Here is a 144179-nt window from a genome sequence, read left to right as displayed (position 1 = left end):
GCAAACTATGGCTCTAATACCACATATAAGTAACCAAAATGTGTTGGAGATTGACCCAAAAAATCCAGCAATACTGTGTCAATATCATTTATGCCATCCCAACTCGTAGATTTTCCAAGTCTTCTTAACTTTTCTCCTTTTTTTGTCCTTTAATGGAGTTATGGGAACTCTACTGCAATAGTTGTGGCTAGGGGAGGGGCCAAAGAGAAGGGTTACTTGTATGAATCTTCTCACACTCCTAACTCATCAAGGAGTGTTTAGAGTTCTATCCCAAATAGGCCACACCTCTTTGTAGTTAATCTCCTACATGATTGGGAGTTTTATTGAAAATAAGATACTGTAAGACTATATTATTTAAACCACCTTTAGTAGAACTCTTATAAAAAATACAATATTCAAACCAATGTTTACTATTAAATATATGTTAATATTATATATACATGGACATGAACATTGATACTAATACTATTATACTTTGTATCCTAATTGGGTCAGGGGTTTATCCAGATTCAACAAAATTATAAACGGATCTGAGTTTTTAGATCTAAATCCACCTGAATTGGATTGGATTTCAACTTTGGGCTTGGATAAGCGTTGGGATCCATTGCAAACACAAACATTGGGCGGCATAATCAATCATGAGTGAATATACCAGTGTTTTGTGCACATGGTACTCACATGCTATGTATGAAACACTGGTTTCATGCCTGTACCATGATTAGTGGTGATGGGATTCCCTGGAAGCCAAAACTTTGCACACATTTTGAAAGCTTGGGAGCCCAATTGTACATTGGGAGACCTCCCCATGAACTTAACATAAATATATGGGAGATATTCTCAATGCATGGCAAGATGTTATGCGAATAGAGATTTTGCTTGGAGGAGATCTAGGTTTGATTAGTGGTGATTAGTTATGCAACACAATATACACAATTGTGCTCGTAATAGATTTAGCCCCTGTTTGCAAACACTTAAAGAAGTACTACTTATTTTAAGTCTTGAGGTCACACAATAAATGGATAATAAGTATTTATTCATATTTGGCAAATAAGCTCAGAATAGTGCTTATTTTGAAAATAAGCATGAATTGAATGGCTTTTTTTTAAGTGATTATTCAGTAAGCACTTATTTCCTTTTTTGGGACAATATTATTCCCAATGTTTTGTTTATTCTACAAAGATTGCCCCATCTTCAAAAAGCCAATAGAACCCTATTGTGGAATCTCAGAATCAGGTTCGTGAAATCCCACTATTAACTCCATATTTTTCATTTTTTGCTCTGTTTTTTCATTATTTCTCCAATCGACCCTAGTGAGTTTTGAATAATTTATTTATTGTTTTTTTAGCTCTTTAATCATCTAATGTATGCCTTAGGACTATAATTATCATTTCTGCAAGTATAAATACTTACGGGATAAGCGATTCATCAAACATTATAAGTGGTTTGAAAAAAAGACCTCCAAATCACTAATAAATAGTTAAAAATAAGTAATTATTTGATCAATCACTTATTTTTCAATCATACCCCTAGAATCCTTGGATAATGGGATAACATTGACGGAGCTACTCAGCTCTATATAGTCACGATATTTGTTGGACACTTCCCCAAGTAAAAGGAAACTTTATTTCTTAAGCAATGCCAACAATATGAATTTAATTTCCCACATTCCTAACAAATGCACTACAAAACCACATATTGTTTCACTGTCTCATTTCAAGTGTGGGTTTCATTGTCACTAGTCACTACTACAGGAGGGATCTGCAATCATCTTCTAGATACAATACAAGATGTAAGATGGGTTTATAAGAAGTAGATAAGAAAAGAAAGCTTCCATGCTTTATATTTTTTTCAAGGTTTTTAAAATCGATCTAGATAATGAATCGATCAAGGGTCTGGTTTTTGGGTCAAATGGTCGGCCTGTTCTGATAAAAAAATAAAAAATTTAAAAATGGTCAAAACTGTTAAACGATTCAAACAATTCAACCACCCAGATCAACAGTTTATTGACCAAATCAACGTTTTTTGACAAAAATCTAATTAAGGTGAAAAACAGAACTAGTCCCAATTTTTTCGGTCCGACTATCTGATCTGGTCCGATTTTAAAACCATGATTTTTTTCTTCTCTTCTAAAGTTAGTAAAAATTTGCTTTGCCACATGGTGGGGGCAAGCAGTCGGAAGGCTGAAACTTACCCACCAATAAAGCGTGGAGGACACATCACATCCTCTCTGGCTGCCACCAAATCAATGATGTGGATTATTCTGATGTTGTCTATATCTCATAAAAGTTTGTTATTAGAGGGAGCCTGGGAGGGTTGTCTTTTTAAAAACACATAAATACGTTTCATATATATTCTCGGTCTCTATTGTTTAATAATCTAGAATGAAATTCTCTCTCGAAAGTTTCCCTTGAATTATGCCCATCCAAGTATCCAATTAATGATCATCACTATCCACCTGGTTAAGGATCTCATATTAATTTTAAATATCAATGTAGGGCATGTCTAATGACTAATCTTCCCACGAGGACCACAAGTATTAAAAAACAAATAACGTGGACTGATGGAATTAAAAATAATAATAATATTGAAACCCGTGACAATTTTTTGTATGGTGGGAGAGGAAATGGTAGTACCGGGACCACCAATTATAGAGTGCCCCATTTGCAAATGCTTAGATAGATTGTAATGCACGAGAATATGTAAACAAATGACATAATCCTCAATGTATTCCTATCTCCATGGGCTTTCGTGCTTTTGGCCCATAAATACACTTATTATTCATGGTCCCCACATCATTGAGACCGAATCTGTCCCTCACACATGGTACCTCACACCGATCTTAGTTCCACCGTGCTGTATTTATTTATTTATTAATTAATAGAAAATGTTTCTAATACCGGTGAGATGTGCATGTGAAATCGTTGTGAGGCGCCGTGTATGAAGAGCAGATCCACCCAATAGCGTTTTGAATTGTCCCACTTCATTCTTAGAAGAAACTATCATATTTTCCTTAAGGAACAAGCAAGCATCTATCCCTTCCCACATTAATTACCTCAACAAATTCAGTCTCTAGTTGTGGTTTATAAATGAAGCAGATAAAGATTTTTCGTTCAAAGAGTTCTAGGTTAGGACATCCGGTCCTTGGTTATCAATATCAAAGCTTTTAGTCAAAAGCCCATGACCCACAAGATTCCATCGATCAAGCGGTGAGGATGGACCTCAGTATTGGCCTGTTTATTCACTAGTCACACAGTGAAATTGGGTTTGGGCCCTATAAGAAGCTGTGTGAGTATAAAGATAAAATGTGACCTGGTGGTCCCCACAGATCGGGGAATTGACAAGTGTTATAATCATAACGGAGGAAGACTAGATCAATGGAACTTGCTTGTGTGCTTGTGTTAACGCAATAACAATACTCTTTCCTTAAAAGGGTATCCCTATGCCTTTTATATTCTCCCGAAATACATAGAGGAGAGCGCTCTCTCTCTCTCTCGGTCGGTTGCTTGCTTTTTATTGCCAGAGAAAGCCCCTTTGAGGCTTTGAATACAACGCACGCATTAGTTTCTTCTCGTCTGGTCCGCTGCGAGTCTCTCAAAGCTTTTTCTTCGCTCTTATCCTGCGCACCGCAACAGAAAGTCAGATACGCAGATACGCAGGGAAGACTAACAGATAGAGGAAGAAGAGATGACAGGCGTTTCAGAAGGAGAGAGCGTCACCCTCGATGAGTTGAAGAGAAAAATGGCGGAATTTGCAAAGGAGAGAGACTGGGATCAGTTCCACAGCCCTCGAAATCTTCTACTTGCTCTGGTAATTTATCAAAACTCCAAATACTCATTAAATAATCAATCTTGCATTCTCTTCTGTCCACTTGTTTCTCCTTCTTCCTGACTGAAGCATCGCATTCCTTATCCATTTCCGGATTTTGGCCGGAAAAGATATTTCCGGTGAACCATAACACTCACTGTGTTACTCACCGTGGTGTTTATCTTATCCTGCCTTCTGGTAAAAAAGAAAAGAAAAATAAATAAGGTTATGAAGATATGGCCAGCGGAAGTTAAGACGACAAGAAACAATCAGATCGTCATTGTTTCTACCTACCACGAGCTTTCTTTTTGTTGTTTTATGGAGATACTCACAAACCCGCTTGTTGTTTATGCTAGTTTTGTGTTTTACCAACAAAGACAAGGAAAAGAAACAGACTGGTTTGCTATTTTGGTGTTTCAGGTGGGAGAAGTGGGAGAGTTGTCCGAGATCTTTCAGTGGAAAGGAGAGGTTCCAAAGGGACTGCCAGATTGGAAAGAAGAGGAGAAAGAACACCTAGGGGAAGAACTTTCAGACGTTCTGCTCTACCTGGTCAGGCTCTCTGATATCTGTGGTGTTGATCTCGGTAAAGCTGCTCTTCGAAAGGTGGAGATTAACGCTCTCAAGTACCCAGTTAAGCTCTGCAAAGGCTCTTCTAAGAAACACACCCACATCACCGCTACTCCCGCAACTGCCAACGATAACAACTGCTGCTGCGATGGTGTTTAGAGGGTTTGGCTGTTCTCATGCCCTCCCATGTACTAACCTTCACTTTGGCCATCTGGGTTCCTTGTCTTTTGGGGTTTAGAGGGTTTTGATGGTTTTTTGTTGTTCATACTTGATAGAGCTCTTGGGGTTTTAATTTGCTTTTAGTGTCTGCATGAACACTATCTGGGGTGGCGTGCTTAGTGTCAATTCTGAAAGATTTTGGGAACTATTTTGGCAACTGAAGCAAACCCCTCTGGCAGATGTGGTGGTGGCATACAGAGATATCAATGAAAATCCATGTTTTCCAGAGCTCAAAGATGGTATTGCTTAATGGGTTTCTTTAGGTTTTGGTAAACATTTGAATCTTTCAATGGAAGAGGAATCAAAAGAAAGATGGAAATGTTAAAAAGAGTGAAAAAGGGTTTATCTTCTTGTTTTGCCAGATTTGGAATTTGGAGGTTTTGTGGTTCAAGCTGAAGGAATGGCCATGTGGTGGTGAGAGTCCAAGATCGTTAAAGCTTTTCTCCACTTTCTAGATTGGGTGCTCATGGAGTCCAAAGGAAGTCGACAGCTAGAGCCTAGAGCTATAAATGTTGATATTGACCAAAACTACCCAGCCACCCAGGCTTAAGCCTTTCTTTTCATTCATTTTCCTCAACAAAAACTGATGCCGTTGGAATGTCAGTATCCCGTGCTGCTACTCACCAGTGTCCAGCCTCCAGCAACCATAACCCGGTCAGGGAGGCTTGGCTTGGCTTGGCTGTTTCAGTGTGGATCATGGACGGAGGCCGGGCAGCCGAGCCGACCAGTGCCACATAGCCAACTCGAAAATGAGTACTTACTGAATCAAACGGAACTTTTGTTAAGCTCCAGACCTGGTTGCACCGAACCTTCAGTCGTTTGGACGGAAGGACTGTTATCCTATCCTGATTATTTTATTTTAACAAATAAGACAGTTCAGTCTTCGACTCATTCCCATCTACAATTTGTCCTCATCTTCTCTTCTAATTTTTTGGGCCGAGTAGGTGGAGCCAAACTCCCAAGCAACAAACATTGGCTTACTGACATTTCACAGATTGATGGGGTGTCAAAGAACAAAGAGTACAAGCTTAAACTAACTGGTGTCAACCAGGCATCATAGTAGTACCCTCTGGTCCCCAAAGTATTGGACCGTCTTAATTACAATCCCCAATTGGGGTCCATACTCTGTTAATGCGCACTTAGTTTCTGGGTCCAATTCTGGTCGGGCTAAATGCTGGATTAAAAGCTATTCCGGAAGACATTCTGGAATCTTTTCAACTTAGTGATCATGTTGTGCGTAATTTAACTCAGTTCTTTGAACCACTTTATCGGGTAGGTGGGTGAAATGGGTCTCATGTGAAAATGTTGTAGTTTGATTGAATTGGATTATGGATATGGGTATATCCAATTTTTGGTTGAATTTGAATTCAATCGGATATAAATAAATTAAAAATGATGAGAATATATTAATAATAGGGTAAATCTCTTAAACTATCCTTCCTTAAGTTTTTAAGATTTTAGTAAATGAATTAAAACTTTCCCCATTTCTTGTAAAATCCTTCGAATTAAGTTTGCTTTACAATTGCACATGACTACACGAGTGTCGTTAACTGTTTAAAACCCAGTTTTGCCCTTCTGGAGGATTTTGATGTTGAATGGTTTGTTTTATAGCAATGGAATTGTTGAAATCCTTCAATCAGCATCAAATCTTTTGTATTTGCTTTAAGATGAGTAGTTAAATGGAAACTTCATTCTGCCAAAACCTCACAACGTTCACACAACACGCAAGACTGACTATCGAGCTTCACCAACACCTCCAATGGCAATGACTAGTAAAGGTGAGGACTGAGGAGGCCCAAGTTAAATGGGTGAAGAATAATAGAGAGAGGCCTGGGCCACATCATCGATTCCGCAAAGCTGCTTATCTACTCAAAGATGCCATTAAACTTGAACAATCCTGGCTTTATCACCTCTGGATTTGCACCCATTGCTTCTGGGTCTGGGATATATCAAGCAGTGGTTTGAGGATCACTTTCTTCGGCAGCTGAACTGAAATACGTTTGACAATCATATAGTCAGGATGTGACAGCTTCAATTGCGCACAATGAGATTAGCCAAAGTTTCAGAATCCCTTCGCAATAGACAACCCATTCAAGACATAGAAAAGAGCATCTACACTACACAGACTTTCTTCTCCCTCCGATGAAACCAAACTCGTCTTTAGTGTACTACCAAAGTGATAGTTGGTAGAAGTAGAACTCCAATCGTTTAATCAGCCCGTGAACACCGGTGGAAATTTTCGTTGGTAGCTATGCTCTAAGAAGTGAACGATTAATAGACAGCCCACTCACTCTGTAGGTCAAGGTCAGATCCCATTTGAAACGATAAAGCACTTGGAATGAGATTGATTTGAAAATCAATTAAGGGTGAGCAATCAGTTTATACGGGTTAAAAACTTAATTGAATAAACCAAGATTTTTAAAATCAAACTTTTTAATGGAAAACCGAAGCAAACTGAAATAATGAAAATTTGAAATAATGGAAAATCTAAATTTTCGGTTCAGCTTTTTGGTTAAAACAGAATTTCTTTAATATATTAACATGCATTAACATATTATATAGTATTATTTTATTGGCAACTGGATTTCATAACCTGAAAACCAAAATCAAATTTCTTTAATATATTAATATACATTAACATATTATATATTATGAATATAAAATTTGGTTAATTCAATTTTATTGGCTAACCGGATTTCATTACCTAAATACCAAAATTTTGCAAAACTGAATTAATTGAGCCGAATTAATTAAAAAATAAAATAATCTAACCAGCTGACCTGGAATCCGAACTGCTTTGGCCATTAGTTTTTGGGTCAGCAATTCGACCATCCGGTTTCACTCTTAAGGAAATGAAAAAAAAAAATTAAAAAATGATAAGAAAAGTTCAAATTTTAGGTTTTGAAAATGTAATAAATGAGAGGGTTAGATGTTCTTATAAGAGTTCAAAATTGAAAAAAATGCTAACCACAAGAGTAGTATTGGAATCTGTAGCTCTATGTCCCAAATCAAGTTCAAAGACCCAGACGGTCTTAGAAAAGTTCAAAATTGACGAAATAACCACAGGTGTAGTAATGGAATCTGAAAATACAAGGTAGTTTTTGTATGTAATACCATTAAAGTAAAGGGATGTTCTCTGCATTTAACCTTGGGGTTATTGGACCTTCTGTTCATCTCATTTCATATTTCTTGAATATGCAATTTGTAGCCGATGGTCACTTGTTATCCTTCTGATGAATATGGCAGCATGCGGTCAGATCTGCATAAGTGCAGGTTCTCCATGGACCCATTAAAATAAATAAATGAAAAAATAAAAAACCCATTAATTCCCAAAATAATGGACCTTACAACCATGATAGCTGTCATGATTGGGGTAAGGACCTTACAACCATGATAGCTGTCCGGAATGCAAATGTTGTTCATTCATGAAATTTTTTTATGATTCTACCGTAGAAAGGAAATTTCCAAATTACCAGTAGAAAAGAGTCCGGCATTACCTTCTTTCTATATGAATAATTTGGTTAGTGCCTCAGTGGTTGTTAAAATCTCATAGGTGGGGACAGAAAAGGGTTCACATGTAATCCATTGGCTGTATACCACGGAAAGCCTGCAGTTTGGCAGGGTCGATCTCGCATCTCTGATATGGGAGTGTGATTTAAGTGACTCAACTGCTGGGTCGTCTCGCATATTGCCTTATTCTTTCATAGAATGTTTCCTTCTCAAATGTTGTCCCAAGTTCTAAATATAAATTAAAACTATCTGGTTTGAAAATAAATTGATTCTTAGAAAATATGTTACTGGTTGAATGCATGTTTTTTCGGTTCTAAAACTGAAACCAAAAACATCTTCTTCATTTTTTGTTTTTAAAACTGAAACCAAAAACATGTTTTTCAATTTTTGTTTTTAAAACTGAAACCAAAAACATAACATATTTTTATCTGGTTGTTCAATGTCATGTTTTATAAATCATATATTAATATCTGAACTACAAAATTTGTTTTGTTTTGAAAACTATTTGATGGTTGGAAAACATGAATTTTTTCGGAGCAATTATGCTGGAGAATACCCCCGACATCTTCGTGTTCTATATAGTTGCACTTTTCCTTTTGATTATTTTCTCTTTTATCTTTGGGATGGTTCTCTTAGAGGCTTCATATATAGTTCTCTTATTAGGCCTTAACACCAACTTGCTTGGAATAAAGCAATCTTAGAAGCTTAAAACCACATATAAAACTCATTTTCATTTTCACTAACAACTGAGATTACTCTTACCTTCCATGATTAGGGGTGCAACTTGGGCGGGCCCAACCCTAGCCTGAATCGGCCTAGCCCAAAAATTAACATAGGCTGGGCTTGGATTTTTTGTCCTCGGGCCCAAGAAATTAGTCCTTTTTTATTTTTTGGGCTGGGCTCGGACCTAGCTCTTAGGTAGCCCAAATCTAGCCCGAACCCATCCCAACTATACACATATGTATATATATGTTAATTTTGCATACATATATATATATATATATATATATATATATATATATATATACTTACATATATAGTTTGCATTCATATATATAAATATATGTATACATATTCCCATAAATGCATATATATATATATATATATGCATAGTTTTAGAGTGGGTTAATTGGCTAACCCGAGCCTAGCCCAAACTTGAGCCCAACCCGAGCGCATCAAATTATAGTAGAGGCTAGGAAAATCGGGCTTGACCTTGGGCTGAGTCCGAGCTTGGCCTTTAAGCCTAAATTCTAGGGCGGGGCCCAGGTTAACCATAAATTGGTGTAAGCTCTGGGAAGCTCATGGCCAGTTCAATAAGATGGAGTCGCCATCCATTTTTTAGAGGAAATGGGCCCTTATTTTAGATTTGAAAAGTCAATTTATGTATTTGATAATGACTCAATTATCCATGGAAAAGGCATATAATCAAGAGATTTTGGATTCTAAGAATTGGGAGAGGGAAGGTGTTAGGCACCATTCTCTCCAAGTTGCTATAACAACCCAATATGGGAGTTGTTTGGGCTCAAATTCTAGCGAAACGTGAATTAACATGATTGCTCAAATCTCCTGAAATCTAGTAAAAATGTTTCCAACTTCGCCCAAAATTGATTTGATGTGATGCTATCCAATCCTAGGTACTGATTTCCCTAAGACCCTTGCCTTTCTACCTCTTTTTCTCAATCTGGAGAATGCTAGGAATGCAAATTCCCCATGGTTTTAGGACTTTAAGCAATCCGGAACTAAACTAAAAGCAAAGAGACTTACCTCTCGTGTGTGACCTTGAAACAGACTTTCTAACAGCTATAAACACTTCAAATGAAGCTTGAGCGAGTTACGGGGCTAGGCTGAGCATTTTTTGTGTTGTCTACAAAATAGGGGAAACAAATTTGAGGCTTGAACTTGGCTTCAAGGATTTCAGGATTTCAAGTAGGATGGGTGTATTACAGAATTTAGGAAACTACCCCCCCCCCCCTAAGCTCGAACTAGGCCTCTATTTATAGAGAAAAAAATGAGGGAAAGGGTTTGAGACTCATCCAACTATAGTGTCTGAGACTCAACAACAATTTTTTACACAAATAGGCTTCTTCAAAGAAACAAATGCCTAGTCAAACTTTCTTATTTGGTGAAACATTTTCTTTAGTTTGGGGGTGATTTTCATGGGTTTTGTGCGTCCAATGGGAGCCTGGGGCGTGCCTATCATGGTAGTCTCGTATTTGAGTTTGTCAATGGTAGAGAATGTAAATTTGATAAACTTTAAAATGTTATTTTGTTTTTTCTTGGTTTTAAGTAAGGATATTTTGGGGTTTTGGGGCATTTTGGGTCTATTAGGCTCAATTTCATTGGTCCAAGTGTTCTAATGGGTCAAAAATGGGTTTGGCATCATCCATTATCCTTTTGAAACTTCAGGTTGTGGCAATTTAATTTGGTTTGTCGAAATGGTATATTTTTATTTTAACGGTTAAACGAATGAATCTAGTCATGAAATTTGGTGTGCTGGGGTTTTGGGGTCTTTGAATACAGTGGTGAGGTCTGATAAAACAAATAGGGTCAGGATGATTGAGATCTATAACTGGAAAGTTTGGATCAATGAGATTTGCTAAAATATAATATTTGTTTGATGAAGGGTCAAATGGGAGAATTTTGGGATGAAATTTGGTGGGTTGATACTATTGAATGTCTTGAATCTAATAGAAGTGATGGATGTTTGATCAGTGGTGTAGATTAGCTGATTTAGTTTAGATCATAGTCTTAGCTTATGGTTTTTTTATCAACGAAAGGGCCCAAAATGGAATCTTTCTTTTTCAACGGTCAAATGGAGGTGTTTGGTCATAAAATTTTATGTGCTAGAGTTTTTTGGGTCTCTAAATACAGTGGTAAGGTCTGATTGGTCATATGAAGTTGGGATGATGGATGGTATGCTCTAATTAATGAGATTTGCTGAAATACGATTTAGTTTTGATGGTGTGTCAAACAAAAAAAATTTAAGCTACAATTTGGTGAGTAGGCATGAAGTAAGGTGAGGCATCAAGCAGATAGTTCTAATCTAAGAAAGATATGGTTAATCTTGATAATCGTTCAGTCAGAGCCATCAAAATAGGATCTTGATATTTTGTGGTTGGTTGTCATAGATTCGTGTTGGGATTCACTAGTTGATTGCTTCCTAGTGATCTTGAGGTGGTGAGTGTGTTGGATTTGATTTTGAAGAGTTGGAGCTTGAATATCGCATAGATTGGGGCCGTTAGAAAGGAAGTTAGCGTGATGAATGGTGATTTTTGCAGTTTAGTCATGAAAATTGATGTGTAACTAAGTTGTAGTTTTTCAAGTTTGGGGATGATGTCTAATCGAACATTGATATTGATCTCAATGTTCTTATTCGTCCCGTGGATTGTGTCCAATGAGGGAATTTTGGATTTTGGAAAGTGTCAAGTTAACCTAGTTGTGTTTTCAAGATTTTAAGGTCTAAGAGGAAGGTATGAAGAGGTAAAGTGATGAGACCAAGCAAAAATTGGGTGCCGACAACTTCCCCTCTTTGTTAGAGGTAACAAGCTGCCAAACAACAAAGAAAAAAGAAACACAAAAGACTTTTATGAGGGATAAGTGGTCAGAGGCCAGAATTTTGCTGCTGAAATTTCAGTCAAGGTTGAATTTAATGTATTACAATGCTTTTGCTTGGAATGTGTGATATCCCAAGCCTTGGAAGGCAATTTCAACTATCAAACAAATATGAGAAAAACATAGTGGTGCCATCTCAAAAGTAGTTAGTCTTAGTTAATGTTTAATTTTTTATTAATGCATGCATTGGTGATTGATGATTTGAAGGATTTGATATGTTTTAGTATGGGATGAAGCTTGTTAAGTTTTTTTTTTATTATTTTTATGGATTTCAAATTTGTTATTTTCTAGATGCTTATAGGTTGAGTTTTTATGGGTTTAACATTTTTATGTTGTGAGATTTGAATTGATGATTCGATGAAAGCCTACAAATTTTGATTTGAAAGACTGATGAGATTTTACGGATTTAGGTTTTTGATAATTGATGTTGAAGCTTGAATTTGCTATTTGATTCAAATGTTGGATGGAGTTTTACTAAGTTAATATGGATTTTGTTTTTTTTTTTTATTTGAGTTTTTTACAGGTCTTGATTTTGATTTAAATATTTGATGGATTTTGAATTTTGATTTGAATATTCACGGGTTTTGATTTTTGAAATTAGTTATTTTATTTAAATATCTGAATTTTTGTGGGTTTTAGTTATTTGATTTAAATAGAGTTTGGCTTTTGATTTAAATTTTTATGGGTTTGATTTTTGAAATTAGTTATTTGATTTGAATATTTGATGGATTTTGACTTTTGATTTGAATTTTTATGGGTTTTGATTTTTGAAGTTGGTTATTTGATTTGAATATTTTATGGATTTTGACCTTTGATTTGAATTTTTATGGGTTTTAATTAGTTATCTGATTTATGGGTTTTGATTTTTTATTTGAGTTTTTGTAGGTTTTGATTTTTGAAAATATTTGATGGAAGTTTAATATGGATTTTGATTTTTTATTTGAGTTTTTGTAGGTTTTGATTTTTGAAAATATTTGATGGAAGTTTAATATGGATTTTGATTTTTTATTTGAGTTTTTGTTGGTTTTGATTTTTGAAAATATTTGATGGAAGTTTAATATGGATTTTGATTTTTGTTTTGGGTTTTTATGAGTTTTGATTTTTGAAATTATCTATTTAATTTAAATATTTGATGGAAGTTTACTAATTTAATATGGATTTTGATTTTTTTTTTGTTTGAGTTTTTACTGGTTTTGATTTTTGAAAATATTTGATGGAGGTTTACCAATTGAATATGGATTTTGGCTTTTCCGTTGAGTTTCTACGGGTTTTGATTTTTGATGTTCGATGTTTTTGAAAACTTGACAAAGGTAATGTGATTGTTATAGCACACGTTGTCGTTTTGATTGGTAATAAGAGCCCTTTAGATAGGAGTTACTTGCACATTAAAACTTTGATAATTCGGGCGACGAAAACTATATAGTGCAAAGTGTACGATGTAAGTCTAATGCTTCTGCCATGCATTGGGGATAAAAGATTTTTAAACTCTACAATTGATTTTAGGAGTGATCAAACTAAAAGTTTTTTTTTTCTTTGAATGATTTTCCCGAATGTATCTCATATGGCTAGAGATGATCCTTTCGCCATTGCAGCTCTAAAACAATATCTTAGCAATTGTTTTCCCATCAAGGATCTTGGTCCTCTAAATTATTTTTTGGGCATTAAGGTATCTTGTGACAATCGTAACATATTTCTTAGCCAATGTAAATACACATTGGATATTCTAAAGGATGTTGGAGTACTTGCTTATAAACCCAACCTATTTCCTATGGAGCAACAACACCTCCAGAATGATTTCGGACCACCCATTGCTCATCCAACTAAATTCAAAAGACTTGTCAGTCGCCTCATTTATCTGATTATAACGCAACCCAATATCAGTTACTCAATGCACATATTAAGTCAATTCATGGTTGATCCATGGCAACATCATTTGGAAGTTGCAATGCATATACTTCGTTATCTGAAATCTTAACCAGACCATGGTCTTTTATTGCTTTCACAAAATGGTCTTGTTTTACGAGCCTATTGTGATTCCGATTAGGTTGGCAGTCCGACCACTCATTGATCCACTGCAGGATACTTTACCACCCTTGGCTCTTCGCCTTTTTCATGGAAGACGAAGAAACAATCCACTGTATCTCTCATTCCTCTACTAAAGCCGAATACCGCTCCATAGCTGCAACCACTAATGAGCTATTATGGCTGAAACATCTCTTTCATGATTTAGGCCATCCTATTCAGAGCTTATGCAACTCTACTGTGACAATAAAACAACCCTTTTTATTACTGCTAACCTCGTTTACCACGAGCGAACCAAGCATATTAAGCTTAATTGAAGATCAGTTTCAAGCTTTAGTTCCTAAGTTAGGCATCACCCAAGTCCATGCTCCAACTTCAGGGGGCGTATAACAGCACATTGAATTTGTTAAAACAAATTCTGTTAGTCCAGCTGTCCAAATGGACTTACTGCTTGCATTAGTTAGGCCACTTGTGTCAAGTCAGTTAGTGTATCTACATATACAACTCTGGTTCTGAAATAAAGATATTCATTTTTCCTCTGTTCTTCATTTACACTTCATTAGTTTATAACTTTCTTGAATCTCGTACAATGATCAATTCTAGTTTAATCTCATGTCATTTGGTATCAATAAATAAATGAGGTGGAAGGAAAGTCATTTATTTGGGAAGTGAAAGGTACGAAGCAAATTGATGTGATTCCCACTTTATATGAGAGAATTTAGGTAAGAATAAATGGTTCAAAACTTCAAATGTTGAATTGCTAATATATGCAAATAAGAAAAAGTTTAAATTTTAAATCAGATAAGAGTGCAAATCATAAGCACAAACAAATGATCAAAACTGAATTGGGAGTGAAAATTTGAATCTGATTGAAATTTGAATTGCAAACAAAAATAATCTTAGATTCAAAAACAAGCATAAACAACGGGGATTTGCTTCCAACCATGAGAACGATTAGGGTTTTACAGCCGTTATGAAGTGGATTTTCTGCTTCCCTGAGAGACTACAGTCTACAAAGAAGCTTGTTTAAAATAGTCAATATCTCAAAAAGAAAAGTAGAAGGGAAATGCTTGGCAGCCCCAATGATGAATGAATAGGCTAGAATGAGTACAATCAAGGAATATATAGAGAATATCAAAATCAAATTAGTGGAATGGAGGAATAAGTCCCTATCTATAAGAGGTAGGGTTACATTGCTGAAATCAGTTATAGGAAACAAGGCTCAGTACTAGGGGTGCAATTTGGGCAGGCCCAGGGACCCGAACCTGCCCAGCCCAAAATTTTACATGGGCTGGGCTTGAATTTTCGATCTTCAAGTTGGGATCGGGCTCGAGAAGTTGGGCTTTTTTATTTTTCAGGCCGGGCCCAGGCCTAGTCCTTAGGTAGACCGAATTTGGCCCGAGCCTGGCCCAACTATATATATTTATACATACATATGTGTATATATATAAATGTTGCATAAATGTTGCATACATACATACATACTACATACATACATATATACATACATATATATAAACACACATTTTTATATATAACATTCGTATACATACTTACCTATATATATACATATCTACATATACATAAATATGTGTATACATATTTGTATAAATACATTTATATATGTATAATTTTAGAGTGAATTCATTGACCAACCTGAGCCCAGCTCGGGCCCGAGCCCAACTTGAATGCATCAAATTTCAATGCGAGCTAGGCTCAGGTTGAAAAAATTGGGCTTGACCTCAAGCTGGTCTGGGCTCGGGGCTTAAGCCCAGATTTTAGGACCGGGCCCGAGTTAACCATAAACCTAGCCCAACCCACCTGACTTGCACCCCTACTTAATACAAGATGAACCTTTGTTAATTCCCCAAGCAAAGCCTAAGGCTGAGTTTGGAAGGAGTACACATGCAAATATGTAGAGCGCAAAACCTTATATTTTGTATTATTTTGTATGAGCCCAGATTTTAAGACCGGGCCCGAGTTGACCATAAACCTAGCCCAACCCACCTGACTTGCACCCCTACTTAATACAAGATGAACCTTTGTTAATTCCCCAAGCAAAGCCTAAGGCTGAGTTTGGAAGGAGTACACATGCAAATATGTAGAGTGCAAAACCTTATATTTTATATTATTTTGTATGTATTTATGCTGTACATATCTGCATTTGTACTCTTTTCAAAAGTTACCAAAAAAAATTATGGGGTAATAAAAACGAGAGAAAAACCATTCCATCTTAAAAAATGGATATAAAGTATGCATGCTAAGATCAATGGAAGCCTAGGCATAAGGATAACGGACCTCATAAAACACTGCAAACCTAATGAAGCCCTAATGAAGTTGGGAAGATAAATCCTAAAAGAGGAGAATAACCTGTCATTAAAAATTATCAAGAAAAAAACCATCTATTTTTTGAAGAGATTAGTAAAAAAAAAAAAAGGTTTTTAAAAACGAACAGGAAATAGAACCAGTCAGGGGACTGGTTTCCGGTTAAGCGGTTCAACCATCCAGGTCAAACAGTTTGACCTGTGATGTCATAAATAAATTAAAAATAAAAAATATATCTATAAATAATAAAAATAGCATAAAATTAAATAAAAAACAGAAATTTACAGAAAATAAAAGTATCTAAATACAAAAATAATACAATACAAAATACATAGAAAATATAAAAATAAAATACAGAAAATTTACAAAAAATGTACAGAAAATTCTAAAAAATACAGACAAAACAAAAAAAAATCAAAAAATATAGAAAAAACAGAAAAATAAAACTATCTAAATAGAAAAATAACAAAGTACATAACAAATAGAAAATACAAAAAAAAGTACAGAAACATTCTAAAAAATACAGAAAAAATAAAGATAAATTAGGATGTGTTTAGTCATACTCATACATGTGCAGAAAATAGAAAAAAAAATCCAAAAAACTACATAAAAACACAGAAAATTGTAAAAAAATAGAAAAACACAGAAAATTGTAAATAAATACAGAAACTACTACAAAATACAGAAAAATAAAATAGAAAAGTGTAAATAAATACAGAAAAATAAAACAGAAAAGTGCAAATAAATACCGAAAAATACAGAAACAAAAACAAAAAAGATAAAACAGAAAAGTGTAAATAAACACTGAAAAATACAGAAAAATAAAATAGAAAATTGCAAATAAATAATTAAGCAAAAAATTCAAAGCTCACTGTCGACTGCCGCTGCTCCTTGTTGCTGCTATTTACAAGAAGAAATCTGTCATAGATGAAGCCCTTCTGTGAGGAAGGAAGGCTGTAGTTGCCGGTGGTCATAGATGAAGCCCTTCAGTGAGGAAGGAAGGTTGTAATCGCTGGTCATGTCACTGATTGTCGTAGGTGAAGCCCTTCTGTGAAGAAGAAAGGCTGTAGTCACTAGTCGTCATAGATAAAGCCCTTCTGAGGAAGGAAATCTGTCGTAGTTGCCGGTCGTCGTGATCCAACGTTGGTCGATGCCGGTCGTGGTTGCCGCAGGTCGTCGGTTGCGTTGTCAGGGTTTGAGAGGAAGGAAGGTAGGAGGTTGGAAGGGTTAGAATGAAAATGAACTTTCGTTCTAACCCTAACTCGTAAGGATGGAATTAGGGTACATGAATGCCATTTTTTTGTTTTTTTTAAATCGAATGAAATTAAATTTCGCAACCCAAGAACTGTTGCTTGGGTCGAACAGTTTAGCGGTTCGACCGCCTGAGTCTGCGGTTTTTTTACTTTCTCAACGATTAATTAAGAAATAGCGGTTTATAGTATAACCAAACCCGGGGGCTAAACAGTTACTATTTTTCCGGTCTGACCGTCCAATCCGATCCAGTTTTGAAAACCATGCAAAAAAAATCCAAGCGATGGTAACCGTCCAACCATCCAACAATAAAGAAGATGGGATGCTGTTTGCTGCAAAGTCAACCCACATATACTTTGCTTAATAATAAGGAAGAGGAAGAGAATGATCAGTTAGGCTATCTTTTTCCTTCCTTTTTTTACTTTTTCCTTCAAACCAAACACAGCCTAGGAAATTCATTCCAAAACTAAAGAAGGTTGAGTGTCATGGCTTACTCTTAGAAATAAACTCCCTACCTAGAAAGAAAAGGCTTACTCATAGAGGATTTAATTGTGACCCAAAGTGTATATTTTGTGGAGAAAAATAAGACACTAACCACTTATTCATCAATTACCAATTGGCTAGCCAAGTCTTGATGCTAAGTAACGATGTAACCCCTAGTCCACTCATGAGAAATTACCAATCCATGGAATGAATTAATAAATGAGAACACAGAAAATCCCATCTTTTTGGGAAAATTTGGCTTTCTTTTGTGTTATATTTGGTGAAAAAGTATTTAATAATAAAGAACTTAGACCTCTGAAAATTGTGAAGAAAGTTTTAGAGACTTTTAAGGGACTATATGGAGAGTTTAAATCATTTCCCAATGATGACATCATGATTTCTGGTACTATCATCAGGAGATGTTTTTAATACACGACGAGGATGTGCTGTGGGACGTTGTGGGAGCTGATTTGATCTCTTAGAAGCACAAAACCGGTAAATATAAATACTAAAATAGAAAAAAGTTAACAATGTACAAAGTGGTCTCCCCCTAATCCAACGAGATAAAAATAAATATTGATGCCTAATAAATAAAAGAGGATAGTTATGCTTTTGGATGTATTGCTAGGAACTTTAAAGGCAAAATAGTTAACATTTCTATGAGACCCATTGGATTGGAAACACAAGTATAACCGTGGCCGACATGAAGGTTGGCCGTAAGGCCCACAACTTAGCAAAGGTGTGCGGATAAAATCATCGTTGAAGGAGACTTCAAAACTACCATTGAAGACTTTCAAGTGCTCCAAGATTCTGCCTCAATAACTAGAGGTGTCGTTTGATGGAGGAGTATGAGCTATGAGGCAAATCTCAACGTACTATACAGTTATATATTCATAGGGAGGAGAACCAGGCGGCTGATTGGATTGCAAATGAAGGTCACAGGGCTAATAGTATTAGTGGGCTGTTCTTGGGAAGTTGGGTTATATTTTGTTAATTAGTGTTTTTCTTAGATTCAATTAGGTTTTCTTTAACGGCTCATTTGTTTTTGGATTTTGAGAGAAGGAAAAGTTAGTCAATGGGATTTTGGTTCCTCTTGACTAAGATACATGTTCTATTTTCAAATTTATGTGGGATATATGGAATTTTTTTCCTTGGGTATCACTTACCCTAGAAAATGATACTCATCTCCCAAGTTGGTAATTAACTTTTCCACCTAGGAGAAAGTTGGCAAAACTTGGATAGAATAAAATTGCCCCTTTTAATAATAGTTTTTATGGATAAAATGGCTATTATCTTATTTACCTAGAAAATAAAAGAACATGAATAGTAAATACACTTACCCTAGTACCTGTTTCCTGAGAAATACTTATCCCGATAAGTGCCTTTACTCAGATAAGTAACTTCTTGAAAAGGAATGGGGCCTAATTTCTTCCTTTTCTCTACTTCAACCATAGAGTAAATCACTAGAAACCATAATGGATCATGGAAATATACAGTAACCACATTGTCCATTACTGTTTTCCACATAAGCACTAGTTACAGTAAATCACACGAAAAGGAGCTCATGATAGAAAATGATCCACATAAGCACTAGTTAAATCACTAAAATTGACCATTACTGTTTTCCATTTCTTTTTGGGGGATGGAGGAAACATGCACATAACTAGCTAGAAGAGCTGTTACGGTTAGAGTGCAAATGGATTGTCAAGGTAAACCCCATCCCATGGCAATCAAAAACCCCAAACTTCACAGCTGGGGTGAGAGGAGAAGGTCAATATCCCTCCCTTCTAAAACTAGAATTAGCAGCCAAAGATCAAATTAAAGACTTTGTTCGCTTTTTGGTAAGTTATTTACCTGGGTAAATGCAGTTATTTAGGTAAGTCTTTTTTGGGAAACACTTACCTGGATAAGTGCATTTACCCGTGTTCTTTTATTTCTCATGTAGATAAGGTAACGATTATTTTAGCCATAAAAATCTATTATTAAAATGGGCATTTTTGTCCCATTCAAGTATTGGCAACTTTCCCCCTAGGTGGGAAAGTTATTTATCCACACATAGGAGATGGGTAATTGGGCATCACTTACCCGGTAAGTGGTACCTAGGAAAATAAACTTTCCCTAATCCCCACATAAATCTGAAAAAAGAAAATGGGATTTTTGGTCAATGGGAACCAAAATCCTTTTGACCAACTTTCCCCCCTCTCAAAATCCAAAAAAAGGATACCCCCAAAAAAGAAAAAGTTTCCAATAACCTCCTCGGAAAATGATGGCAAGGCTCCTCATAGTAGTGTCCAAACCAAACCGTCCAAAGGAGTGAGTCCAACCATAATTATCAAATTAATCCCGACCCAAACGGTTGAAAGGAATCTAGAAATATTGCCATAATGCTTCTTTCAATTGTTAATGGATACAAAAACTCACCCATCTCAAGGGGAGAGAAAACCTCACTCAACACAGGGTGAGAAGAACATTAAGAAGAAGTGGATCAATGGTTCAACTATGAACCACTAGGGGAGTCTCTTGATGAGTTTTGTCTCTGTTGGAGGTCTGGTGCTCAGGATCTCTTTCCTCTCTACATCATTAATTTGGTCTTCACGGATTATTTTTCCTTATCAATTTTCTTTAAATATTCTTATCTTTCAAGCATTCAACCTAAACCTTAAGTTGCTAGGAGAGATCCCTCAGTAGGGATTTGTTCTTTAACACGTGGCACAAAGCTACGATCAAAACTAGAAGTCTAGAACACAAGATCTATCAGAAAAAATAAAAAAGAAATTTCCAATGATCGGTTTCCGTCCATGGATGAAGATTTTTAGATTGGTGTCTCTAATCAGATATGTAATGTAGGCCAGGCTGGGCTGCACAGCCCACTATTTGCCCACTATTTCAGGCTGCTAAGCAGGGGCGTATTGGGTTCGGATGTAGTAGGCACATTACGTAAGTACAATGAGTGAGCATGTAATAGCTGTGTGACACATGTCTCAGTTAATGCGCCTTTCATCCAAATATTTTTGCTCTATTAGACAAAAAGTATCCATTATTTTTTTATCTTTGTCAAAATAATTAAAAATAAAAAATAATAAAAAAGGAAAACATAAATGAATCATAACTCCCAACACGTTTAGGTTTTCCTTTTTCATTGTTTTTATTTTTAATTATTTTGACAAAGATAATAAAATAATAGATAATTTATGTCTAACGGAGAAAAAACGTTTGGATGAAAGGCGCATTAGTTGGGACATGTGTCACATAGCTATTACGTGCTCACTCATTGTGCTTACCTAACACGCCTACTACATCCACCTGTGCGGCTATGCCTAAGATTTTTCTTTTTTTTTAATAAATTAATAAAATAGACAATAAATTGATAGAAAAATCTTAAAATTTTATTTCATATGAATTTTAATATAATCTGATGCTGCTCGATCCAGGGTAGTGCAAGAACCGAGGTCACAGTCAGATAATCATTGCCAACAGGGCAGAGACGAGGTGGAAGGACGAAGCCGCGCAATGAGATCTACAAACAAGAAAATGTTAGAGGCCCAAGGAGTTATCCTTGGGTAGATACTCTGACATTCAAGTTAGTAAAGGGCAGTAGGTAGTTGGGTCGAGCAGTTGGAGAACAGTGTTGGTCCGACCAGTATAACGGTATGAGAATTAGAAGCTGGATCCCTTACCTCGAGTGTGGAGTACCTTTTTATAGTCAAAGATCCGTGTCATAATCGAATTAGGCTTCCAGGGTTGTCGGTGATGAGGTCGAAGATCTGTGTCATAACTGCCTAGGTCATTGGGATAAGATCTAATCCCCAATGGAGTTGTCCCCATCTCTTCTCCTGTCTTGGTCAGGTCTATCCACAGGACGTAGAGTCGTTGTGGCTAGAAAGGCGAAGTGGAGCCACGGAGGTGACGTGGTGCTGATGTGGCCGAGGAGATAATATGGGCCACGGATGTCGATGTGGTGCTGACATGGCCGAGGAGATTGGACGTCTGCCATGTAGGCACCACATGGCGCCTGGAGCCAGCTCAACCATGACCCGAACACCACTCCCCCAGTTCTGAAGTCGAGGAGTAAAGTGCTCGGCTGAGGTATAGCACGGAAGAGGTCTTTAGTCTTCGGTTGAGGAACTCACAGTTGAAGTTTGCTTGAGCTTCTGATCCGGTTCACGTGGTTCGAGGTTGATTCGGTTCATTTGGACTCGTTCGATCGGGTCGATGGTCGTACCATCTCCAAAATGGGTTGTTAGAAATGTTGCTTCACTTCCAGAGGTTATGCACGTGCAAAGGGCGGAGGCGCCCATTGGCCTTCTCGAGCTTGTTAAAGCGAAACTTGATCTTTGTCGTTGTTCTTGCTTCGATTCAGACCATTGGAAGTTATAAATAGGGGAGGGTAGATCATTTCTCCTTCGTCATTTACGAGAGGAGTCACTTAGAAAGCTTAGCGAGAGGTGATTTGCAGTGCTTGGTGTTTGCTTCATTTTCGCGGTTCTAAGTCTGGTAAGATGTCTTCCTCGTCTTTCTGTTCCTCTTCTTCCTTTGATTCCTCTTCTATCTTGAGTGCTTCCCATTATGAGTTTGAGCCGAGATCTTCATTGAGGCCAGAGGGCAGGGGCCCGAGGTCGAGGATTTTGTGGGGGTAAATTCTAGGAGATTCGCCGAGGCTGAGGCTAGGCTGTCGAGCGTGGAGATAGAGCTTCCTGCGCGGGTTGGCTGCTGATTTGACACCACCCCTTGCTCTTTGACTCTCGGGGATATTGCTCGGATCTGAGCTTTATACTGCAATCCCAAGGAGTACGAATTGAGGTCCACAGGCCGGTGAGATGCCCACAGATGCTCGACTGGGTGAGCTTTGTGTATATGAGAAGAGTCTGGAGGTCGGGCTGAGATTCCCTTTACACAAGGGAGTAGTCGGGGTGTTTGAATGCTACCTGGTGTTGCCGGTGCAATTGATGCCGAACTCCTTTAGGTTCCTGATTGGCCTGATGTTGTACTGCTTCGTCCATGATCTTGAGCTTACCCTGGGGATGGTGAGCTACTTCCTTCAACTGAAGCATCACCAGCAGGGCTATTATTACTTCTCGGCCAGGTAGCGCATCAAAGTGCTGGTGGGGGGCCCGTCCTCGGTGAAGTACTGGAAGGGAGGATTCTTCTTTGCGCATTGTCCCAGGGGCTCACCCCTTCCAGCTGTGCTTCAAGAACCAAGGACAAAGGTTCCGCAACCCAAGTGGAATAGGCTAACTGAGGAGGAGAGAGTGGCTATAAACATGATTGAGGATATCAACGTGATGTTGTTACCTCCTTCGACATTAATTTGTGCTAGGCTAATGCGCGGGGAAGTCGGTTTGTCTTGTTGCTTCAATTCGTTTGTTGATTCTTTTTCTGAGTTCCGACTTTATACTCGTCTTGGAAGACTTCACACCCTTTGCGTAGGTGTCGATATGGCGAGCGAGGAGGAGATTGTCTATAGAATGGCGGCTGGGCAACTGAGGCGCAGTTGAGGCGGTGCGAGGGCCTAGTCTCGTTCTGAAGTGAATCCGCTGAGGTTGACCGAGAGGGCATCCCGGTAGCAAAAGTGGGCTAGGTAGCGAGGTGATGATGAGGATGTTGTGGTAAGTAACCTGGAGGAGGGTTATCATTCCGTGGTTCTTCATTCTCCGCGGATGGACGTACTTGGGAGTAATAGCTCAACCTTCCACATGCCATAGTGGACTGTCCATCCTGAGGATGGGCTCAAGACGGAAGGCATGCTTGAGCAGATTCTCCGCGGGATCATGACTATGGCCATTCAGCAAGAGGCCGAGGAGACGAGTGATACCCTGGAGTGCTTGCTCCTTTGCCAAGTTGCTTCGGTAAGTCCACACTTATTCTTGGGTTCCTGTTTAGTTGAATTTGATCGTACTGACGTGGTCTACTTTGCAAAACACTTGTTCGATGGTTGTGGTAGTTGACCACCTCCGGGCGCTGCGGCTTCTTTAGGATGAGGAGCACGCCGAGCTGGTGGGTCTGTGGGCTCAGTTGGCTGAGTTCGAGGTTGCTGGTGAGCGAATAGCTGTGATGGAGGTGGAGATTGCTGAGCTGAAGCGCAAAACTGATGAACAATCCCACACTATTCATAGCCTCAAGATGCACATCATTGATCTGAAGGCAGAGCGGGAGGGATTGAAGAGGGAGGCTGGTGAGCAGGCCATTGATCAATTCAATACCTCGGTGGAGTACTAGCACGTGATGAACGACTTTATTGCGGGCTCCTTCATGGCAGGGTTCAACCCTTTTAGGAGGAGGGCGTTGCGCCATTACCTTGACTTCGCCAAGGTTGTGCAGACTTGGGGTCCCTATGACAATGCCTCTTCGCCTGCCGATGATGACACCATTGCGGACGTGCATGAAGAGAATGTAGGGGGCAAAGAAAATGAAGAGGCTGTGGATCCTCCTACCAAATATTGAACTGTTGCTCATTGTTGCCACTGTTGCTTGCCTGAGTTTTTGTTTTGCTTAGCTAATGCCCTTTTTTTTCTTCTCTCTTTTTTTTTATGTAAACCGCTCAGTATGCCGAGCTTTATTACTTGTACTAGCTTTTCTATAAAGTAAGGAAGAGTTGTTTTTGGGCTCAAAGATTATGCACTTGTGTTGCTTCCCTTCACCTTTTCCTTGTTGTAGGCCTTGATCTTCTTACGACCAAGGTTATGTGTGGCCGAGATCTTTGGTCCACGGTTTCTGGCCAAGGTGTCATCCGAGCTCTCTTATTCTAGAGGGATGCTCAGTTGTAGGTCTCAGGAGCTTTTGGCTCTTCATGGGCTAACCGTTCCTCAGCTAGCTCTATCCTGACGCTTCATCAGTGATGTATGGAGTTTGGGGACCTCTCTCTGGCCTTAGAAGGCGGGAGCGATCTTCTCCGTTTTAGGCTCTGGCCGTCAATCATCCGAGTTAAGTGGTTGGCTATACGCTGCCATGTTAGCTACAAGCTATGTGTTGCGAGCTTGAGCCTTTACAGATCAGCCGAGTCGTTGTGCAGAAGTTCTAATTAGTTTGGTTGGATGTTGCGTATTGTGAGGTGTGTTGTGCAGTGTGTGTTGTGCTATGTGTGTGGTGTGTGCCGAGCATTGGACAATCCACTTTATAGAGCAAACAACATCTTTATTAATGTAGAACTACTGATAGTACATTCAAACGTTGTTGGTGTTCCAGCTTCTCTGTGTAGGCCTGCCATTGAGGTCTTCTAGCCTGTAGGTGCTAGGTCCGGTCACTCTGGTGACTCGGTATGGTCCTTCCCAATTTGGTTCGATCTTCCCTTCTCCTGGTGTAGGTACTATGACCTTCCGAAGAATCAGGTCAACGGTATTGAACTCTCCTCTTTGGACTTTGGAATCGTAGTACTTCGCTATTCTTTGTTGCTGCGCAGCCATCTTGAGATGAGCTCGGTCCTGTTCCTCTTCTACCAAGTCAAGTTCTGTCCGAAGGTCCTCATTGTTCTGTTCTTCATCGTAGAACTCAGCCCGAAGAGTTGGTGAGCCTATTTCCATAGGGATCATGGCTTCGGTTCCGTAGGTTAAGTTGAAGGGTGTCTCTCCGCTGGCTGTCCGCGGTGTGCTTCTGTATGCCCAGAGAATGCTCAGTGTAGACACACCATTTTTGCGCTCTTCAGTCTTTCTGTAACACTTTGAGCTTTAAGCATGCTTTAGCTAACCTTGCAGTCGACCTGAGTTTTTTTTTTTGGAATTTTACAAAAGTTGGGGCCTCGAGGATCCAAGACCATAGGTACGTAGGTCAAAGAAATCCAAATCCAATGACACCAAGATCACCCAGTCCGACACCGTTTACCCCATCATCCTAAGACCCGAAGTCGGAACCGATTTTGATCGTCCGATTAGAGTCATTTTGATCATAAACTTCATTTAACATCAAATCTAAAATCTAATACCATAGGTATATAGAGCCCAAAAATCCAAATCCAGCAACACCAAGATCACCCAAATCCAACAACGCTTACCCCTTCATCTCAAGACCCGAAGCCATAACCGATTCCAATCGGTCCGATCGGGATCATCTCTAATCCTAAATCCTAAACCCCAGAAAATCTGAAATCCAACCCTATATATGGATAGAGCTCAAAATTCCAAGTCCAATGGTACCAAGATCGTCTAATTCCGACACAGTTAGCCCCTCCATTTGGAGACCCGAAACTAGACTCGATGTAGGCCCCCGTATAGAATCCTCTTCACAATAACTTTGAACCTAGGGCATTCCACGAGCAAAACTTCCCCTCAGCCTCTAGAAACATCTTAAAAATGTAAGATTTAACCATTTATTGCTTCCAATCAATGAAGCCAATCACCTAAATTTGGAATGTCCAATTTAGGTAAATTGGTGAAATCTTTCACTCTTTGTCTTGATTGATTGAGAGAATCTCTCATAAAGCTGTCTTGACAGCTCATTCTCTCAATCAAACTCCCTCTAAAAACCATTTAAACTTCAGCCATTGATCTCTCTTGTCTCTCATCTCAGCCCTCCATTCCCCTCTCAAAAATTCTATAAATACCACCCCTTTTTCACATCCTAGACACACAATCTAACCAACACAATCTTATCCTAAAAAGAGAATTATACACCTATTAGGCTAGACACCACCCTCCGTCACATCCCAAACAGCCCCAAGCTTCCCTAACCCACATCCTATACTCTCTCCCTACCATCTCTCACGTCCCTAGAGCCCCCCATATCAATATCACAATCCAAGAAACCACTAAATCGTTCTTACATCCATGGTATAAACTTTGAAGCATCCTTGAGTCAAACAATGTTGTAGAAAATTATAGTCATCCAGCATGTTTCCCAACACATGGGCTATAATTCAAACCCAAGAACAGCCAAAGAATGATCAAGAACACATCCTACGGAGGTCTCCAAGTAAAATTTCTTGAAGATATTTATGCTATCATAAGAGAATGCATCGTTGGAAATCAAGGCAATTTCGGTTAGTTTCTTGTCTTCCATAAGGTACACCCTTTAGCATACCCAGCAGCATGATTGCTACTAATGTTTTTTTTCTCCTTGTAAGTTTCTTGTCTTCCTTTTAAAGTTCTCTAGTAGGTTTAGTCAATCTGAATGTCCAAAGACGAATACTCCAGCACCATTTTTTTCTTATTTCATTGCATTTTCAAGTTTATTTATTTATTTAGTTTGAGTGTCTCCTTCTTTAATCAATCTCATTGCTTTATCATCTATATCTTTATCTTACCTTGCTAGCACTCTTCTTTTTTGTTTTTCCTACCACTCATGCATGTAGCATATTTGAGCCTTAATTAGTTAATTTAGATTTGTTAGTATATTTTTACAATCTCTTTTTTGTTTTTAATCTTCTCTTGTCGTAATTTGAGCCTTTGTCAATTTGTTAGGATTTCACTTTTAGCTTACATTAGGACACCACTTAAATGTTTTTGCATAGAAAATCACTCGGCATCTCTCTCAAATTAAAATTGCACTATAATTTCAATCATCTGAATTCAGTTTTCTTCTTGCCTCATGCATTAGAGTAGTTAGGCTTACAAGGTTTAGATAGTTGCATGTTTATAGTTGTTCTACTAGGAAGGCATCCGAAGAAATAAATTAGGAAAAAGTTCATAATGTTCAAATGCACCTTTATCACTTCATGTTGCAACATATAGTCTTCATTTGCACATCTTATTTTCTTTTAGACTTTAACATAATTTAGTGAGATCATTTTTTTCTCACCATTTGAAAATCCATTTCAGATTCTCCAAATCTGTTTTATCTCATATGCATAATAAAGACAGCATCTTCTCAGGTTGCATACCACCATCCACCTAGGCATTCTTTGGATCTTTATTTCTGCAAATGTTTTGTTTAATCTACTTCCTAAGGGTGCCAAAGACTTCCTTGAGATCAGCTAGGTGGTGCTCAGCCTTCTTGCTTTTCACGAGCATGTCAATGGCGTACACTTCAACGTTGCAGCCAAGTTGGTCCTTGAACACCTCATTCACCAGTCACTGATAAATAGCACCGATGTTCTTAAGGCCAAAGGGCATTGCCTTGTAGCAATACAGTTCGTGGTTAGTGATGAAAGCAGTCTTTTCCTGATCATCGGGATGCATTTGAATCTGATTGTACCCTGAGAACACATCCATAAAACTCAGGAGTTCTTGCCCTGTCGTTGTGTCGATGAGCTGGTCCATCCTCAGCAGGGGGAAGTTGTCTTTGGGATAGGATTTGTTTAGGTCCGTGAAGTCAATACAGATCCTCCACTTCCCATTTGCCTTCTTCACCATCACCACATTGGCCAGCCAATCTAGGTAAGTTACTTCCCAGATAAAGTCGATGTCGAGTAGCTTCTAGACTTTCTCGTTGATAATCTGCCACCATTCCGCGGTGAAGCTTCTCTTCTTCTACCTGATTGGTCGGTAATGCGGGTTGGCGTTGAGATGGTAGGTGATGACCTTGGGGTCAATCCCGGGCATATCTGTTGCCGACCATGCAAACACATCGGCATGATCCCTAAGAAGCTGGATGAGGTCGTCGTGCGGGCGGGTGTCCAAGAGGGAGCCGACCTAGACTGTCTTCTCAGAGTCTTCCTCGGAGAGCAACACCTGGATGAGGTCCTCTATAGGTTGACTGCATTGTGTTTTCAACTCGTCACACAGGTCTACGCTCTCGATCGTGAGGGTCTCCGTGGCTGGCTACTTTATTCGGCAGTACGTAATGTAACATTGTCGTGCCACCCTCTAGTCACCTCGAGCCACTCCCACTCCATATGGGGTCGGGAATTTCATGGCCAGGTGGAAGGTGGACATAGAGGCTTGTAGAACATTCAAAATTAGTTGGTCGAGGATGGCGTTGTAGGATGACAAGCATCAAACGATGATAAAATCCACCATGGCTGTCGAAGTGATCTTGCCATCGCCGATCAACAAGGGCAGAGTGATCCTTCCTATAGGCATAAGTGACTCCCCGGAGAAGCCCATCAAGGGAGTGTTGACCGGTGTGCGACGATCTCTGCCATTGCTGAGCTGGTCAAAGCCATCTTCAAACAGAACGTCGGCTGAGTTCCCAGTGTCTACTAGGATGCGCCGAACTTCAAAGTTTGCGATTTCGGCCGTGATCACCAGGGCATCATCGTGTGGGGTTTGGACCCCCCTGAGGTCATCTTCGATGAATGTGACCAACTCTTCTTATTTCTTCTTCGGCTCCCTGTTGTTGATCTCCATCAAGTGAGCATACCTCTTCTTGCTCGAGCTGCTCTCCCCTCCGAAATCCATTCCTCCTGAGATCACTGATATAACTCTAGCTGGGGGAGCTCGGACTGGGGGACTGGGGCACAGTTATGCCTTAGGAGGGTTGTCTTCTTTTATGTCAACAAACCCTGCCAAGTAGCCATGCCTGATCAGGTCTTGAAGGTGGTGCTTGAGGTCGAGATAGTTGTTAGTCTCATGGTTGTGGTCCCGATGAAAGTCGTAGTACTTGTTGCAACTTCTCTTGTTGGCTTGGGTTTTCATTTTTTCGGGCCACTGGACATACTTGTTGTCTCAGATTGGCATCAGAATTTCAGACCATGGAGCGATTAATGGCATGAAATTCCTAAAGGTTGGAGGTGGTGTGCGTGGCCTCCTCTCTAGTCGGTGGTCCTGCCACTTGTTTTCTCGATCCCTCTCTGTCTTTCCATCCTCGACGTCCCTTCTCTTTCTGTCAGGCTGCTCCTCCTCATCTCTTAGTTGAGCCTGCGCTTCCTCCGCGTTGATGTATTTCTAGGCATGGCTCATTAGCGTGGCCAGTGTCTGAAGAGGATTCTTAGATATGGAGAAATTGAACGGAGAGGGGCAGAGTCTGTGCTGTATGACCGTGACAGCCATGGACTGGTTCAGGTTCCAGACTTGTAGTGCTTCGGTGTTGAATCTCGCAAGGTAGTCTCTAAGAGATTTTGTCTTCCTCTACCGCACTTGCATGAGGCTGGTCGAAGTGTTCCAATGTTTCTGGTTTATCGTAAATTGCATCAGAAACTAGCTCTCCAGCTGCTCCCATGATGCTATGGAGCGCAGGGGGAGAGATGAGTACCAAGTCAGGGTCGAGCCTTTGAGGGTGGCCACGAGTGCTTTGCACATCAGGCCCACAGATGAACCGTGCAGCATCATCTGGGCTTCGAGTGCTTCAATGTGGCCGCCAAGATCGGTATTCCCATCGTACTTGTCAAACTGTGATGCGCGCCATCTTGCAGGGGAAATCTCGTCCATGATCTCTTGGACAAAGGGTGGCTCTTTGACGGGCTGGCCGGTTGGTTGCATGGGCTGATCAACAGATGGTGTTGTGCTCCTTTGGGCCTGGCTACACTCCAACTCGGTTAACCATTGTCGGAGCTCCCAGATCTCTGTGTCCCTATCATTTGGAACTGTTAGACAGTTTTGTATGCCCTTAGCTTCAATCAGAATGATGTACTTTATGAGTTTATTGTAAATGAATAAAGATACATATTTGATTCATGTTCCCTTGGTATGTTTCTGTGTAATACCCTTAAACTGGACACTTAATGAGACTCGTGTTAGTTTAGAATGTTCACAGCCAGTGGGTCGGTCTGGGGAGACCTATCTTGACAAGGCTGACACTGTGGTGCCACCAAGTCGGTTGGGGTGGCCTGTCTCAGCTGCCAGGGTGAGACCCTAGGCACATACAGTGTAGGATTAATTGAATCTTTGAACTGGACCAGATTTCCAGTATTGCCCTGAACCTTGGAGATTGATGGGCAAAACTGGAAAGTTACACCCGACCCCTAGACTCGATTATGATACTACACTAGGTGTCAGATTGGGCTGTCTTTGATGTACCAATCAGTGAGATCCTTAGCGGGGGTCAAAACCTGGGTATGTTGGGATAGTCCGAGAATTCATCTGAGTGGGTGATCATAGTGACAGGATCAGCCCCTTTGTCGGACAAAGGTAATGATCGGGGATGCACTCTCACTGATGGAAACCAAGACTGCCGGCAGTCGATTTCAACCGTTGAGATTTGTTTTGCAAAATATATTTTATATAAGATATAAAAGTATATATGTATGGTTTCTAAATTGTTTGCAAGAAGGTTTTAATTCCCGGGATCCATAGAAGTGGAGAGTGCAACACTGTTCCTTGCAGCCGAGGGAGAGGTACTCTCTTGTCGGGCAGTGTATGATCATTATGGGCTGAGAGGTTAAGTGTAAGACCATTGAGGATAATACCTGATGGGCTAATCTTGCATCTGCCCACAGTCCCTGGGTGTTACAAGGTGGCTTGGCCCAGGGACCACTTAGTGTAAGTGTTGGGCCCATAGAGCCCATTTGATGGGTTTCAGGGGGTGCACTGTCATTAACAGTGTATTCGGCCAGGCCTTGTAACAAAGGCTGGGCCGAACTCATATGGCTAATGTGTAGATCAATGCTTGGGTCCCACGCCATACAAGGAAGCCCAACTGGGCAGCAATTTGGAAGCCTTTTGAGTACATAACCTTAAATGGGCCTTAAGCCCATTTCGAACTGGGCTGATTTGATCAGTCATTTAAAGGGGGCGAATTCTTAAGAGGGTCAGCTGAAAGGATTAGGCTTAGACCCTATCCACTCAGAGAGTCCAAGATCTAAATGAAATTTAGATCTAGAAACCTCCTAATTAGATTAGGAGACAGCTGATCTGATCTGCAGATAAGATAAGGGTTATCCCTTAGGGACTTCTAACCCAAATATGATTTGGATTAGCAGCTCCTAATCTGATTAGGAGCTGATCCCTTTAAGATTATAAAAGGGGAAGGGGGCGGCAGCCTAAAAACACAACAAGATCAACAGCATTCTTCTCTTAAAGAAAGAGAGATTGGGAGATTTCCTGCATACTGTGAATTCTCTCCTGCCGCCACCTTCCTGCCATTGCCATTCCTTCAGTTCGATTTCCAGTTCTTGGGAGCGATCAAGATTTGATCTTGATCTCAATCTTTTGGGAAAAGATTGGTTGGAGCTGTACTCACAAGCCGTCCAGTTGATTCTTGCGAAGGGTCAAGTTCTTTTGAAGAACATTGCTGATTCTGCTCCATCCTTCACTGCGCCATCTTCAGTGGGAGCAGATTTTGGATCCTTCCTTGGGCGTGAACACCTCCATTGGGAGATAGTATTTCTCCGTATTAGGTATAATCCTCTCCCACTCCTTTTGGTTCAGATCTGGTTCAGTTTATGGTTCAAGATTGATCCTTGAAAATATTATTTTCTAAATAGGGAATACAATTCCCAGTTGAAGGGAGAGATAAAATTTTTTAAATTCGCCCCTTATTCCGCAATCTTTGGGCGTCCATAGGATGGATCTCTCATCCCTTTAGGAACCACGACGTGTGTGGCTTTTTCTTTGTTAGGCCGTGTTGGGCAGTCTTTAACTGAACTGGACTTGGCGACAAAGACCACCTGGGGCAGCATCCGTTTACCGAGCCTTTCCTTGGTCGGGATCTATATAGTCTAATGAGTCCTACTATGGTTGTCGGGTTCGCGAGAGCGGGTGGAGGAGACAGACCTTCTTGCCATGTCTTGCTTTTCTTGATCCGACCATGCTCCCTTCTTGTCCGACCAGTGCGTTTTGGGGTCCTCGAGGTGAGGATCAGCCTTCATACGTGTTGGGGCAACAAGGAGGACGATCTGTTTGGGCGGCGCTACAGACCCCAACGACTGCATCATCGCCAAGATTTGGTCGACCTTGTCTTGCATTGCTTGGAATTGAACGGGGTTGACGTAGCTGGTGGTTGTTGGGTTTCTTGGCACTGGGGGCTGCGATGGTAGGATTCCCGAGATAGGGATTGGCCTATCGAATAGTCAGAGTGGTTTCTTGGCATCTTGATCGCTTCTTGACTATGCGGTGAGAGAGATTCAAGAAAGGCTTTTTGTACGTTTCCCACAGACGGCACCAATCTGATGCTGCTCGATCCTAGTTAGTGCAAGAACCAGGGTCATAGTCAAATAATCCTTTCCAACAGGGTGGAGCCGAGGTGGAAGGACGAAGCCGCACAAAGAGATCTGCGAACAAGAAAATGTCAGAGGCCCGAGGAGTTATCCCCAGGTAGATACTCCGACGCTCAAATCAGTAGAGGGCAGTAGGTAGTCGGGTTGAGCAGTTGAAGAATACTGCCGGTCCGAGCAGTATAACGGTATGAGAACTAGAAGTTTGATCCCTTACCTCGAGTGTGGAGTACCTTTTCATAGCCGAAGATCCGTGTCTTGATTGGATTAGGCTTCCGGGGTTGTCGGTGATGAGGTTAACCGCCAAAGTCTTTGGGGTAAGACCTAATCCCTAGCAGAGTTGTCTCCATCTCTTCTCCTATCTTGGTCAGGTCTATCCACATGACGTGTAATCGTTGTGGCTAGAAAGGCGAAGTGGGGCCACGGAAGTGACACGATGCTGACATGGCCAAGGAGATTGGGCAGCCACATAGGTGCCACGTGACGTCCAGAGCCAGCTCATCCATGACCCCAAACAATGCTATATGTTCATAATTGTAAAATAGGTGATCCGACCTCTTTTACAGCTCTATCTCTACTTCCTAGCCATTATCCGATCTAAGGATTATAGATTTTGGTATTAAACAAATAATTCAGTTAAGGGATCTCTTACATAAAATAGGGGTTAAAGGTACAACCGAATTAGCTTTATCAAACTTGATTTAATGATATCAAAACTAGTCTATTTGTTAGGTTTGTATCTATGGCTTAGTTTGTTTGCCGTGTGAATTTTATTAATTTGCACCGGTTTAAACGCATGGAAGTGCAGATAAAGTTTAATGTAAAATTTGGTTTATTTTAGCTTCAGATTTGGCTTTATCATTTTTTGTTTGCAAAAAGTAATGTGTGGCCCCACCGTCAAAGAGTAAAAATTTGGTTTACTTTTGTTAAGACACGGTCGTAGTGCAGGGATAAAACAGAAAATTATGGCAGTGGATATATGGCCTCACCAAGAAGTCAGTTCATCTAATTCAAACCATTTTTGACCGGCCATCTAGGGCGGCAGTCATTTATATCTAAGCCGATGTGGGGGGCAGATGTATGACCGTTTTTCTTGTAGTGTGGGGTCATGACAGAAAATCAAAGGCTTTGATTTACTTGTAATAAGTAGAAAGGAAAATGATGTGATTCTCACTTTATATGAGGGAGAAATTGAGGTGTGCAGAAGATGGCATAAATTTTACAACAATTTTTCTAGCACAACATGAACAATAAGGCTCAGTTTGGAAATGGTACAAATGCAAATATATATAATATAAATACAAACAAAATAATACAAAATACCAGATTTTGCACTCCACATATTTGCATTTGTACTGGTTCCAAACTAAGCCTAATGGTCGAAGCTTGGGGTGGCAAACCAAGATAGATTTTGAAGCATGCTGCTGCTATTCAAAGTTTTGGCTGCAAAATTAACTGGTGGAGGAAGCTTGTCATCACATAAGCAGTTGGTTCTATACATGAATAGCTAAAGAGGAGGACAAAACTCAAGGAACTTGTACATCCTTGAGGACTCAATATCTCAAATTGGGACTCTATTAACATTGCACTTAGCATTCCTTATTTTAAGAACATTAAAATACACTATGAGTACTGAAAATAAGAAATGCCAAATGCAGCCTAACTCCCTTCAAGAAGTTACAACATAATACTCAACTTTTCATGGTAGTCATTGGACGGCCAGAAATGTCTTTAATCATGAATTCAGTTACTTACCAAAAAAAAGTCATGAATTCTCAGTTCTTTTCTATGCATAAAAGAAGAATGCATCCTTCAGTGCAATAGACAGACATGTGGGAAAGAACATGATCAAGCCCTGTAAAATCATGATTACATGTCTGTCCTTGGATGCTCAGAAGGATGAAATCATTCTTTATGCATGTATGTAAGCCCTATGATGGAAGGGCTTAATGGGCAAGATCATGTTCCCTAAAATCATGATTACATGTCTATCGTAATGGGTGTTTAGAAGGATGACATGATCATTATCTATATATGTATGTAAGCGAAGGAAGGGATTTTCCTTTTGGGTTCCTAATCAACGTCATATTATTTTGATAAAATGGTATAAATAATTCTAATTCCAAATAAAAATTAAGTATATATGATGGTGTGTTATTACAGAAGGTTAAATTAAGGTTGCCATGTTGATGTGGATTACATGCTGAATCACTTAAAGAAACAAAATTTGTCCCACATCAGTGCCTCTCTTTCCAAAACTCCTTTTGGTCCTAAATTAAGCTTCCTAATTCTAAGCAATTCTAAAAATATGAATTAGAAAATGTCAAATAATTGAGAAGTCCTTTTTTCTTGTTTATATTTCCATAGTAAATGAAAACTAATTAAAATTATTCTGCAACAATACAAACTGTTTATAAACATCCAAAATTGAATCAAATAGGTATCCAGTACTAAGCATGTATTCATTTTTCTCTCTCAATTGTTTTGCTTACACAAAAAGGAGAATAATCCATCAGGATCTTCTATCAGAAGCAGTATGTGATGAAAATGGTTGCCTTAAGTGCAACAATGTAAAAGCTTTCAAGGAATAGTTATAATTATAATGACTTGAAGAAAAAAAATTAAGAAATAACCTTTAGGCTGTGTCTGTATAGCTTTTCCTACCCTTCCTTTCAAACCAAACACAGCCTTAGTGGTCCAAACCTTGTAGTTTCTAATTACGTCCATAATTAAGAAAGAGGCCAGCTACAATGAAGGAACGCTCAACATAAGGTCCGCTTTTAATTGCCACTAGTTAATGACCCTCACTCACTATGGGAATATGAATTTTGTTTGAGACGCACTAACCAATATGATTTTTTGTTTTTATTATTTACAGGGTGAGCATATAGATAGGTTTTGGAACCAAATGGAACCAATCTCAAATTGGCCTTGAATTGACTCTACCCAATGGAATCAAGTTTTTAAAGAACATGTTTCTCTTTTCTTTTTTAAGGGGGAGTAAAGAAAAAACAGGTTCAATGGGTAGACCCTGGAATCAATTCTAGAACCACAAAGGCCAAAACCGACCCTAGAATTGACTCTGGAACTACCAAGGCCAAAACCAACCCTGGGACCAGCCTTCACAATGTAGGTTCCAGTTCCAAAAATCTATAACAGACCCCTACAATGTAGGTTCCAAGTTCTACCATGGAACCAAACCGATCCAACCCATGCTCACCCCTAATTATTTAGCATAAATTGGTGAAACCACCCTTGAAGTTTGACAATTGCAATCATCTCCCCTAAACTTTCTTACATAGTGACCCCCTTTGTTAGAATTCTCTAAAAGAGGCATCAAAATGTCTAAAATACCTAAATAGTTACTTTTGACCAAAATGTTTATATTCCAAACTTTCTCCTCATATGATTCACTAGCCTAAGCCATTCCAATCTCTTTTCTGAAATTCAATTATTTTCTAACCCTTCATATCAATCAATCAAAGGTGAAGCTGTAATTTTAAATTCTTATATATATATATATATACAGAGAGAGAGAGAGAGAGAGTGTGTGTGTGTAAAAACTAGCTGTAATTACATGGGTATTTTGGATATTTTTGTTCTTTTTGTTAGAGGGTTCTAATAGAGGGGGTTGTAGACATTAAAATTTTCATAACCCCTAAATGGACCCTACCCCCATAAACTCAAATTTGCTCATGAGCCTTAGTATGGACCCTTCTATCTGGACCATACCCCATACTTTCATATGTGTGCATGAGCCTTAAAATTTAGGCTTTGTTGTTGCAAATCCATTAGCATGGTAGAAGGGTCCGTGTGGGACCCACTTTGAAGTCAAAATTAAATTCAAATTCAAAATTGAATTACAAGTCTTAGTGGTTTATGGAAATAATCTAGCTAGAACCCATTTCAAGTCCCTAAGATGGAAACCTAGTCAATGATCAAAGAGAGAATAATTGATTGAAAATTGTTTCTCTATAAATGGTAAATTACAAACCCTCTTCTTTATGAAAGGTAACTAGAGCCAATCAAATCTCTAGTCAATTAAGACACATCTTTCCATACATAGAAATTAGTCATTGATTGAAGAAAGAATAATGGATGATAAATTATTCACTCCAAGAATGGTAGTAATTACAACATTTTACTCTCTAAAAATGGTAAGAATAATTGATCAAATCCTTAATGAAAGGGAAGAAGAGATTGGACCAAAAAATCTATAAATAAGGGTTTCTATCGAGAGGGAGGGGACTTTTGGTCAAAGAGAAAAACTAAATGATGTAAGAAGGCTCTTGAGAAAAAGGAAGCACATACACCAACTTCTAAAGAGAAAAGACACAACACCTTTAATGTCTAGCAGAACCCTTCTTTTGGTCAAGTTTTCCAAGCCCAATTGAAGGAAGTAACCTCCACTGTTGTCTAAAGTACAAGAGCACATCATCTGACCCTTGGTTTGGTTTCAAGTCAAATCCAAATCATCAAATTGCAAGAAGCGCTATCAAATTAGATGTTCTATCTATTTTGTAAGAGAGTTTCAAATACAAAGAGTTTGTATCCCATTTATTTCAAATAAAAATCAGTTTGTATCCCAATTGAGACGCTCTTTCCTCTTATATCTCTTAAATTAACACACATTTTAAAATTATCATTTGATCAATGGCTTCAAAGAAGTCTTCTATAGCTATTAACGGCAAGAAAAATGCTTTGAATGGCCTTTACACAACTTCTATAGGCACTAACTATACAGGCCCAACAACTTGAGGCAAGGTTAAAGCTGGACTTACTCAACCATTTGGGAGTGTTTCTCTTATGAATCAAGGAAATTTTGCCCAACGAAAGGCGTTCATTTTATTGGCTACACTTAAGAAAAATATAGGAGAGAAAAGTGCATCCCCGAGACATGTTGCTTTGGCAAATGCTTTGTTACAAAAGGAGGCCTACACATCTTTTGATGAATATTCTAGCACTAGATCAAGGCTAGGATCACCATCAGTGGCATCACCATCACAAGAAGGCTTTTAAAACCAAGCTCTTTCCAAATCCTTAGGACATTCTACTATCATGCTTGTCATGATTGCAGGGGCTAACACAATTGAAGATCAACTTTTTGAAATGGCTTTGACCATGTGAAATTAATGAAGATAATGGAAAAAAAAGGATTTCCCAAATTGCTTCACTTATGAATAGATTAGAACAAGCCCAAGGTGTAGCATCTAGCTAAGCACCTTCCTATGCACATAGAGTCACTCTACAAGCAAATCCTATGTAGGACTTGGGAGAACATGTTCTTTCACATGATACTCAACATGTTTCAATTGCATCCCTTTTTGTGCAACAAGTTCAAAATATGATTGGGGATATGATACAAGCCCAATATAGATGGATTTCACAATCTTTTGCAGTTTATACCAAGCCCTACACAGAGTATATAGATAATTTGCCTATGCCCTTAGGATATCAACCCCCAAAGTTCCAACAATTTAATGAAAAGGGTAATCCCAAACAACATATTCCATATTACATAGAAACATGCAACAATGCAAGAACTTATGGTGACTTGATGGTGAAGCAATTTGTATGCTCATTAAGGAGAAATGCCTCTGATTGGTATACTGGCCTCCAACCAAATTCTACTAATAGTTGGGACCAATTGGAAAGAGAATTTTTGGATCATCTTTACAACACTCGTCGTACAGTAAACATGTATGAGATAACTACAACAAAGCAAAAAAAAAAAAAAAGATGAGTCTGTTATTGAATACATTGATAGATAGAGAAATATCTTATCTAAATAGTCGGGATAAGATTTGTTAAACTTTAGTTATCATACATGTATTCAAGGAATGCATTAAGAAGTGATGACCCTCATAGTTCTACCCCTTCTTGCATGAAGTGGCAAGTTACTCTTGAAATAAATTTAGTTGATGATTTGACAATCAAGTGAAGAACATTGGTGTTCACCAATCAAGCTCATCAATCCAAAATTAAAAAAGAACAAGTTAAAAATAATGAGAATATTGTTTTTGCAAATCATGTAACAGCATGAGAACTTTCAAATCAAGAACAAGTATTCAAGAAGAGGAGCTCAAGGAAACATCTATTGATATTGTAAAATGGAAATTACATTATGAACTTATTAATGCAAAGCATTTAAAAATATTACCCATAAAAATTCTTATAAATTGCTTCGAGATACGAGCCTAAACTATCTAGAATTACTCTAAATATGAGCATAAACTATCTACAATTACTCTTAGATACTAGCCTACACTATCTAAAATTGCTCTAAATATGAATGTAAACTATCTACAATTGCTCTTGGATACAAGCCTAAACTATCTAGAATTGCTCTAAACATGAACATAAACTATTTACCATTGCTCCTGGATACGAGCCTAAACTATCCAAAATTGCTTCTTGATATAAGTCCAAATTATCTATCAGTGCTTTTGGATACATCATAAATTACTTAATGCCTACTCTTAGATATGAACCTAAACTATCTACAATTATTCCTAGATATGAGCATAAATTATCTAGCATTGCTCCTAGATATAAGCCTAAAATGTCGGCCATGCTCCTTAGTAGAAGTAGAAGTTTCTCAACACTTTTTGGAGCATTATTTGCTCTGAACTACATTAAGACTTGATCCCTTGTTCGGTACGTAGGCAGTCTCAAAATGCATAATCATTCTTCAAAGCAAGTGAGTATATCAATGTACTACTCTTGGCTCGCATGAGTATAAACTGTGAACAACCAAAAAAGAAAAGAGAAAAAATTCGATGTACTACTCCTAAACTACATGAGTATAAATTGTGAACAGCTCAAACAAAAAGAAAAAATTCAATGTACTACTCTTGACCCGCATGAGTATAAACTGTGAATGGCTTGAAAAATGTAAATCTACTACTCTTGGCTCACATGAGTATAAATTGTAAACGGCTAAATTGAAACAAAAAAAAGAGAAAAAAAAGCTTGGTAACAAACAAGACATGCAATGAGATTGTTAGAAAGAAAGACCTACAGTTCATATGATATTGAAGTCATCAAAATAATATACTATTAGAGAAAAAGTGATTAAATGAGAGAGAACTCTATGAAAAACAAATTATCTATTGCATAAACAAGGGGCATGTTGTTAAAGAAATAAAGGAAAAGAGTGAGAGAGATAAGGGCATCATCCTTACCAATAGCGGAGCTAATCCCGTTAAAGATCACCTATTTCAATCTAAATGCCAAGATAGGTGATATGGGTTCAAGAACTACCTCTCTATCAAATGTGCAAAATGCTAGAGGTTTGTGGCTAAATCTTTCTCTCTCCAAGATCATCCATTTCAGTCCAAATACCAAAATTGGTGATATAGGTTCAAGAATTGCCATCTTGTCAAATAAATAATGAGAGTCGGTAAGCTTACAGGAAAGTCTTTCCCCCCTCAAAGGCCACATATTTCAGTCCAAATGCCAAGATAGGTGACATGAGTTCAAGAATTGCCATCTTTTCAAATAAGTAATGAGAGCCGATATGCTTGTAAGACAAATATTTTTCCCTTAAAGTCCACATATTTCAATCCAAGTGCCAAGATAGGTGACATGGGTTCAAGAATTGCCATATTGTCAAATAAGTAATGAGAGTTAGTACTCCTACAAGGAAAATCTTTCCCCTCAAAGGTCACCTATTTTAGTCTACTGAGGATCTTGTGCCTAGTAGTCAACTACTATGTCCTGGTAGTCGACTACAAATAGTAGACTACTCCAAGCAATTGATTGCTTTGTAGAGAGATTTTAGAGTAGTTGACTATTACCTTAACAGAACCCAGAATAACAACAAGATAATGGAATAAATAACGTAAAAACAACAAGGCAACCAACCAAAAGGCAAATAAACAAGTACCACCAAAAAGACAAAGGACTTACATGGTTTGACCATACTGCCTATGTCCACGGAGGAGACGAAGGACAAAGAGAAACAGAACAGGTACCTTATAGATTGTAACTCAAACCAACCCTTAACCCTTGTACACCCATTCTCCCTTTCCTCAAATCCTAAAGAACATAAACAAGAGAAAAACCCCACTCTTACACCAAGAGCACCATTTCTCTCTTTTCCTCTCACTCTCACTAAACCCTACATACAATAGAAAACTTTTATATGTAAAACCCTCTTTAAACTAAGGATGGGGGGGGGGGGGGCACACCAACCGTTAGATTAAAACAACCTCAATAATCTCCACCTTGGCTCATTTTTCAACCACTTTAGAGATCTACCATTTGTGCCTCCACCTGTTCGCAAGTACTGCAAATCTCCACTAGTCTTGTAAAACACCACCAACTACACATAATCTGAATCACTTGGTCATGACTCCACTTGATTCAGAAAAAACAACCAATATACTTATGTAATTGTACTTAAGCTAACAGTCCTAATTAACACTAGAGAGGGATCTTGGTCCTTCTTCTCTCACAACAAGAATTTCTCTCTCACCATCATTTGTACCTTGAAAACATGCAACACTTGTCTTGAGACTCTCCATGTGGCCACACTACCTTGTGTACTTCGTTTCCAACATCCCATTGAGGTCTTGGGAACCATTGTACTCCTAATCAAATGATACAAACCCTTGTATTTTTCTCCAAACATTATGGCAAAACCGTTGTGTGTGATTTTCATGACTCCACCCGCAATAATGACCTTGCAACCCATGGAATCCAACCAACTTAGTGATATTAAATTCCTACACATTTTTCGGACATACATCAGACCACCCGAAGTGCAAACCACTCCATTAAAGAGTGATATTAGATTCCTATGCATCCTTCCCATACAACAATGTTACTAAGTTCTCATACGAATCAGGAAGCGAGGTAAGAAGCAAAAGGGCCTTGCCTTCTTCTTTGACCTTGACATCAACTTTCCATAATTGATCCAAGATATTGTTGAACACATTTAGGTGTCCTAGGAGATTCCCACCTTCTTTTATCTTTAGCCCATACAACTGCTGCTTTAAATATAGCTTTGCTATTAAACTTTTTCCCAAATAAACTTTCTTTAACTTATCCCACAACTTCGTTATAGAATCTTCCTCCATAATATTAAACATAACATTATTAGCCACGAACAATCATATCATACTTACACACCTTGACTCGATGTCCTCTCAATCGGTATCCTTCATGTCTTCTAACTTCACATCATTTTTTTTCAATATTCTAGCCAATCCTTGTTTAACCAGGATGTCCTTTACCCTTCTTTTCTATAAGGTAAAGTTGCCTTTGTCGTCAAACCTCTTAATCTGTAACTAAGGACTTGTGCCTTTTGACATCATTATCTCTTAAACAGTTTCACAAACACTTTGTAAATACCAACTTTCAACTCTAATACCACTTGTTGAGGATCATGTGCCTTGTAGTTGACTACCAAGATTAGTAGACTACTAGGACTGGTAGTCAACTACTAGTAGATTGCTCCTAATAGTCGACTGCTATGTCTTGGTAGTCAACTACTACCAGTAGACTGCTCCCACTAATCAACTACTTCGTGAAGAGGTTTCAAAATAGTCGACTACTATCTCAGCAAAACCTAGAATAACAACAAGATAATGCAAGAAATAACCTAAAAACAACAAGACAACCAAGCAAAAGGCAAATAAACAAGCACCACAAAGAACATAAAGGATTTATGTGGTTCGGCCTTATCACCTATGTCCACAGGAGAGACAAAACTTGTTCTTCACTATGAACCAACCCTTAACCCTTTTACACTCGTTCTCGGGCCCTTAACCCTTGTACACTCATTCTCCTTTTCTTCTCAACCCAAAGAACAAGAATAAGAGAGAAACCCCACTCTTGCACTACGAGCACCCTTTCTCTCTTTTCCTCTCACTCTCATAAACCCTACATACAAAAGAAAGCTTTTATATATAAAACCCTCTTTAACATGAGGAGGGGGGACCACATCAATCATTGGATTAAAACAATCCAATGATTGTAAAATAAGTTACAATCCAAGTAACAAGATAGGTAACATGCGTTCAAGAATTGCCATTGGTTTGGTGTTGAATAATAAATCATTGAACTCCAAACAGTCAAAACTTTCACCATACCCATGTAAACTTCTATCTAAAACAATAATTGGTTGTAGCAAAGAAAATTACAAAATACCATTTAAATTGCAATGCAACTAAAAAAACATACCTCTTACAAGATGGTGTACCATCTTTAGGGCACGAAATCTTCTTAAAAAATGAGTGAATTCCAGATCACAATGCATGTCCAATAAGCGACAATTCAATTGAAGATATAATTCCTACAAAAATGAAGGTATAGTTACCTAATTTGCATCTATCATGGTTTGAATTATCAAAACCATTGAATGGGAATTACTAAAAGGTAGTGCTTGAAACTCTTCACGCTTCATGCTTAGTGGATTAGAAACAAGTATGAGTGATTGTAGTTTGGCCACAGCAAGGGCACGCATTAAACAATACATCTTTGGATTGGTGAAATATAAATCATATATGACTGGTGGGATCATTTAAAACAGCTCTCCATCCACCAGTACGCTAATTTGTTCTAGTGCTAATAATGGAAGGTAACCAATTCAAAGTGGCCAACTTAAACTGAAATCAGAGGAATGGAAAAGTGGGCAGAAAGAATGAAGTTACTTATACCTGTCCAAAATATGTTAAACTAAAGATGCTAAGGAATGCCTACGAGTAAAAAATAGAGAATCAGTTGACATGTCTCATATAGTCCCTTGCAAACAGAGGAGGCTTCTCGGCCTATAGAGACAAGAGATAGAACCCAAATGAGGCAGTAGCAGAAGATTTCAGTCAGTCTTCAATCGAGTCCCCCAATCCTTTGAAAAAAGAAAATGTTTTGGGAAGTGAAAAGCACAAGGCACTCAAGAAAGCTTGCAGCTAGCATGATCCGTAATGACCCAACAGTCCTAATATGGCTAGCTCTTTGGAAAGAGTAATAGTAATCACCATAAAAGAAATTTTAGCAAAAGCAATAAGGTTGACTGCATTCTTAATAGCGAGAATATATAATTCCTCTACATCATGGTTTTCAAAACCAAACCGGACCGGACTGGAAAAAGTGACCGGTTCCTGGTTTTTCCTCAAAACCGGATATTTGTAAAAAAAAAAAAAAAAAAAAACATTGATTTGGTCAACAAACCACTGACCCGGGCAGTTAAATTGTTTGAACCGTTTAATGATTTTGACCATTTTTTTATTTTTTTATCAGAACGGGCCCGACCGTTCAACCCAGAAACTGGACCTCTGACCGGTTCGTTCTTCGCGTCAGTTTTAAAAACCTTCCTCTACATCTTCACTTTCTAAAAAGTGATATTATACTGATATTGTGAAGATTTTATTATTGGGAGTTACTAAATCAGGTTGAACGTTGACAACACAAATCTCTCTTTGGAGATTGTGATAAATAAGGAAAGAAGAGACGATATTTGAACACTTTCTCTCCACTAAAAAAGTAATAATAATTTGAGATCTCAAGGCTTTTCATCCAAGTGCATGTAAATTTACTTGAAAGACAAATTAAGAAAAAAATTAATTAGTTAAATTAATTGCATCCCATATCACAATGATAGTAAATGGCGTGGTATGACTTCTCTTGTTGTGTTTATGTTTGATACAAATTCAAATGTGTGGTGGACACACTTATGTAGTGGATCAAATTAAGCCATATCATGGGGAACTTTTACTCATGCACCATTGAAAAAATATTGGGTCGCAATCATAGAGCTCAAAAGGCACAAAACATGAAGCTCGTTACACACGAAACTAGAAAGACTTGCCAAATGACCCCTAAATAAAATAGATATATCTGCACTCAAGCCATTGACACAAACATTAGCATAGACTTAGGAGAGGTCTACTTGTAACTGTGTCAAAAAATTGAAGAGAGATAATTGTAATTATCAAACTTCATGAAGGTTTTAATAATTGTCAGAAACTTCATGAGAGTGCTTTAGCAGTTTACCCACTATTTATTCACCTTTGAAAGTCAAAGAAGCTTAAATTCATCGTCAACATCAGTAAAAGTCCCATCTCATTTGAAAACACATATAAACATTATGAATCCGTCCAACAAGCTTTTTCTTGAGAAAAAGATTTATTTAAAATAAAGGAAAAACTTTGATGGAAATCCTCAAGTTCTTCATTGGGGTTGGGTAGTCCGGTTATCAGGTCAAACAGTCCAATCTTTTAAACCAAATGCTCAGCCCATTCTGACAAGAAAATAAAAAAATAAATAAAAATTAGTCAAAATCGTTCGAACAGTTCAAACAGTTAATTGCCTAGTTCAACGGTTCGCTGACCAAAATCAACAATTTTGAGAGAAAATCCGGTTTTGAGGGAAAACAGAACTGATCACCTGACTAATTCCCGGTTTTTCCGATCCAATCCAATTTTGAAAACCATGCTTCACAAAATCCCCATCTCTGTCCTTGATCGGGTATCCCTGTTAATTCCTATCTCCCTCATGATAGTTTCCGTCGGGGAAATTTCCATCTCTAGATTAGACAAGATAAAGTAGAAAGATAAGATTGAGCCGCTGAAGGAGGATGTGAAATGGTGTAAAATTCAAAAAGACGGAAAGTAGAAAAACAAGAAAAGTTAAAACCCTAAATTCTTTCATTGTTGGATATATCTTACTTATTCACCTGTAAGAAAAGAATCTCATTATATTTCAAAAATCAAATTTTATTTTATGAGTGAAGGTAAATGTAAAAAATAAATAAATTTATTCATAAGTTTCATAAATATATAATTTTTTTTTTTAAATCTCAGTGGAGGAGGGCTGGAGGCAATTATCCACACATTTCAACATAGATCTGCCAGTGTGTTAAGTACAGGTGCTCTTTCTGATATGGCACTCCTAATTTTCAATCTTAACACAAACGAGACTGAGCAAAAGACTGGGGGGCGGCCCCCAGACATCACTTGTGCATAATTCAATACACAAATCAATGTCCTCCTAAATGGAGTAAAGATGTGTGCAAATCATGGTTTGTTGAATATTGAAGTGGAGTCTGACGACAAACTGATGATTGTACAAGTCATACAAGCACTTACAATCCACCTTGTTAATAGGTCGCAACAGTGGTTATGAAGACACTATTGGTATTCTTGTTCCTAAGACTAACGCACAACAGTGGTTATGATCTTTTGATGAATGAAATTTGCCCAATAGGCATAAAAGAGGGTATCCCCCACGTAAAAGGTCTACAATGTGTAATAGTGTGCAACCTTATCCAAGTTAAGCATGATTTGTAACTAAACCTGTCCCTGAAAGTTTCAGTTGGAATGGCAATGGGGCGGAATATGGCCAGGTTTTACATGTCCCTTAATCATAAGTTCAAATATCTCACAATGTTTTCCACTGGGACTAAAAATCCCAACTCCATCCCGTTTGTGCGGGAAATGGGGATCCCCGAATTTGTCCCGTTCAGCCCTCGTCATTCCTACATGCAAATTTAGTTTTTTATATATTTTTAAAACCTACCTAAAACTATATAACATTATTATAATACACTTTTAGTCTTTTAGTTGGGGACCAAGGACCGCGGCATAGACAAATACCACCCCCATTACCTCATCTCCGTTGCCCCGAACCTTGATCATGGATCAAAAAATCTGACCCCACAGAGATAGGTCAAATCATCTTTAGAATTGAAAAAAATTCAAATGAACCTAATCCAAAACCCAAAAGCAATGTAAAACGTTCATGGACCGTACCAAAAGCCAGGGCTTATAAACGGAGGGAGTTTTCAAGTCCTATTTTATACTGCAGTCAATCAAACAAAGTAAGGTAAAATACGAAACAAAAATAAATCAGAATTTTCTATCCACTCTATCTAAAACAGTGGGGTCCACACCAATTTAATTGCTTGAAATCATTTTGTTTTGGATTCCTATTTGAGTCAGCAAAACTAATAATTATATTTGATTTGCCATTAAATGTTATAAACTAACTTTCAGTGTTGAATCACGAAATAACATGGTTTTCAAGATAAGGTGGGATCCATGCTATTTTACCGTATATTTTTATTTTAAATTAAATTTATTTATCCTATTCTTCTGAATGACAAATTAGCCGCGTGTCGAGAGGAGAATCCCTCTTGTCGGAGGGCCTCGTTTTACAATCTGCATATTAGTGTCTCCCATGTAGGACCTACAAAAATGTTTCACCTAAAAGATCGATCACCGCTTTGTAAATAGAAAGTGGTGGCAGCTTAAAAGGATACACCTAATTGCTATTATTATGATGGTGTGTACCGTGTAAAAGACAAAAGGGCTTTCGTTGCGGGAATAGGGTCTGGAATCAGAATTAGGAAGATTCATTTCATTCCAACCGTTTGATTGGATAGAATTGGGCGGATTAGATTCGAATCCTACAATGACATTTCCCATTAATATCTATATTAAAAGGACCAACCATTTTTAATTTTAATTCATGTCTGAACCAAACCGGCAAAGGAATTAGATCAACAATTGGTCTTTCATCTATTTTTGTTGATCAGTTTATTAATATCACATTCAAATATTATAAGAAAAAGAAAGCACAAATCCACATTAATTTGACGTATGGCCAAATCCAAACATTATACTGACTTTGTCTAATTGTTGAAAAGATCAAGTGTTGATCACGACCGTTCATTTAATGGACAAACACCTAACAATCATATCTCCCCTGCTCAATAATTTGTCATTTCAATGGGTCATTCATTATCACAACCTAGCTACTAATTCAATTGGTCACTCGCATCCTTGTGTTTGAGGAGGTGTAGGTTCAAACTTGTTGAAGACAATGTTGACATCATGAATGCTAATGGACCCGAACATGCATCCCTCCCTCTGCTACTACGAATCCCATTAACTGGATCTATGTGTAGTACTCCTCTACGGGGGCCAAAGCCGCTTCACATATACTTTAGCGTTTGTTTAGCATCGTTGTCATTGCTCCAGTAAACGGTGTTATTATTAGCGTTATATCGGAAAAAACGATGTTTTAGGAAATGGGTGTTTGTTAGGAAATACTTTTCTATAAAAATAGTATTTCATGCCATGCCTTAGAAATTGAGAAGGCATGGCATGGAGCAATGTTGAATTTGGCATTTCCTGCACCTGCAGTTCGTTGCTGCTAATAGAGATGTGAGGTGGTAGTGATGTGGCACTGGATAATGGGTACATGTGCTGAAAACATTTCTTGGAGCATTGGTACCAAACAGAAAAATTTGTTGCTCCAGAAAATGTCCTACCTGGCAGCAATAATTCCAAATAAAAAAACAAGAAACCGTTTTCTCAGAAAACGGTGGTTCCAACCCACACATCAGCAGCACTGTTTTCTCAGCATCGATGCCAAACATATACTTAAAAAATGGTTTCTCGTGCTTCATTTGTATGTCATCACTAGCATTTTTTTGGTAGAACATCCATTATTTAAGAGTATTTTGATATTTTCAGTATATTAAGACAAACACATCTGAACAGTTCACTATGAATGTTTAATTATGGGTAGAGTAGTGATTTTGCTTCTTTTTATTTGTCATCTAATTGATTATTTTTTATTTTTGAAAGATTTAATGGATTATCTTTTGTCAAGGGTTTCTCAGATCTATATATTTAAAGTTAGGGAAGTTTTAAACATTATAAGGCTCCATGCATTCCTTTTTTGGTAAGTTACTTATTGGGGTAAATAAACTTACCAGGGCAAATGTGGAATATTTTCTAGGTAAATAAAAAAAGGACCATTTTAACTATAAAAGTTCAATGTTAAAAAAAGGCAATTTTGTCCCATCTCCCCCCCCCCCCCCAAGGTCGGAAGTTATTTATGCACCTGGGAGATAGGTATCATTTACCTTGATAAGTGATACTAGATAAAATTATTTTCTCTAATCCCCACATAAATCTGGAAAAAGAACAGAGATTTCTTGGTCAGTAGGAACCAAAATCCCCTTGACCAACTTTCCCCCTAAAAATCCAAAAAATGAATAAACCCTAAATAAAACAAAGAGGATATATAGATAATTTCCCTCTCATCATTATCATCACTCCCATCCACATTGTCATCATGCCAGCTTGTCCAACCATGCAAATTACACTTTAATTGGATATACCTATACAATATTTGTGATAAATGCATGTAAACTTGGTCCAAGTTGCATCTCTTGCTATCTGTTATAACTCTTGATATAAATATATAATTGTGACCATGTTTGTTCAGTACACAAATTTCTGATATATTAATTGATGTAGGCGCATTCAGCTCCCCCAATACGGGGCTGACATGTGTCGGACGACGGGCGGCAGCATGGGATCGTCATAAGGATGCGTGGACCCCTTTGGTACAAACCGGGTGGGCCCAATCGCAGGGCGTCGCGTGGTCTCCGCTGGAATATCTCGCGAGCCCTCATACGGCTCGCATCTAGGGCATCCAAGCCCAACCACTCCCATGCAGCTCCAACTATAAAGGCAAGGCGCCTCCCACAAGGTAAGGGATCCAGAACTTTTTGAGACCTTTCACATTCTCTCCTCTGAGGGTTTGGTGCTATCTGAGACCTCGTCTGGACCCCTTGGCTCCAGACTTACTGTTTACCTCATGCGGGCACCAACTTGACCGTTGGAGTCCTACCCCTCGGGTTTCAACCTGAGGCCTCTAACACTCTCTTCCTTGCAGGACAACTTCCGAGAGCTCTTACAGACCCCTCGTACGCACAAGTGAGCAGCTACACTTCGGTCTCCCCAAACGTCCTTCTCAGTACTAGCCCTCAGCCTCTACCGAATCCGAAGGAGTGATCCACCTCGGCCACGGCCCACCTCCTCCAGACCCTCAAAGCCTTCGGCCATCCTTCGAAGCTCGAGAGTGAAATTACCTTGTTGCCCTTGGCTAATCCGAGTAACAATAATTGGCGCCGTGTATGGGAAACGTGGCTAAAATGATCCCTTAAAACACTACAAATTTAAGATCTCCTAAGCTTTAGACACCATGGTACAAAGAGCCAGGAACCCCCAAAACCTGGTTACCAATGAACAGTTCCAAGCGATCCTCAATCGTCTGGAATACCTCACACAACGTGTAGAACAAGTCTGCCCCTAGGTAGGAGGTCCCTTCTGAGGCGACCGCCCCGCCGGGGTGTTAGATCAACAGGGCCAGCGTGAGTTGGCCAAGCTGCCAGCCCTTGACCAAGCCAACACTCGGTAGGCCGAGCCCTCGGAGTCCGGCAGCAGCCAACCCACCAGCCCACCTCGGTCCAAAGGCAACCACCAGCCCTCCGAACAGCATCACCGCCACCAAAGAGAGAATCCCCAGGACAAAGGCGGGCACCTCGGCCGTCCTAGTGCCCACTCAAGGGCCGATAACCAATGTCGTGCCTCTCCCCCACACATCTCGAATCTCCGCAACATCCTGAATGACCGTCGCGCCTGACGAAAGGCGCGCGGTCCAGCTTCGGAGTACTCCGGAGTCCGAGCCAACCTCTACCATGCCCGTGAGGACAAGGGTGGGGCACATGCTCCAACCAACCCTCGAATTGTAGAACTACAAGCCGAGCTCGGGGCCGTCAGAAACGAGCTCTGCTAAGTCTGAGAAAGCCGAGCTGACGCATCGGCTGAACAAGGCAATTCGACGGGGAGGATGGACGCCTTCACCCCAAACATTATCTCTGATCCTCTCCCCCAGCACTTCAAGGCCCCTGCACTAGAGATGTACGACGGGAACTTAGACCCCGACGACCATCTAGAAAGTTTTAGAGTTTTCAAGATACTCTATTGGTATTCTGACACCTTGACATGCCAGACTTTCCAGGCCACCTTCAAGGGGGCTGCTCGTCGTTGGTTCTCCAGTCTCCCGCTTTGGTCAATCAGCTCGTGGGAGCAATTCGCCGACCTCTTCCTCGCCCGCTTCATCAGTAGTCGAAGGTGCCAAAAGAGTGTGGTCTCGCTGATGTCCACCAAGAAAAAGCGAGGTGAGAGTCTATGGTCCTACATTGACCGCTTTAAGAATGAAGAACTCGAGGTCCGAGACCTCGACCCCATGGTCTCTATGCACGCTACTATCAGCGGGCTTCTCCCCAAATTGGCCCTAAAACGCTCGGTGGCCAAGACCCCACCGAAGATGAAGATGGAATTCCACAAGAAGACCCAGAAGTACATCCAGGCCAAGGAGGCTTCGGACGGGAATAACCAGGAAAGGGAAGCTAAGCGCCATAACGGGGCCCCGGAGAAGAAGCGGAAGAGCGAAGACCACTACCACAACAACAACAACAGCAAGGACAACAAAAAGCCATCGGCCTTGGCCCTGGCTTACAACCAGTATACGCCACTGAACTCCACCCAAACCCAGATCATGATGCAGGTCGGGGGGAGAAATTCATGAAGTGGCCTGAAAAGATAAAGAAGAACCCAAAGAAGTACTGCAAGTACCACCGCGGCACTAGCCAAGACACGGAGGACAGCTATGATTTGAAGAATGAGATAGAGTCCCTCATCCGCCGTGGGCACCTCAAGCAGTACGTCGAGGGCAAGGCTGGCGCCTCGTCCTCCCAGTAGTAGCAACTGCAGCAATACCAACCAGTAGTCGACGCCATCAACATCATCGTCGGGGGCATGGCCTCAGATGGAGCCTCAGCCTTGGCCTACAAGGCCTACGCCATGCAGTTGAGCATCCATGGACCTGCCCCCAAGAAGCCGAAGCCTCAAGAAACCCTCTCCTTCATGGATGAGGACTTGAGGGGGGTTACAATCCCCCATGATGATGCCCTTGTCATTTTGGTTGTCATCGCCAACTTTGTAGTGAAGAGGATCCTCATCGACAGTGGCTCCTCGGCTGACATCCTCTTCTACGAAGCTTTTGAGAAAACGAAGATTGTGCCCGAGCACGACGTCGGAGTCGTTCACGGGGACCAGCATGTCGCTCGTCAGTGCTATGTTGCAGCACTAAAGGGCAAGAACATGGAAGCATTGTCACTAGAGAGCCTTGACCTAGGGGAGGAACCAACGAGCCAAGGCCAAGAAGTCAAAGACTTCACCTCGATTCCCCTAGACGAGGCCGAGCCCGAGAAAACAGTCCGTGTCAGGTCCAACCTTCCCCCAGAAAGCCTATCCGAACTGGTAAGTTTCCTCAAAACTAATGCCAACGTCTTTGCTTGGTCCACCGTTGACATGCCTAAAATTGACCCCTCGGTCATCACTCACAGGCTGAGCAAGGACCTGAGCTCTAGGCCAGTCAATGAGGTTTTGGTAAAGAAAGCTAATGGGAAGTGGCAGATCTGTATTGATTTCACAGACCTTAACTGAGCCTGCCATAAGGATAGTTTTCCTTTGCCAATGATAGACCACCTCGTCAACGCCACTACAGGTTACAAATTACTTAGCTTCATGGATGCCTTCTTCGGATATAACCAAAAAAAAGATGTGCCGCAAAGACAAGGAAAAGACCACATTCATCACCGAGCACGATACCTACTGCTACAGAGTGATGCCCTTTGGCTTCAAGAATGCAGGAGCCACCTACCAATGCTTCGTCAACAAGGTGTTCAAAAATCATATGGGGAGGAACGTCAAAGCCTATGTGGACGATATGGTGGTGAAGAGCCTAAAAGCCGAAGCGCACACCTCGGACTTGGCCAAAACCTTCGACACCTTGCGGAAGTTCAACATGAAGCTCAATCCTAGCAAGTGTGCCTTCGGTGTCACCTCAGGCAAGTTCTTAGGCTTCATCGTTACTCAAAGAGGCATTGAGGCCAACCCTGAGAAGATACAAGCCATACTGGACATGGCACCCCCTCAGTTGGTGAAAGAGACTCAAAAGCTCATTGGCCAAATTGCAGCCCTCAATTGCTTCATGTCGAAGTCGGCTGACAGCTATTTACCCTTCTTCCACACCATCAAGAAACTAAAAGACTTCTAGTGGACGGATGAGTGCCAGCACGCCTTTGATGAATTGAAGAGATACCTCGCCTCACCTCTGCCGAATAGAATGTACCTTCCGCCGAGCCCCCAAAGATGAATTGGAAGAGGGTCGCCCAGTCGAGGAGGCTCATCCCACATGGAGACTTGTTGTTAACGAGTCATCCAATGCCAAAGGAAGTGGAGCAGACCTCATCCTTCTCACCCCAGACGATGTAGTAATAGAGTACGCACTGAGATTCGACTTCCCTACATCCAACAACGAAGCCGAGTACGAGGCCCATCTTACTGGGTTGCAGCTCACCAAGGACCTCGGTTCCCAGCACATTGAAGTCTTCAGCGACTCACAGCTGGTGGTGAACCAAGTCAATGGTGAGTATGAAGCCAGAGAACAGAGCATGACTAAGTACCTCGCCAAGGTTCAAGAGCTAGCTCGCCACTTCCAACTCTTCTCCCTACAGCAAGTCCCACGAGCCGAGAACACAAGAGCTTATGTCCTTTCCAAGTTGGGAAGCACCTTGAATGCAACCCTTGGTCACACTGTCCGTGTGGAGAAGCTACCTTGGCCCTCTATTGAAGAAGCCCAAGTCCTCCCAGAGCCAAACCATCATGGATGAACCCCATCATCAACTTCCTCTTGACTAAGGAGCTGCCCAGTGATAGGAACAAAGCCAGACGACTCCAACGCTAGGCAGCCCATTACACCTTGCTCAAAGGGAAGTTGTATAGAAGATCATTCACCTTGCCATACCTCCGATGCCTCCGTTTGGAAGAGGGTGAGTATGTACTCCAAGAGATACACGAAGGCATCTACGGCAACCAGCTAGGCAGTAGAGCCCTAGCCCAAAAAACACTAAGGCATGAGTACTTTTAGTCGCCTTTACAAGGACTTAGCCGAGCTGGTACAGAGGTGCAACCAATGCCAGAGACATGCCAACCTATGCCATCGTCTGGCCACAACCCTCTCAGTTCTCAACAGCCCATTACCCTTCACCTAGTGGGGAATGGACCTCCACGGCCCCTTCCCTCAAGCAACGGGGGGCAGGAAATACCTTGTCGTCATCGTGGACTACTTCACCAAGTGGGTAGAAGCCAAACCCCTAGCTACCATCACAGCTCGAGCAATCCAGAGCTTCTTTTGAAGAACATTATCTGCCACTTCGGCCTCCCCCACATGTTGGTAACTAACAATGGAAAGCAATTTGATGACACTAGGTTCCGAGAATGGTGCACCTCCCTCGGCATCAAGCAGCAGTACACCTCGTAGGCTATCTCCAGACAAATGGCCTAGTTGAGATCACCAACAGAACCATCCTGGATTGGCTGAAGACCAGATTAGACCAAGCCAAAGGCCTATGGGCGGATGAACTGAGCAGTGTCCTCTGGGCATACCTAACCACACCTCAGATGACCACGGGAGAGACCCCGTTCGACTTAACCTATGGTACAAAAGTAGTTATCCCAGCAGAAATCGGCCAGCTGACACTCCGGATCGAAATGTACAATGAAGTCGAGAATAGTGAAGCACTAAGAGAAAACCTAGATCTGCTGGAAGAAGCCCGGAAGCAGGCACAATTTAGGGTAGCCGCCTACCAGCAACGAGTGGCCCGCTAGTACAACTCAAAGGTGAAAGAAAGACATTACCGAAAGGGAGACCTCATCCTCAGGAAGGTCATGGTCCCCGAGCTCGGAGTAGGAAAGTTGGACCCCAACTGGGAAGGTCCCTACAAGATCAAGCAAGTCCTCGGCCCCGGCACCTTTCTTCCGGAACACTTAGATGAAAGACCCGTTCCTCGGACATGGAACTCGGAGAACCTCCGGATGTACTACCAGTAAATGTAACTTTTGATGGACAAATGACAAATGAATAAAGCAAAGTTCCTCTTCGGCTCAATGTTCAGCGTGTGTTCTCACTAAGTCCCTAGGACCCCTCGGCTTCGCGACTGGTCGAAGCACACAGCCTCTCCCGAGGACCATGTGCTCGTGTTGAACCATCGCCAAGGCACATAGCCAGTGGCGAACACCCAAACATAACACCTCGCCAAATGGAAATACATCGAGGCGGTCGAGGCATTGTACGCCTCACTACCCGAGTCGCTGGCGGATGACCTCCTAGTCCTACATACTTAACGCGATTGAAAAAAGATGGCAACCCCGTCTAACTCTATGGTTTCCCTTGGCCCGAGACCCCGGCCTCCCTGGAGCGTCACCTCGGCCTGGCCAAAGTAACCACTTGGGAAAGAGTGGCCAGGCGAGCTACACCTCTGCCTCGGCCCCTCCCCCACACTTCGACAGGCCACCTCGGTCTTCCCTAAGTAAACACTTGGGAGGAAGCGAGCTAGACAAGCTATACCTCGGTCGCACACCTTTTGCCTCAGCCTTGGTTCCCCAACTGTCTAAAGCGAGCGTATACTTAAAGCGAGCCATTTTTGTGAACCATGATCTCTTCATTGGGAGGGACGGGGACCTCTCGAGTAAAAAAAAAAAAGAAAGAAAGAAGAGAAAAAAGAAGGATAGAGCACTGTGCAAAAAAATGCTTTGACCATTCATTCATTCATTTCGTATAAGCATTTACAAAAATTTTGTGGCCTCGGCAGGTCGAGCACATGTACATCAAAAAAAGGAAAAACAAAAATACAAGGAAAGAAGTGGCTACACTTCACCACTTTCTGCACCATCAGCAACCTCGGCACCATCAGCGGGCTTGTCGAGGACTTGGACGCTCTACTCGGGGGACTCCGGGTACACTTGCAGCCCCTCGACATCGAAGTCCAACAGCACTTGCAAAACAGCCTTCTTCATGTCCTCAATGTCATCCAAGTAGGATTGGGCAGCATAGTCAATGAGGCTCTTTTGGTACTCCACCGACTTCTTCCAAATTTCAACGGCCTCATCTGCTCGTGCTTCGATCTCAGCTGCCCGTTTCTTAGCTTCTGTTGCCCGCTTGGAGGCCCCCAAAGCAACTCCATCGAGACGGGTCCGATCCTCCTCAAATTTCTTAAGGGTCTCCTTCACGCAGTCAACCGGGGCCTTTTCCCTCTTCAAGTCATCCTCCAACGTCTGTCAGAGCTGCTTCTCTTCCTTCATGGAGGCCATGGCCTCGTCTCGGCTACTCTCTGCCTTGGCTACCTTCACGGCCAGCTTCTCGTTGATCTTCTTGGATAGAGCCAAGCGCTCGAGAAGAAGTCCCATTCGGACTGCCATGCCAATGTAGTGACGACAGACCTGCACAGAAGGAGAGCACCATCAATAAAGCAAATCGCGATAAAAAAAAATAAAAAAACATAAAAAATAAAAAAACTAACTAAGTGCCATGGAAAGGATGCAGTACAAGGGAGGAGGCATATCTCGGCCACATGGTAGAGACCCTCGTCGCGGACAAACTAGGGGTCGCTCTACATCATCTCAAAGCGGTCCCTTAGAAGGACCGCCCCGCTCACTAGGGCCCTAGTGACCCCCTTCTCCAAGATGGAGTCCCCCTCGCGAATCTACCAGCGAGGACGGAATACCTGAGTGAGGCGCTCAGCCTCCCCAGCCGGGTCCTAGGCGGACGTAGGGGCGGACGAAGGCCCTGTAGGACACCCCTTCGTAGGGGGATTCTTCATGGCAGTAGCCTTGTGTGCTAGCTTCTTCAGCGGGCGGTCCCGTGGAGTCTCCTCCGCTGGCCTCTTCTTTCCTCCCTTAGCTACTAGCTTCTTCCCTCGGTCCCCTCGGCCAGCAGGGACTTGTTGTGGGTTGGCCCCCCTGGCGGGAGTGAGCACCCTCTCACCCCTCGCAGGTGCTCCCTCGGCAAGCTTCTTCAGTGCTTGCCCTCCTAGAGTGCTGCCCCCTTGGGCCTTCTTCTTGGTGCGAACGCTCTCCAATAGCAGCTTCTTTGCGTCCATTAGAACCTCTGTAAACAGGCAAAAAACACAAGTTAGTAAATTAAGGAAGACTAGGGGAACGTGTTAAGGGACTACAGGACCTCTCCTACCGATGGGGGCAAGGCTGAGCCCCGCGTACACCAAGGGGAACTCCTCCTCCACCAAAGGCTTGGCCTTAACCTTCCCCAACCCGAGTAGGTGGGCTATGTCAGCGGCCTCCTTGTTCTGAAGTGTGGGGGGGCACCTCTCCACTGTCGTACAGGCCTCTCCCCACCTCGACCTGAACAACCAGCCCTCAGAACAAGAAATAAAAAAGAACTTATCCTTCCAATTATGGACAGACGAGGGGTTGTCAACAGGCTTACCCCTCTGAGGCTGAAGGTAATACATTCCAGCCTCGGAGGTGTGCTTCCTCGGCACAAACATGACATGGAATAACTTAGGCATCAGCTCCACATCCTGAAGTCGAGCCACTACCAACATGGCTACCATGGTTCGGAGGGCGTTGGGGACAAGCTGGCTAATGGTGATCCCATACCACCTCAGCAACTCGGAAATTAGAGGATGGAGAGGGAACCTAAGGCCGAACTCTAAGAAATGCTGGTACATGCATATCTCCCCCTCCTCGGGAGTCCATAGACAATCACCAACATCGAGTACTCGAAGGGAGTAAGACTGAGGTATGTAGAAGCGCCTGGCTGGGGCCCTCACTTGGTTCATGTCCAGAGAACTTTCAAACTCCGAACACGGTAGATTGGCCAGGGCCACCCCTCAAGAAGTGCTTTCCACCGCCCCCCTCAGATTGTGCTCAGGGACCTGGTCCCCGTCGGCCAGAGGAGACCCCTCCGGCTCCCTTGGCATCACAGACGCAGCACTCTCACAAGGAGGGTCACTGCCTTGGCGGCTTCCCTCGGCACCCCGAGAAACTACCCTCTCATTCAGCACCTCCACCTCTCGCCGAGGGGGGACCTCGGCAATTGACGACCCCAATTTGGAGCTAAGAGGAGTGGGTTAGGAAGCTTGAAACACTTGGGGCCAGAATCGGAACCAGACATTGGGTCGAAGTGTTACCTAAAGACGAAGGTTGGAAGGTACTAGACGAAGTGTGTTAGTCGAAGGGTCAGGAAGTGGGAGTCTCGATTGCAAGGATGCCTAGAGTCAAATGACGAAGAAAAGTCACGACTAAGGCCCCTATTTATAGAAGAACAGACGGCCCAGATCAGGCCAGATCCAACAGTGAGGAAGCCTCCGCCTCTGTTGCCCATCCGTGGTGCAACACTCGGCACTTAGCCTCAAGGAGACAAAACGATGACGGTCGAACCAACGGGTCCATTCGCCACAACCCGCTGGTTCAAACCCATTGACCCAGCGAGCCCGCGGACTGGCTCACTCAAAGCATACGTCTTGCCTATGGAAGGCTCTTGTCACATGTGACCCATACGGCGGACGGCCTCAATGCAGCAACTCACTTGGGCATGAGGCATGGACTCGACTTCTCCGAACCCACCTGCACAGACTTCTCAACTAGAGGCGAGGCCCCAACAACTTCACCACTCCACCATGAAGAAGAGACCAGGCCGAAGCACACGCAAGACGAACGCGACACCACTGCTGGGCACACCTCGCGAGATGAACCCAAGTGCACCTACAAATGTTAGCGCTCCCTTCAACCGAAGCTGAAGCCCTATCTAGACCCCCGTCTCGGCCTCGGGTGCGGGGGGCAAGTGATGTAGGCGCATTCGGCTCCCCCAATAGGGGGCTAACACATGTCGGACGACGGGCGGCAGCATGGGGTCGCCAAGGACACGCGGACCCCTTCGGTATGAACCAGGCAGGCCCAATATTGGGGCACCGCATGGCCTCTGCTAGAATATCTCGCGAGCCCTCATACGGCTCACATCTGGGCCATCCAAGCCCAACCACTCCCAGACAGCTCCAACTATAAAGGCAAGGCGCTTCCCACAAGGTAAGGGATCTAGAACTTTTTGTGACCTTTCACATTCTCTCCTCTGAGGACTTGGTGCTATCTAAGACCTCGTCTCGACCCCTCGGCTCCAGACTCACTGTTTACTTCATGCGAACACTAACTTGATTGTCGGAGTCCTTGCCTCGTGTTTCAACTCGAGGCCTCTGACACTCTCTTCCTTAAAGAGCAACTTCCGAGAGCTCTTCCAAACCCCTCGTATGCACAAGTGAGCAGTTGCACTTCGGTATCCCCGAATGTCCTTCTCAGTACTAGCCCTTGGCCTCTACCGTATCCGAAGGAGTGATCCGCCTCGGTCTCCAACCCTCGGCCTTGGCCCACCTCCTCCGAACCCTCAAAGCCTTCGGCCATCCTTTGAAGCTCGAGAGCAAAATTACCTTATTACCCTCGGCTAATCCGAATAACAACATTAATAATTGGGAGAATGACTGATCAGTCCAGATCAGAATTTTGTAGCCCCAAGGGATGCATCCTGACCATGAATTGCCAAATTCACGATCAGGATGTGGTATAGACTATAGGGGGTGTCAATGTCATTCAGAATTCTGCATTGCGTTGAAGAGTACTTAACCTTTAATAATTCGAGACCTTTCTGATTCCCTTTGGATATCATTGCATGTGAGTAATGCCAACCATGATAATTGATACGGTGGTTCCATTGCAATTGTTATGGTGAATGCTTCTTGGTTTAACCTAACCTAAAGCTACTCTGCTGAGGACCCAAGAACGTTTAAGCATATTGGATGGGAATGGATCTGTCGTTGGCAATCATAAAAAGCCAGTGAGCTTTTCGGTCAAGTCCAGCTGTATTATGTCCATCGTTGGTTGGAACATTAGTCCAGGTATGCATTTAATGGAACCCGAGGCCGGCCGACACCACCAGGCGCGACGCTCCAGTCAAGCATGATAGTCAGCTTAAGGGGAGGCCCCATCCTGAGCGGAACTCTACCTACTACTGGGTTAAGCCTCAGAGTCTCGGACATCGTTGTTGCAACCAATGCCCAGTGATTTGAAAGATGCCAAGTTTTCCTTTATCTTACTATGTTTAACAAGTGAATATATTGGAATACAGGTGAAAGAGTCCTATATTGAGATAAATACCGAAAATAAAAGGGATTTATGTATAGGGAATAGCCTATAACTTAATAGTTTAAGCTTCTGAATTGTAAACGACGTATACTTTGCAATTCTCTTATGTATGTTTGTGTTCGTAACTTCACAGTAAATTGTCATCAAAACCCATGGTTCCGATTGCCTGCCTAACGACTCACACATAAGTAGGAGATTTGATGGGACATGTGTGTGAATAATGATAAATGAAAGAATTCTACATTGGAAAGACAAAAGAAGGTGTGGACTTACATAGTAGTGGTGACGACTGATGACCAAGCACCAGATTAGGTGAGGAGCCCAACCACCAGATTAGATGCTAAAAGCTGAAAATGAGGGTTGAGGGGTGACGACTGATGACCATATGAGCAACCTCTTGTGACTGGCCCCGGTTAGTGCGGTCTGGTGCCAGAGTATGAGGCTGGATTAATTATTGCGTCTAATCTGGCCCATGCACTAATTCCATATCCAGATCAGGCCGAATTAAAAGCATCCTTACATATCCACTGGACAAATAGGGCCCAGATGTTATTAGTTTTAAATTACTATTATCTTTCAAATGTTATTAGTTTTATGTTTACTTTTGAACTTTTTAAGCCCCGTTTGGTTTGCAGAAATAGGGGTTTGGAATCGGGATCGGAATGGGTTATTCAGATTCTAATTATTTGGTTGGGAAGAATCGGGGGAATGGCATTCTCTTATTTGAGGGAATGGTCATTCCCTACCCCTCCCCTGGGAATGAAATCCCATTTCTGCTGACTCTTATTTCTATATGAATCAAACAGATTATGGAAATAGATCGACTCTGATTTCAAAAGATTAATGGTCCGTTTGGTTTACAGTTGGAATCGGAATCCTCTAGAATCGAAATCGGAATGGTCCATTCCTGCCACCTGTTTGGTCCAGTCAGGAATCTGAATCGGATTCCGATTCCTGCTGTTTGGTTCAACTAAAAGCTAGAACCGGAATCAGACAAAGTTTTCAATTCTACCCCCGTTAAAAGAATCTAAAAAACATCCACTAATTATATATTTTCAACATATACACACATAGACAACCTACTGCCAAGTGCATATATGGAGAAAATATGAAATAAAGAAAAGAAAAACACATAAAGAAACAAGAATCACAGAAACTATCACTCCATAAAGAATGAAAAAAAAAACATAAATAAACAAAAATCTCTCATAATGGTGGAAATATTACTGGGTACAATGAAACAGGGTAGATCGTTGATATCTTCTTCTGTCACAAACAACCACCTAGACATTTTGAAGATATATGTCACTGTTAGTATTTCCTGGAATTTACTCTAAGTGTAAGCTGCCACGGTCGGACAAAGGTAGCATTCTTCCCTGAAGACTCTGCATGGCTTCAGTTGCACGCTCAACATCGTGTCAACAACAAACATGTTATTGCGGATATAAAATCAATATATATCTCAGCTTTTGTGGGAAATTAGGGAGAATGCCCTCAAATAGGGGCAGCATCTTGTCTGTTTGGTGTTGGTTCGCAGTCAGAACCAACATAGGGTGAGACCATTCCGTTAACATCCCTAAATTCTGATTTTAATTTCGATTCTGACTGCGAATCAAAGACACCCTTGATTTAAATTGTTCTTAAAGAAAGGTACCAAAAAAGAGGAGAGCAAATTCAGGAGATTCCACTGGAGATATATCCAAAACCTGCTGCTGGTGCTGGATTATGCAAAAAACACTTAAAAAATCCAAAAGCAAATACAAGCATCTTGGCATGGACAATAGAAGTTGGGTAAAATATAAAAACCTCCCCTGACGTTTTTGGCAATCATAAAAACCTCCTCTCAAATTTCACTTTAACAAAGATCTCCAACATTTGGAAAACTGGACATAAACCTCCCTTCTATTGTTGATTTCAGATGAAAAATATTCGATGCATTTTTTTTTAACTATGCCATTTTATCCTTCTATATATGATTTTATAAACATTTAATTTTTTTTGCTGCAAATATAGAATTTTATTTAAATAACCCTAAAGGAAATGTCAACTTAAATAACCCATTTATCGTCTTGTTGCTCATCTTGCACTCTCCCATCCCTAAATCTCCATTGAGTCAAACATAGAGGATGCACTCTGCATTTATATTTGTGACTCCATGGCTTTTTGACCCGAAGAAAATCCTTGATTGTTTTACCTTGATGGTTCTGTAAAGTTAGAGCTTTTTGGTTTTGTTGCTGTGTAAAAGAACGTCAGAGATTCAAAAGTAGGTTCTTTTGCATTGTTTGATCTCTATTTTCCCTAGAAGCTTTTTCAATTCAATTGTAGTTGCGTTTGATCTTACTCTGTTTTTTCAACTCGATTCGATTAAATTGAGTATAGAGTTTTGGATTCTTTTTATTGTTTGTTAGAAAATAAAACCTATTCAAGACCTCAATTAATTGTTTAAGCTTTTAGGTTGAATGGTTCTTTGAGATGGTATTAGAGACACTTTGACCAAGTGGTCTAGTGTTCGATTCTCATCACTTCCATTATAATTCTCCCTGTTTGGGGCAGTGTTTTGCTACAAATATAAGGGGTGCTTTGATTGGTCATAATTCTTCTAATACCGTGTCTTTGGTATCATAGATTTTACTTTAGTTATGGGTTCAGTTATGATACTTAAAAGGTATAATACGGGATAAACTTACAATCAATCAACCAAAATCATAAAAGAGATGACTAATCAGGTTGTATTCATCAAAATTCAAGATTGTTTTGATTGGTCAAAATTCTTCTGATACCACATCTTTCCGGTATCATATAGGCTATGTTTAGGTTAAAGAAAAAGGTAGGAAAACCTTTACAAACCTTGTATAGTTAGGTTATTTACCTTTCCCTACTTTTTCCTTTATTTTCCTAGTGATAAAATAAAATTAATAGTGTATACACTATTTTTCTCTTTGAAAACGAAAATACCTTGCTATATTTGGCGGTATAGCATGGCTATGAATTTATGTTGATTGCTCTGATTGCAGTTCATCAGAAGTGAGGTTTGAATTGAGTTTTTCAAAAAGTTAAATTTAGAGGTCTTTATTAAAATGAAACTTGAGAGGAGGTTTTGTGATTGTCAGAAACCTCGGGAGGATTTTATATCCTATCCATAAAAGTAAAGCAAATTCCTGAAACGAGGTTGTCAACCAAAGGAATTGGCTGATATCAGATGTGTTTGAATGAGATGTTCACCCCGCATGATCCACATCTAATCTTTGTAATATGATTTCCAAGTGGCCAAGGGACCTTATCCAGCTATCCTGGCCTTCCATTCATCCAATTAAGCAATTGTAGATCCTCTTTCACCTCCACTTCAGTGAATTCATATCAAACATCAGTCTGTCACTGAATAAATTTTCATCCATCCAAATGCATTGACGATCCCTCTCCACCTCCACTTGAGTGACATCAATGCTAAATAATTAGTAATTAAGGATGTGATTGGAAATGATGCAAATAGAGTGTAAATCCCGGTTTAAGGTAAATTTGCACTCTAGTTTATTTTTGCCTGTGTTTAACAATATTACATTTTTGTATTGACATTTACATTGATAATAAGATGTAAAAGTACATCAATAAAAAAGAAGTAAATTTGCATTCAAGTGGTCTTTTGATAAAATAAGGCATATGCTTTATTGGAATTAGTATTTACATCTATTATAGCTAAAAGTCTGTTTGATAAGAAGGTAAATTTGTCAGTGCAAAACTAACCCAACTTTGTAATTTATATGAACCGTTTTACACTATATATACTTACATTCACATTTATTTGCGTTGTTTCCAAATATAGCCTAAGACTCATTTTAGAAAGAGCACAAATGCAATTATGTAGAATGCAAAACCTCGCATTTTGTATTATTTTGTATGTATTTGTATTATAAATATTTATATTTATATTCTTTGCAAACTGAGCCTAAATATTAATCTCAATCACTGAATCCAAGTCAAAATCTCTGCTTTTGTACAGTTCCCAAAACCCCTTCACGCTTGAAAACACTTGAGTCTCATGGTCTCTAAATGTTCACCTAGACATTAGTGAAAAATGATTCTAACTACTTTCCATTACAATTTGAATTGGCTTGAATATGTCGTACAATCCATCAAGCTTGATGACTATCTTATCTATCTTATTTTATATATCATGAATAAACACTTCTACTACTGCTTGGTCTGGGCATGCATTACATATATAGAACCCGAATCATATAAAATGGAAAGCTAATAATCATGGGAATTGATTTAATACATGCTATTGGCAAGTTAAATGGATGAGTGGAAGCCCAACCAGTAGGAATGATATAATAAATAGGGTTGGGCCAGGTTTTAAGCCTTTTCATACCTATATATAATTTTAGATAATATTGTGGCAAAATTCTTGATACATGATCTGTATAATAAAACAAAAAGGGATTTTAATATTGATAAGAGATATAAATATGGATACATATGCATATTGGCTTATATCGCATTGTATTGACTGAAACGCATCAATATGGACCGTTAAGACTCACAATACACGCTGTTTCTATCAATATCTCTATTCACTAGTCTCCATAAAAAGCGTGAATGAGGTGATTTGAATTCAAGTCACCTAACAATCCAAAACTCACTGCAATTTCAAACCATCAAACTACACTCCATTTACTAATAAAAGAGAAATAAAATGACTTTTATTAACATTTTGTGTTCACATAGATATTTATATTTAACAATTCTAACTAAAATTTAAAAAAATCATATTTTATAAACTAATAGAATAAATAATCTATCAAATCCACATTTATATAAAAAGATGATTTTTAATATCAATAAATTTATATAGATAGAATATTAATAATAGAATAATTATTTTCAAACTTAAAATTTATAAATTTGTACATGATATAAATCATAAAATTTCTATATATTTTTACAAATTATTAATTAATATTTTAAATTACATTAATAAGTAATAACAATGTATTTATTATATACGAAAAAATAAAAAATATTATATATTAAGTATTAAAGAATATAATATTAAATTGAATCTTTCAAATCCATTAATATACATTTATTTAAAAAGAATGATTTTTTATTTCATAAAATTTATAGAAATAAAATATTAATAATGGAATAATTATTTTTGTAATTAAAAACTATGAATTTATATACGATATGTATCTTAAAAATTTTAACAAATTTGATATACTTTATGTTAAGATTATATGTTTATAAATTATTAATAGATATTTTAATTTGCATTTGAAAATTTAATACTTAGTTGATTTTTTCTTAATGTTAAAAGATTAAAATAGTAAAATAAAAATAATTGATATAATAATTAAAATATAATAGGTGCATATGTTTAGTGTCTTGAACTCTTGATTGATGCAATATAAATAAAATTATATGATATCTACACATCTCGGTACATTAATTAATTGTAATATATTTCTTCATATATATATCATTAAAATTTATATTTTCTATATATTTGTATACTATTTTGTGATCATTTTGATCTTAAATTTAGTGTTATTAATGTATTTATGATATTTGTGTGTATTTCCCTACTGTATCCATGTGTTTTCATATTTTTCATTTATATCCATGCGTTTCTAAAGTATATCCGTATCCAAGTTGTCCGACACCAATGCTTTAATCCTTGATGATAACACATACAGTAAAAAATAAATTAATGAAAAGTAAATAAATCATGTAACATCTTTAATATAATTGACTAAAAATTTGATTTTATGTGTAATAAATATTTGGCAAAGTTTAAACCTAATCTTTTATTTATTATAATACATATATTATCAATTATATTAAATAATAAATATTTCCAGGCCGGGATAAGCTAAGAATGGTCATCCATATCAACATGCCTTCCAACCTCCCAGTTGCCAATTTTATTTCCGTTTTCTTAGATATTTGCAACAAGTAATAAGGTATAGTATTCGAATGCTAATATTGATTTTCTAAATTTTCACCAAATACAAGCTGTGTGATTTCAGTGTAGAGCCCAGCTCAGAACGCCAAAAACTCTCCCAAATGAGCACTTCATAAAGCATCAAGAAGGACTTTGCCTTTATATTCTATGACGTAGCAATATTATTGATGAGTTTTGCTTGAGCCCTGCCTTATCACCTGAATTTTGACGGGCCTTAAGTCACTAAAGCTGTAGAAACCTTGAGACCGTCATGCCTTTCTAAGCTGCTCTAAACACAAAACTTTTCCCTCAAAAGTCTAAACTCCCCTAGCCCATGCCCTCAGTAAATCAATATAAATACAGTTATTTTTCTTGTTGGGCCTCTTTAAAACTTTGTTGGACTTTGTTGGGCCTCTTTAAAACTTTCCTCCAAATAACATAACTTTTCTCTTAAGGCTCAATTTGGAAGGTGTATAAATACAAATATGTAGAATGTAAAACGTTGTACTTTATATACGTATTTGCATTTAACTAAACCTAAAAATTAAAACTTGCCTCAGCCCATCCCCTCAAAGAACCACCAAAAATACAGGCATTTCATTTCTCAGATCCTATCATTCTAAAGGCCTATGAAAATCAAGGCCCGATGCCGGTTATTAATGGGATGGTTCTGGGGCTGTGATTTTGTCTCAATTAGACCCAGACCCAATCAGTTGTCAGCCTTAATTAGATTAACCATTTGGCTCTTAGATTAAAAAGTTGGGTAAATTATGGATTAGCACTTTGGGGGTAGTGGCAACCATCCTCCCTGAACTTCAATTTGGGACAAATACCTCCCTGAACTTTCAAATTACAATAAGACCTCCTCCATTAGCATTCTGTTAGTTAACTTTGAAAAAAGTTCTCATGTGACTTTAAATTCTTCTAAATCCCCAAACCACCCTTATTTGTAACAATTTTTTAATATTTTTTTTGTATTTCCATTTGTTACTAATTTAGTTGATATTAATTGTATGTTCTGTTTGTTGCAATTCCAATTTTCATAGAAGTTCATGTTGCATCTAGATCTGCTATCTACAAACGTTACCCAAAAGATAGGACTGCAAATGGTATCCAATCGTTGGTATTCGAATTTGAATTCAATCCCATTAAAGGTGATCCAAATTGAATATATTATAATTGGATCAAATATAGATTCATCACTACACGACCCAATATAATCCGATTGGATTTGAATGTTGTGTTTTTATTTAATTATCATAGGTTCAAGTTTCTTGCAAGTAATTTCCAATTTATTTTTTCTTGAAGTATAATATCAAAGCCATCTTCAGTTGATTTTATTAATAATTTATAATGTTTGGGCCTTGGCGCAATGGTTGGGCTATTCCATTGTGATTTGGGTAATTAGGATTCAAATCTTGGAAACAACCACTCTTTTTATGTAGGGATAAAGCTTCATATATATTAGGGAACTAGTGGGGACACATGCAATGCATAGCTTTCTTGAAAGAACAAGGCAAAAGGAGTTTGGGGTGCAGCTTGAGTTGGGCTAACTCGAACACAACCCAACTCCACCAAAGATTTTGCATAGGTTGGGACTGAGTTTTCAACTTCAAGCTGGGCTTAGGCCTAAAAACTCAAGCCTAACCTAAATTCAGGTTGGGCTTGGATTGAGACTTTGGGTAGATAGAGCCCGATTCGACCAATTTACATTTTGTGATATACATATCTACATATTGTCAATATATTCTACTTAGAAATTGGGCTATGAAGCTCAACACATCCAATCCTAAGCCTAACACTAGATGTTGAGTTAAAGCCTGGGTTAGGCCTAGGTTGGTAAGAGAAAAATTACTATTAATTTTCAATAATTACTGATAATTTACTAGCACAGGCCCGAGTTTCCCAACTTAGGTCTAACCTGAGCTTAACTGAACATCTTGGATTGGACTTGGGCTTGGGCGTATTGAGCTTTATAGCCCAATTTCCAAATAGGATATATTGACAATATGTAGATCTGTATATCGTAAAAATGTTGGCATATGTCCAAATTGGGCTGGGTTAATCTTAAACTACCCGAGGGCTCAACCCAAACCCAACCTGAGCTTAGGTTAGCCTTAAGTTTTTTGGCCTAAACCTAACTTGAAGCTCAATAACTCCAGACCAACTTGTGCAAAAGGTTGGCTTGAACTAGATCAAACTCGAGTTAGGCCCACCCAACCCAAGGTACACCCCTAGCTCCTTTTGTCTCAAATTCTTTTAACAAAACTTGTGTATCACATGGTCCTTGCTAATAATTAATAGCACTAATTTTAATTTATAGTTACTAATAGTAATATTTTATGGTATTTGTTAATTATTTACAAAAATAGTTAATAATTAATATTTAAAAAATATCAATAAATTTATAATCATAGTTAATAATTCTTAATTATGAATTAATAAATTTTATAATTCTTAATTTATAAAAATATTACTATTATTAATAGTAATAATAGTTAATAAAATAATCAATTTAATTATTCTTGAGACAATTATTAAATTTTAAAATTTAATATTAATAAAATAATTAATTATTATTGGTAATTAATTAATTTGTTGGTAATATATCACCAATATTAATTACTAAAAACAATAATATATTTTGATATTAAATTTTGGAAATTTATAATAAATCATGGGTATAAATAATAGATTCTAAGTGAATTTTGGTATTTTTCAATTAATCCTAAAACGAATTAATTAATTTTGGTAAACTATTAGTAAACTATCGAAAATATTAGTAATTAATCCCAAAAATATTACTAAAGTGAAAATTATTAATTATTAAAAATGGTAATATTGTATGGGAATTTTTAATTAATCATGAAGATAATTAATTTATTTTGGTATGAATTATAATAAAGTAAAATGAAACTATTAATTATAAACAATAGTTAATATACCATTCAAAGTAAATGGGTTGGACTAACGAAAACCAAACCATACCCAATCCAATAAACCACATCGTCTTAATTAGAATTGGGAAAGTGGGGATTAGTTAAGAGTATAAAAAAAGTTGGTTATGAGCAATATTGTAGGAATGAGAGAGGTTTTAGGAATTAGGACTTTTAAGAGAGTTTTAAGAACAATAAATTAAGAGTATGGAGAGGTTTTAAGAGAGGGGATAAAAAGAGATTTTAGAATTGTTTTTATTAAGGAGACACCTCAATAGTCATGATCCCACAGGCACTCCAGGGTACCGCTCGTTGTCTCCTCGGCCTCCCGCCGAATGGCAATAGTTATGATCCCGTAGAGAAGCTTCTCGAGCACGCCCTCCGTCTCAAGCCTGTCCTCAGGATGGACGGTCCACTGCGGCATGTGCAAGGTTGAGCTGCTACACCCAAGTACGCTCACTAGCAGAGAAGGCGGAACCGCGGAATGGAAACCCTCCTCTAGGTCAATTACCACAACATCCTCATCATCGCCAAGATTTGTGCGATGTGTGTTGTGTGTGCGGTGTAGCAAACATCTTTATTAATGTAGAACTACTAATAGTATATTCAGAGGTTGCTGGTGTTCTAGCTCCTCTATATAGGCCTACCGTCGAGGTCTTCTAGCCTGTAGGTGTTGGGTCCAATCAATCTGGTGACTCAATATGGTCCTTCCCAGTTTGGTTTGAGCTTCCCTTGTCTAGGTGCGGGTACTATGACCTTCCGAAGAACTAGGTCACCTATCTTGAACTCTCTCCTTCGGACTTTGGAATCATAGTACTTTGCCATTCATTGTTGTTGCGCGGCCATCCTAAGATGCGCTCGGTCCCATGCTTCTTCTACGAAGTTGAGCTCTGTGCAGAGAGGTCTTCATTGTTCTGCTCTTCATCGTAGAACTCAGCTCGAAGAGTTGGTGAGCCTATTTCTATAGGGATCATGGCTTCGGCCCTATAGGTTAAGCTGAAGGGTGTCTCTCCAGCTTCCCTTAGCCTAATCAAGTATAGTCTTTAGGCCATGCAGTAGGGTTCGGTTAGTCACTTCGGTCTGCCCATTGCTCTGGGGTCGGTGTACCGCCGTGGTCCAATGCTTGATCTTGAGATCGGTGAAGAGCGCTTCAAACTTCCGATCAGCAAACCGTGTTCCATTGTTGGTGATGAGAACCCATGGAATGCCGAAGCGGCAGACAGCACTTTCCCAGAAGAAGTTTCGGGCATTATGTGTTGTGATGTGTGCTAGGGCCTCAGCTTCCACCCATTTGGTGAAGTAGTCTACGACAACCAGAATGAACCTTTTTTTCCCAACCGCGGTAGGGAATGTCCCAAGGATATCCATTCCCCACTGCACGAAGGACCATGGGCTAGTGATCATCTTCAGAGGAACCACTGGCTAGTGATGGAGGTTAGTGTTCCTTGACATCATTGCACTTTCTAACGATCTGGGCAACATCCTACTTCATGGTTGGCCAGTAGTACCCTTGTTGAAGTGCCTTATGAGCCAAGGTTTGGGCGCCCAAGTGATCCCCACAAATTCCTTCGTGTATCTCCCTAAGGATGTAGTCGGCCTCGGAAGGGAAGAGGCACTTTTCCCTCGATGAGGCAATACTAGGCGGCTCTAAGCACGAGCTTCTTTGCTTCTGTGCGGTCTTCGGGCAACTTGCCATCCTGTAGGTATTGCGCTTTGGGATCCATCCAAGACAAGCCTTGTTGTACGGGAAGGATGAGGAGCACCATTGGAGCAATGCTAGGTTGGGCCAGGACGTTGACCCGGACTATTGCGTCGAGGTTCATCCGCGGCGAACTTGCCAACTTGGAGAGTGCATATGCTCGGACGTTCTCAACTCAAGGGATTTGTTGGATAATGAAGTGATCGAGCCGTTGAACGAGCTCTTGCACCTTTTGCAGGTAACTTGCCATTGTTGGTGTCCGCGTCTCGAACTGGCCATGGAGCTAGTTAACCACCAACTGGGAGTCGCTAAAGGCTTCTACGTGTCACGCACCGAGGTCTAAGGCAAGTCAGAGTCTGGTAATCAAAGCTTCGTACTCGGCTTCATTGTTGGAGGCCTTGAACTCAAACCTCAGGGTGTGCTCAAGCACTGTGTCTTCTAGTCCAAAGAGAATGAGGTCGGCCCCACTACCCTACTTATTGGATGAACTGTCCACATGAAGAGCCCATATTTGTAGTGTCGGGGCCGGGTCTTGTACCATGAATGTGCACTCCGCCAGGAAATTGGCCAGGGCTTGTGCCTTGATGGCAGGCCACGGAGTGTACTCTATGTTGAACTCACTCAATTTCACACTCCATTTGATTAGGCGGCTAGATGCTTCCAGTCTCTATAACACTTATCTGAGAGGTTGGTCAGAAAGCACGTGGACGTTGTGGGCTTGGAAGTATGGCCTGAGCTTCCTGGCCATGGTGATTAGGGCTAGGGCTACTTTTTCTAGGTTCGAATACCGAGTTTCCGCACCATTGAGGACTTTGCTTGTGTAGTAGATTGGCCTTTGTGTTCCGTCATCTTCTTTAACTAGTACTGAACTGACCACCTTGTCACCGGCCAAGAGGTAGAGCAGCAGCTCGTCCCTAGGGCTCGGCTTAGTGAGGAGAGGTGGCGAGCTTAAGTACCTCTTCAGCTCCTAGAAGGGCTACTCACACTCTTCGGTCCACTAGAAGTCTTTGACCTTCTTCAAGGCCTTAAAGAAGGGCAAGCACCGGCCTGTGGACTTAGACATGAACGTGCTAAGGGCGGCTACCCGCCCAGTGAGGCGTTGCACTTCTTTGTGAGTTCGGGGTGACTGCATATCGAGGATGGCTTGGATTTTTTCTGGACTGGCTTTGATTCCTCGTTGAGTGACCATGAACCCTAGAAATTTGCTGGAACCGACCCTAAAGGCACACTTGGTCGGGTTCAACTTCATCTGGTACTTCCTAAGGGTGTTGAAGACTTCCCTGAGATCAGCTAGGTGGTGCTTAGCCTTCTTGCTTTTCACGAGCATGTCATCAACATACGCTTCAACGTTGCGGCCAAACTGGTCCTTGAACACTTCATTCACCAGCCGCTGATAAGTAGCACCAGTGTTCTTAAGGCTAAAGGGCATTGCCTTGTAGCAGTATAGTTCATGGTCAATGATGAAAGTGGTCTTCTCCTGATCATCGGGATGCATTTAGATCTGATTGTACCCTAAGAATGCATCCATAAAACTCAGGAGTTCATGGCCTACCATTGCGTCAACGAGCTGGTCTATCCTTGGTAGGAGGAAGCTGTCTTTGGGATATGCTTTGTTCAGGTCCATGAAGTCAATACAGATCCTCCACTTCCCCTTCGATTTCTTCACCATCACCACATTGGCCAGCCAGTTTGGGTACTTTACTTCCCGGATAAAGCTGGCGACGAGCAACTTTTGGACTTCCTCATCAATAATTTGCCACTGCTCTACGGCGAAGCTCCTCTTCTTCTTCCTGATTGGTCGGTAGCGTGGGTCGGCATTGAGACGGTGGATGATGACCTTAGGGTCAATCTCTGGCATGTCTACCGCCGACCATGCAAACACATCGACGTGATACTTAAGAAGTTGGATGAGGTCCTCACGTAGACGGTGGTGTAGCATCACTTTGCATTTTTGTGCATTTGAGAAATAATTTAAACAATAGGTAGTGGCCCTATTGGAGAAGAGGGCTTGGATGTTGTTGGAGGTGGTGTTGATGTCAAAGAGGCAAAAGGAAACACTGATTCATTAAACAAGATGTGGTGTGATATATATTCGTCTAGTAGCTTGATCAAGACATTTATAGCCATGGTACTCATCAAGGTACCCCAAGAAAGTACAACTAATAGAGCAAAACTCTAGCTTGTTCTTATCATAAGGTCATGTCAAGAGAAAGCATTGACACCCGAAGACTTTCAACAACTTGTAATTTTTGAGTGTTAAGCAAGAGCTCCCAAGGTGACTACATGTTAAGTGTTTGCGTTGGGAATTTATTTGCAAGGAAAACAATAGCATGACATGCATCCCACCAATCTGGTGATGTCGCTTTTCAGCAAATCCAGTTTTTCTTGTGTATGAGCACATGAAGCTCTATGTGTAATACCATGCTCTGCCAAAAATGATTTGAACTTGTTGAATTCACCGCCACCATTTGACTAGAATTGCTTTATTTTAGTGTTAAACAATGTTTTAACCTTAGACTTGAACAAAATCAAAGCCTAGAGCGGATCAGATTTTCTAAACAAAGGAAAGATCCATTGAAAATGACTGAAGCCATCAATGAAGACAATATAATATCTAAAGCCATTTATTGAAGTTACAGGTGTTGGCACCCATAAATATGATGAAATTATATCCAATGGGTTCTTATATAGTAGTACTAGAGACAAATGGTAATTTGTGTGCCTTCCCAAGAGGACACAAAGTACAAAATGACAAAGACATAAACGACACTAGAAGTTTATTCTGGTGGAGAACATGACGAACCACAAGTGGAGTTGGATGCCCAACACATGTGTGCTAGTTGTCAATGGAGGTCCATTCACCAATGAAAATTGATGGCAAAGAACTAGGAACATTAAAACAATCAAGAGATCTCACTTACAAGTTGTATACTCCATCTTCACTTGGTCCCTTCAAGAGTAATTTCTTTGTAGGAAAATTCAAAGTAATAGTTATTATCCTTTGTAAATTTGGAAATTGAGAGAAGGTTCTTAGTTATCTTCGAAACATGAAGAACATTATGCAAAATAAACTATCAAGAAGAGAATTAAAGAAAAGCTAAAAAGTCCAATATGCTTAATATGAAAGCCCTGCATTGTTCCTAACTTTAATTTGATCAGGACCTATATAATTAGAACAAAGGTGAAGGTTTTCCAATTCTAAAGTCATATGATGACTCACTCTAGAGTTGGGATACCAACTACTATCAATAAATGGAGATGATGAAGTTGTATATGCTAACATGCAGTAGGAGATCAGTAGGAGATGCAGAAGTATCAGGATGAAAATCTTCATCATAGTGTGCTCTGTGCATGAAAGCCTTATGATTAAGTATGTGACAAATTTGACATTGAACACCTTTATAGGGATTTGGCTATCGTCCCTTAGGATTCTTAGTGGTTTATCTTTGTGCTTTTGGTTATCATTCCACAAGGTTGAAGAGAATGCAGCTCTAGACTTAGCACGAGTTGTCACATGTACAATAGGTTGAATAGATTCAAATAAGAGTTTTGAATGCTCCATTCTGATTTCAAGATTTATGAGAAAAGCTTGAATTTCTTCAAGTAAATAGTCATCATAAAAAAGGAGTGATAACAAAAACTTTATATTAGGTCCTAGCTTAGCAAGGATATATTGAATAATTTCAGCATCAGGAAGAGTCTCTCCAATTGATGCAAGACTGTCAACAATCAGCCTTGCTTTCTATAAACTGCCATTATCAAGTTTCCTTTCTTGAGATGCATTAGTTCAAAATGTAGTTGTACTATGCATGCTCTCGATTTGGAAGCAAACGGTCAAGAGAGCGCATCCCAAACTGCCTTTGAAGTGTTGTGACCAACAACTTGGGCAAGGATGCCTTCAATAAAGGAGGACAAGAACCAACATAGCAATATCTAGTCTTGTTGTTCCTATAAAGCAAAATCAAGATTCAAAGTGGAGTTTATTCCTTCATTGATGTACTTGGTTATTTGGTGGAGCCACCAATGTATCTCATTACCTTGAAACCTTTGAAAATGGGAATGAGTTGTGATCGCCAAAGAAAGTAATTCGTGCAGTCCAACTTTACTGTTGTAAGATGCGACACTATTGGTGGGAGATTCATGTTAACAATCATGGTGATGGGCATGATTGATTACTAAGTTGCAGAGGTTTCAGAAGAGGTTGCCATGACTGTCATCACATGCTCTGATATCATGAAAAATATAGATTGGTAGAGTGAAAACAAGCATGAATTGCTCATTCTGAGCTTCATATATATATAAAATCTACTAGCAGGGACCCGTGCGATGCATGGGAAAATCTGAAAGATTTAATAATTTTATTTTTCATTTAATGTTGATTTATAAAAAATAATTATTGTTAATTGAATATGAACAAATATTTTTTAATAAATTTAGTTTTATTAATAATTTGTAGTAATTTTAATAATTTTTATTCTTTTTATTATTTTTAAATGAAATTTTGATTAATATTAAATAAATAGAAATAATTATAAAAGCTAACATTTTTATTAATTCCACTAATAATTAACAATTATATAGGAATGATGATGGGGTGGGTTCAAGGCAGGGCACCCCATCCCTTTCCCTGTCCCATAGTCAAGACACTATAACCCATCCCGGCCCTGGCCCCGGCCCCAGTGTCACAGGGGTTCAGGGCAAGATAACCACTACTCAATGTTAGGCAAGTTCAGGGGCAAGGCACCCCACTCCTCATCAAGGATGGAGAATCCTCAAATTTCCCTGCCTCGTCCCTAGTATTGGGTGGGTTCAAGTAGAGGTGAGATTAAATATTAACTGTATTTAACTATTTATTAATTAATATGAATATTTTAAATGAGGGAGAGTGGATATAGATTTGGGGAGATGCATTTTAGGAATTGATTAGGGAGTGGGGCAGCATGATACTTTCCTATTGGTTTAAATGAGATACCTTAGGAGAGAGATTATATGAATATTTTTAGGAAATTGGGGATTAAACAATAGATACCTTAGGAGAGGTTATTTTTAATAAATAACAATATTTTAATCTCCAATAATTATTGAAAATTTATAGCAAACGTACACAATCATTGTAAATAAGTTTATAATGAAAATATAATAAATATATAATAAAAATACAATAATTACAAAAATATAATAAATACGATAAATTAAATTTCAAAAGTTAAATAATAGTTGTTTAATCTCCAATAATTATTGATAATTTTATATTAAATAACAAAAAAATACATTTATAAACAATTATTGAAAGCATATTTATAAAAAACAATAAATAATTACTGAAAATAAAATAAATATTAATTATAGTATATATAAACATATAATGAATATACACTATTGTTGTAAAATTATTACTAATAAATATAATTTTGTTGATAGTTATTTTCTATAATTATTAATTGATATAAGTAAAATTAGTTATTTACATTATTATTTAGTTATTAAAATAATATTGTTATTTAAATTCTTAAAATACTAATTATTTATTGAATTTAATAATCCATAAAATTATAATTGTACTGTTATTACATAATTCGTTATTAATTTTCTAAAATATTAAATTATTATTAATATGAATATTATGAATTCTATTATAATTATTTCTATACTTTTAAAATTTTTTTAGATTTATTACATAATTTCGTTATGTTAACTATTTAAAATTTTGTCATGTTAAATATTTTGTTATTTAAATATTTAAATAATATGTAAAATATTTAAAATTTTCATTATTTGAATTTTATTTATTTTAATGTTATTAAGTAATATTAAATATTTTGTTATATTACTTAGATATTTTTAATGTTTTTTATTTAACATTTTTAGTTATTGTAGTATTTAAATAATGTTCTACTTTTTAATGTTAAATTTTTATTATTTGAATAGCATTTAATTTGTATAATTCGTAAAACTATAATTTATATTGTTACTACATAATTTCATGATGAATTTTGTAAAATTATTGAATTATTAATAATATGAATATTATTAAATCTATTAGTTTTTTGTGTTTTTAATAAATATTTTAAATTTAGTATACAATTTCCTTATAACATTTAAATAGTTCTGAATTTTTTTGATTGAAACTTTCTTTAGATAGATATAGATAAAAGGTGGGGGAGAGGATAAATAGGAATTAGAAATAGTTTAGGAGAGAATCTCTCTACTAAATTAGAGATAATTTAAGAGATATATAGGAGTTAGAGATAATTTAAGAGAAAAATAGGAGTTAGAGACAATTTAGGAGGAATGGGGAAAGTGATGCCACTTGACTAAACATTAGGAAAGCAAATCCCTCTTTCTTTATGGTTGTTAGAAATAGTTAAGCATATGTGATTTCCTTATTGGTTTAATAGGTAATTATGTGGAATTAAAAATCAAAAAATTAAAAAAACAAAAAATTTGGAAGGAGAGGACTGCGCATGACCAATTTTAATATATATATAGATATAGATATGTACATGTGTCACTATACAATTGGAGCTTTATATATTAGAGATAAAGTACAGATATACAGAGGAGAAGCAAAGTTTGAGTATGACTAGAACTCCAAATCTCCCACATCACTAAATAGTTGGAACAATTGGTGTAACTGATTCAGCAATACCATTGTTACCAGACACCACCAAACACTGCAACAACTTGTTCCACATTCTATTGAATGGAACCATGGTCGGTATTCTGTGCCTTGGGTATAACTTTGGAAAAATACCCAATTAGTGTTGCATCATGCTTCAATCAACTCGAATGGTTCAACCCATATCTTTCTTTATTGAATGCAATGATGGGGAAGCTCTCCAACAATCATTGGCCTTGCCTACCTTTTATCTACATTCATGGCAGCAATTGGTGTGCACCAGACTCCATGGTCGATTCCATTCATTGAGTAACTGTACAGGTCAAAGTCGAAGTTGAAGTTGTAAACCTCATGTGATGGAAGTATGTTAAACATTCTGGCGAGTTTTGACCATTTCCTTGTTGAAAGCCCAATGGTAAAACATGGTGATGAAGGATTTATAACAATAAGAGCAAAGTTTGTGTCTTTTGCTCCATTTATGATGCCTTGTAGTTTGCATCTTGTGTTCATGGAAAGCGTGAGCCAGCAAATCAAAATCGACCACATCAGCATATTCAAAAGTTATTAACGTTAATGGGCCTTTAACCGTTAACCAAAAGAATTCAATTGAACCAAACAGGAAAAGATAATAAATACCTCATAATGCCCATTTCAATCCCTCTTAGATTTTGGCCCTCGTACCTATATTTTATTACCTTTTGGCCCCTTCCTTATCCATACTTGCTAGCTTTTGACCCCTTTAATAAATAAAAAATTATAACTCCGCCCCTGCCCGACACACAACAAATTCAACACTATGATATTCCTCAATGCAAGAAATTATGAGGGGTTTCCGATTAATGCCGATATCTGACGGTGGTTCGTCATTGGCAACAGTACCAAGGCCAACTTAGCTCACCAAATGGTATGCAAGGTAGGAAAGTTGAGGGTGATCGGATTGATCTCGATCCACCCGTTCTTCATTGAAGAAGAGCGGAGATAGGCGGGAAGGTCTGTTCACGTTAATAACAGAGAGGATTTCTGCGATGGAGCCTCGGAGTCGGAGATAGGCAGCATCAAGAGTTATTACGACGTGGACGATGTGATCGAAGAACATAGTGGTGTTGTTGTCTTTGCCATGGACGTCGCCGTTCGAGAGGGAAGGTCGGTTGTTGTGGTGGCCGGTGGCCGGTGGCATATATAGCCACAGTATTCGTTGAGACGATGAAACTTGAGAGGGCAGTTCAAACGAGAGAGAAGAAAGTATGGTTGATTTTTATGATTTTTTTGTCTTTTTGTCATTCGTTCAATTAGTTGGACCATTATTAACCGAACATCTTTGTTAAGTTTCCGTTAAATAAAAAACTAACGTGTTTGATTTTGATTTGCAAGTTCACGCTTCCCGTGAACCTACGGGTTCACATGATGCGAACTCCCCGTCCATACCTCAACTATAATCTGGTCGAACTTGTAGACATTCTTTTGAAAATGCCAGTTAGCCCCACGCTCTTGAAACATCTTATCACTAAGCAGAGCAGAGTTCAGCGGTTACTGTCTATGTTTCTTGTCATTACAGTAGCCCAAAAGGTCATTCCCATTAATAGTAAATCATCATTCATTTCAGTAGGGAACCCCATTCATATTATTACCTCCTCACCACTTACGGAGTAAGTTTTACGCCACAGGCCCAATGCAGATTTCTGAATTCTACTGCAATCTATAACCATTCAGAATGTCAAAAATTCTCATTTTATACATTAATGCCCGCTCGTAAATAGGCATCAATTCGAACCGGCATTCACTCCAATTGTACTTGAAGCCTAAAGATTTTGACCTTGTGCTGAACCGTCATTCTCTAAATTTTAAATGATTTTTCAAATAAAACCATGTTTGATTCACTACTTTAGGTCTCATTCTTTTAATTCTTGATCATTCTAGGCAAGAATGAATAACATTAGAGTGTATAGTTATAAAATTTTCGCATGGACCACATTCTTTTTAGAATGAAAAATCAGTCCCATAACACAAAAATTGAATAGCCTGCAGCATGAAAAATAATCATGCCCCATCTTACTCATTTTTATTCTTTGAGGAAACTCTGACTACAAAATTATTGCCATAGATGTTTACTTTTGCAAAAGCACTTTTATGAAAGTACTTTGGTAAAGTACTTTTACGAAACTACTTTTATAAAAGTAAATTTATAAAATTATGAAAGCATTTTTATAAAAACGCTTTTATAAAAACACTTTTATAAAGTACTAAAAATCTTTTTCTGAAAACACTTTTACGAAAGCAAAAGAAAATATTGTTTATCACCAAATCTTCTGCTTCTAGTAAGGCTTCTCAGCCAAGATTAACACAACCCTAGTAGATAAATAATGAACTAACTTTGCTACTAGCTTTGTTTGATGCTAGAATTAGTGCTGTTGACGCACGACGGTGAGTGTGTTTATATATCATAGATGATGTAATTAAAGGATGGTTAAACTTTAATCATCAAATCTTGCATTCCAACTTTTTGTTTTAATGCGTTATGTGGGAAAGCCTTTTATTGTCTTGATACTAAAGCTTTTTATTGTCTTGATACTAAAGCTTTTTATTGTCTTAATACCTTGTATATATTCTGGTTCATTTGGTGAAGCAATTCATATTTGTTTCTGTGTGTACATAATGAGAGAGAGAGAGAGATAAGTAAGAAATGACTTCAGTGTAAGAAACCAAAAAGAAAATTAGATATACCAAGGGATTGGAATAGGAAATGAGTAGGGTTGACTGATAAAGATCAGAAATGATTCCTCTAATCAGAAACATGTTTGCTTTTGCTTTTGGCTTTTTCTGGAACATCTTTGGTCTTTTTCTATAAGAATTTCCTTCCATCTTAACCATGACGTAAGTATTGTCACAACTCGGTTTTGGGAGGTGGGGTGCATTTCCTAAACTATCAAGATTGTACACTTGAGCAAATTAATCAAGTTCTAGCCTTGAGGTGTCACTAGCTGAAGAGCTAGAAGCTACAATATAATTGAACCAGGGGTGAGATCGAGTGACCCCTCCCCCAATTACTTCCTACTAGACTAGGATTATGACTTCTCAGGAAAAAAAAAAAAAGTTGCATTGGAGAGTGTCCTAATTAGGTTAGTGAGCAAAGGTGCAGCTGTGAGAATCGAAGGCTGAACTCTGAAGGTAAATCTCTGTTCCTACTTGAGAGTTGGATTAACTCTGCTAGCTCATACGGTTGATTGCTTACGTGTGTATATGTGTGTTTGTCCCCGTGCTTTCTTGTCTTAACCTTGAAGAAAGACAAATACACGTAAGTTACAGAGCTTTAGACAGAAGCATGCACAGAACCTATTGTGGAAGGAACCCTGGGTTCGATCGGGTCTACCAAACCCATAAAACAGTACTCTTTGGCAAGTAAGTAGCTAGCAGCGTTTCCCAGATTCACAGGAGACACTGAAAGGTTCTGGCTAATATGACTGCCTGTTTGGGAGGAGTACTTTTTCACAATATTTCTGCTTTTGTCTTCGCAATATTTGGTGAAAGTCCCCTAATTTGGGAGGGCTTTCATGTTCCTGTTTCTGGCTTTGCCAAGTGGAATCCACTGGGCATTGTGAGGTGCAGTCCATGGCACTCCTTTAATTTGTTAAAGCCTGCTGGCTTCTTCGAATAGTTAAGCTCAGCTAAAGCAATTCCACCAAAGCTTACGCACTCCCAAACGGAACTATATATACAGTGAGAATAGTCCCTTGGCTCTGTTTGTTTGCACCTTTTAATTTTTCACTTCTCAATGATGATTTGTACCTTTATATGATACAAAATTTGTATTTTTCCTGTTGACTGATTTCCATTCATTAACCATGCAAGTTTGCGCCGCCTTCCTACCACCTCAATTATCTCTCGTATAAAGAGGGGGCGACTGCCTATATCATCTTGATTCCTATCCCACTACCCCTTCTATATATCTTCATTATCTTTTTATATGAAAACGGATTAACAGTTCACAGCTATTGCGTTCTCATAACCAAAAGTTAGCTACAATTTATGCTTCTTACTTGTACTCCCATGCATTTAAACTGAGCCTGTACAAATGTTACAACAAGAAATTAAAGCCAAGATGGACTCAGTCCATTAGAAAAAGGCTCCAAAATTAAAAAAGAAAAAAAATGCATAAATTAGATGGCTAAACGGATAAGAACAAGGGAGAGACCAGAGAGATCCAAATAATGTCCAATTTTGCAATAATTTCAAACCAGACTCGTCCAATAGCTCTGGTCTTGATCCTCTCTAACCATGCAAACAAAGTTATGGAATCACGTCCTAAGGCGATACGTCCAGGACTGCGACACCAACTCCCCCACAAGTAACAAGTTGGTACCTCCTGATGTAGGCGTAGATGGCCCGGATCAATAGAGCGCACGCGCGTGGGGGCGCTCAGGGCGAACCCAATGAGGGTGCGGTGGAACAGAGGTCGGACCCCATCCTAACTGTCCAAACCCAACCTACCTCTAAACGGCCTTTGGTATAAATAGGGGGCAATTCCCTCAAGGTAACCATCTAGACTCTAAACTACTAAGAGTTCTGTAATTTCCCATGTGACTTCGTCTGAGCACTCTTTATTCAGGCCTAGGCCACCTACAAAAAAAAAGTGGTCTAAGGCGGCGGTTTATAGCCGGCGGCCTTTTGGACCGCCGCTCTAAAGAATGCTAAGGTGGCGTTTCCAACGAGACCGCCGCCTAGAAAACCAAAACATTTATCCACGCATAATAGGTGGCGGTCCTTCTGCCGTTTATAACTTTAAACCGGACCTTAACCGTTTCAAACAATCCATCAAATCGAAATGCAAAGAGAGGGAGTCCAAATTCTTTCCCGCGTTGTTCTGCTCCTTCCCGCATTCGAGTTCAAGGAGAGGGAATCTGAGATTGACACTTTCGGCATAATCTTTTGAGGGAATACCAGAGATCGATGAAAGGGGTTTTGCATCTACCGTAATCCATGATCGCCTCTTCTGTGTCAAGGCTGCTTTCTGTTTTTCCTTTAAGCGTCTTAAGATGTTTCTTCATCATCATCTTCACTCTCACAAAATAAGGTAAGTATAATCCTTTCTTTCCCATCTTTTCGTCCTTGCTATGGTTCTTTTTTCTTCCTTTTCCTTTTCTGGTAAATCTTCAGTCATTTCTTTCCCGGTTCCAGACTCTTTGCTTCAAAGGAATCCCTTGTTTCACTCCAATTTGCAGTTTGTGAGTGGATCTTCAGGACTGCAATAACCTCTTTTTGAATTCAGAAGAAATTCTAGAAGTAAAAAGCTTGAACTACCATTTCTTTCTTTTATTGGAGAGGGGAGGGGAGAGGAGCCTGCTTAGATTTCAGTTGCCTAGGTGGTGGCGTAGTGCCTTGACAACAATGGACAGAATATGGCCCTTTTCTAAAGTGGAATGGGTGAATGAGATTTGTTGGAGTTCTTTTAATCAACCAGGAAAGAAACGGAACAAACACTTGTCCTCAAAAGGAAGAAGCAAAATCAAATAATATCTTTTATGATTTTGTCTTGGAATTTTGAACATAGAAACATTGTATGTTCCAATTTCCAGACTGGTTTTATGTAGCTAGTATCTGTTGTGGTTGTATAAACTTTATTGCTAATCCAAGGGGAAGGGGTTGGAACCAAAATATGTCACTTTTTGTTTTTAGATTATTTTCAAGCTATTTATGTATCTGGTGGTCTCTGTTGTGGTCACTTGAACTGTAGTGTTGTTGACCGGATATTTTTATGGTGTTTGCTTTTCATGTATTAAGGAGGCCTTAATGTGGAAGGAGATCGAGGCAGACAGCTGGGACTTCGGTGTAGGTATGCAACCTTGTGCCACTCAGTTTTTACTTTTATTGAATAGTTCAGATAAAAATGCTTTAGTAATATTTTTAACCCTAGTTACAATTAATTTTTTATTGGATTGCATGATCCCTACAGATTTAAGGCTATGAATTTAATCCCAATTTTCATACTCCCCAACTTCACTATATGATGCCAACACTTGGCTTTGCAAGAGGCTGCATTGCAAAATGCTAAAGCAGAAATATGTTCTATTTGTTGCTGCTGATGCCCAGTATATTCAGACTTTAAATGCCTAAAGGGCTATTATCCAATGTTGGCTTTGGATAACCAGTGTCTTAAGAGGGTGGTCTGGATATGGATCTGACCTTTGGCATTTTTTGTGCACTAGCCACTCTTAGACTCAAATCTGTATTCTCACACTTGTACCAAGCGTTGACACTTTATGAATATGCTTTAAATTCTATTGTCTTAAATGAAGAAAATGTAGAAGCTTCAAATGGTTTACCCTATTTTTCTATAAACAAATTAAACTTTGGTTTATATTTTATAAGTAGCTTGACTCTTAAAAGGATCCTTACTTCATTAGACAGTTGGTCCTTGTGTGTTTTGCACAAACTGCTAAAAAATTATGTGATAATTATTATTATTATTATTATTATTATTATTATTATTATTATTATTATTATTATTATTATTTTGAAAAAGATAGTAACTTTATTAAAGAAAAAGAGGGTACATAGGAGATGTACACAGAAATTACAACTTAAAGAGTTAAGTAGGAAGAGAACTATCACTAAACAAGACATCCCTGTGAACACCAGCTTTTGCTAGATCATCTATTTAAGGAAAAAGAGAGAAAGAAAAACAGGTTATGGGGAGAAATGGCAAAAAGATATTGGAATATCAATTTGGAAGATATGATGAAAGCATTTTATTTTGGTCATGGTACCATGCTTTTGGGATTAGACCCTTTATACAAAACATCCCTATATAATATGTTAATATATTACCAGCAGCATTAACCTAAGAACACTGCCCAAAATGTCTATTCACACCCCATCAAATAATAAATACATAAATAAATAAAGCAAAACACTTAGACCTAAACAAAGGGCAAAAGAATAATTAACCATATATAGATGCCTAAGAGATTTCTTCTACCATCAAATATTCTGTGGTTTCTTTCTTCAGGTATCCCAGCAGTCAACAACAAATGGAATGAAATTGTTTGGTTCCATTAATCAGTAACTGTAGTGCTCTAAAAACTTAATAATATTTGCCATGTATTGCTTTCACTGAATAATTGGAAAAAAATTTCATAATATCAATGATCACCTCAAATCAAGTAAAATGCAAATACTACAGGAAGAGGAAGCCCAATGCATGAGGCTCCTGCCAATGTGGGGCCTGGGGAGGGATAGATTCATGCAGCCTTACTCCTGCAAATACACATAGAGAGGCTGCTTCCAATGAATTCTATAGGAAAGCAATGGGTAATAGAGCTTGTCTTGATACTGCCCAAACGGTTCAAAGCCTTTGCTTAACCAGGTTAATGATGGATAGTGACTCAAATAATTATCAAATATAGTGAGTGGAGGAAATAACATGCCTTGGTCTTATCTACTTTTGTCATGATTTGAGAGACAAGATCAGATCCATCTCTATGGAGAAGACCACCTCAAGACTTTGACACTTGCTTTGTTCATGATGAGGTTCTATACACATATCAACAATCATAGATTTGTTTGTCAATAATATTTGCATTGTTGATTTTGTTTGTTGGTTCTTTTTTCACTATCTTAATCCTTCCTATGTTTTGTATCATTTCTTGGAAGCTGAATCCATCAGTATGTTAATAGGCAGCATATATCAGTTAATCATTTTCTTTTGTTTGTCTGTCAATAGTATATATTTGTCTTTGTTTTTTATTATTTGTTTGTCTGCTTGCAGCCACAGATGGACACCATTGCTATATAACAATACCAGTGATGAATATCCTCAATAGTTCTCTTCTATTTGTATAATGATCATCCCTTGTATCGGTTAGTACTTGGTACCACCAGTACTTGTTAGAAGACTTTCTTAATTGTTCTGGCTATTGCATTGGTTTGGACCTGCCATCTATAGTGTTAGCCTAATGAAATCTAGCTAGAAACCCTTTAAACTTTGGTAAATGACCAAACCATTATCTAGGATTTGTATTCTGATTAACTAACTAAGAAACACAACAAAAGACTAATCCCATGGGCAATAGTAAAACTACTTTTCTCTTCTAATAGTTTCCATAGGTCTGGTGTTCTTCACTGAACTACTAATCCCATAGCTGGTAAGATATAAAATTTTTGAACTCTCTGTCTCTCTGTTTGTGTTGATCTCTGTACGAGAGTATTGATAAAACTTTGAAGGCAGCAAAGGATATATTGTCCCACACAATGGTATTAAAAGTTTCCCTTTGTTGGCCATTAAAAGTTGTATCTCTAAAAGGACTTGTTGCTCATTATCCTCCTGCTGTTTTCCCATTTGCCTGCTGATTCTTCTGAAAAAGTTGGTGATCTTTTATCTGTTTATTTTGGTAATGTTGGCTTTTTTTGGTTGGGCAAAAATATGTTACATAACAGTTACTTAGAAAAAAATTTTTAGTGTTTGGTTGCCAGTAAAATACAAAGGGAAGCAAAATATTATCCTAAACTAGACTAAGAATGGGGTTAAATTAATTTCCCCCCTTTAGAGTGTAGGTTATTTTATCCAGATTCTTGGATGAGATCATGGGCTTCACTTTTGAAAGTTCCACCATATAATTGTCTCATTAAAATCAGTTCCATTAAATGGATTTTTTAATTTCATGATTTCTCTTTCCTCTACCAATGCCTAAAATCTAGTAGTTAAGACCATGACTGAAGGGATTAGAGATCCATCATATGGATGGCCAAACCCTGCAGGTAGATTGGGCGAAATTTCAAAAATTTCCTCTCCCCTCATCTGGGAATCACATTCCCTGTTTTAGAAAATCTGCATTTTCAATGATCAATCTTGAACCATAAGCCAAACCAGATCTGAAACCAGAAGCAGGAAAGAGATATACCTGATACGGAGAAACAATATCTCCCAATGGAGGTGTTCACGACTAAGGAAGGAACCAAAACCTGCTCCCACTGAACATGGCGCAGTGTAGGATGGAGCAGAATCAACAATGTTCGCTTAACGAACCGAGCCCTTCACAAGAATTTGCTGGAGGCTATGAGCACAACTTCAGATCAGCCTTTCTTCAAAGGCTGATATCAAGATCCAATCTTGATCGTTCCTACTTGAAAGAGGAGATCAAACTGGCAGTTATGGCGGCGACAGGAAGGAGGCGGCAAGGAGAAAATAGCGCAGTTTCACTGGGTGCTATGTTCTCTCTCTGAATTTGAGAATGTGATGATCTTCTATAAGTTGTTGCCCCCTTCTCCTTTTATAACCTTATAGGGATCAGCTTCTAATCCCATTAGGAGTTGCTAATCCAAATCATATTTGGATCCGAATTCCCCATAAGTGATAAGGATAGATCCTTATCTTATCTGCAGATTAGATCAGCCCTCTCCTGATCTTATTAGGAGGTTTCCAAATCTGAATCTGTATTTAGATTTGGACTCTCTGAGTGGATAGGGTTAAGACCCTATCCTACCTGCTAATCTAATCTCAAATTCGCCCCTTTATTTAACTGATCAAATCAGCCCAGTTCGAAATGGGCTTTAGGCCCAATAAATATATGTGCTCACTTAGCCTTCCAAACTGCTGCCCAGTTGGGTTTCCTTGTATGGCGTGGGACCCAAGCATTGATCTACACATCAGCCACAAGGGTTCGGCCCAACCTTTGTTACAAGGCCTAGCCGAATTCACTAAAAAACCCAATGAACCCCCTGAGCCCATCACATGGACTCTATGGGCCCAATACTTACACTAAATGGTCCCTGGGCCAAGTCACCTTGTAACACCTAGGGATTGTGGGCAGATGCAAGATTAGTCCATCAGGTATTATCCTCAATGGTCTTACACTTAACCTCTCAGCCCATAATGATCAAACACTGCCCGACAAGAGAGGACTTCTCCCTCGGCTACAAGGAACAGTGCTGCACTCTCTACTCACATGGATCCCGAGAATTAAAACTCTTTTGCAAATGTTTTGAAACCGTAATATATATATTTATATCTGTATATAAAATATATTTTGCAAAACAAATTTCAACGATTGAAATCGGTTGCCGGCAGTCTTGGTTTCCATCAGAGAGAGTGCATCCCCGATCATTACCTTTGTCCGACAAAGGGGCTGATCCTGTCACTATGATCACCCACTTAGATGATTTCTCGGACTGTCCCAACATACCTAGGTTTTGACCCCCTCTAAGGATCTCATTGATTGGCATATCAAAGACAACCCAATCCGACATCTAGTGCAGTATCACAATCGAGTCTAGGGGTCAGGTGTAACTTTCCAGTTTTGCCCACTAATCTCCAAGGTCCAGGGCAATACTAGAAATCTAGTCCGGTTTAGGGTTTCAAGTAAACCTACATTGCATGTACCTTGGCTCTCACTCTGGCAGCTGAGACAGACCACCCCAATACTTGGCGGTACACCAGTGTCAGCCTTAGTAGGATAAATCTCCTCAGACTTATCCAATGGCTGTGAACATTCTAAACTAACACGATTCTCATTAAATGTTCAGTTTAAGGGTATTATATAGAAACACATCACAAGAACATGAATCAAATATGTGCTTTATTCATTTACAATAAATGTCATAATGTACATAATTCTAATTGGAGCTAAAGGCATACAATTGTCTAACAATGACCACATTCTTCAAGCTGCAATCAAGCAATATCAAATTTAATAAAAATGATATTTTCATAAATACTTATCTTCCTTTAGAATTTAGAAATATTTGCTTGCCAAAATATTTTTCTAGGATCCAAACACACACTTTGGTCTTTTTCTTTTCCCATTGGATTGAAGCATTAAATCTTGCATTGTTCAAATGCTTGCCTCTTTACACTGCTGTCTTTGGTTCTTGTGTATCCCTTCTCACATCTGTGTTAACCCATATATTCCATGCCTTCCTAACCTTGATCCTGAAAACCTGTTTCTTTTAAACCTAATGGCATGTTAACTGCCATATGATTAACCATATCTAGCCAAAAGCTATGCATTAATATATTATCTATTAAATAAAAAAGTAACAATTTGTTGTCTCTGTTTTAGCATTTATTGGAACATTTTTAACCTTTAGCACCTATGGCCCTCTCTGAATTTGTCCACTGTCCTAGTTGAACTTTGAATGTATATCAAGAACATACCCATTCCACATGTTTGAAGGTGTAAGATTTCTGGAGTGTTATGAAATTCAATCTCTGGATAGGCCTTATTTGATGTATTTACCATACTTTTGTTGAGCTTGGATCTCCTGCAAGCAAAAACTCTACTCACATAGTTCAAGAACATAGTTTTACAGGTTATTTAACTTAAACCAGAAATTCATCAAAGGAAAAAAATTGGACAAGCATTACATTACATTTCTTTGTATCTAAGAACTGTTTTTATCTTTTTCTCTTTAATCACCTGTAATCTACCCAATAATATGGATCTTATAATAAAATTTAACTTTTCAGCGTGTATATGTCTAGCATATTTCTTTTTATTTTCGTGAAATTGTGGACATCCTAATGATTAAAATTACCCTTTATTAATAAGCATGGAGGATATTAATTCACACTTACACCCCTCTACCAAGTTATTCCAGTAAAAAACATTAGAATTGTTCCTGTCGTTCCAATAAAAAACAAGCATAGGGAATATTACCCAGTAAAAAAACATTAGAATGGTTCCAATAACAAGAAAATTCACACTTATACCCTTATTCCTACTTAGCCTCTAAGGAATATTAATTCTTCTAATCAACAACAAACCCAAATAAGTAATGCAATTTCTGATGGGTTTGAATGATTCGTACTCACATGTACAATAAAGGGCTGGGCTTATCACAGCTCATCTGTAGTTCAGAAAACTGTTCCCATTTTAATAACTAGGCAATATATAAGACCGTGCTGAAAGAGTGGTGCAGCAGTGAGATTTAAGGGACCTTTGTTAGAATCTTCAACCCATGTTCATGGATTCCTCCATTCTTTGTCTTCTATCCATTCAGTGGGCAGGCTTCTGCCGTAGAGGCCACAGCTCCTGGAATATGTATACGGTTGCCTATTCAAATCAAAGCCCCCTCCCGCCCCCCCCCCCCCCCCCCCCCTTTTTTTATTCTGGTACCTTCTAATAATTCCACCCAATTCTTTACATAAAAAAGTCATGGACTGAAAAGAAACCAGTGCCTTTTTTTGACGGATGGCATAGAAACCATACAATTCATAGAAACGAGAAATAGGAGATGTGAACCATATCATTTAATCGCTTGTCTTTCTCATTCAGTTGGAACCCCTGAGGCAAATAACTTCATGGATAAGAACAGAGTTCGAGTTATAATTTCAATATCAGCAGCTTCTTCTGCTTTGCTTCTTATTGGTGCTTTTGTATTTTCTTTACGGAGAAGGTTAACAAAGCAAGGTACTCTCTCTCTCTCTGGTGTGTGAATTGAACTTCATAGCCCTTCATTTGGTAATATAATTGGTACTAGCTCAAAACAATATACACTTTTCACTGAAAAAATGCCTCTCCCCTTGCGTTCAGCTGTAGGTGGAAGTGACACAAGTGTTTTTGAAATTATCTATAAGGAATCTAAAGTATTAGCAAGGGAGATGGAAAGAAGGATTTGCTTTCTATAAAAAAAAACCCAAGCTGCAGGGTTTCAATCTCTCATGGCTTTATGTCATGTCTAACAGAGTAAGAGCAAGCTCATGAATGTAATGGGAACGCGAAAGCTGTTGTGTTGTTATTTGGTTGAGCTGAGTTGTTATTGGTTGGCGACTGATGAACATGAACCATCTGAACTCGGGTTTCTTCACAGCCATGAAAGAAAGAGGAGATGTGAAGGCAGTGTTCACAGGCCATGCCCACATCAAAGATTTCTGTGGAAACATAATGTGGTAAAGGCAGTGTTCACAGATCATGTTGGTAAAAGGCCTATATGCAATATAAGATATTATCTTAGCCCATGAAATGGCATTTCACTTAGTATACTTGGAAGTTGAGAACAGAAACTGATATATATCAAAATATTTTAATGTGGAGATTACCTTTTGTTTGGGTCATGGCTAAGTTGGCCCTGCGAGACACGTGGCCGCTCAACTATCGCCCTGCCACATCATCCTAACTCAGTCGGGTCAGTATAGCTCGGCCACGTTGGCCTAGCACGGCCATGACGGGTTAGCTCGACCAAGCTACGCTATTACTGTAGAACCCCATCCTATCCTTCCAGCCATGTCAACTACATGTTATATGGATGAGCACAACTACGGGTAAAGAGGAGTAAGGAAGAAAACTCCACTGGGGAATGGGACTCTATCCCGAATGCCTCGGCGGCTAACTCTATCCCGACAACCCCGGAAGCCCAGTTCGACCAGGACATGGATCTTTGGCTATAAAAAGGTACTCCATGCTCGAGGTAAGGGATCCAACTTCTGAGACCTACACCGCTACTTAGCTCGGACCGACATCCTTATAGATCGATCCGACCATCCTACCACCTACTGGCTTGAGAGTCGAAGCGTGACCTCGTCCTTGTAGCTCGGCCCCACTCTTTCAGCAAGGACTATCTAGTTGTTCTCCTCAGTTTGTGCACCACCTAGGATTGAGCGGCATCAAATTGGCGCCATTCGTGGGAACAACACAAAAAGCCTTCCCTGAAAATCTCATTTTTCGCCGTGCAATCAAGGAAGCGATTAAGATGCCTAAAAACCAGTCTGAACGAGCAACTGGCCATTCCCCGTCTCGGGAGAACCAAGAAGTCCTGCAACCTTCGGCCATAGTAGATCCAGTGCAATTTCGAGCCATGCAGGAAAAGGTTGATAAAATCTTTGAATTCATGCAAACACTAGGGTCTGCCACGCCACCCAACTGGGCGGTCCCCCCTCATGCCTCGGCACGCATGAAGGACGATCCTCGGACCGAGGACCCCAAAGCGCATCGATCAGACATAAGGGAAGAGCGGTTCGAGCATATGAGGCAAGACACGACCTGAAGGCCCGCCCTCACTACCCGTTCCCGAGGACGGGACTACCATAACCAAACATACCATTTAGTGCGCATCCCCGCCAAAGAAAGGCTCAACAAAAGGACGCCGCCCTTTGTAGTTTCAGTCACCGAGTCAAGCTCGGTCAAGGATCACCCCACGTGACCCAAAAGGGAGGCAATTCTCGTCGTAAATCAACCTGTACAAGCCATTGCGCATATCACCAAGGAGCCACCCTTCATCCAGGACATAGTGGACGAGGTACCCCCTGTCGGATGGTGAGCCCCCCAATTCGACAAGTATGACAGGAACTCTGACCCTTTCGACCATGTCGCGGCACTCAAAGTCTAGATGATGCTACATGGTGCGTTGGAGGGATTGATGTGCAAAGCCCTTTGTAACCACGCTGCAAGGCCCAACCTTAGCATGGTACTCCTCCCTGCCGCCGAGGTCTATAGCGTCATGGGCCCAATTGGAGAACCAATTCCTAGCACAGTTCATAGCTAGTCAGAAGCATTGGAAAACCTCGGCCAGCCTTATGCAAGTTCGACAGAGGAAGACGAAGTCCCTTAGAGATTACCTAGCAAAGTTCAACAAAGAAGCACTTCAAATCAGGGACTTAAATTAGTCAGTCGCGGTGACGTCCATACAACATGGACTCTGCCCTTCCCCATTCAACTTCTCCATCTCCAAGAATCATTCTCAAACGTTGGCCACACTAATGAGCCACACACAGAAGTATATCAACGCTGAAGAGGCCCAAGTGCAACTCAGAGACGAGGATGAGAAGGCTGACAGAAAAAGGAGAGAAAACGACGAGCAGAAGTCCAAGAGGTCGGACAAAGACCACAAGAGGCAAGATCGCCAGACCGACCATAGACCTCGCACCCCTCTACTGACCTATCGGAACTTCACGCCGCTTAATGTTTCACGGTTTGAAGTTCTGATGCAAATCCACGACCGCAACTATGTCAGGTGGCCCGAGAAGATGAAGACGCAAAGTAACAAGAGGAATCGAGACAAATATTGCGAGTTCCACAAGGACCTCGGCCACGATACGGAGAACTGTTTCGACCTGCGTAACCATATCGAAGATCTAATTAGGCGTGGTTATCTCAGCAGCTTCGTAGACAGAATGTCGAAGTCATCCCAAGAGGAAAGATGTGCGGATGAAGCTTGGCAGCCCCTGCCCCGAGGCCCCCCAGTCGGCGTCATCCACGTAAAATCGGAAGGAAGCGCCTCCGGAGGGGAATGCAGCTCCGAACAGAAAAGATATGCTCGGTTATGCGAGATCGACGATCGAGGTCACGAGAGGAGGCATGACACATCTACTACCTTCACTGGCGACGACCTCCGAGGAATCCAGACTCCGCACGACAACGCCTTGGTCGTCATAGCCAAAGTGGCCAACTTCGAGCTACAGAGGATCCTAATTGACATAGGGAGGTTGTTAGATAGTTTTTGTATGCCCTTAGTTTCAATCCGATTTGATGTACTTTTGTTATTTAGTGGAAATAAATAAAGTGCATGTTTGTTTCATGTTGTTTGGTTTAATTCTGTGTAAGACCCTAAAACTGGACACTAATAGAGACTCGTGTTAATTTTAAATGTTCACAGCCATTGGATAAGTCTGGGGAGATTTATCCTGCCAAGGCTGATACTAGTGTGCCACCAAGTGTTGGGATGGCCTGTCTCGGCCACCAGGGTAAGACCCAAGGCACATGTAGTATGGGATTACTCGAATCCTTGAACCGGACCAGATTTCCAGTATTGCCCTGGACCTTGGAGATAGATGGGCAAAACTGAAAAGTTACACCTGACCCCTAGACTCGATTATGACACTTCACTAGATGTCGGATCGGACTGTCTTTGATATGCCAATCAGTGAGATCCTTAGATGGGGGTCAAAACCTGGGTATGTTGGGGCAGTTTGAAAATTCATTTGAGTGGGTGATCATAGTGACAAGATCAGCCACTTTGTCGGACAAAGGGTAATGATCGGGAATGCACTCTCTCTGATGGAAACCAAACTGCCAGTAGTTGATTTCAATCGTTGGAATTTTGTTTTGCAAAATTTATATATATATTTGTATATGTACGGTTTCGAAATGTTTGCAAATGGTTTTAATTCTCGGGATCCATGTGAGTGGAGAGTGCGGCACTGTTCCTTGCAGCCGAGGGAGAGGTCCTCTCTTGTCGGGCAGTGCTTGATCATTAAGGGCTGAGAGGTTAAGTGTAAACCATTTAGGATAGTACCTGATGGGCTAATCTTGCACCTGCCCACAGTCCCTGGGTTTTTATAAGATGGCTTGGCCCAGGGACCACTTAATGTAAGTGTTGGGCCCATAGGGTCCATATGATGGGCTCAGGGGTTTACTGAGTTTTTCAGTGAATTTGGCTAGGCCTTGTATTAAAGGCTGGGCCGAACCCATGCGGCTGATGTGTAGATCAATGCTTGGGTCCTACACCATACAAAGAAGCTCAACTGGGCAGCAGATTGGAAAGTAATTAAACACTGAACACTTAATGAGCCAAAAGCCCATTTCGAGGTGGGCTGATATGATCACCCTTATGGGGCGAATCTGAGATTAATGTTAGCAAAAAGGATAGGGCCTTTAACATTATCCACTCTAGGAGACCAAATTCAAATTAGATTTGAATCTAGTAACCTCCTGATAAGATCAGGAGTAAGCTAACTTAATATGCAGATAGGATTAAGATTATCCCCTATTCAAATACTGATTTGGATTGGGTTAACTCTTAATTAGGAGCTTTCTTAATCAAGAAGAAAGGAGGAGAAAAAGTAGTGGAGAAATATCAGATTTCGAACCACTTTTTGGTACACAAGGGATACCTCCTGCAAATTGAGATTAGATCTCATTCATACTCCAGAGAGAAGAGAAGCAAATTCAACCATCTTCGTCCCGGGAGTTCTCCTCTAGCCGCCACCATTCCCTTTTGCAAGATTCGATCTTTGCAGCAAAAGGAAGTCAAGAAACCAGTTCTTGACATCAGTCTTGCAAGAAAGACTGAAAAGACTTAGTGTTTAGTGTTTCCAGAGGGTTCTTGCGAAGGATCCAGTGTGTAGGACGCACCCTGCTGGTTCTGTTCCATCCACAGCTGTGTCATCTTCAGCAGGAACGGATCTTGGTGTATTCTTTGGGCGTGAACACCAACTTTGGGAGATACTGCTTCTCTGGATCAGGTATATTCCTCCCTTTTACCTTTTGGTTCAGATCTAGTTCGATTATGGTTCAAGTAAGATCCTTGAATATGATATTCTAAATTTAGGGAATACGATTCCCAGTTGGAAGAAGGTAGGAAATTTTTGAAATTTGCCCACCCATTCCGCAATCTTTTTGGCGTCCATTAGATGGATCCTACCATTCTTTCAGAGGTCTATCGACGTACTGTTTAAAGATGCGTTCAAAAAGCTCGGCATTGCCAGAGAATGGCTTACACCGGTTAGCACTCCCTTGATGGGATTTTCGGGAGAGTCTCTTTAACCCACTGGGAGGATAACTCTTCCCCTCTTGATCGGAGTCGACGACGGCCATGGTAGACTTCATCATGGTGTGCTGCCCCTCCTCTTACAATGTGATCCTCTGCACGCCGACCCTTAATGCCATGTAGGCCGTAATCTCAACATACCACCTCGCCATGAAAGCGGGGACTAGAAAATAACGTGACATTGTTATCAGTTATCTTGCCAAGGACCACGTCCAGTGACCGAGACATTGATGGCGGACGCATATGACTTGCATGACAAAGTAAAGGCGCAGCGCGGCCGACCCGTGGAAGACCTCGTCCAGGTCCCCCTATTTGAGGAAGACCCCGAAAAGACGATCCAAGTTGGCTCTCTGCTAGGTGACCACTTCCGAGAGGAACTTGATCGACAACTGAGGAATAATGTTGACATGTTTGTTTGGTCGGAAGAGGACATGCCTGGAATCGATCCCGAAGTTATCACACATCGGCTAAACGTCGACCCCTGTTACCGACCTATGAAGCAAAAGAAGAGAAACTTTACCTCAGAGCGGTGGCAAGTGATCGCCAAGGAAGTACATAAGTTGCTCAACGTCGGCTTCATTAGGGAAGTCAAATACCTCGATTGGCTGGCCAATGTAGTGATGGTGAACAAGGCTAACAGAAAGTGGAGGATCTGCACCGACTTCACCAACCTAAATAAGGCCTATCCCAAAGACAACTTCCCCCTTCCTCAGATCAACCAGCTCATCGATGCAACAACATGACATGAACTCCTAAGCTTAATGGATGCCTTCTCAGGCTACAATTAGATCCAGATGGACCCGTACGATCAAGAGCGAACGGCCTTTATCACTGACCATGCCCTGTACTGTTATAAGGTAATGCTTTTTGACCTAAAAAACGCCGGCGCTACCTATCAGTAGCTGGTGAACGAGGTATTCAAAGAGCAGCTCGGTAGGAACGTGGAGGCGTATGTCGACGATATGCTTGTGAAGAGCAAATAGTCCAAACACCACCTGGCCGACCTCCGCGAAGTCTTCGACACACTTAAAAAGTATAAGATGAAGTTAAACCCGACCAAGTGCACGTTCGGGGTTGGCTCCGACAAGTTTCTGGGTTTATGGTAACATAGAGAGGAATCAAAGCAAATCCGGAAAAGATAAAAGCCATTCTTGACATGCCATCCCCCTAGACCCACAAAGAAGTGCAATGACTCACCGGAAGAATGGCCGCCCTTGGCAGGTTTATGTCTAAGTCCGTGGACCGGTGCCTCCCCTTTTTCAAAGCTCTTAAATGGCCAAAGGACTTCCATTGGACAGAAAAGTGTGAGCAGTCTTTCTAGGAACTAAAGTAGTACCTGAGCTCGTCGCCCCTTCTGACTAAGCCGAACCCAGGGGACGAACTATTGCCCTACCTCTCAGCCGGGGATGAGGTCGTTAGCTCAGTATTGGTCAAAGAAGAGGATCGAGTACAGAGGCCGATCTACTACACCAGCAAGGTCCTCAGCGGCGCAGAGACCCGATACTCCAATCTCGAAAAGTTGGCTCTGGCCCTCGTCACCGCAGCCAGAAAACTTAGACCCTACTTCTAGGCCCACAGCGTGCGAGTACTCACCAGCCAGCCCCTTAAGCAGGTGCTACAGAGACTGAAAGTGTTGGGATGCCTAGTCAAGTGGAGCATAGAGCTGAGCGAATTCGACATCAAGTGCGCTTCCCAGCCAGCGATCAAAGTCCAGGCCTTGTCTGGCTTCATTGTTGAATGCACATTTACTGTGGAGGAACCGGCCCCACTGCCCCTGGCGTGGACCCTCCATGTTGATGGCTCATCGAACCAGCAGGGCAGCGACGCCGGCCTTATCCTCCTCGGCCCTGACGATGTAGTGTTGGAGCACACCCTCAGATTCGAATTCAAAGCGTCCAACAATGAGGCAGAGTATGGGGCCCTGATTGCTGGGCTCTGCCTTGCTTTAGACCTCGGGGTACGATGGATCAAGGCCTTCAACGACTCTTAGCTCGTTGTCAACCAAATCCACAACCAGTTCGAAGCTCGTACTCCCTCTATGGCGAGCTACCTATAGAAGGTGTAGGAGATCATTCAACAGCTCGAGCACTTCGACATCCAGCAGATCCCTCGAGCTGAGAATGCTTGAGTCGACGCCCTTTCATTGCTTGCCAGCTCGCCACAGGCCGACCTTGACTCAACTGTCCGGCTAGACACGCTGGCCTAGCCGAGCATTGCACCATCAGCTGCTCTCATCCTTCTAGTAAAACATGGCTCATCTTGTATGGATCCCATAATCGAGTATCTTCGAGAGGGCACCTCGTCGGAGGATCGGGCAGAAGCAAGAAGACTCCAACACAGAGCAACCAGGTATTGCCTGATACAGGGTCAACTGTACTGTCGTTCCCACACGCTTCCCTACTTGAGGTACCTCCCCCCCAAGTCGAGGCAAACTACTTCCTTAGGGAAATACATGAGGGCATTTGCGGAGATCACCCCGGTGCATGCACACTAGCCCTTAAGGAGCTCCGACAGGGGTATTTTTGGCCGACGATGAAGCAGGACGTTGCCCAGCTAGTCTAGAAGTGCGATAGTTGCCAACGTCACTCTAATCTACATCACCAGCCTGGGGCCCCTTTGAGACCGATCGCCAACCCATGGTCGTTTGCCCAATGGGGAATGGACATCCTCGGCCCCTTCCCCACCGTGGTTGCACAGAAGAAGTTCCTTCTCGTAGCAGTGGACTACTTCACAAAGTGGGTAGAAGCTGAACCCCTAGCGCGCATCACCACCCACAATGCCCAGAACTTCCTTTAGCAGGAATCATCCGCTGCTTCTGTATCCCGCGCGTGCTCATCACAGACAATGGAACACAGTTCACCAACGAGAAGTTCGAGGCCCTATGTGCCGACCTACGGATCAATCACCGGACTACCGTTGTACACTGACTTTAGAGCAACGGGCAGACCAAAGTAACCAACCGCATCCTACTACACAGCCTGAAAACACGCCTAGATCAAGTCAAGGAAAGGTGGGTTGAGGAGCTCCCGAGCATTCTCTGGGCTTACAAGACGACCCCGCGAACTACCACTGGAAAGACCCCTTTCAGTCTGACCTACGGGGCTGAGGCCATGATCCCCGTCGAGATAGGTTCCCCAACCCTTCGGACTGAGCTCTTTGACGAGGGACAAAATGATGAAGATCTACGCGCGGAGTTGGACCTAGTAGAAGAAGCTCGAGACCAGGCACATGTGAAGATGGTTGTACAACGACAGAAGATGGCACGACATTACGATTCTAAGGTAAGGAGATGCGAATTCAAGACAAGCGATTTTGTTCTATGCAAAGTCATAGTCCCCACACTAGGAGAAGGGAAGCTTGGACCAAATTGGGAAGGGCCGTATAGGGTCACTAGAGTCCTCGGACCAGGTACTTATAGACTTGAAGACCTTGAGGGTCGACCAATACCGAGGAGTTGGAACTCGGGAAACCTCAGGATGTACTATCAGTAGACCCACAAGCAATAAAAGTCTCCTTTTAAGCTACTTCATCGACCCAGAGGCACGCCCACGACCACCGCACACACTACACACACACATGCTAAGTTGCACTGCCAAATGAGTTGACTCTGCCGATCCCCAAACGGTTGAGCCCATTGTGCCTATCTCGACAGCACATGGCTAAGCAAGCTACCTGATTCAACTGCCAACGGCTGAGCCTAAACGTGGAGGAAGAACGCCCCCACCCACTAAGGCCTGAGGGCGGTCGAGGAACTCCGCACTGCCGCCGACTTAACGGCTGAGCTAGCTGGGAAACGGTTAGCCCTAGAAGGGCCCCAAAGGCTCCCAAGACCAGAAACTAAGCGTTCCATGGCTGAGAGCTCGGAAACTGAAAGATCTCGGGCAATGGTAACCTCAGTCAACACAAGACTGGGGACGTCGTGGTGTAGCCCAGGTTTGAGAACCAAAAGATCTCGGACAACGTTAACCTCGATCAACGCATGACTGGGGACGTCGAGGCATAGCCCGATCAGCTACACCTCGGCCAATGGTAACCTCGGTCAACACAGGACTGGGGAAGGCGAAGCATAGCCCGGTTGGCTATGCCTCGACCAATGGTAACCTTGGTCATACCCATCCAACCTCTCCGAAACACCCAAATATCTAAAAAGCCAAACTTTCCCCTTGAGAACCCTCAGATCCACCGTAAAACCTGCCCGATGCCAATCCGATGGCCCCAATTGACCCTCACTTATACATCAACCATTAGATCAGACACAACCACCAGACCCAGGACCTCCCAAAACACCTACCCATTAAGTTTGAATCAAGATTCCTTCGTTCACCCATCCATCAAACAAAGATTCTATTTCAACCTCTATTGTACCCACAACCCATATCCACTTGATCCGAACACATCTAAACCAATCAAGCCTTGTCAATCACCCCAGAATGCTAGAAAACCCCTACATATGAAATTTTATCCCGAAACACCTCCATTTACTATCAATCGCACCAAGATTCCATTTTAAAGTTTCAGATTGACTAGATTACAAATCTTTCCAATCCGGGCCTAGTTGGCTCAATCTAACCTTACCAATCACCTCAGAACACCCACCTTATTTGCCCCTCGATCACACAAAGATTCTGTTTTGAGGCCCCTAGATTAACCGAATTGAACCCTTTCTAGATCTGCCCAATCCGGACCTATTTGGGCCAATCCAGCACTACCGATAAACTTAGAATGTCTAGAACCCCACCCTGTAAAATTTCAGTAAAAAATACCCCCCGTTTACCCATCTGTCTAGAAAAATTCCGTTACGGTGAATCTTGTTAGCCCATTCACACAAAGCCCTTCTCTGCTGTTAGACCCAACTCAACCCTTCATCTTTTGACCCAGAACCACCCATCACTGAACCAAAACCCCGGTCCGACCCCTGGACTAATTGTGACCCAAAGTTACAAAATTACAAATTTACCCCTGAACATCACTGAACTTACAAAAACACCCCCGACACTCGTTAAAAAGGGGCCGATTCATTCATTTCGTTCTGATCCGAAGATTTCGAAGGAGACAGTATTCACCATCATCTTCGTTCGAAAAGAGGCGGAGCGGCGGCGACCCCTCCCTTCGTCTCCGGGCAGCAGCGGCGGCAACCTTGTCCAGCTCCGGCGTATCATCTCCCCACCTCCGATCTGTCTTTCTCTCTCACTCTCTTTCTTTCTATTTTCTTCTTCTTCCTCTTCATTTTCTCCTTCTTCTAATCTGGTTTTTTACGAAGAAGGCTTAATTCAACGCCGACTGTTCATCGTCTTCCCCGATTGAACAGCGGCGAACATTTTTTCCCCCTCTCTCAGTAGTCACTCTCTCTCTCTCTCTCTCTCTTTGACATTTTCTTTCTTCATTCTTGCCTTTCCTTCATTTCCGCCACTACCACCTCAGTCTCCAGCTCCTCCTTTTCGTTAGAACCCCAACCGCATCCCCTGCTTTCTTTTTCTTTCTGTCATGGTCGCCGGTCGAACAGAATCGTCAAATAGCATTGGCAGCTCAAATGTTTCGGCATTCCTTTGTTTTGAACGTGATATGCATCCGAAATAGCGTCGTCCTTTGCTAATCTCTCAGTTGCAGTCCTCTATCACCACTTCTGCCATTTATGAAATTAAGCAGCCTAGGAAGAACTAACTGAAATCCCTCTGTTGCAGCGTCCGGTTTCAGGCCGAAATCCTCAGCCAGGTAAGTGCTATAATCGTATTTTCAATTTTTTTTTTTTTTTTTTTTTTTTGCTTCCGGGTGATTATCTTTGCTAGTTTATTCTGTTTTAGTTTTTTTTTTTCTTTTCTTTCCTTTTTCTGCCCGGATTAGATCATATTGAGCATAAAGCCAATAGGTTTTGATTGTTAAGATAGAGTCGTTCTTCTCTCATTCAGTCTATTAACCTGTTATCAGTTTTGTTTATTTCTGTTTCATTAATTGCTAATTGTTGATTAGTTCAGATTATGCATTCCTTGTTTCAATTTGTTTTAGTGTAGATTAAGTAATCCTCACCTTGTTTTGTTGATTTAAATAGTTCGAATTAAACCATTCGCAGATAAAAGAAATGTTATATCAGTAGGAGTAGGGGTTGATGACAAGAGAGTAACAAATCAGAGGTGATTGAACATGTTTGCATATTAGACTGAATGCAGGGGGATGTCGGTTACAGTAAGCAGCATAGTTCTGAAGCAAAAAGCAAAAGGAAATAACAATAATAACAATGGACAATAAATTATTTAGAAAAATGATGAAAATGTGATTATGGGTTTTAATCTATGAAACCGAATGGCTAGGTCGGTAGATAAAATATATTGGCGAGTTTGGGAAGGTCAAAGGAGAAAAGATATGCTAGTGATCAATTAGATAATAAATATGCAATTAGTGCACCGTGAGAGGATAGCAAAAAAAAAAGAAAGAAAGGAAATAAAAAAGAAAAAAAGCGACAAAAAATATAGCAATAAAAATAAACATAAAAATAGATGAATAAAAATAGACAAAATTTGCTTTTAGTATAGCTATTCTTGAGGTTTACTTTTGTTTAATTAATTGTTATTTGTGCTTGTTTGGTATCCCATGTGGGCCCCACCTATCAGACCTGGGAGAGGGGTGCCTAACCCCTTCCCTCTCCCATCCGAGTCTTACCTGGACTGGTTCGCTGGTGCCTCGGGCTTTGGAGTCATTATTTGATAAAAACAATTTTTGATACCATTCTTGGAGGTCCCATCACCTCCATTTCCTAATATGATGGGTGGTGACTCCATTTCCAGCCCAAGTGGCAAGTGAGCCGTTTTCTGATGCTCACAAGGAGTCAGAGTAATTACCTATGAAATAACCTTTATAGTCCAATATGTTGCCCAAATGGTTTCTAGCCTCCACCACATTTATAGTTTGTGGCCAAGTTGTGAGATTCCCATGCCGCCCAAGCCTCCACTGCATTTATAGTAGAATTACCTACAAAATAATCTCTATAGTTCACTACGTTGCCCAAATGGTTTCTAGCCATAACAGCAACAGTACAACTACCATTTTTAGTACAAGAAGCATCGAAATTAATTTTAATTTTACCCAAATTCGGGGGGACCCAATAAATATTCTTCATCTTCCTCATTTCTTTGCTAATATTCTGATTTTCATTGTGAAACCTAAACTCCTCGAAAGATTTAAACGCTCTCTCAAGAATAGTTTGGGGGGGGGGTCCTCTTTATGTTGAAAGTCTTTTGATTTCTGTTCTTCCATATATGCCAATACATGCACATTTCTCCTTAAGTTGGTTTCTTTCAATCACATCAATTCCATGCACTTCTGTCCACCACTCCGTAATACCCATATTATCCCCATTTAAGTTGGCAATGTTAAGACCTGAAATATCCCAAATCTGTTTTGTTGAAGCACAATCAAAGAAAATGTGGTTGATGTCCTCTAGGGAACCACATCTACTACAATTTTCATCGATATCAAGACCCCTCCTTCTTAGGAGGGCCTTCGATGGAAGTCTATCATTTAAGAGGAGATACATGAAAAACTTTAATTTTTGAGGACTTTTTAACTTCCAAATAGTCAAGTTCCAATTCAGCGGGTTCACCTGATTGCAGTCAGCCCCACATTTGAGATTATATGCCGACTTTAAGGTGAAAATCCCCTTTAGGTTTGTGCTCCAAACTAATTTATCTTCCTTATTGCCCATAGGAATAAAGATTGATTTAATTTTATTCCAAATATCTATCTGAACCAAACTCCAAATCTCATTCTCTTTCCAAATTCCTCTCTCTTTATCAATGAAATCACTTACTAGGGCACTTTCTTGAATTTCTTACGAAGGGGAAAAAGAATCTACTAAAGAGCATCTACTAACCCAACTATCCAAATTTTGACAGATTCCCCGTTACCAACGACCCACTTAAGATCCATTCTCAAGAGTTCTCGGGCACCTAAAATGCCTCTCTACGTCCAAGAAACTCCCTTTCTTTTCTTAGCTTCCCATAGATTTCCTTTCCTTAAATACTTCCCTCTAACAATTTTATCCCAAAGATTATCCTCCTGAGTAATTATCTTCCAACCTAACTTAGCAGGACTTGCTTCATCATTAAACCATTTGAGATTCCTTAACCCAAGGCCTCCTCATCTTTTAGGAGAACACACTCTTCTCCAGTTCATTAAATGCAATGGTTTTTTACCACTATTATTATTCCACAAAAAAATTCTCTGGGTTTTTTTCAATCTCTTCAATAGTGTTATTGGGAATCATAAATGACCTCATAATGAATTGCGGCATCATGGAGGTCATGGAATTCAACAAAGTCAGTCTTCCTGCTATTGACAAAGTATTTTTCTTCCATCCAGTCAGTCTTTTACATATTCTGTCATTAACAAACCGAAATGTGTTTTTGGTGATCCGAGAGTTAATGATTGGGGCCCCCAAATAAAAATTTGATTCAGATTGCATAGGGAGCTTAAGAATCCAAGCTAGCATTTTCTAAAACCTATTTGGGACATTATTAGAAAATTGGATGGTTGACTTATTGAAATTTGGGCTTTGTCCAGATGCCCTAGAAAACTCTGTAAGTATTTCTTTAATCCTCAAGCTTGTAGAAATTGTAGGCTCAACTAATATAATACAATTGTCATCAAACTAAAGAATAGGAATTTTAGGAAAATCTTTAGCAACTCTACATCCAATTGGGTTCCTAGGAAGATCAACTTCTTTTCCAAGTTTTCTGGTTAAGGCCTCAGCGCACAAAACAAAAATGTAAAGAGAAAGCGGATCACCTTTTCTTATTCCCTTAGTTAGGATAATCTCTCTGGTAGGAAACCCATTAATCAATATTTGATAGGACACAGTTTTGATGCATTCCATGACCCACCCAATTCACTTATCATGGAAACCAAATTTCCTAAGAATTTCTTCAATGAAGCTCCATTCCAACCTATCATAGGCTTTCTCCATGTCAATTTTACAGGCCATGATTCTTTTTCTCCCTTTTTTTCTTTCTCATAGTGTGGAACATATCATGAGCAATTAAAATAGGGAGAATGACTGATCAACCCAGCTCAGAATTCTTAGCCCCACCATACAGGGGGGATGAATCCTGATCGTGGATTGATGCCAAATCCATAGGTAGGATGCGATTTATAGGGGGCTACTGGTAGACTATGGGAGGTTGTAATTTCAGAATTCTGCATTGGGCTACAGTGTACTTCTCCCATTAAAATATTATCATTTACTTGTCTATTGGTAACAAAAGCACTTTGGAATGGTGAGACAATATTTTCAAGGATTGGTTTTATTCTTCTCACCAGAATTTTTGTGATCACCTTGTAGGTCACATCGCATAGACCGATTGGTCTATAGGTATTCACCTTTTCAGGATTTCCATTTTTTGGAATTAATGTAATGAAGGTCTTATTTAGAATGGGGCACAATCTCCATGTATGGAAGAAATTCTTAACTGTCTCGCAAAAATCTCCTTTAATAATGTTGCAAAATTTTTTAAAGAAAAGAGCATTAAGCCCATCAGGATCCATGGCTTTAAGATCTCCAATGGACAGGAGGGCTTCATAAATTTCTCTTTCTGTCACATCCTTAATAATGTTCTTATTCTACTCTTAAGAAACATTCTTGCTGATTTCCTCGATGAAACCCCTAACTCTATACGTCCCTTCACTATTAAATCTTTCCTTAAATTCTTGACAAAAACACTTTGCAATTTGACTGTAATCTTTGATTTTTCACTCCTCTATTAGTAATACAAGTGATTCTATTTCTTGCTTTCCTAATCGTATCCGAAACTTTAAAGAATCTGATATTCCAATCCCCAAGTTTAATCCAGTCAATTCTACACTTTTGAGCCCAATAGGCCTCTTCCCTCCTTAAGGTGTTATTTAATTGCTTCTGTAAGGCCTTTTTCATGATTATTCAAAGCTCTGTCCTTATCCTCATTATCCAGCCTCACTTGAACCTTTCCTAAAGCACTAACATTTTCTTGTTTTTTCTTGAATATATTGCCAAAGTGCATTCTATTCCAAATCTTAAGATCAACCACTAATCTATTTCTTTTTTAATAAATTTAATAGCTCTTGAACCACTAGCTTCAAACTTTCAATCTTGGTTAACTATTTCTTCCAACTTTGGGTTGAGGCACCACATTGCCTCAAACCTGAAAGGTTTCGGCCCATAATTCTGAAGACCATTAGTTACCAACAACAAAGGAGAGTGATCCGAAGCCATGAGTGGGAGGTTCTTGAGGATGGCTTCAGGAAAGAGGATTCTCCACTCCTCATTAACCACAACCCAATCCAACCTCTCCCATATTGATTTATTTTTCAACGTAAAAAGGATTACCTTTGTTTCAATTTCCATTAGCTCATAGTGAAAAATAAGATCATTAAATTCCCTACACTGACTAGGTTTTACTTCTCTACCTCCCCTCTTATTTTCACTATCCCTTGCGGAATGAAAATCTTCTATAAGCTTCCATGGTCCATTCGAATTATTAGCTATTTCTCTAATCCAATTCCACACAATTTTTTGTTCCATTTTGTTTGGGGTCGCATAGACAAAGGTGTAATTCCAAGATCGATTAGAGGAAGCATCTTTTATGTTGACATGATGAACTTTTCTATTATTAGTCAAAATGACTTGGATATTACAAGTATTTTTGTTCCATAAAACCCATAAACCCCCGAAGAAACCCATTGAATCCACAATTTCAAAGTTCTTAGAAGGAAATTCTTTAATTATCTTTCTAGCTCTATTTGGATTAACTCTTGTTTCTATTAAAAATTTGATATCAACTTTATAATCTCTAATTATCTACATGACCTGTCTTTGGAGGTAGGCTCTTCCTGCCCCACAAACGTCCCAACTAAGTATTTGCATTGTTAGTGGTAGTCTTGCTCAGACCTTTATTGTCTCCTTCCAACTTAGCAATTTCAAAGTTCAGCGTCTCCATGTAGGACATATTTTTTCCTTCGTATTCCTTCATGGGTTCCCCTTTAGTAATCAGTTGTTGATCGTTCCGGTCCTCCATCAAATCATCATCCTCTCCATCATCCGCTTCAGGATTTCCTTCAGCTTCATCTTCCATCAACTTAATAGAATAATCATTTTTACCTTCATGTTTATCATCTTGCATTTCAAAGGGATTAGCAATAACTTAAGAATTTTTGAAAAAAGTTTTTTCCTGTCAATTTCAACACTAAATCTGGGCGAGATATTACTCACTTGTGCTCCTTCCATCTATTTCTTTTTCTGAATCCATTTTGGATTGAGCCACGATTTGCTTTGAAGGCTCATGGAGGCATGACCAGCATAGATGAATTTAGTTCTAGACTTCACTCTCACCACTTCAATTCTAAAGTTTTTAACTTGAGACCATTGGTCCTTTTTTGCATTCCGATGTTTATCTCTACGCCTATCTACATGTTTGTTATTTTGGTATCTTGGGTTAAATAACACCTTTTGATGTTTCCTTCTGTTTTAAACTAAAGTCTATCCCTCATTAGTGTTATTCTTGTTCTTTGGGCAATCCTTGTATTTATGCCTTCTCCACCCATAGTTAATGCACAAATTGAATATATTCTCACAAAACACCTGATATGGTCTATGATCCGGGCCCAATTTGGTCAATCTAACCTTACCAATCAACCTAGAATGCTTAAAAACCCTACCCTATGAAATTTCAACAAAAAACACCCTTGTTTGCCCCCCATCACATAAAGATTCTATTTCGAAGCTCTAAATCGACCGAATCCTTCACCCTTCCAGATTTTCCTGATCCGGGCCCAATTGGGCCAATCTGACCTTATCAATCAACTCAGAATGCTCAAAAACCTTACCCTACCAAATTTCTATAAAAAACACCACTATTTACACATCCATCTAAAACGACTCCATTTCGGTCAATCTTACTAGCCTGCACACACAAAACCTCTCTCCGCGGTTAGACCCATCTCAACCCTTTGATCTTTGACCCAAAAATCCATCCATCCATCAAAGAACCCCAGTTTAACCCCTGGACCCGTTTTCACCCAAATATTTCCAAATTACAAAAATACCCCTCAAAACCCCCAAAATTACGAAATTGCCCTTAACCCTACATATAGATCGAACCTAATGTTTTGAATTCTGGGGAATCCATGGCTTACCATTGTCTTCCGTCCATTCAACTCCCCTCACCAATTTATTCTCGTTCTCTTCCGTCCATTCAACTCCATCTCTCTTTTTTTGTTCTTGTTTTCTTCTCTTTTTCTTTCTCTTTTCCTTCTTTTGCCCCCCTGTTTTCGTTTCTCAACCACCGCTGTTGCAACTCTCGACAGCGGCGGTTTGGCCTCCCCATCTCCCTCTTCTTTGATCTCTTCTGCCCATCGTTTTCTCTCATTTTCCTCTCTTCTCCCTCCCTCTCACTCACGTACTTCTATCTCTCCTTCATTCTTTCTGTATCTCTTACCCCTGTTTCGTCACCGCCAATTGTAGTTCGTTATAGTGATAGGTCTGAACCTCTCTCACTTTCTTCTTTTCTCCCATTCCTCTCCCTCTCTCTTTGCCCGTCTACTCTCTCTCTCTCTCTCTTCATTACCTCCGTCCATATTACCCAGTTGATCACCATTTCCCCTCCCGTCTCCATTTTCTTTGTCGATTGAACAGAACTGATTGCAGCAAGCGTCGCCTGCTCTCATCATTAATACCAGAAGCCCTAGCTGGAGTCGATCATAGTAATCGTCGTTCGAAATGCTATTCTTCTCAATTTTAAGCAAACTTCAAGGCGGTGTTTATTGGGATCTGTGAGTGGCATTGATTAGATCGGAGCCAAAATCAGACCATAGGCAACCATGATAGCTGTCACTTGAGGTTCTTCTGCTCGTTTTCAAGCTAACTTAAAAGCGTAAATCATTCTCTTCATTGGTTTCTCAAGTTCAATCTCAGTCATCCTCTTTGTTCCAAGACGAGTTGTCTGAACGAAGTCTTCTCTGTGCATCATCCGTGTCAAGGCTGAAATCCCATAAGGTAGATTCTGTCAATGTTTCCTCCATGTTTTATTTTTTATCCTTCTATGTACATTGTTAGGGAATCAGGTTTGCAATAGGGTCGACGGAGCTGGTGATGAGGATTTACCGAACCAGCTCCTATAGACTCTCGACGTAGACCCGACCCCATAACTGTCTTTTTGCGTCGTGTTACTGGTTTCCTAATCTTGTGACTGCTATCTGTATTATGAAAAGAGGTATATGCTCAAATGTTTTTAAGAGATTATCGACTCTTGCTTGCCGTGTTCTTCTTTGATATTGTTACTGTTCGAGCTAGTGTTCTATAGGCCCTGCCTTTTAAGAGATAACCGACTCTCGATGCATACACACTGAGTTGTCTCCAAATTCCTATTAAGGATGATGAAGTGGCGGAAGGTCCCTTTGCCAAAATGTAGTAGAGAGCACTTTAAATGGAGTGTTGTAGCTCGAAGGTGAAGGAGAAAGGAGAAGAAAAACCTGCCGGAAGAGAAAACAAGTTAGGGAAAGCAGATGGAAACAAATAAAGAAAGGAAAAGTAGAATGAATCTTACAGAGATTCGAGTTAGAGAGAACCTTTGTTTTGCAGAGTGAGAAACTTAGAGTTGGAGCGAGCAATGCGGGAGAGAGAAGAATCGACAAAGGAGGAAGATTGGGCATGGGCTTGGATCTGCTCACAACATAATACTTTTCCATCACGTTTCAACATGATCTGCATCCGCACATCTTACCAAGGTGGGTCCCAGTCTTAGGGGCACTAGGCTTGGGTGCATTAATAAGTGGATGGAATCCATCTTACCAAGGCAGATTTTATGCAAAATAGAAGAAGATCAATCACGGATGGAAATCAGACACTACAAACCATTGATTAATGAATCAGAAATAACTCCTATTGGATGATGCAATGAAGATTTTGATTTGACAATGCAGTTTGACAGCTTAATAATTAATGGTTTTATTTATTTTTTATTTTCTATAGGAGGGTTTATTCTTGTCAACAAGGGGAAAACACTAGATTCATAAGCAAGGAATATTAGCCAAGTGAAAGAAGGAACATAATCTAGCTAAAATGTACTTGTTCCTTAGTTATGCATGGAATCAAATATTCAAAAGAGATAGTTTCTTAACTTTTGAAGGACATAGTAGATAAAGTGAGTGTCCATTGATGTGTTTATAGTGTCTGGTTTCCATCTGTGATTGATCTTCTTACTTCTAGTTTGCATAGAATCCACCTTGGTAAGATGGATTCCATCCACTTATTAATGCACCCGAGCCTAGTACCCTTAAGACTGGGAACCAACTTGGTAAGATGTGCGGACACAGATCATGTTGGAAAAGTATTCTGTTGTGATTAGATCTGGGCCCACGCCCAACCTTGTAACCCTTTCTTCTTCCTTTGTTGATTCTTCTCTCTCCCACCCTGCTCACTCCAACTCTAAGTTCTCACTCTGCAAAACAAGGGTTCTCTCCAACTCGAATCTCTGTAAGATTCGTTCTACTTTTCCTTTCTTTATTTGTTTCCACCTGCTTTTCCTAACTTGTTTTCTCTTCTGCCAGGTTTTTCTTCTCCTTTCTCCTTCATTTTCAAGCTACAACACTCCATTTAAAGCCCTCTCTGCTGCATTTTGATGAAGGGTGCCGCTTTCCGCCACTTCATCATCCTTAATAGGAATTTGAAGACGACTTAGTCGAATCACTCAGATTCACATCTAAACAGGTGTGTTTGCCCTTTTTCGAAGAAACCCTAATTAGTAATGGTAATGGTGGTGATTCATCTCTACATGCTATCTTTAATGCCAATTTATCTATTCCCAATTCATGACCTGGTTTGGAAGAAACAAATAAAGGGCCTAATGGGGTCATTTTGTTTTTGATCAGCACCTAATTTGAAAATCATTGTGCTGTTTTTTGACCTTGGTTTTCATTTTCCAGAACAAAAAACCCTAGTGAAGTCGGTAAGACATTTTTTTTTTATTGTTTACTACTTATATACGCTATTTGCTAATCTAATCATGGAAAGAAATCCAAATAACTCAAGTGTTTTCCAAATTTTTTTTTTTTCTGTTTTGTATACAATGGTTAAGTAGTTAGTAATCCATGCGATTCTTTATTACTTTTTGATCACTTCCTGTCCTAGATTTGTAAATTCGTTTTGAATAAATGAAGTAAAAAGATCCTAGAGTTTCTTGAATTTGGGATTTTGTTACATGGAAGATATACATATCTCATCATAATATTGAAAGAATCAATAAATGAAAATTGAAGAAATGTGGTGTAAAGATTCTTTTGTTGGACAAACCATTTCCTGAAACTTGATCTAGTTGGTTGGTGAATCCTTTTCCAACCTTTATTCTTGGTTCAAGGTTCAGATTGTTTTCTGATGTGGTCAAGCAACATGCAAACCATTTTACAGGATCTTTTTAATTAAAAAAAAACAGAATCTTGGGTGGTTATTGGTTAATGTTACTTGAGGAAAATCTCCTGTTGGCCGTATTGGAGACTAGGCATCAGTTATTGCTTTTGTAAGAGCTGGGGGATTTTCCTAGAAAAGAGTCCTCTATCTGAAAGACAGCTTCAGTTGCTCGCCTATCCATCCAAAAGAATCCATATTAATTGTCTCCACAACACCTACCTAAATATAAGATTGGGCCTGGGGGAAGGAGGTTACTTGGAGCCTTGGACCTATCTAGCTTGAGTTTGGCCTGGCTCAAGTTCTCACCCCCACACTACTTATGCATGCTGAATGAGTTCCCTATCAAAGTGGCCCATGCCTGCCTTGTACGACTACAAGCATGGATTTGGGCCCACATTATTGAAAAGGGAGAGAGAAGCACACATTCATATGAGCCTATGGAGAATTGCATCATTATGCTATTCTAGGCCATGCAATGTGTTCTGCCCTTTAACTTGCGCATTAGCATCTCCACTTCTTGGGTTCTTTTGGTGAGTGACACCCTCACATTTCACAAGTCACACCATGCCAAGTTTATTAGCAGCAGATGTAATGGATCCAATGAAAGCTAGGTGTAATCATACTCAAAAAATATAGAAACCAGCAGGAAATAACAGCAATTAGAGAACAGAAATAAGAGAAAAAAGGGAAAAGAACAGAGAGAAAGAGAAGAAATAAAGGGCCGATTGGGATCAGTTGATCACTCCTGTCCCAGTTGGCTAATATTTATAGAGTTCTAAGGATATGTAGAATGGCTATTGTCTCATTATAGTCTATTCCCTGGTTGAAACTCTATTTTGTTTGTCTCTTCTGTACCATTTTGGCATTTTGTGAGACTTGTACTAGATGCACAACACATAATGTACACACTTTGTACTTATTTATTTATTTATTTTTATGTGGAGCTACAGAGAAGAGAGGGGGCCTACTGTTGATTTGGAAGGCTGCTATTGCTGATATGTCAATGGGGAGTGATACGACTTGGGTTGGAAAGAAACCTCTTAGGCGCCTAGGAGGGATGTCTGATGCATTGTCTCTTGCAGCTGATCTTGGTTTTTCAGTTTCTCCTCCTTCCCAAGTATAAACATTTTTCTTATATATTTCTCTTTCTTCATATTGTCCTTATGCACTTTTTTTTTGATAAATATTGTCCTTTTGCACTTTCTTTACATCTATATGGATTAGTAGCAAATTGGTTTGCTTTTCTACTATATGATATTTTGTTTCAATGTAGTTTGGGCATATAAACTTCATTTGTTTCCTCACCCCAGATGTGATGTAGGATGATTATGTCTCACAGGTGAACCTTGGAAGGTATTGATTGGCTAGAAAAGAGTCTAGGGATGGTTTTAGTACTACTAGTAAGGTTAAGAGGTGTTAAAAAAGTTCTGGGACATTTCTAAGAGCTGCTGAATCTTTGTGGGACAGTAGAAAAATAAAAAAAATAAAAAACTAAGCATAGGGATGGAATTTTTTAATAAAACTTTATATAGATGTTTAGAATGATGGATTTTATAAGATGGTTTAATTTGAAAAACTTTTTGAGTAGCATTTTTTAGAAAAATATGAAAAAAAGGTTCTTTGTTAGAGAAGGTGCCAAAAAAACTAGGGTTTTAGATTGAATGTTGCAATGTAATTTGGTAGGACTAAAGGGGATAAAGATCCTGGGGCATCCAAATATGAGGGCAAAAGAGATGGTTTGACATGAAAGGATGAAATTGGCTGAAATGAGAAAATTTTGGATTTTTATATAAGCCAAAGAAAAAAGTGCCTGGATCAGTTTCAATTTTTTAGGGATGTTGAGTGAACTCATTTAATGAAGAATTTTTGGTCTTTTATGGCTTTAAGGTCTTCTTGTAGAATTAGGGAGAAAATAGAAAGAAAACCTAGAATCCATCTATCAAAAGAAGAAAGAAAACCTAGAATCATTTAAACAAGTCCAATTAAATCATTCCTTCACGTTTTTGCTCTTGGAGGTGATGTGGGCATCATGATGGCCCTAAAATCAACCTAGACTTATTTTGGATCTGTTTGAATTTTGTGTTTTTTGACAATTTATCTGTTTTAGGGATATTTTGGTAATTATACATTTTTCTAGTGGATTTACATGTTTAATGTGATAGTTATTTTATAAGTCTTATTTACCTTGTGTTTAAAGTTTCATATTTATATTGGTAAGTATAATATGAATTATATTGCTTCTTTGGCCGAAGCTTAATAGTGGCGATTTTGTAATTTGGTTGAACGGTAATCTGACGCTTATCATGTAAACCATATTTTGGACAGAGAATGAATTAAAAGTGATTGTTTTTGAGAGCCTCTGCATTGGTGGGCTATTCAACCCATCTACCTTCAGGTGGCCTAAGAGAAGGGGGAGAGTGTTGTGGAGATGTGCTAGGGCTGCTTTGGTTTGGACAGTGTGGGAGGAAAGAAATGCTAGGATTTTTAATGACAGAGAGGGATGTGGATAATGTATGGAGCTGCTTTATGAACAGGGCAATCAACTGGGCTAAAGCTTTGAATCTAGTCTCACAATTCTCCTTTGAGGACCTTTGGAGAAACTGGGGATTGGTTGCTAATTCTTCATCGATTAAGAATAAACCTTTAGCAGTCTGGAAGCCTCCTGAAGAAGGCTTCATCAAGCTGAACTTCGATGGTAGTTGTTTCAGTAATCCGGGACCCTTTGGTGTTGGAGGATTTTTTAGGAATGCGGAGGGTCAGATTATTGCATTATTTTCTGTAGGGCTGTTCATAAGAAGACCCAACCCGACCAAACCGACCAATCTGGACCGACCCAACCCGAGTCGGCTGGGTTTTCATCAGCACGGGTCAGTTTCGGGTTGTGCAATTTCCTAAACCGATGATTCGGGTTGGTTTTGGTTTTCACACAAGAAAACCGAAACCAACCCGAACCGAACCGACTTAGTTTCTAGTTCAAACATGAAGTTCCAAAGCCCATTAGGCCACCTAGTTTTTGAATGGTTGCAAGAAACTTTGGATTAGTGAATAGTGATTAATGAACAACTTTTGTGATTTTTTCATTTAAATTTTATCATAGGAGATGGCTGAAATGATGTTCAATTTATGACTATTTTTAAAATTAGCCAAGATTTTATCACAGGGATGAACTTAGAACCGAAACTGACCCAAACCGACCCAACCCAACTCAAACCGACCAGGTCGGTTTTGCTTAACACTGGGTTGGTTTCGGTTTCTATGTCAGGTTACCCGACCAGGTTGGGTCGGTTGGAAAAACCACAGTAAACCGACCCAACCCGACCCGTGAACAGCCCTAATTTTCTGGCCCAATTGGAGTGGGGAATGCAGTTAATGCAGAGGTTCAAGCAGTTTTTTAGGGAGCACAGCTTGCTAGAGAACTGAACTTTGGGAACCTGCTGATAGAAGGCGACTCTAAACTTGTAACTAGGTGGCTGAAGGAAACAGAGACTGTAGCCTGATGAGAAGATTCAAGTGGCTAACTTCCAACATAACAGGGAGAGTTCTGTGGGAGAGGAGATCAGCTACTGGGCTGGCAGATTCTCTAGGCAAGGGGTGTTTAGGGAACTTCCATATTGTAATTCTCTTTTCTCTTTGATGCTGCAGCTTGCACCTCTTGGAACTTCCATATTGTATCCACTGATAGTTTCTTCTTAATATTATAAAATTCCACTTATCACTCGTAAAGAATGTTTGTTTTTGAGGAGTAAATGTCTTCCTAGTACTTTTTTTTTTTCAAATGTGAACCTCCCTTTTTCTCTCTTTTTACATTCTCTCTTTTTTGTTAATTCTCTATTACAAGTTTAACCAATTAGTACCTCTTCTATCTCTTCACAAGGTTTCAAATCACTCCTTAGGACTCTTTGAATAATTTTAAGTTATCCCCTTTCAATTTCCTTAGCTTCAACTTTTCCTGGGTTTTCTTCTTTGGGAAAATTGTCTTTTTATGTAAGATTGACTTAGTGATTTAAAAGGCGCACCTAGGTGGTGCTCAGGCGAGGTGCATTTTAAGGTATGTGCCTCGCCTAGGTCCTAGGCACAACCCTTTCAAAAGGCGTGTGCCTAGTGTGCCTTGCCCTTCAGACCAGGTGTGTGCCTTTTAAATTTTTTTGCTAATGTTGTTCATTCATTCATCCTAGTAAAATATCTTCTTAAAAGACAAATAATATTATAATATCATTTATTTTTGTGTAAGGATTAAGAATTTAAGACTCTCAGGTAGTAACGAGGTGGCTTCTAAACCCGGATACTACCATTTGGGGCTACAAAGATCTCATCAAAAAAGTAAAGTGGTTAACCAACAATATGAGAGTTGAGGTAAAATGGGTTAGCAGGTCTGCCAATTCTATGGCTGATTCTTTAGCCAAACAGGGGGTTTACAGGGAAGATCTTTTTTCTGCTAATTTGTAATTATTAGTAATCTGGAAATTTGTACTTAACTAGCCCGGAGAGGTTGCAACTCGTGCCTCCTCGGGGACTTTGTACTATTGTCTATTGCTGATTAATAAATTTATTTTAATTATAAAAAAAGGATTAAGAATTTAAGACCTTAACATGGATTTATTTGGGCTTGCCTCAAGGGGCTTGGTACAAAGGCGGCTCGTAGAATCAGGAGTGCAATATGTTTTACATCACATTAGCTATTTGAAGTAATGCAACTGAGGAGAAAAAGAGATTGTTGGTTTTACATGCTTGAAACTGTTTTATATGTTTGATTTTATTTTTAAAATTTCATTTGAATGTGCTTTACATGTTATGTTTATGTATTTTAATTTTAGATAATAGGTTCTAAAACATTTATTTTAAAATTTAAGTTTATATTTTTTGTTAATATTATGTTTAATATGTTTTTTGATTTTTTTTTTTAAATTTTTGTGACATTTTTTTAATTTTTTTGGCATTTTTGTATTTTTCACCTTGCTTCAAAAAGGTGTGTGCCTCACTTTGCACCTTGCCTCTTGGGCGCAGATTGACCCGTGCGCTTTTTTTCCACCTTGCACTTTTAAAACGCTGCATCAACTTAGATACCTTTCAATTCAATCTTCCATTATTTTCTATTCCGATCCATCATACCAGTTCAGTCTTCCGTTCTTTCTTATGGAGGGGAACTTTCTTCCTTTTTGTGCCAAAAGTACTCAGAACCTTTTCAAATTAATTTACCCTTGCTCCATTAATCAATCCTCTAAATTTCATATAAAAATTCCATGCCTAGAGCAGCTGGTGGTGAATCTGACAGATTGTGAATTTGACTTAAAGAACCTTTATAGGTCAAGTCAGACATCTTAGAGAGCTCCAGTAAACTCTCCTAATGGTGCAATTTATCTCCTTGAGTCATTCCTTTGAGTTTCAACCACCTAGTTCCCAGAAGAACATACTGTCCTACATCGGTCCGGTATTAAAGCAAATCTTGGTAAATTATGAAACTAATATGCCTATATATCCAAAGATAACAATAAACTGAACTTGATGTTTTTATCCATGCTTATGCGGAGGAAATGACTAAGCATCATAAACAGTCTTACGGCATCTCATCCTGTAGCCAGTGTTAGGGTATGGGTATGAGATGGATAAAGGGCTGAAGCTTGATGTGGCAGATGATTTTGCAGACAGCAATCCTGAGGTATTAAAAGATTGGATTCATAGCTTAGAGAGTTATTTTAAGTGGTATATGCTTGTGGAAAACCAGATTTGTCATGCTTTTCAAAGCAAAATTGTGGGTTGCTGCAAGTGTTTGGTGCTTTAAACAAATGGACATCCTCAGAAGGCTGATTACATAGTAGAACGTGGGACAATATTATGCCTTAATATGATTTTTTTTTTAAAATATGAAGCATGCCTTTAGGAAGTCCCCATTATGGTCATTGTATGAGATGATTGTATTGGCAAAAAATTTTTACCGACTTTGTAATACCTTTTTTTTATTTTAATAAAATTTCTTTCCTTGTTTTACTATAAAACAAAATGGAGTATGCTTTCCTACAAAACCTTTGTAGTTGTCAACCACAAACAACAAGCTCATTAGGAACTTGTGCAATTATGCCAAAATAATGTGTCAATACTTAAAATAGAAGAGTTTGCAACAAAAATTTATTATCACTTGGCTACTGAATGTGAGTTCTAGTGGATGAGGACTTATTTATTGCCTTGTACAAGCAAGGTTGTAAGTCTCCAATTTGGAAAGCTTTCAATTTTACAAAATTAAATTCAATAAAAACTGTGTACTTTGTAAAATCTGCTTTCTAACTTTGGAGGATTAGGTAAAGTATAATGCCATTAATGAGAGGTGCCAGAACAGACTTGTCAGTTTATGATACTTATTTTTCTTTGTGAACATGTAAAGTATAATGTCATTAATGAGAGAACATGTACAACAAGAAGCTGTACACATGGATTTCAAACACTGCCCATGATACTTCTTCCATATGGTCTTCTACTCTCTTTGCTTTGAACAAGTGCACAAACTTGGCTCAAGGAAGGCAGAGCATCCTGACCAAGATTTTGAACCTGAATCACCTCATATTTTGCATTTAGCCTGCAAGAAATTCAAAGATATAGTTTTGTTTAACTTAACTCTTGATTTTTTTTCCATCCACTTTACACTTGGGTTTAAACATTTGATAATGGTCCATTTCCTCTGCATAGCATGGGAGATTGTGTAATAGCCAAAGATTTCTCGCCTTGACATTAGCTTGAGATTTCCTGTTTTAATTGATAGGTTGTTGCAATATTCTTTTGTTGTGAGGACTCCATGGCTCCACTCCTACCTGGCAGTTTTTAGAAACAAAAAACCCTACTGATCTGTGGCAACATGGAGTTAATGAGCCAGTACATAACAATCAGATTTTTGGGCTCCCACTTTTCACACTCGGGAATCTGTTTTTATTTTTTTTTTTATTTTTTTTATTTTTATCAATAGCATAGTCTTCATTAACTTTTAAAACTTCAAAGTAAACCAGGGTACAAACCAGATTACAATCCAGGTCATAATAACTTGGACCCCCCATAGAATTACAATGTAGTCCAGAAATAAGATCCCTTGACGCTCCTTGGTTGGCAAAGCAACTTGCCAAATTATTTGCTGACTGCTTTACCCAAGAGAAAGTAGCATCAATCTGGTAACCAAGGTATTTTTTTTTTGATCAATAACATCAATTTCATTAAATTAAGAGAATAGAGGGAAAGGAATACAAAGGGAGATAAAATAACTTGGCTCCCCAAAAATCAGAAAACTCAGGGAAAGCAAAGAAAATTAAAAACTAGCCCAGAAATTAGCCTCCCTATTCACTCCTTGCTTGGCCAACCCATCCGCAAATGAGTTGGCACTCCTCTTCACCCAGCTGTACTGAATCTCTATGTCCCTACCCAGCCATAAGAACTGTTTTTTCTCATTGTTAAAGTTCCACAAACCACTGTCCTCTGTCTTCAACCAATTAATCACCACCTTCGAGTCACCTTCCAGAATCAAACGGCTAATATTTAGATCCTTTGCTCTTCAAATTCCTTCAAGCGCTGCAAGGATCTCAGCCCTAAGAGAGTCACCTTCTCCAATAGGGCCAGAGAATAAAGCAGTAACAATCCCTTCCTCATTCCTGAAGACTCCTCCAATCCCAGAGGGCCCTGGATTCCTTACACTGCTGCCATCAAAATTCAGCTTTAAAAAGCCCGAGGGGGGAGGGGACCAGAACGGACAAGGAGTCCTCTTGCATCTTGCAGTGAAAGCAATCTCTTTCTAGTTTCTTAGCAAGTCATCCATAGGACAATCTGAAAACAACTCCAAAGATTTTAGCCAGTGGACCGCTCTTATAAGGATTCGATCTAACAAATCTTCCAAAGTTTTTTCCTTGTCAGAAAATATTCGTGAGTTTCTTTCTTCCCATAAAGACCAGCAAACCGCTGCCCTAATACACCTCCACATAGTCTTCCCTCGCTTCTTAGGCCAACTGAAAAAAGATGGGGAAAACAAACCTTGGACAGTCTCCGGAGGATACCAAGAACACCCAAAACGGGAGAAAACCCACTCCCAAACAGATTTAGCAACCTTACAAGAGACCATGAGGTGGTAGCCAGATTCCCCATCAGCTTTACAAAGAGCACATCTATTAGGAAGTAGACAATAGTTGGGTCTCTTTCTTTGGAGTAAGTCTAAAGTGTTGATTCTTTCCAGGAAAATTTCCCAACAAAAAACCCCACCCGAGGAGGAATAGGTCTGCTCCAAATTTCCTTAACTGGAAAGGACACAACCCCAGGGGGATAGGAGGCTGAGTTAAAGTTTCAAAGAAAAAAGCACAAGAAAAGATACCAAAGCTAGAAAGGGTCCAAAATCTGGTGTCTTCTTTAGCAGGGTTTAGGAAGACACCCTCAAGGGAGGCTAGCAGAGCTACCAGGCTATCCAAGTCCGTATCCCTAATTGCCCTACGCAGGCCAAGGTTCCAACCAAAGCCCGAAGTGGAAGCTGAAGGGACTAAGAAAGAAGAAATGGGTTCATTTTACTAGATATTACTTGCTTTGAATCCCTCCAACCTCCACTCCTCTGATGTTAGCTGCTTTACGAGCCTCAAACCGAATCCCTCCCAAGAAGAAAGCCAAAATCAATCCATTTTCATCCCTCTTTGTTCATCCATTCCCAGAGGGACTTGGGTTCCACTGTGAGCTCCCATCAATATTCAGCTTTACCCTGCTGTTAGTAGGAGGTTTCCATTCTTCCCGGACTTGGTGATTGATTGATAAAGAAGCAGCTATCACTCCCCAAGTTCTTACAAAATCATCCACTGTGAAAGTCCTTGAATATGTCCAATGTCTTTACCCAATGCACCACTTTTATTGTGATGCTTTCTATGATTGCTTCCATTGTTCTGTTTACTTCGTTGGGGATTCTTCTGGTTTTTTGACTGTTTCATTGATAGATCCCAAACTTCTTTTATCCTCTTATGAACATCCTCACTGACTGAGACAACTCTAGAGAGTTCTCATTCAACTTTACAGTTGTAATCTTTACATCGGCCTGTCAAGAGTCTGAACAAAACATTTGGGCTGAGATTGGAGCTAGTAGCCATGTCTGTTGAATCACTCAATTCAGCCATGTGTACTTGTAGCTGACAGACAGATGTGCAGTACTCCAGAACATCAAAAGATAGAACAAGACTACAACATTTCAATGGTAGAAGTAATGACTGGACTGATACTCAAGTTGTAAACAATGCTATGTACTTAGTTTCCTAGAAAACTATCAGGAACTCTAATACATAAACAACCACCTGACACACTGTTTGTGGTAGAACCGCGACTGAGTTGAGAGAGAGAGTTGGAGCTGGTTCGAGGGAGCTCACCCTCCTTAAATGATAATAGAAGAGAGGAAGAAGAAAGAGAAGAGAGAGATAGGAGAAGACAATTATTGTATTTTGTTCTGCCCTTCTCAAGAGCTCATACAGATATTTATCATGGAGCATGTCCTCTAACAACTTAACAACCCAATCATTCCACCTGACGTGGACGACGGGAATATACAAACTGCAGAGGAGGCTTGGTGTCGTGATCTCTGGAGCGGGCTGAGTTTGGGCTTTGCGAGTAGTGGGCCTGGATCCTTCCTTCTGGGTCTGCTGCTACTCGGGTCTTAACATACCCTTCCCCATCGAGAATGACCATGTCCTCAAGGTCGATGGTGGGAAACCGTTTCTGGGGTTGGGTGTAATCTTCCCAAGTCGCACCCTCCTCTGGCATGCCCTCCCAAACAACTAGGACCTGCTTGTGGGCCTTGCTACCGATTTTTACCCAACGAACATCCCTAATCCATTGTGGTTTAAACATTACTTCACCAACTTCAAAGAGTGGAGGGAGTGTGGGACTGGTTATGTCAGAAGGAGATAAGCAAGGCTTAAGGAGACTAACATGAAAAACAGGATGTAACTGGCACTTGGTGGGAAGGTCGAGACGATAGGTTACGCTCCTGATTCTTTCAACCACCTGAAATGGGCTGAAGTAACGAGGAGACAGCTTTTGAGATGCTCTTTGGCCCAGAGATGCCTGTCTATATGGCTGAAGTTTCAGATAGACCCAATCTCTAGCTGCCAATTCAAGCTCCTGGTGATCGCGGTGGTAGGCCAACTCCATGCGCTGTTGTGCTCTCTGCAAATGCAATTTAAGGAATCTTGATTTCTCATCTCTTACGTCCTCAATGCGCAGCTCGTAGTTCCCTCCCTCCATTTTTGACGTACATCTTTGAAAAGTGTGGATATCAGCTGTTGTAGGGTACCCTCTTCCATGGAGATCAAGACATCGAAACAAATATGTCAATCCTCTCGGTGTATGTTTGTTTTCTAGGGCCAAAACAAAGTCAAGGAAACTTTCAAAATCCATCTCCCGTGCATTATCACCACCACCACCACCACCATTTTTGCCACGCCGAACATGTTTATCAAATGCCCGCTCCATGAATATTTCTGTCAATGTACCATCTGCATATTCTCGAAGCTCCTGCTTGCTCAATGTCCCATTCAGAACTTTATCTAGAGCAAGAAACATATCATATATCCGTTGGGCGGATGTCAATGAGAACCAGTTTTCAGTATAAGTGACTTCTTCCTGACTTTCCTGGTTTAGTTCCATGAGTTCCTGGAGGCATTTACTAAGTAGTTCCTTCTTTATGCATGCTTTACCTTGCCTGTGAGGATCACAAAGGAAGAAAAATTTGCATGCAGCTACGTGGCAGTTCATTTGAGTAAAAGCTACAGGCCTACCTTGTTGTTGTGTCAGATTAGGAATAAGATCTCTAATGTTGGCCTCCATTTCATGAGACTGAAGGAAACCATCAGAATCCTCATCAAGCTCGCTCATATCAATTCTCTCCATAGTGAGGGAAACTGTGTGCATCACATAAAGGTGAAACGACAGGATGGAAATTCTTCCAGATTTATCTTTCTCAGACTTCATAAAATTTAAAGGGCTGAAAAACCGTCGACACCTTGGACCTATTTTCTCCGTACATACAGAAGCAATATGGCAAAAATCTTCATAATTCATCTTCTTTGGTGAGAGCGTAGCTGAGGCTGGGACAATGATGACAATGACAAATCTCTTCTTTGTAGCAACAAGACGAGCACTAATTAATCCAACTCCAAACTGCCTGAACATACTCACAAAAACAACATCCACTCAGATATAGGATATGGCACTACTAGAGATACTAGAATGGACAAGGTGAGCAACGACTATGTTAAAGATGCTTGGATTCTCACCATTACCTATCATTTTCCCCTTTCGTTGTTGACCTGTGTCTAGAGGTCCTGTTGGAACCAAAACCCAAAAATCATTGAGTTTGCCTTAGCTATTTTGGCATCACTGTCAATGATGGAAAGAATCTGCCGACATTGTAACAACTTGGTGGAAACAAGCACACGTCCAATGTGATCTTCATGGTCGAAGGTTCTGTGACCATCAGGCCTAACTCCAATAATGAACTAGAACTCGTAGTTGTCACTAGGGAGCCCTGGAAGAAGAGAAAGAACAGGGATTTGTTAAATTGGAGGGTGGACAAAGACGGGTTTCAGGTGGCATGGTTGGATGGGTTGGGTCATGGTTGCCGTCAACGAAAATGATGACCAGAGGTTGAGCAACTGAGACGGACCTGGGTTGGGTATGGACATGCTCAATTTAAGTGAGAGAGTGAGAGGGAAGAGAACAGGGACCAGGGGTCGAGCTAGTTGGATAACAATGGATGGGGTTATAGTCTTCACACTGCCCTTTTGTACCACCTCCCCTATTTTGTCACCTAACAATGCTGAGCTCGTTGCTAGAGTTGAAGTCTCAACGCCTGGTGATGATCTCGTTGTCGATATTGCCTCTCCAATGCTCTCTATCAGCTTTGATCCTCCATTTTCTCCGAAATGAGTGATGACGGAAGGAGCTCAGCGACTATGCTCTTCTAGAGAACCAACCATCGTGCCAAGCCTGTCTAAAATCACCTTCAGCTCGGCCAGAACTCCTTTCTGATTCCTCTGCGTATCCATGGATCTCGGTGGCTCTGATACCAATTGGTAGAACCACGACTGAGTTGAGAGAGTTGGAGCTGGTTCGAGGGAGCTCACCTTCCTGAAATGATAAGATAAGAGAAGAAAGAGAAGAGAGAGATAGGAGAAGAAGACGATTATTGTATTCTGTTCTGCCCTTCTCAAGAGCTCATACAGATATTTATCATACAGATACACAAACCACAGCGGAGGCTTGGTGCGCGTGATCTTTGGAGCGGGCTGAGTTTGGGCTTTGCGAGTAGTGGGCCTGGATCCTTCCTTCTGGGTCTGCTGCTACTCGGGTCTTAACAGTTTGCATAAACAATTCAGCATAAATAATGAAGAACAGCAGTTGGGCAGTAAAATAGATATGCAAAAAGCTCCCATAAAACTCAAAACTGGCCAGACTTCAAATTGTCACTTCTGCATGTTCAGAAATATGTTCCATCTTAAACAGTATCATTCCTAATCAACAGACCTTCCTGGTCTTGTTTCACAATTTAGGAAGTTAAATGTGGATATGATCTGTGTTGAAGGACAGTCAAGACTGTCCTTGAAGATGGCTCCATTCCAAGTCGTAATCTTAGAAATGAAATAGAGTACAAGAGAAGGAAGAAGAATGAAGAAAAGAGAGAATTGGGGCATAGCAGCGAGGTCCATTTCACGTATGGTATCTACCTTTTATACTAAATCTCCATAAATGAAAGTCAAATTACATTGTTACCCTTATTAGTCAGCTAATTATGATATGGTGTAAAATGCTGTATCCTGACAAGAATGATGGATGGTGTGGTGTGGTTTAATTTGAATGCCTTTTTTTGACAAAAGGAAGAAAATTATCTTCATGAGAGAAACCATCAAAATTCTGGCAAATAAAGTTTTAAATGGAGTTTTGGGAATTAGAGGCTAGAGCACTAGCTTCTCATTTGAATGGCTTGTTCAGGTGGCTCCCCAGATTGGATAATGCCTTATCTGATTCTCCTGCAAGAAGAGGGGTTTGGAGGTCTTAACTGCTATTGGGAGGGGTAGGGGCAAGATAACTTAACTTCCTGGTTCTTGCTCAGTTATATGTTACCTGTTTTTGTTCTCTGCTTTTAACACTTAGCAGCAGGTTTTTTCTATCATTTACAAGCTCTCTTTTAATCATTTGTTATTGATAAAAGAATTTCTTTATAGTTTTTGTCGCATTGTTGTTTTTTGCATTTCTTATTTCACATCCAATCTTTTTTGTTCAAGTAGAACCATGTGTTCAAATTTGTTGATTTTTGATCATTTTCTTTGCAATGGATTTTGTGTGCTACGGCATCCTTCACCCCCATTTTGAGTTGGTTCCTTTGATCATTTGTCATTATTGAAACTAATACTTCATTTTGTCCACTTTTCTGTAGGAAGATCTGCAAAGCTTGTCTGCCAATACTGGTGACAAGAGTGATGATTTGATAAAGGTCTTGAGAGAGTTAACCACCGTACAAAGAAAAATAGCAGATTTGCAAGTGGAGCTCCAAGGTCGAAAGGTACACTTATCTAATTACTCATTTTACGATATACAACAATTTCCTCTTTTTCTCCATCATACCTTAAGGCTGTGTTTGGTTTGAACAAAAAGGTAGGGAAAAGAAGGGAACAGAAAGGAGGGAAACCTATACAAACCTGTCCCTACCTTCTCCTTCAAACCCATACAAACCTTTACAGCAAGCAGAGAAGGTGCTATTGATTAACCATTGGACATTACGTTGTTCTTTCAACCTCATCTTCTAAACCCTTTTATAATTTACTTATTTGGCTGATTTGTCTTTTTAATGTTTAGGACGACAAGAATATTGCACATCTAACGCATGTGAGTGAAATGGAAAAGAAGTGCGAATCACTGGCAAGGACTACTGCTATATTGAAGGATGTTATTCAGAATAAAGTAATTATTTGGCAATACATCTACCTGGCTTTCATTGTAACTAATTTGACTTTGGTTGGAATTCCAAGTTTTGGTCTTCAAAAATGATAGCTTTGGGTTTCCTGTTTGTTTCTCTTTTCTACTGCTGCATCAAAAGTAGGATAAGAAACCTGAAGGTATGGGAGCTATTCTTTTTTTGTTTTGATCAGTAACAGAAAAATTTATTAATTAATTTAACAGTGAGCTGGTACATCAGGGAAGCTATTCTTTTTTTTTTTTTTTTTTTTTGTGGGTGAAGAAGGCATGGGAGAGCTATTCAATTGTTATTTATATGGTGATGTTATAGGTGTTTTTCATCAGTCCTGTTTGTATTCTTTGTGCTGAATCTTTAACTCCAAACCCTCTCAAGGAGACCTCTCCATTAGTCACGCTTCAGATATCTTGACATTCAGGGATCCTAAGGGTACACCATGAAACAGCTAGTAACTGGTGTAACAGTGTTAAGATTCTCATTCAATACAGTAGGATTGAATTGGTTGAGTTTTTCTCAAGGACTTCTTTAGGTTGCCAAAGTAGAGTCAAGTTATTTCTGTTATTGGGCTCAAATTTTATCTTAATATCCTTTTTCCAAGTGTTTGGGGAAGATTTTTTCTTCATCTCCTTACCCAGAATTAGGGCCCATTTGGTTCGTGGGAATGGAAGTCTGGAATCAGAATCGGAATGGCCCATTCCAATTCCAACTGTTTGGTTGGGCGGAATCGGAATCCCATTCCCATTCCTGGTGGAATGGCAATCTCCCATTTGAGGGGATGGCCATTCCCTCCCCCTCCCTCAATCTTCTTCTTTTGTTGAGATTTACAGGCATAAGACTAAGGGTCCGTTTGGTTGATAGTTGGAACCGGAACCGGAATCGGAATCGGAAGCGAAATCTTCCGGAATCAGAATCAGAATGGTCCATTCCTAGAGTCTGTTTGGTTCAGACAGGAATGGGAATGGAAATTAAAATCAGCAGGAATGGGATTTCATTCCCAAGGGAGGGGCAGGGAATGGCCATTCCCTCAAATGGGGGAATGCCATTCCAGCAGGAATAGGAATGGGATTCCAATTCCACCCAACCAAACAGTTGGAATCGGAATAGCCCATTCCGATTCCGATTTCAGACCCCTATTCCAGCAAACCAAACGGACCCTAACTCTTTTCCTCTTATTTACCAAAAGAGTGAAGTACCTTTTTTGTGTAGGGGCTATATGTTGTTTTCTTTTTATACATTTGATCTAAATAAACTATTAGTATGCTCTCACATTCTACAGACTCGTAAATCACAATTTCTTTTCCCTGTCAGTAATACTTTTATCATTTTTTTTGAAATAATATTTTTTACCTTCTCTTATATTTGATTTTGTTCTTTATTTATTTTTTTCTCTTTTGTCTATCATTTCTATTTTCGTTCTCTTCAATCTTGTAAATGAAATGGCTATTTGCTATGAATTATTTGATATGTTATTCTATTTTGCAGGATCGCATCATTGCTCGACTTCAACAACCATATTCACTAGATTGCATTCCAGTGGAAGCAGAATATCAGGCATGAGAAAGATCAAAACTTGTATCATGGTCTGATTAATTTTGAAATGAGAAAAATACTCATATTAGCCAAATTCTTGTGCTATCAGTTTTTTTTAACAGTATGTGTGAAACTTCCTGATCCTTTGACAACAAAAAATTTATTCACGTTTAACAATTTTCAGCTTGCTGCTATACCATTTTTGTCCATCCTTGGTGGCAACAATGGTTCAGTTGTTACCCAAGAGACCTAGGTTTGAGTTTTGGTATTCACAGAAACAGCGAAATATAACCTTATCCCAATTGTTTGGCTCAGCAAAACAAATCATGTTTCAGATGGCTAGAAATATCATCTAGTTAGTTAATATTTGACACAATTCCTTATCCCAATTGTTTGGCTCAGCAAAACAAATCATGTTTCAGATGGCTAGAAATATCATCTAGTTAGTTAATATTTGACACAATAAATATCATATTTGGGCACTGATGAAAAAAAAAATCATATTTGGGCTCAGTAAATGAGTCAATATTTTTAGGTATTTTGTACAGTCTGTACAGTCCAGTTGATGGCACCTTAAAGTTATATAAAGGCTGCAGTGATATATCCTAATTTCAGGCGAACTTGTAGGTACTGACATTGTTTGTTTCTGTCAATGCAGAAACAATTTTCAGAACTGTTGCTTAAGGCTGCAAGTGATTATGGGGCCTTGACAGCATCTGTCACAGATTTTCAGTGGAGCCAGAACTTCAGGGAGCCACCATCTATATGGGGGGTATGTTTTTTCATCTGCATTTGCTATTGTCTTGCAAAGATTTACATAGATATCCTTTTTATGTTTTTTCCCTTTTCTTTTAGTGTGCACATTGACCAATCTGGCAATAGAATAATTTTTACAACATAGAAAAATGAATTGAGTATTAAAATTAGGAATCGCATTTATTTTGTTCATTCAGCTCCTTAAATATACTTCAATTCTACCACATTTCAGTCATTGGTGTCAATTTTATGGCTTGGTCCAGAATTACCAAATTCTTATTTCCGGAAAGCAACCATAGGTTTCCACAAATTGGTAGGACCGACCATGATGAGTAGCGCTCCCTGTATATTACTTGCACCTATAGCTGTAGACTAGTAATAGAAAAAACTCACAATAAAGTTTTTGTACGCATTGGCATTTATATATTTACTGTTTTTTGTCTGGTTGGGTTGATAAAGGAAATGCTCCGACCAATTCCTGTTGCTCTAGCGTCATGTACCCGATTCTTTGAAGCCATGTCTGCTATGAGGGAAACATTTGCAACACTGCAAAATTTGCGAGTGGGTAATTCTTCTTCCCTATTGCCTTCTACACCCAGCAGGGATATTTCTCAAGGAGTAGGAGACTCTGACTGTGTGACTCCACCTCCTTGGAGAGAGGAACCAAGCTTTGATGACTTGGTTATTAATAGCCGGAGGAGACAAGAGTTGGAGAGACAAGAAGCAGAATACGAGAGTAGTGAGGTGGGTTATTCTCATCACCCGGACGGCTTGAGCCAGAGGAGGTTGTCTTGGCCTCCATCAGTCAAGAAGAGTGGTGTGTAAAGTGTAATTAATTAGGTAAGTACAATTTCTATTGGTTGTATAGTTTCATGATTGGTTCGATAAAACCAGACTCACTGCACGCACTATTGCATGGTTTCTGTAACTTCATATGCTGCTAATTCGAAACTGCTGGCTTTCATTTCAGCCTTGAAGCTGTGCTTGCAACAATTTTATTGTCTAAAATGGATAAATTTCTATTCGTTAGTTACTTAGTTACATATTGACATATTGTAACTTCTTTCTCTCTGATAGGAAAACCTTTGGAGTAGAATAATAAGACCCGAATCAGGTCGAGGAGTCGATAGAGGCGAAAAAAAGGTTTTTCCTCTTGAGAAGCATTAGCAGGTTAGCTAGGCTGTCGCGGGTTTCACACAGAATTTTCTCTGGCTCTGGGTAAATAAATATTTCCGAAAATGGAGTACCTCTTATAGTTTTATTACAAAGGGAGACTTCCAAGTCTAGCTAAAATCACTTTTGAGCGCATTTATAGAATTAGAAAATAGGAGGATAGAAACAGACACTGCTGAGGAGACGATCCTTATTCAACAATTCTTTTAGTCTGGGTTGACGATAACGAGTCAGTTTCAACAAAACCGAGTCTAAATTTTCGAAATTATCTTGGGGGAGAGATTATGAGCATAGCCATCATTGGATTGAATGGAGAAAACTTTTATTGAAAGGTGGTATACGCTGTCGCTGGAATTAATTCAATTTAAGATGAGAATATGATCTCTATCTCAATGCGCGCAAAGGGTTGAAGTACTCCATTATCGTTAGTTCAGTTTTGAAAGAGTACAAGTATAAATATGTACAGTAAAAATACAAACAAAATAATATAAAATTCAAGGTTTTGCACTGTTGTACATATTTATATTTATATTCCTTCCAAACTGAGCCTCAGAAAAAAATAACAGTTTCACAACATGTTATGTAGCATCACGTTCCAATATGATCTATGTCTACATTTCACATCATGTACGAGATGTGCAAACTCAGATCATGTTGGTATGGCTTTTTGGAAAAAAATTTATAAATTCTGTATCTCTTCGTCTCTCCAAACCTCTCGATCCATACTCTCCTCAAAACCTGCACCGAGTTGGATCAAAGTCAAGACAGAAGTCACTATTTCCATTTTGTAATTTTGTACGAGAAATTCCCTAAAACCAGTGGGGGATCAAAAGATCATCACCATAGGAAATGGGGTAAACTCTTTAGTTGAAGCTATTGAACTTATTCGTTTAATTCTAGTTTTCAAATTATACTAATTGGGTTTTAAATTTTGTTTTAGTAATAAAATCATAAGCTTAATTTATAATTCTCAGCTGGTTGGTTTTAATTCTTAAATTGATGGTTTTTGTCTTTTAGATCTTGATTATTCCACGTATACCTTGTTTCTTCTTTCTCTAAATATTGGTACTAAATGTAGTCTTGTGAATATTCAACTTTCTATGTAGTTGCACAAATATTTATGCCATATCTGTATAAAAAATATTAGAGGTTGGTTCATCCTTGATAACTTCGACTTTGGTGTTAGCATTGATTATATTAAAGAAAAATTAACCAAGTCTAAGAAAAAGGGTATTATTAGAAGTAATGAACTTACTGATACATGTGGTCCATTCCCTACTCTTTTATATGGTGATCTAACAAGAAAATTAAGGTGGTCTAATCTGATTGTAATGGTGAATACTACCGTAGATATGATAAGATTGGACTAAAGTTCCTTTTAGAATTCTTAGGTATAGTTGCATAGTACATACACCATGCCACCATTATGAATTGGGATCTGTTCACCGTTTGGGAACATCTCCCATGAATAATAACACAAAAGTACGGGAGATGTTCCCCTGGGATGTACCTGTGAGGAGTAGATGACTCTACCATTATAAGTAAAACTGTGTTTGGTTTGAAGGAAAAAGTAGGGAAAGGAAGAAAAAGGTAAAAAAACCTTTACAAACCTTGTATATAGGTTTTCCCTACCTTTCCCTTCCTTTTTATACCTTTTGCTTTAAACCAAGCCTAAGTCAATCCAATGAGGTGACGTAAAAATCATTTTCATGAGACACAAAAAATGACGAGTTCCATGCTCTTTGCCGTATGCCACATCAATGGTATTGATGGGGCGAACAACCTTTTCCATTCTTGTCGTCCACCAATAATCTGTGAAGGAAATCCATGTACTTATATACAAAACAATTCTAGGTCAAGTCATCATAATTTCAAGTGACCCAACCAGTTAAGGGTGCTCCTTTTTCCTTCCTCACTCCCTGCTTTTGTGCCAGTAGTCCCTTGTCGGTAGCCTGCCCTGGATAGGCCCCACCTAGAAGAATCTACAGTGCATGAAATGCCACATCAACCATCCATTTCTAATCAAACGTTGAGTCAAATTCCAACAGAGTGATGGGTGCCATTCCCTATGTAAGTATACCTATGGGGCATTATCCTTTACTCTAGTTAGATAGAGACAATTTCTTATTCTTCTGTTCTACCTCATATTTTTTAGACCTCCCGTTTAGTTTGATGGGTTTCGCCCAATGTTCTAAATATTAAAACGTATCAAGGTGTATCAGTCAATACGTATCGGTGACCTTCGATACATCTCTACAGTGGGTATTTCAGGGTCTGACCTGGTTTAGAGAGTAGATAACTTTAAATCAATCCTTCCAATCAATTTAAAAAAAAAACCAAAAAAAAGAATAAGTGCAGCTTGATATCAATATTTAAAACCTTGGTTTCATTATTCTTGATGACAAGGGATGACAATGATGATGATAATGGCGTCCTCCATAAGTTTGGTCTATGAATCATGCACCCATTTCCTTAACACAAGAAATTGGGCCCAATTATAATGGAAATTTTACCATACATTTATGGGATGTTCTCTAATTTTGTATGATTTCATTTTTGAAAGCAAAAATGCCCCCATATTATAAAAAAAATTATGAATTTATTGGTGTGGCAGTTGATAAATAACCCTAAGATTACATTTGGGTTAGAGTGGATTTGGAATTAGGGGGCTATAAATCTTTAGGTGCTGTAGCAGAATATGAAAAATGTACGAAGCCATGCTTCCATGTTCTTTGTCAAGGCCAATCAGTTTTATCTCCACAAAATCAAGTTGGAAAAAAAAACTAACCCAACCCGAATCTCAATCTCCCACAATTTAGACTTTAACCAATCAAAACCGCCCCATGAGTTTTGATGAATTCTCAGGTGTACAATTTAGTACAAAGCGTTAAGCAAAGGAGATCCAAACTCATCCAACCCATCATTGCAATTTGTAACTGTCTATGTGACATTCAAAATTTAACAAATGCTACCCAAGTTGCACCCTTACTGTGGGCAAGAATTTAATGCAACCTATGATGATGTTACATGATTACAGGCTATAAGCGTGATGTTTTTGACCTCATACAAGGAATATAAGTTGTGAAGGCTATTTTCCAAGTAGTTCAATTTTATTTGCATTAATACAAATATATGAGTGAAAATAAGAAGAGTGTATTACAGTTCACTTTTTGAGACACAATTACTCAGGGCCTGTTTGTTTGTTTTGCTTTTTTTTTGGGATTTTGAGGGGGGATAGTCAATGGGATTTTGATCTTACTGACCAAGATACCCATATTCTTTTTTCAGATTTATGTGGGATCTACAGAAAATTTATTTTTCCTGGGGTAAGTGATACCCATGGATAAGTAACTTTCCTACCTAAGGGGAGAAAGTTGTCAACACTTGGATGGAACAAAATTACCCTTTTAATAATGGATTATTATGGATAAAATGGTCATTATCATATTTACTTGAGAAATGAAAGAACATGAGTAAATGCACTTACGTAGCAGAGTATTTTCCAAGAAGCACTTACCAGGGTAAGTGCATTTACCCTAGTAAATAATTTCTCGAAATGCAAACAAAGCCTCAATGTAATGTAGGGGTAGCTTAGAACATATGATAAAGGCTATAGCCCAAGCCCAACCTAAACCCTAGGCTTGAAATATAAGTCCAAGTCCAAGTATTAAAGGCCCCGCTAGGCTTTGGGCCTATTACAATACATTACAAATAATATAGATAACATTTTATTATATGAAATATAACATATTTATAAAATATGTTATATAATTATATAATATAATATATATTGTATATTATATATCATATTTACTTTACAGCTCTATGTCTTTGGGTGTGAGTGATAGATAGATAGATAGATATACTACCATGGCATATGATCTACTAACCCCTCTAGTGTCCACATTTCCATCGTCTTGTTTTAGTGTAAATACTAGGGTATAACAAGAAAAGTTGTATAAATGATGAAATTATGAAAATATACATATGTTTGAAGGATTGGCTAAATGTAGATGACAAACTACAAGATCAAGGACATAGTACTTCAAGTTATGGTTCACTAGATGATGAAGATCAAGATCGAGGAGATGGAGGAGGTGGAACTAAAAGAAAATATTGAAGTTATAATTTTTTGAATATTCAATAATTATATAATATTTTTAAAATTATTATATTTTTTTAATTTTATTTAAAAGTTATTTGTGAATTTTTCAATCCCATTGTAAATTTTCATTTTCAATTTTGTTATACTATTTATTCCAATTCCATTGTATTTTTTAATTCAATTTTATTACTTCATATATGATCAATTGTATACATTAAATTCAAATGGAATAAATTTTTTGAAATTTTATTTTCAATTTTTTGTTTATTTTGGTAAGTGTTTATTTTCCAAAATTTTTGTTATTTTATAACTAGCAAAAAAAAAAAAAAGTAAACAAAAAAGGGAACAAGCCCATGACCCAGTATGACCAAGGGCCCATGGAACAGGCCTGCCTGGTCTCGGGCTGCAGGCTGTGTTTGTCTTTCCCTTTTGAGGGATTCCAAACTAGGTAAGCACGGCCTTTTATAGTGCAGGTGGCCTGCAACGATCCACTTTACACCTCTACACCTATACTAAATTAGAGCATTTTGCAAGCCATGTATACAAGAAAAAAAAATTAGTATTTGATCACCAATCAAAAAAAAAAAAAAAAAAAGAAAAGAGAAATATGAATTCTTAGCTTTGCTCAAAAGAAGCCAGCTCATCAAACTAGGCCCCTAATTTGGACTAACTGAGTGGTGGTTCTAGTTGATACGTTAGCCAGATAGTCCTAAGCGGAGATGTGGATTCAAGTCTCCCTACCTGTTACCACCTACCTTGAAAATTACTAGTGTATTGCATTAAAATACCAAAAATATAAAAGTGCATATTTTTAAACACTTATCGAAAAAGATGCTTATTTTAGGCCGGGACCACATCAATAACCACCTCTCTGCATTTCTAAAATAAGGGCCCATTTTGAATAAGCTGAAAATGTTGACTCATTTCTGGCCCATCTTAACCCCCCAAATAATTTTCAAAATGCTTATACCATCCTCGTTTAAATTAAACACTTTTTCACCAAATAATTATAAGCAGTTATTAGGATAAACAATTAGGCTATAATCACTTTTTTCCGCTTTATGGGACTACACAATTAGGGATATTCATCCCTATTCCCTTCTGAGCCCAGATCTTTTGTCCACGAGAATTCTGTCCACGTTTATCTACAATGCACTACTCTTATGCGTGAATTAGGAACATCTCCCCCGCATAATATTATATAGGAGGATGAGATATTCTCTATGAATGATTGCGATGTTATGTGGATAGAGTTTGTGTGGACAGACAATCCGGACTCGACTCCTCCCTTACCCCCTGGTGGCAGCAAGATTTGATCCCTACAACGAGTCAGAAATCCTAGTAACTGAACCACCACAAGTTACTCTTAACCTATACTTATTTATCAAATATAAGCACTCCTAAAAGGGAACCAGAGCCGAACAGAAAATGAAAATTCCTATTTATTAATTGAACCAAGATGTTTGAGATGGGGCCCATATTGGTCAAAGTACGAAGATACCAATTAAGACTACAAGATGCTTCTAGCTATTACATACACTTCCAAGCAATTTGGAAAATCGTTATTGGCGTATATCAACATGATTGCTAGATATCATGGTTTACATCATAGGCGTCTTCCATTGACTTCTCTGCAAGCAAACGATTGCTAGATATCTCCATCTCTCTCTGCCTTCAATTTAATTAACACTGTGGTCTCATGCTAGCATCTAGCAACTTTCATCTTCCATTGATCCATCCCTTTCCGTGGCCTGAAATTTGTGGTCCCTTTTAGGTCTGGTCCACCTCGGGTCATTTTTATCCCTTGCAAAGTCCAACATAGAACGCTTGTGGACCCAAATCCTTTTTCTTTTCTTTTTTTTTTTTTCTCAAGTAAAAAATGGCAAGAAGACTAGATAACAAGGTCAATTAAAAGATCTATGGTTTGATTTGTCTATTTTTTATCCACATCTCTATCAACCCAGGGTTAAAGGCTTGTAGGTTTTATCTAGAAATTGTTTCTAAACTAATCATGAGTGCGGTTAAAAAAGAACAGAACAATAAACTGATATTACAGAGCATGTATTTCTTAATACCACCCACATCATCTACACACAACAAATAATGTTTTCAAAAGGTTAAGGTAATGGCCTGAATCATGCTTTTTAAAATTCGATCACCGGGTCCGTTCTAACAGAAAAATAAAATAAAAAATAAAAAATTTTCAAAAAAATAAAAAAAAAGTCAAAACCGTTCGAACGATTCGAACAATTAACCGCCCGATTTAACAGTTTGCTGACCAAAATCAACGATTTTGAGGGGAATTCTGACTTTTGGGGAAAACGGAACCAACCAGGTGACCAGTTCCCAGATTTTCCAGTCCGACCATCCGGTCCAGTCCAGTTTTGAAAACCATGGCCTGAATGGGCCATCATTGAACATGAGAAATATGGGTATAAGGAATCCATCTAACAGAAGACTATGCATCAAACAAGGGGTTTGGAGCTTAAGCCTTGAGGCAGTTTGGGGCAGTATTTGTGTGCCTTGTCTCAAGGCGTACACTTCCCTCTAGACTTGTGCACTTGACCAAATGAGAGGACTGGATTGAGCATATATAATGACAGGCCCAAGTTCATGTTTGTAACAATGTTTCAGGCCAAAGTCCCCTACACACATGTGACTCATTTACATTCAAATATCTGTTATTCCAATGATTTAAACAAAATGAATACGTATCAAATTTTGATTAGTGGTAATTCAAGAACAGAGCCTACTAGACATGTGTCAAATTCTGATTAGTGGTAGTTCAAGAAAAGAACCCACTAACATGGAGAGTGGAGTCTACCACCATGTAGAGTTGTGAGAAGTGGGAAGCTCCCACTTTCAATCCTTTCCTAAAAAAAAAAAAAGAAACTGTGTTATTAATTAATGTTAACTACTAAACTAATTAATTAATTCTAGCTATTGGTTACTAATAATAATTATTGTTAATTACTAATTAATTATTGTTAACTACTTCTAATTAATTAATTTCAGCTATTAATTACTAATAATAATTACTTACTGATAATAATTAATTACTGAAAATTATTTCTTATAATAATTACTGCTAATACTTAATTACTGATAATTTATTACTCACAATACTGTTCATTATTAATTCGAAATGATGATTAATTAATGATAATTAATAAATAATTTCATAATGGTAATTAATAATTCGAAAATAATCATTTAATTATTTATATTATAATTATTATCAGAAATTAAAATTCATACATTTATATGAAATAATTAATTATATTATTATAAGCAATTATAATTAATAATATTATATTAGTTAATACAATTATATTATTATTATTATCAATAATTATAATTAATTATTACTAATACTAATGATGATAATTATTACTTTGGAATGTTAATTAGTTAATGATAATTAATAATTATTTTAATAAATTTAATTATTAATTGGGATATAATCATTTTATATTAATATTAATTATTTTACTAAAAATCGTATTTATAACAAATTAATTACTTAATAAAAATAAAAATAAAATAATAATAATAATAATAATACTTTAATATTACTGATTTCAAAATCAATACACACATAATAAGAATATATTTTTAGTTAATAATAATAATATACTTATAATTATTACTGAATTCATAATTATTAATATATTATTAATCTATTAATAATACTCGTTTATTAAAAAATTGTTAATAGCAAAATTTAATTACTTAAAATTATTTGCTGAAATTACACATTTTAATTCGGATAGATAAATAATTAATAATTTTAATTTGTTAAAATCATTATTTACTGAATAGTTTTAAATACTCTTTGATTAATGACCTTATTTTTCAATAATTGGTTTTTTATGTTCAATAATGTTTTTTTCAAAAATCCAAATAATTTTTCATTTGCAATGCTCACCATTTTATTTTTCTCTTATTCAGTTTCTCAAAAGATAAAAAATAAATTAATGTTATTTACCTATTTTTATCAAATTATGTATTTATCAAGTTGTTGTCATTCATGATGACGATGGTGATGAGTCAACTTTTTGAGAGAGAGGAGTACTAATAATAATTAACGACTTCTAACTAATTAATTTCAGCTATTAATTACTAATAATAATAACTCATTGATAATATTTAGTTACTGATAATAATTTCTTATAATTAATAACGATTTTCATAATGGTAATTAATAATTCGAAAATAATCATTTTATATTTATATTAACTCATATTAATTATTTTGAAAATAAATATTTAATTTTAATTATTTATATTAGAATTATTATCAGAAATTATAATTCATACATTTATATGACATAATTAATTATATTATCATTATTAGTCATTATAATTAATACCTATATTACTTAATATAATTATACATTTATATTATTATTATCAATAGTTATAATTAATTATTACTAATAATAATGATTCCTGATAAAATTTAATTACTGATTATTAATTCCTTAATTATAACAATGATAATTATTATTTCGGAATGTTAATTAATTAGTGATAATTAATAAGTATTTTAATAATGTTAATTATTAATAGGGATAAAATCATTTTATATTTATATTAATTCATATTAATTATTTTATAAATATATAATTAGTGCTACTTATTTACATTATTATTATTATAAGTAATTATAATTAATACTATTATTATTCTCCAATAAATATTTCATTTGGTTAAAGTTAAATTATAAACTTTCAATTATCCATTATTGTTAAACTAAAAGAAATATAAAAGCAATTATTATTTCAGGAATTAACTAAAAGCATAATTATAACAAATTAATTATGGTTAAATTAAAGTAATAAACAGTTCAAGTTGAATTTAATGACTCGTATAATTTTACGGGTTTGATATATAAGGGTCAATTTATGTGGACCCGTAGACTGTATGTGTGTCTTAAAAAATGACATTTTATAAACAGTAATAAAAATCATTATTGTTTATATATATATATATATATATATATATATATATATAAACTTCCCCGTACTTAGTACGGGATCATTCACTAGTTGGTATATTAAAATAGAGACTTTATGGTGTATTTCAAAGTCTATTTTACGGCACATTAAATCAAAATTTCAACCAAGTACTTTAAAGATATGACCTGGTCTACATTGGTTTATATTTCACAACTGTGGTGTTCCTACCTTTCATTGGTTTACATTTCACAAGGTATACTTTAATTTTATATAACCAAAGGTGTATTTATTAGTAAATATTTTAACCAAGTTAAAAGGTGTCATTGTCATATATTGCTTTATCACTGGTTCATTCAAAGTTCCATCTTTCACATTTGAGTTATGTTTCACTAATTTCCAGATAATGCGCTAGCTAAAAATTTTGCCCTAAAATAGGTACTCCCATTGGAAAAGGAAGAAACTCTGCTTAAAAGGTCAAAAAATTAAAACAGTATTTGCCAACCTGCAGATATCTCTTTAATTTGTAGTCTCCATTGCACGAGAGAGATATACTATATATGCAAAGATGAATGAAAACTTGATAGCACAACTTTGGGTTTGATTTCTAAGATTCATTGACTGTCATTTCAAGGACCACGGTCTAAAACCACATATGACTACAAATATTATTGAGGATAGGGCTAATGTCACGTGACAAGTAGTAGTGCATTTTGGTTTCTCTCCTATTTTCTCTCATTGTAAACTCTATAACGATAATGTTGTACTTCTATTTGAATTCTATTATGAATACACGGTTCTGGGTGGAGCCAACCCCCGACCCGAGCCAATTTATTCTTTCCATTGTTTTTGTGTGTGATTCGAACATGGTGTCAGAGCCACATCGGTAATACCTTCCAGCAACAACACCGGTCACTCAGTAGAATTAAAACAAAAAGAATAGAGTGAACAAGATAATATAAATAAAGGAGCAACTCTAGGATTCAGTGCGACTTTCGACTGATCTTATGTATGTATATATTGATTAGAGCAAGAGTTTGATTAGAATTATGATTGTACAGGATAAGTGAGCCCCTAATCCTGATAGAGGTTATCTTAGGATTATCCTAATCCTGATTTAATATTGTTAATACACCCCCTCAAGTTGAACGGGGCAACGTGATTGTGAATACATCAGCATCTTGATCAGAAGAAGGAATGTGCCAAATTTGAAGTTGCTTTTTGGTAGACAAGTAGGGGTGTAAACGGATCAGATTAGGCAATATCCGAATTCGAATCCGATTAGAAACTCCGATATCTAAATTTGATTCGATATCCAATGAATATTGAAAATTAATATCTGAATTTGAATCTGATTAAATATTCGAATATTCGATTTGATTCGATTTTGATTAATTAATTATTTAGATAATTAATAAATATATAAAATAAATATTTTATTGATATAAAATATATAAATATATAAATTATTTATATAACTTAATTATTATATATAAATTATATAAAATATTTTATATATTATGTATAAGAATTAAATAATTGGTCGAATTTGGATATTTATTGAATCGAATCAGGTCATACCCGAATTTGAATCCAATTAACTATTCAATAAGAATAAGATAACTTGTTTACTGGCATACCTTGTTTACTGCAAAGGAGATATCCAACCTTGTTAAAGTGATGCATTGGAGAGTACTAACCACACTCCAATATTCTGTAGGATCAGAAAGAGGCATGCTAGAGAACTTCGATAGTTTTATTGAAGTAGCCATAGGAGTGGAGACGGATTTGATGCCATCAAGATGAGTGTGAAGAAGTAATTCAAAAATGTACTCCCATTAAGATAAATGTAAGCCAGAAGAATTGTACTGAGCCTCAATGCCAAGAAAATAGTGCAAGGTACCCAAATCTTTCAACAGAAAGATATTAGATAAAGAGGCCAAAAAGTGATCAATCGTAGTGGACGAGTTCCTGGTGAGAATAATGTCATCAACATAAATGAGAATAAATAATTTAGTGTCACCACGATAAAAAATAAACAGAGAAGGATCAGCAGTAGAATTTTGAAAACCCATATACAAAAGAGTACTACTAAGTCAAGAATACTAGGCTCTAGGAGATTGCTTGAGACCATACAAAGCCTTAGGAAGTTGGCAGACATGATTAGGGCAAGAAGGATCTTCAAACCCTTTGGATTGTCCAACATAGATGTCCTCATCTAGAAGGCCATGTAAGAAGGCATTGTTGATATCCAGTTGATGAACCAATCAATTGTGAGAGAGAGAAAGGGAAAGTATGGTACGAATAGTTACTAGTTTAATGACTGGACTAAACGTGTCAAAAAAGTCAAGACCCAGGATTTGATTAAAGCCTTATGCCACAAGGCAAGCTTTATAGAAGTTGAGGGTACCATCTGGATGTCTCATTGTTTTAAATACCCATTTAGTGCTGATAACATTCATATTAGAATATTAAGGAACAAGTTCTCAAGTCCCATTACTAATTAGAGCATTATATTCTTTCTGCATAGCATCACGCCAATGAGGGGATTTCATGGCCTCAGTGTGAGAATGAGGTTTTGCCTCTTGGGAAGTAAGAAAAGAGATAATGGAGTTAGGGAGAGGGTACCTCAAGATCTGATGAGAATGAACTAGTAATGTGCTATCCATGGAACGTGTGATCGTAGAATGGGAATGAGCCAGGGCCTAAATGACTAGTGCATTATCAAGAATATCTTGAATGTTGCAAAATCGAACAGGAGTAGTTACCGAAGTGATAGGTTGCTGAGTCAGAGTAGATTCTACCATGCTGGATGGAGTCGGAGAGGAATCGGAAGGTGCAGTATGTAAAGGACTTGGCAATTGGCGGCTTCTAGTGAGGGAGAAATATTTGTAGAATTGGAATGCCGAGGTGGTGCTAAAATAAAAGTCCCAGTGGTGAAAGGGACCTCCAGAGCTGAAGATGATGTGGAATACCCATAAATAAGGATTCATAAAAAATAACATGTCTTGCAATAAATAATCTTTTAGAAGCCGGATGAAAACAACGATACCCCTTATGAATGTGGTTGTACTGAGCACCACATAAGGAGATCGACCATGAAGAGAGGCAGTAGGAAGCCTATTAATTAGATAAACTACAGTTTTTGCCACATCTACCCAAAAGGAATGCGAGAGATTCAGGAGGCCAATAGAGAGAGGGTTGATTTGATGATGTGTTGGTGCTTCCGTTCAACCATTCCGTTCTATTCATGAGTGTGAGAGTAGGTGACATGATGAGTGATACCTTGTGACTCCAAATATTTGGATAATTTGTGATATTCTCCTCCCTAATCGGATTGAAAAGACCAAATTTTGGAATTGAATTACGCTTCCACATGCCACTTAAATTTTAGAAAAATATCAAACAATTGACTTTTGACTCATAGGATAAATCCATAAAAATTTTGAATAATTATAAAAAAATAAAATATAATAGCAATGCCCACTATTTGATTTAATTGAGGCTAGTCCCTATACATCTAAAAAAATCAATTCTAAAGGTCTCCTAGACTAAAAAGATGAAAACTGCAAAGATAACCTATGATTTTTACCCATTTGACAAGACTCACAAATTGAGCTAAGTGACTTATCCGAATTGTAAGGAAGACCAAACTGAGAAATAGCCTATCACACGATCTGAAGAGCTACATGTCCTAACCGTAAATGCCGGCCTTAAACTGTGGTTCGCTCCCCAATCAACGCCCATGGAGATGATTGATGTGGAGATAGTGGCAGAAGATGGGAAGTGGTATAGACCATCTCTATTAACCCCTCGTAGGAGAATTCTCCCGTATAATCCTTCACAAAACAACAATCACGATGGAATTCAAAATACACATAATTATCTCTAGTGAAGCAATTGACAGAGATCAGATTTTTAAATATTGCGGGAGCATGACAAATATTATTTAAACTGAAAGCAAACTGATTGAATTGAAGAGAAGAATTCCTAGTATGAAGTATGTGCAAACCTTGCCAATTACCAACTTTAACTTGATCATAACCCATATACTTTGACCGGTTCTGTAAATTGTCAATGTTTGGAGTCATGTAGTGAGTAGCACCCGAATCCAAATACCAAGTTGGGTCAAATGTCAAGTTCCCATTATGGGGGTTGACGAACTGGTACTAAGGAGCCTACAAACCTCCATAGAATGCTAAAGGATCATTAGATGAGTTATCATTCTGGAAACCAAACACATACCTGGCTTTCCAACACTGTAGTGTACCATGACCATTTTTATTGCAAAGTGGCAAACAATATTAGGAATTTTATTGCTGCGTCCTCCATTGGGAAACCACTGTTGTTGATTAAAATTATTTTGATAAAATTATTGATGACTGAATGGAAAGGGTCCTCGACCCCTACCCCTTTTGTGACCACTATTAAAATTAGGAAACTATTGGTTGGGTTTATCTTGATGTGAGGAATTTTTATTTTTTGTACCAACAAAATTAGCATTAATAGATCCATCATTCAGAGAACGAGATTGCTCATTGAGCCAATTTTCATGGTTGAGTAATGATCCCATAATGTCTTGAATACCAAGACTATCAACATCAGGATGATTTGTAAGAGCAATAACAACGATATCATATTCACTATCAAGACTAATGAGAATAAAAAGAACGAGATCATATTTGGTTATCGGTTCATAGATAGTGGAGAGACTATCTAAGATTGATTTGCCCATTGAATGTATGTAGAGATGGATATAGATTCCTTTTTAGACTCTAAAGTTGTATTCTCAATTGTAGAATCCTCGACCTAAAGTAGGTCAAATAGCTTTTCACTAGTGTTCCCCAAACTTCTATTGAGGTTGAGAGTCCGACCACTTGCACCATCACACCTTCATTGAGTGATGAAACTAACCAACTCAACATGAGCTGATTAAGATCACACTATCATTCGAACTCTGGATTTGGAATGGTTCTGGTTCCATTTGGATTTTCAATCTCCTGAGGTGGCGGTTTCTTCTTGCCTTCTACCATCTCCATCAGATGATGATGTCTCTGAATCGGTAGAAACTATGCTCGCCAGAGTAGGTAATTATCACTTCACAATTTAATTGGGAGATAATGTAGAACATTTTGAATTGAAGGAACTGAAGAGCTTCCATTCGACATAACTCCACTGCTACCCATATTGGAGGTTACATTTCTTGCTTCTGGATCAGTGGCCATAAGCTTTAATACCAAGTTAAAATGAAAAGAATTGAGAAAACAAGATAATAAATAAAGAAGAAACTCTATGATTCAATGTGACTTTCAACTGATCCTAGGTATGCATTTATATTGATTAGAGTTAGAGTTAGAGTTTGATTACAATTATGATTGTACAAGATAAGTGAGATGTAACAAGTAGCATAGACTAGGACTCTAAGGAGTGTGATTATCCTAGTCTTATCCTAATCATGATAGAGATTATCTCAGGATTATCCTAATCCTAGTCTAATGCTACTAACAAGTAGGAGCTGCTAAGAGCAATACTAGCCAACTCATTGCTTCCTTTTATAACTACAGAGTCTGCCGCTACTATGCCAAATATTACTCACTATTTACTTATAAAACTAAATATGAGAATTATCTACTATGGCATGTACAATTGCTCCCAATTATCATAACTCCAAAATTAATGATTGTCAGCACCCAATTTTTGCTCAATCCCTTCACCCTACCTCTATGTACCCTCCTTTTAGACCCCAAAAACATAGAAACATGAGACTTTCCAAAACCTCAAATACCCTCTTTTGACACAATCTGTGGGACAAATAAGAACCTTGAGATCAACATCAATGTCTAATCAAACACCACCCCTAGGCGTTACACATAAATTTTCATGACTAAACTCCAAAGATCCATTATTCATCATGCCAACTCCCTTTCTAACGGCCCCGATCTACGCGATATTCAAACTCTAACTCCACAAAATTAAATCCAACACACACCTCACATCAAGATCATTAGGAAGTAGTCAACTAGCGAATCCCACCACAAATCTATGATGTTCAACCACAAAAACTCCAACATCCCATTTTAATGGCCCTGAATGATTACCAAGACCGACCATATCTTTCTCATATCAGAACTATCTACTTGATGCCTCACCTTAAAACGTGCCTACCCACCATCCATTATCCCAACTTCATATGAACGATCAGACCTTACCATTGTATTCTGAGACCCAAAAAACCCCAACATGTCAAACTTCACAACCAAACACCTCCATAAATGTCTCCTAGATTGAAAAGAAGAAGACTGCAAAGATAACCTATGATTTTTACCCATTTGACAAGACACACAAATTGAGCTAAGTGACTTGTCTAAACTGTAAGGAAGACCAAACTAAGAAATAACCTATCACACAATCCAAAGATCTGCATGTCCTAACCGTAAATGCCAGCCTTGAACCGTGGTTCACTCCCCAATCAACGCCTATGGAGATGATTGATGTGGAGACAGTGGCAGAAGATGGGAAGCAGTATAGACCATCTCTATTAACCCCTCGTAGGAGAATTCTCCTCATATAATCCTTCACAAAACAACAATCACAATGGAAATCAAAATATACATCATTATCTCTAGTGAAGCAACTGACAGAGAGCAGATTTTTACATATTGCAGGAGCATGACAAATATCATTTTTACACATCATTATTTCCATTTCTTTGTAAATACTGATCTAACTCAATCTTAAAGAGAGGTCCGTAGAAAGAGAGAGAGGGGAACTAGAGAGGGACAAAGGGAGAGAGAGAGCTAGAAAGGAGGATGGAGAAGAGAGAAGAGAGCTCTTTCCTAGCCCATATATTAACTTCTATTCACCCAAAATTCAGAAGTACTTTGAACCTCAGATTCCAAACTTACCTCCTCCATTTTTAAGCAAAAGTTGTTGCAACCAGAAGCACTCCCTAGCTTAAGAACCCATTTAATCTTCATTGTATCTCATCCCTAGCTACTGGAAAACTTTTGACAAGGTACATACAAAAGGTAAGTCTTTCATTTTAACTTTTCAACCTGATTTCGTAATCTCTATTTTTTTTAGTTTTTTTTGGTTGTTTGAAGTTCTAAAATGTTGGAGAACCATCATTTGCAATTTATTCTTGACTAAAAATAAAGGCAGAGAGGCAAGGGTCTTAGGTAAACCAGTACCTAAGACTTGACAATATCACCTCAAAATTGGTGTTAAGAGAAGTTGAAAGCATTCTCCTCCAGACTTAAGAAATTCCTGCAGCCATTTCTGTTTATCTTCATTAGAAATTGAGGCTCAACAACTCCCATATTGGGTTGCTACAACAACTTAGAGAAAGGATGCCTAGTACCTTCCCTCTCCCAATCCTTGGGACCCAAATTCTCTCGGTTGTGTGCATTTTCCCATGGAGAACAGAGTCACTATCAAAGCGAGCAAATCAATTTTTTGAATCTAAAAATGAGGGCCCATTTCCTCTAAAAAATGGGTGGCGGCTCCATTTCTTTGAGTTGGCCATGAGTTTTCCGGAGTTTACAATTGGCGGCTCCACTAGGAATTATCAAGACCTTTATAGGGTGTTATTTGGGTCCAATTTCGCGATTTTTCTGTTATGTACTGAGAAGATTTAAGAATTTAAAACTTGTTGGGTTGCAATTCAAAATCGCATCTCAAGAAGGTTAGGCGTGATAGACATTCCCAATGCGATTCAAAAGCGTGTTTTAGCGTTTGTTGGCATGATAGATCTCTTCCTTGTACACCCAAAACCATTTCTGTGCCAAAATCGCAACCAAACTTTCACCTAAAATCGTTCTTGTGCCAAAATCACACCAAAAACTACACCTAAAATTGTACCTTTGCCAAAATCACATCTAAAACCACACCCAAAACCGTGTCTTCACCAAAATCATGATCAAGGTCTCACCCTAAACACATTCTTCAAAATCGTAATTCCTTTCACCCCATCACAACTTAGAAAT

The 144179-nt window shown here is 39.0% G+C and overlaps 3 protein-coding genes, 1 long non-coding RNA gene and 1 pseudogene across 6 annotated transcripts; 2 read left to right on the top strand and 3 right to left on the bottom strand.

Annotated features, from left to right (window-relative positions):
- Nucleotides 1-3112: 3112 nt before the first annotated feature.
- Nucleotides 3113-4937, top strand: LOC104586285 (uncharacterized). The gene is made up of 2 exons (XM_010243458.3): nt 3113-3807; nt 4225-4937. The coding sequence occupies exons 1-2, from the start codon at nt 3685-3687 to the stop codon at nt 4528-4530; spliced, it is 429 nt and encodes a 142-aa protein (XP_010241760.1). The 5' UTR covers nt 3113-3684; the 3' UTR covers nt 4531-4937.
- Nucleotides 4938-24953: 20016 nt separating this feature from the next.
- Nucleotides 24954-25319, bottom strand: LOC148803195 (uncharacterized). The gene has a single exon (XM_088894449.1). It carries the CDS (start codon nt 25317-25319, stop codon nt 24954-24956), a length of 366 nt encoding a protein of 121 aa, XP_088750575.1.
- Nucleotides 25320-82595: 57276 nt separating this feature from the next.
- On the top strand, nt 82596-126928 carry LOC104586284 (AUGMIN subunit 2). 3 transcript variants are annotated; one of them, XM_010243456.3, is made up of 8 exons: nt 99309-99998; nt 108855-109014; nt 110661-110827; nt 123137-123262; nt 123556-123660; nt 125156-125224; nt 125862-125975; nt 126419-126928. In XM_010243456.3, exons 3-8 carry the CDS (start codon nt 110708-110710, stop codon nt 126782-126784), a joined length of 900 nt encoding a protein of 299 aa, XP_010241758.1. In that variant the 5' UTR covers nt 99309-99998; nt 108855-109014; nt 110661-110707; the 3' UTR covers nt 126785-126928. The 3 variants fall into 3 exon arrangements, with proteins under 3 accessions (XP_088752712.1, XP_010241758.1, XP_010241757.1); XM_088896586.1 differs by lacking the exons at nt 99309-99998; nt 108855-109014 and adding an exon at nt 82596-82638; XM_010243455.3 differs by lacking the exon at nt 108855-109014.
- Nucleotides 116644-123114, bottom strand: LOC148803194 (putative serine/threonine-protein phosphatase 2A regulatory subunit B'' subunit TON2 pseudogene; annotated as a pseudogene).
- Nucleotides 123904-125149, bottom strand: LOC148803193 (uncharacterized). Its single transcript, XR_016081334.1, has 2 exons — nt 124751-125149; nt 123904-124379 (listed from the first exon to the last, which is right to left on the bottom strand). It is a non-coding gene; the product is annotated as an uncharacterized LOC148803193 (long non-coding RNA).
- Nucleotides 126929-144179: the final 17251 nt, after the last annotated feature.

The sequence above is a fragment of the Nelumbo nucifera genome, chromosome 1 (genome assembly GCF_055504915.1).
Source record: "Nelumbo nucifera cultivar China Antique chromosome 1, China Antique-T2T, whole genome shotgun sequence".
Taxonomy (NCBI): Eukaryota; Viridiplantae; Streptophyta; class Magnoliopsida; order Proteales; family Nelumbonaceae; genus Nelumbo; species Nelumbo nucifera.
The sequence above is the reverse complement of the archived record's forward strand: the minus strand, read 5'-3'. Positions and strand labels throughout refer to the sequence as shown.

Bases quoted from the DNA above. Each gene is read 5' to 3' on its own strand.
- LOC104586285 (XM_010243458.3), top strand. From the start codon at position 3,685: ATGACAGGCGTTTCAGAAGGAGAGAGCGTCACCCTCGATGAGTTGAAG. The intron at 3,808-4,224 runs GTAATTTATCAA...TTGGTGTTTCAG, and splicing joins GAAATCTTCTACTTGCTCTG to GTGGGAGAAGTGGGAGAGTT.
- LOC148803195 (XM_088894449.1), bottom strand. From the start codon at position 25,319: ATGATCCCTATGGAAATAGGCTCACCAACTCTTCGGGCTGAGTTCTAC.
- LOC104586284 (XM_088896586.1), top strand. From the start codon at position 82,596: ATGTGGAAGGAGATCGAGGCAGACAGCTGGGACTTCGGTGTAG. The intron at 123,661-125,155 runs GTAATTATTTGG...TCTATTTTGCAG, and splicing joins AGGATGTTATTCAGAATAAA to GATCGCATCATTGCTCGACT. The intron at 125,976-126,418 runs GTATGTTTTTTC...GGGTTGATAAAG, and splicing joins AGCCACCATCTATATGGGGG to GAAATGCTCCGACCAATTCC.